General features: G+C 41.9%; 1 protein-coding gene and 1 pseudogene across 1 annotated transcript; one reads left to right on the top strand and one right to left on the bottom strand.

Moving 5' to 3' along the window:
• Positions 1-21,430: 21,430 nt before the first annotated feature.
• Positions 21,431-23,521, bottom strand: LOC107531363 (calpastatin pseudogene; annotated as a pseudogene).
• Positions 23,522-36,688: 13,167 nt separating this feature from the next.
• SIAH3 (siah E3 ubiquitin protein ligase family member 3) lies at positions 36,689-103,721 on the top strand. Its single transcript, XM_016205391.2, has 2 exons — positions 36,689-36,838; positions 102,830-103,721. Exons 1-2 carry the CDS (start codon positions 36,704-36,706, stop codon positions 103,496-103,498), a joined length of 804 nt encoding a protein of 267 aa, XP_016060877.1. The 5' UTR covers positions 36,689-36,703; the 3' UTR covers positions 103,499-103,721.
• Positions 103,722-144,179: the final 40,458 nt, after the last annotated feature.

Raw genomic sequence — 144,179 nt, 5'->3', positions numbered from 1 at the left:
TGCAGACAACATGATTCTGTATATAGAAAACCCTAAAGACTCCACCAAAAACTATTAGAAACAATAAATAAATATAGTAAAGTTGTAAGATACAAAATCAATGTACAAAAATCCACTGCATTCCCTTCTACTAACAATGAAATTTCAGAAAAAGAAATGAAAAAAAAAATTCCTTTTGCAATTGCAACCAAAAGAATAAAACACATAGGAATAAACTTAACAAAGAATGTGAAGGACCTATATACTGAAAACTACAAAGTATTATTAAAAGAGGTTGAAAAAGATACAATGAAATGGAAAGATATTTCATGTTCATGGACTGAAAAAGTCAACATAGTCAAAATGGCCATATTATCCAAAACAATACACAGATTTAATGCAATCCCCATCAAAATCTCAATGACATTTTAAAGAAACAGAACAAGAAATCATCAAATTTGTATGGAACCACTGAAGACCCCAAATAGCCAAAGCAATCCTGAGAGAAAAAATGAAGCCGGAGGTATCACACTACCTGACTTTATACTACAGAGCAACTATAATCAAAACAGCATGGTATTGGCTGAAAAATAGACACACAAACCAATGGAACAGAATTGAGAGCCCAGAAATAAAACTATATGTATATGGGAAAATAATTTTTTACAAAGGAGCCAAAAACATAAAATGAAGAAGAGAAAGCCTCTTCAATAAATGGTGCTGGGCAATTGGAAAGCCACATACAAAAGAATGAAACTAGACTACAGTTTGTCCTCATGTACAAAAATTAAATTCAAATTGTATCAAAGACCTAAATATAAGATCTTAAACAATAATTTACATAGAAGAAAACATAGGTACTAAACTTATGGACCTTGCTTTTAGAGAACATTTTATGAATTTGACCCCAAAGGCAAGGGAAGTAAAGATAAAAATAAATGAATGGGACTATATCAAACCAAAAAGCTTCTGCACAGCAAAAGAAACCGCCAACAAACAAAAGGAAACCAACTGAATGGGAGGACATATTTGCAAACAACAGCTCCAATAAGGAGTTAGTATCCTAAATGTGCAAAGAACTCATACAACTCAACACCAAACAAACAATCCAATTTAAAAATGAGCAGACATGGATATAGATAATAGTTTGGTAAAGGCCTGGGGTGGGGGGGAAGGGGAAGGGCTGAGCAGAGAGGGGAAAAGGGGAGGAAATGGGGGACATCGGTAATACTGTCAATAAAAAATATATGTATTTTTAAAAATTGGGCTGAGGACCTGAGCAGACACTTCTCCCAAGAAGACATACAAATGCCTAACAGATACATGAAAAGATGCTCACTAGCTATTAGGGAATTGTAAATCAAAACTACAATGAGGTACCACCTCACACCTGTTAGAATGGCTGTTATCAACAAGACAAGTAATAACAAGTGCTGGAGAGGTTGTGGAGAAAAGGGAACCCTCATTCACTGCTAGAGGGAATGTAAACTGGTACAGCCACTATGGAAAACAGTATGGAGGTTCCTCAAAAAATGAAGAATAGAATTACTATATGACCCAGCTCTTCTGGATACCTACCCCAAAAGTTTGAAAACATTTATTCAGGAAGATACATGCACCCCTGTGTTCATTCAGCATTATTCACAGTGGCCAAGACATGGAAACAACCCAAGTCCTTTAATAGAGGACTGGGTAAAGAAGATGTGGTACATCCACACAACGGAATACTACTCGGCCATAAGAAAGAATGAATTACTGCCAATTGTGACAACATGGATGAACCTTCAGAATATTATGCCAAGGGAAATAAGTCAGTCAGTGAGAACCATGTGCTTTCACTCATATGTGGGATGTAAAACTGAAACTCATAGACAGAGGGAAGAGGGTGGGGGGTAGTAAAGGGTAAAGGGGACAAAATATATGGTGACGGAAGATGATTTGACTTTGGGTGGGGAGCACACAATGCAACATACAGATCATGTAACATAGAGATGTACACCTGAAACCTATATAATCTTATTAACCAATGTCGCCAATAAATTTAATAAAAAATTAAAATTAAAAAATACAAAATAAAATAATACACATACAAAAAGTTGTTACCAGACCAATTCCTCACTGGGGGGCTGGCCTTGCCCTGGCAGGGTCCAGGACCTTTCATGTGTCAGGCTGCCTTCTGGTTCTTCATTCATGCAGGAAAAATTTCAAGACATGAGTCCAGGTGAAAGTGAGAGTAAGTTTATTAAAACTAAGGATAAATAAAGCAAAATCTGCTCATGAGAAAATAGTGGCAGGTGTGCTCAAAGGAGAGCACATGCTGGCTTTTTTGTCTTGAGAGTTTTATTTATTTTCTATAGGCCAGAATTTTAGGGGAAGTCCCAGGGGAGGATCTCAATAGAATATTCTTTAGATTTAGAGGTGTGTCATTTAGTATGCTGATGTATCAAAATGAGTATATAGTGGGGACAGAGTCAATCTCTGGTTAGTTTCACCTTTATCTTGGGTTAGTCTGGCTCTAATTGGTTTTTTGTTACCTTTCTCCTCGACTAAGGTGATTTAAACCATCTGCTCTTAGATATCTTTGGTTAGGGAGCGTGGGTCCTGTGATTTATCAGTTGGCTGTGATTTGCTGAGACTTTCAGAATGTTTGTTCAGTCCTGTGTCTCAGTTTTATCATTCCACTTGTCAGGGAATTTTTCCTACTAAATTACTAATGTGTATCAAAATTATACATTACAAATCTCACAGTTGTTTACATTTGTATTGTATTCCAAGAAAGAAAGAGAGAAAGGGGGGGGAGGGGAGGGGAGGGGAGGGGAGGGGAGGGGAGGGGAGGGGAGGGGAGGGGAGGGGAGGGGAGGGGAGGGGAGGAGAGGGGAGGAGAGGGGAGGAGAGGGGAGGGGAGGGGAGGAGAGGAGAGGAGAGGAGAGGAGAGGGGAGGGGAGGGGAGGGGAGGGGAGGGGAGGGGAGGGGAGGGGAGGGGAGGGGAGGGGAGGGGAGGGGAGGGGAGGGGAGGAGAGGAGAGGGGAGGGGAGGAGAGGAGAGGAGAGGGGAGGAGAGGAGAGGAGAGGAGAGGAGAGGAGAGGAGAGGAGAGGAGAGGAGAGGAGAGGAGAGGAGAGGAGAGGAGAGGAGAGGAGAGGATGGAGGAAAGGGGAAGAAAGGAAGAAAAACATATACATCCAATCATTGAGCTCTCTTGAAAATTATCTTAATCCTTTATCAAAACCCAATTCCAGTTTTCAAGCCTTGAAATGTTTTTATCTTCTTTTATTTACCTGTATTGAGCCAGTTACCTCGTCCCTAACTTGCATATCAGCACTTTTCTTTAAGAAATAAATCTGCTTTTAAGTGTTTGACCTTGAGCCCAGAAGATGGAGGAAGGATAGGGGAAAATAAGCACAGCCTGACTTTAAAAAACAAAAAACTAAAACGCAACCAAAAAACCCTACTGAAAACCTGTGCCTGAGGCTGGGGGAGAGGCCTCACACATCTTCGGTACCTTTTGAGTGTTCTTTCTGGACTCTCATCCTCTAGGCCAGAGTCATCAGATAGGTACACAAAGCAAAACCCAGTGTCAGCCTGTGGCTGAAAGTGGCCACACCAATTTGGAAGTCTCTTTTAAGGATTTTATCCTGACTATGACAAGGGTTGCCATGGTAACTTTCCGGGGGCATTTTCAACTAGGCAGAGACATTCCAACACTTGGAAACAGTTGGTTAAGAAAATCTATCTTGACAAATAGTTGGTATTTTAATTTGCCGCAGAGTCAGAAACTCTGCCAGCAGGTCTGAGTGACCCTTTGAGCTGGAGGATGCAAGTGATCAAAGTCATCTGTAATGTCTATAATCAGACTCCCCAAGGGGAGGGCAGGGTCTGGAAGCCCTTTTGGGAGGTCTCTCTAAAAAAGAGGCCTAGCCAGCTAAAGGCCCTGTAAGTGCTGTTAAGATCAAAAGTCAAAGGTATTGATTCGTCCTGAAAAGGAAGACCAGCATTCTCTCTCTCTCTTTTTTAATATGTCTTTATTGATTTCAGGGAGAGGGAGGAAGGGAGAGGAAGACAGAGAGATAGAAACACCAATGATGAGAGTAATTGATCAGCTGCCTCCTGCACACCACCCACTAGGGATCAAGCCTACAACCCAGGCATGTGCCCTGACCAGGAATAGAACCTTGATCTCCTGGATCCTAGGTTGATGCTCAACCACTGAGTCACGCTGGCTGGGAAGCATTCTCTTTTTTTACTCTCATATTCATTCACCCTCTCCATCTTCCTCCAAAAGTCTGCCTGCCTTACCAGGTTATTTTCCTCTTGGGCAATGCACCATATTGGATTTGGGATTCGTTTGAACATGGAGTTCAATCCCAGCTGTGTGACCTTTTACTTAACCTCTCTGGGCCACAATTTCCTGATCTGTTAAATAGAGAGAGTTTGGTGGGGGATACTTGTAAACAGTAAGTGGAATGACATTGTAAATGGCTTAGCACAAAAAGAACACAGAGCTATCCAATTAACGCTGGTTCCTTCCCCTCATAACTTTTCTTTTTCTTTGTAACCTTTGTGTAAAGAAAAGCAACCATAAATTAGAGAGAAATATGTCATCCCTCTACTTCTCTGGATGTTTGGCCTAAAGTAAAAAAGTTTGATGGTAGTCACTGTTCAAATGGAGGAGAGATTTTAACAGAATAAAGGCACAATATCCCAAGAGAGTTGGAACGAGACAAACAGAAATATCAATTAGTAAACAAAATCTTGCTATGACCACTTCTAGAGAGTCCAGACTGCTGAGGGTAGGGGTTCCTACCCTCAAGGAGCAAGTGTGAGAGCATCCCCAATAGCACTACAATATGAGTATACTTAATGCCACCGCACTGTATCCTTAAAAATGCTTAAGATGGTAAATTTCATGTTACATGTATTTTGCCACAACTTCTTTTTAAAAGTGTTACATGTGATTTCTTGATTTTATCCCAGTTTTTAAAAACACACACACAATTAGTGCATTAAACTAAGAAATAAATCCATTTAGGTTTTTTGTTACTCACAACAATTACATTCCTACCAGATAAACTCTGTAAAGTGAAAAGGTGCCATACATTTCAAAAAGCCAGTGAGAGAATGAGAAGCTATTAAATCCCAAAGATCACAAACCTTCTTTCGAATCCCCTGAACTAGGACCTTAGGCCCACACACAACACTGGTAAGTCTTCCAGCTGCCTTTGAAACAGCATTTGGGTTTCCATCTAAATGTCTCTATATTTTACCTCTGAATGTAAATTCATCTGCATGGAATTGCAAAGTGGTTAAACAACCGTGTCACTGATGTAGTTGGATTTTGTTGGGGCTGGAAAACATTCAAGGGCTTTTGGCTTCTCATGCTACCCGGGCACCCATTCCAGGGAACACAGGTCCCTCCAGAGAAGGTCAATTCTCATGCAGAAGATGGGCTCCAATGAGGTGCTAGGAAAAGCTCTGTGGTAAAGGTGGCTTGAAGGGTGGTTGTATTCAATTATCACTTAAAATGGCAAATGCAGTAAATTATTTAATGAATCTTCCACTGCAGGGTTTGGGCTCTTGTTTTCTTCAAATAAAAAAAGGGAAAAAAGAGAGAAGCACAATTTCAGTGAAACTCTGTTCTATGTTTTTTCATGCCTGTGGAGTTTCATTCCCAGCTCTACCCCAAGCAAAAAGCATGTCAATCATAGAACTTGGGAGCTGAAAGGAAGAGGAGCTTTCCAGGGAGCTCTGATCCAAAGCTGGCAGCCATAAAGCTGCTTCTGCTGCCCTGGGAATGAATGGGACCAGAGTGTGAGCCCTCACTCATGGGGCAGAAAGGCACAGTAAACACTGACCCTGAGGGGCCAAGGATGAGCTTGTTCCTGCCCACTGGCTCACAGACTTCTTGGAAGAAGGGGAGAAAATAGTATTTCTCAAAGCCCTTATACCTGACTTTTCCAAGAGCCTGGGGCTCTGTGGCCATGCACTTCTGAGTCCCTTACTGCAGGGTCCTCATTGTTCCCTCCCACCTTATCTTGTCCAAAGGCCTCATAAATGATCTCTATTGTGAACCTGAGCTATTCATTAAGTCTGTTAAACACTGTGAGTTTTCTACCTCCAGCAACACTATAGAAATCAAGGGACTTGCTGGTAAATGACCAATCTGTCTGAATATATTAATTATTGCATGAACTGTTAGAGCTTTGAGAACATTCTAAGATATCTTCATAACGAACCCCCTCCTCTCCCTGCCCACAATTGGCCTCGTCATGGTCAGGAGAATATCTCATACCAAAAGAAAGCCTCCATCTGTGTTAAGCACATCAAAACAAGCACTCAAAAACTGAGAGTGTATGAATGTGCTTGTATATTTGTATCTGTGGGGACTGGAAATTATACTGCGGTAACAAACAGCTCCCCAAACTCAGCCTCTTAAAACAACACAGGTTTCTTTCTTGTTCATGCTACTTGTCTCTAGGGACTCTGTTTTGGATCATCCTCATATTGGGATCCAGGCTGACAAAACAGCCTCTGTCTGTGCATTTTTTATTGCTGTGAAGAGGGAAAAGAACACTTGGAGTCACTCACCCAGCAGTGAAGTGCAGCCTTCCATTTGTGACTAATTGGCCAGAACAGATCACCAGGCCACAACCCAATCACAAGGGCCAGGAAACAGAATCTTCCCATGTGCCTGGAAAGTAGAGTGCTGGAAATATTCAGCATGTAGCATTAATAGCTACCACAATAATGTACTGTGGTTAGTACATTTTCATATCTGTCTCTCACACCAGATTGCAAACTCCTCAAGGCAATGGGCTGTATATTACTCCCTTTGTAACCCCAAGGCCTAGCAATCTTCCGCAGTTCATGAAGGTTCCCAGTAAATATTTGATGAATGAATAGATGAATGTCGTTTCTCACATCTCCCTCCAGGTTGAATTTTGTTTTGAATGAAGGGGAATAGTTTCTTGACTACAAGTAACCACCTCTGATCTTGTGAGAGAGTTCGGGAGCTATTTAAGAGAGAGTCCAAAAGAACTGCTGGGGTGGCCACTCAACACACTAATTTGCCATTTAACTGTTCCAGCCCTGCCCTATTCTAGCAATATGTGGCCAAGGTCAGGTCAGGGTTTCTTTTTTGCAAGTCTCTTTCTCTGGTCAGCCAGTTCAATTGTCTAAAATTTCATCATTAGAGGTAGTTATGGAGTGATCCCTTTTAATACTTACCTCCCTGTGTGTGAGCTGACACATTAAAACTTTCAGAGGGAAAAAGTTAATAAAGTCCTCTGCAGTGAGAGGGTACCCATCTAAAGAGTGGGAGACTATGAGAGACAGAAAGAAGTCAAGCATCTGGTGTCTGGGTGGGAGGCAAGAGTATGCCAAGAAGGAGGCAAAGGGCACTATCCAGAAGATGTGGTCCTGGAATGAATTGTGCCTCCCTCATAGTGATGTCAGTGCAGCTGTGGGCCAAGGTCATGTGCCAGAGGGGCAGAGGAGCACAGCCTGGAGATTCAGGGGCACGAGCAAGAACATCCGGAGCGGGAAAGAGTGGTCAGGCTCTGCGGACAGACAGGCCCGGTTCAAATGCCAACTTCAGAATATTCCTTGCTATGTGACTCTAGGTGTGTTCTTTATTTTCTCTGAACTTCAATTCATCTATTAAGTGGGAGTATTCACATCTCATAAGGCCAATGTAAAGATTCAGAGGCAATACGTGTACCTGTGCATGGTCGATAACAAGTGCTCAATAAACGCGAGCCTCCTTTTATCTTTTCTCCTGCTCCAGTTTTCCTGGAGCCCACCTCATCACACACACACACACACACACACACACACACACACACACACACACACACACACAATGAGAAAATTCTTAGTTTTACAAAAGTACCATTCTTATCTTAGGAGTCTTTACACTGGTATTTTTCAACTTTTTCGATCACAACCCGCAATCAAAAATATACTTGAAGAAAATCACATGTGGGCTGGTGGAGGAAATGGGTGCCAGCATTGGACTCCATCTCATCAGGCTGAACGTGAAGGAACCGCAAACCCCACATCCCTCTCGTGTCTGTCCTGAGAAACTCCTTCGCAGGCATGCCAAGGAAATGAGGGAGAAAGTTCGCAGCAGCGTGTTCATAAACACCCAACTGGAACCACTCCCCTGCCCACCAGCGCTGAGGCGGCTCATACCTTGTGGTGCGATCAGAGGAAGAAACTTAGGCAGCAGTGAAGATGAGTGAACCACAGCTGTACACCCGGTGGGGAACAAATCTCACAAACACAACACGGAGTGGAGGAAGCAAATCCTGGAAGAACTGTTATAAAGAGCTCAAAGACAGGCCAAAGTAAGCTCTACTTTCCTGATATATATGTGAGTGGTGGAATTAAAAAGAAAGCAAGGGAATGACTATCATAAAAATCAGGACAGTGGTTGCCTCTAAGGGGAGGAAGACAGTGAGGTGAGGCGGGTCTCACAGGTGGCTTCTAAGGTACTGGCTCTCTTGTCAACTATAGTGGTGGGAACTCAGGTTTTGGCTTTATTAGTCTTTAAAATATATAAATTGTAGCCCTAGCCAGTTTTGCTCAGTGGTTAGAGTGTTGACCTGCAGACTGAAGGGTCCCGGGTTCAATTCTGGCCAAGGGCATGTGACTGGGTTGCAGGCTTGATCTCTGCAGGGGGGGCAACCAATCAATGTGTCTCTCTCACATCAATGTTTCTCTCTCTCTTTCTCCTTTCCACTCTCTCTCAAAAGCAATGGAAAATATATCCTCGGGTGAGGATTAAAAAAAAAAAAAAGTATAAATTGTATATATGCTTCTGGGAGTTTAAATTATTTCACAATAAAAATAAAAGTTAAAAAATAAGCAAAATAACATTTTATGTCCCACCCCAGGACACACGCTTATATATCGTTTGTATGTGTGCATGTGTGTGTGTGTGTGTGTGTGTGTGAACACTAAACAAAAATTTCACCCACCTTTATTACATCAGGTACACTTTTATGTTTATTCTATTCTATTTGGTTCCAGTTTTGCTTTTGATGCTAGTGGTTAACTACTAAACTGGTTTCAGAACCCAGTAATGGATGGTAACCCATAGTTTAAGAACAGTGCTTTTGCCTAATGATAAATACCAACATTCCACCTTGCCTAGATCAGGAAGGCTATTTGAAATATTTGGCAAAGCCTGATAAGGCAAGAGATAGATAGCCCTTATTCTTGGAAGGGATTTACCACTTTTGATAAGCCATTTGCATTTCAACAGCAGAGCTTTTCCTCTAGGAAGCATGACCAATAAGTGATTGCTAGTTATTTTACTACAGAATCAGGCACCCAGAAAGAAGGCCAGATGTAACAGTTTGGGAACTGTGTTTCGGGGGTGGAACAAGTGTTTCCAAGAGACAAACCAAAGTGTGTCATCAATAAAGAAGCAATGGGAACTAGTCACAGGTGCAGCAAGGAGTGAGAATTGCAGGACGAGGAATGCTGAGATGAAAATGGAGCTGGAACAGAGTATCCCATGGAAAAGCAATTTGTTCAGATGCTGTCCTGTGTTAGCAAACTGTATGGAGAGAGCACCTTGTCAATGGCCAGCTTACAGAGAGGCAGCAGAAACAATCAATAGACAACCAGTGAACACTCCTTTGGTGTCTAAATTACTCAAACCATTCCTCTTCAGGGCCTCAGCATTAACACTGCTTTAAGTATATTTTTTAATATGTTTTTAATTGATTTCAGAGAGAGGGAGGAAGAGGGAGAGAGAGATAGAAATATCAATGATGAGAGAGTCATTGATTGGCTGCTTCTTGCATGCCTCCTGCTGGAAATTGAGCCCAAAACCTGGGCATGTGCCCTGACCAGGAATCGAACCATGATCTCCTGGATCATAGGTTGATGCTCAAACACTGAGCCATGCTGGCTAGGCATTAGCATGGCTTTTAAATTTGAGGGTGTAGGAAGAACAAGCCAACTCCCACCCATGTGAACCACACATTTGTTCTAGGGAGACCAGATCTCCTTGCTGCCCTCTGGCTTTCCTGTAGACACCCAGTTTAGCAAATGGTGACTCCAAGACAGGCCAGAGCAGGAGCTTATGGGACCCTGTCTCCAGGGGCCCCAGCCCATCTAACAAAACCCCACATGGGCTACTTCAGATGGCCTCTCCCTTGGGCTGGGCCAAGAGAGTGACCAGAGGAGGGCAGGCTCTGGCTGCCTCTGAGAACTTTGGGACACATTCCATTTAAGCCTTGAAAAGAAAAATAGAGAGAGCATCTAGGTATTACTGCCAAGAGAGGTCAGAGCTAACTGCTGCCCTGTTCCCACGCTGAACCACAAGAAGGTAGAGCAGAGCTTCTGATAAATACCTGGCTGGTAGACAGAACCTTTGGTGTGAACTCCCAGGAGGCTAAGAAATCATTTGGGTTCCAGATGGTCTCTGCAGTGATGCTGGGGCAACTGGAGTCCCACCTGATAATAGGGTTGGGTTGTTGTAGGACAAGGACAGGAACAAGAAAACATGAGGGAAAAAAATGACAGAACTTTTGTGTTCCTCTGTGTGTTCTTTTTATAATCATCAAAAACTTAAAGCCAGAATAATAAAACTTAAGTTCTTAGGTCCCTTTTCATTCCAGCACTCCTCTTCCAAGGTAGGGAAGAGTGTTGTTCTGCAACATTATGGGCACTCCGCAAACCCTTTATCACCTTATGTGCACAGGAGATCATCCCCAGGTGCAGTCAGTTTGTACACACTCAGGGCCCTCCTTTCCATCAGGGGATACACAGTGCAGGAAATGAGGAACCTTCTAGCCTCTGAAAGAGACCACAAAAAAGGATCTGCTGAGATGATATGAAATGTGTCCCCTTTGTCCCCAGTAAACTGTTAATGCTTCTTTATGTTATAGATAGGAGGCTACAATATTGCAGCTCTGTGTATCTGCCTATGTGTACCTGCTTGTGTGTACATGTGTTTGTCCACAAAGTGAAGAGAGCGAGCAAGCTTCTGAGAAAGACCAGAAAGGAATGAAAACAGTCTGTTAAGCAAATGTTGACATAATCAGGAGCCAAGTATCACCTTGAAGGGATCAGGTTTTTTCTTAGGGGGCCCTGTCCCCAAAAGCTGGGGCTCTTGGCTATTAGCCCAGTCTCCTGCTACTAACTTACTTTATATAAAGGACTTATATATACATTTTTAGGTAGCTTATAAAAAGAAAATCAGGGTTTGAGAAGATAAATATGCCATAAAAGCTTTATGAAACAAAGGCAATGTTTCACACTAAGTATGCTCTTCCTGATAATAACAGAAATTAAGCTGCCTTAGAGTTTTCCTATCCTATTTGTAAATGCACCCTGAGGGTAAGAAGGCATGAGCACAACCAATAACTCTAATAATTGAATAATAAATAAGCATTGAATCAGGACTGTGTGAGGGAGTAATGCCAACAGGCTGGAGCAGAGCCTCCCTGAGCCACACAAAGGCAGGTTGAGACGGATCCAAGAGGAATTATTAGGACAGTTCTTTATAGATTTCCTGACCTTGGCATTTGTCCAGAACATGCAGCCGCAAACAAATACACTTCTAAATGCATACCTCACACAACCACCGACCTACTTGCAGCTCTAAATGAGCCTGCTGAAAACGTGGTTGTTTTAGTGTGGGCTTAAGAGAGCCACTGGCAGCTGCAGGGCAATTGCCTGGAGTACTTAGACCATCACAAAATTGGATGGATCCTGATTTCAGCTTCTTTCCCAGGGGGTAAAAAAAATGTGTGTGGTGGGGGCAGGGAATTAGGTTATTGAGTTGGAAGAATTAACATAATGGAAGGAAATGAGGAGCTAGATAGAGTGTACTAATTCATTGCCGTATATAACTCACTCCTAGAAACATTTTTTTCCTTTATGATTCCTGGCACATTTGGCCCAATGATTTGGAGCATGTCTGAGACTCCATTTAAGTCTGAAGCAAGGGAAAGTAGAGTTTCTTCAGGGAAGAAAGACTTACGAGCATGAGCAGGTAAGAAATGGCTGGTGCAGGAGATGAAATGCGTAGTTCACACTTTTTGCCAGAGCTCAAGGAAGGAGTGCTACCTAATTAGAGGTAGCTCCCTCTCCCAGGAACTTCCATCAGGGACACTGTGGCCACCTTTAATAGAAACACCCAGAGCTTGCCTCTGGCCCTGGCCCTTTGGACCCTAGGAGAGGGCAAGGGGCATGGGGCCAGCAAATTGTTGTACATTCCATTAATATTGTTACCATGTCCTTCAAAGTAGTGACAAAATACTAGGGTAACATTAGAAATGGAAGGTACAATCTCTGTTTCAGTCTACAATGTAAAACTAAATCATGAAAAAACAGTTCTGCGGGTATGCATATATGTATCTACCAGTTCCCTGTGTTTATTTTACACACTTGGCATAGTGTCCCATATACAGGGTGGTTGGTAAAAGTCGTGGCTGATGATTGGAGTAGGAGGAGGAGAAGGCAGAAGATGATATGTTGCCTTGAAATGGTTTGGTTCCATCTTCTTTGTAAAAGGGATGGATTAAGTGATCTATACAATTCCTTGTAGTCTGTGAAAAACCACTTGACTTTCTCATTCAATCCAAAAAGTCTATAAATATGAGTATTGTACCTCTCAGTATTGTATACCTAATAGTTAAATAATAAATATCCATGGACTTATTTCACAAATCCATTTAATAGATTGTAAACGGAAAAACTAAGCCTGTTCCACAATTAGACAGCTTGTTAATGGTGGAGTGCAAAGAGAAATTGACTAGGCAGAGTCCCAGATGGAGAGAAGCAACTTGAATAATGAGCCCTTCGGGTTTCATGGCTAAATTCACCTTTTCTGCTGGCAAGAAAAGAGCAAGAAAGCATCAAAGTGGTGATGTCAGGGATATAAGAGCCAACTCCTTTCTTGAGAAGGGAAAATCACACACATCCATTGAACCATTAGGAGCTTGAAAAATTGGCTTTTGCTTTTCTCGAAGAGTTCTCTCTGTTAGTGGAAGAGAGTAAAATCTGAGTGCCTACTATTCATTCATTTAGTCATTCAATCATTTATTTTTTTACTGAACATCTGCTAGGTACCGAACATTGTCAATGCCAAGCCAATTGAGAAACTGTCAGTGCCTTCAGGGAGCTTGCAATCTAGTAAGAGTCTAAGAAGTATTTGTTCATCACTACAACACAAGGCAGGATAAGGTAAATGCCTTGAGAGAGGTGCAGGTAAAGGCCAGCAGGGCTCCAAGGTGGCAGAGCTGTGGGAAGAGAAGAACCTACCATCTCCATTGTTGCACGAGAATGGGGAAAGGGAAACAGCCAATCAGAACACCAACCACCCAGCCTCCTAAAGCCGATCTGACATTGCAAATATATGAGCAGTATGGTGGCCTTCCTACTCTCCACCCCTTCTACCCCTATTGTGACTCACTATTTGCTGGCTTTTTAAGAAACAGTAACCTTTAGCCTTCTTTTTGAGCGTCAGGATCAAGGAGCCTGAGACTACCTCATGTGGTCTTAACATTTGTGACACCAGGAGACTAAATCTTTGATTACAGGTCAACAGTCCAAGAGAAGAAGAGGGTACACGATTAGATGCTGACATTCCCGCAGTATCCAATCTGAACAGTGCTCGCTGTTATCTGCACTATGAGCACTCAGGGTGAAACATACCAGCATTATCAAGAAATGGCATCATTTCAAGCCCTGCCATTACGTTCACTAAAAATAACAGATGTCATGGTCTGCCAAGAGGAAGAAAAATATCAACCCTGCTCACGGAAACACACACACACACACACACACACACACACACATACACACACCACCACCACCACCACCACCACCACCACCACCACCACACACACTTGCCAGGTCTCTCAGTGCTACCTTTGTTTATATTGCTAACTTCTGGATTTCACCATTAACCCCAGAACCTTCTTGATGAATTTAGGTTGACAAACCTCAAAGAAATGCAGTCTTTATAATAATATGGGACCCAGGGCCTCTTCTGGAATTAAATGTCTGCTTTACCTTGCCCTGGCTCATGATCTAAACACTTCAGAAAGAGCTATCTGGTGTTGATGTCTGTTAGGATTTTCCTTTTTATAGGAGAGAAAAAATCAGTCCCAGAGGTTACTGTCAACACTGATGTTAAAATACCAGTGGAGAGAGAAAAGAACAGAGATAATACTGAGAACAATTTTTCTCACCAGATGTCCTGATGGGCCTCAAGAATATACAGCACCCACCCCTCTTATCAAAGTTGAGAAGATCATAAAATAACAAATAATAACTAAGAAAGGCATTTTTCTCCTTATTTTAAAAATTATACAAGTAATCTTATGCTCAATGTAGAAAAATATAAAACACAGATAAGTAACAAGATAAAGCAATCAACCAAAATTCTCCTACCCAGAGAAAATCACTGTAAATATATTGGTGTATATCCATTGCTATAGACTGAATATTTGTGTGTACCCACCCACCCAGATTCATATGTTGAAATCCTAACCTTTAATGTGATGGTATTTGGAGGTAAGGTCTTTAGGAGGTGATTGGGCCCTGCTCTCGTGAATGGGTTAGTGCCATAAAAGAGGCTCCAGGACACAGTGCAAAGACTGCCATCTCTGAATCAGGAAGTGGTTCCTCACCAGATACCAAATGTGCCCACACCTTGATATTGGACTTCCCAGCCTCTAGAACTGTGAGAAATAAATTTCTGTTGTTTATGAGCCACATTGTCTATAGTATTCTATTATAGAGGCCAAAACGGACTATGAAAATGTTTCATATATATGTGCTTTTTCTTTAATGGAATTAATGGTATACTTAATATTTTGTGATCTACTTTTCTCCTTAACATATAGTGAATATCTTTATATATTTTATTTATTTATACATACACACACTTTTTTTTTTTTTAATTTTTACCCAAGGATATTTTTTCCATTGTTTTTCAGAGAGAGTGGAAAGGAGAGAGGCAGAGAGAAACATTGATGTGAGAGAGACACACCGATTGGCTGCCTTCCACACGCTCCTCTACCGGGCCGGGGATCGAGCTTGCAACTGAGGTACATGCCCTTGGCTGGAATTAAACCCGGGCTGATGCTCTAACCACTGAACCAAAGAGGCTAGGGTATCATTACTTTTTTAATGGTTAAATAATATTTTAGTCTCAAGACAGGCTACAATTTATTCAATCTTGTGTATCTTTAGGATGTTTAGGTTGCTTGCAGCTTTTCATTATTTAAAGTAGACCATAATGAATATCTTTTACCTACATTTTGCATACCTTTCTGTTATTTTGTTAGGATAAACTTTTTATAGTGGAGTTGCTAGATACACATACATCTTTGTGGCACTTGTTATATATTTCCAAACTGCACTCTAGGATATCATACTGATTTACACTTTTAGCAACAGTGCCTAAGCCTCTTCCCCAAAACCCAGGAGAGGCACCTTTACAAATCCTGTGTATCATCTTTGCCCTTGGATTCCCATCCAGGACACGTACTTTCCCTGACAACCTCAAACAGAAAGAGCTCGGTACCACATGTGTGCACAAAACAAAGAAAGATGGGCAGGCAGCCATAAATGGGAGAAATCCCTGAGATGGGCTGTCAGGGCATAGTGAAATTTTGCTCAAGAGAAAGAAACAGAGAAAAGAGCAAGGTGTCAGCCTCAGAGATAGGCAGCCTGTTTTTCTCATGCCTTGCTTTCTGTTTAAAAAGCAGCGACACTTCTGTTTATACAGCATTGATCTTCCAAACAAGTTAGAGTACCCCAACAAGGTTTCAGCTCCCAACCCTTTTCCAGATTCAAGTATAATTGATACCTCTGCACTTTCGTGTAGATTGTCGTGGCACATCCTCTCCACTCCGTTGTTTGACACAGATATGATTATCTGTTTCTCTGCACTTGTCTAAATGGCCAGATAGCATGTTGAACCTCTGGTCCCCCTTCTAGTGTGCCCTTTAAATATTTTCCTCTTTCGCATAATATTGAAGAGATTGGAATAAAGGCATATTAGTCACAGGATCTGTGGTAGAAATTGCTTTTTTGATACAATTCCTGGTGTTAAATTAGGTTGTGCTTTGCTTTATTTTCTTCTAAAGAAGGGTGCAGCACAAATAAAACAAAACTGAAATATAATCCCAGCTACTCCACAGATGAGGTGCCAGTAACTGCTTTAGTGGAACATATTCGTTGTGTGAGAGACTTCTTGGGGTCATGGTGACTGACTTGTGAGGAAGGACCAATGTCCGGGCAGCACCCTAAGGGGCCCTGTAAAGGTTAATTGCACCTTTCAAGTAGGCTAAGCCACGGTACTCAGATATTTGGTCATACACTACTCCAGATAATTCTATGAAAGTATTTTTTCCGATGAGCTTAACATAGCAGACTTGAGTAATGCAAATTACCCTGCATAACCTAGACCTCATCCAATCAGTTGAAGGCCTTAATAGAAAAAGACTAATATCCCCCGAGGAAGAAGAAATTCTGCCTCCAGGCTGCCCACGGACTTGAACTGTAGCATAAACTCTCTCCAGAGGCCCCCCAGCCTGCTGGCCTGCCCTGCAGATTTTGAATTTGCCAGCTTCCATAATTATGTGCATCCATTGCTTAAAATAAATCCTCTCTCTCTCTCTGCTCCCTCTCCTTCTCTGTTTCCACCTCATCTAGTGTAATTTTCAAGTCCAAGAAGCAAGCACAGGTGAACTCCATTTCTTCCCATTTTTCAAAGATATATTCAAATAATAGCTATGTTCTAGGTGCTGGGCCAAATTCACAACCCAACATTAGGAGGTTGGCTTTAGCACCCCCTTTGACAGAGGAGGAAGCTCAGGCCTGGGACAGCTGGATACCTGCCTGTGGCTTTGTAAATTTGACTCCAGCTAAATAGTGTGAGAAGCTCTAAGCGGCAAGCCTGGGGTTCAGATACAGGTTCATCTGACTTGCCTGACTCCCAAGTTCAGGCCCTTGACCTCTACGCCATCCAGCCTTGCTGTAAAAGTGGTTTGGCATTTGAAAAAATATTCAGTCCCAATGAAGGACAAGCAGGGCTCTAAATTCTCTTTACTTCTCAACAGGTGAATACTACCCAGAGACTGTTTCAGCTTCTGAACACGTGAAAAGAGGCTCAGTGGGGAAAAGGAGTCTTTCCCTGAGCCAGCACATCAGAGCTCTCAGTTTCTCTGGATTAAGAATGATTTGAATGCTTAACATCTCCCAATGATTATTTCCATATCTCTGTCTTCATCTTCAGCTCCTATCCCTTTCCAGGACCTGTTACACACAGAGCTGGGCTCTGGCTCTGATTAAACAGCCCCTGACTTAGCTCTTCCCAGGCTCCCTGTGGTCCTACAGGGGCTGTCTTTGGGGCAGGTAGCCTATTGGCTCTGCCCCTTAGGTGAAAACATCTCTATCACACTCCTCTGCTCTTCTCTTTCCCTCCTCACTGCCACATTCCCTTCCCTTTATCATCTTCCTCTGCAGATAAAAAGATCTGGAGGCAGGAGCCATGGGGAGGAAAGGAAGAGGAAGACCAATCCTGTTCCTTTCCTCTCATCTTTCCTCTCGAGTCCAGACACAGTAAAAGCATAAGCATCTTTCAGCCATGTGAATAGATGCTGCAGTAGCTGTCACAAGAAAGTATCAATGTGTTTTAACACTCAAGGGATTGAGGCTGTGAGAAAGCCCTACCCACTGTTGTTTGGAGTCATGGAAGGGAAAATGACAATGTGACAAGCGGCACTGAGCTCCTATTTGGCTCTAGGTAGATTACAATATGAAAAATACCATTTGCCTTTCATTGATTACACTTCAAGTGTTGTGGAAGTATGTACACCCAGAAAATATCTGATATTTTAGTATTCTTTCCTATTTTCCTAGGAAATATTTATGGAATCATTCTGCCTCTTTATTTCTACTGCTTCCCCCTCCCCCCACCCTCTGTGATGCCAGAGCAGCTGCTGTTGCCTTGGCAACATTACAGAATAAACTTGTTGCTCTTGGACCATCTGTACCCAACCTGGGCTATGTTGAGGCTGTTTGCTTCCTTTTCCTGTTTTTATCTACCAAAAGTCAGACTTCATTATTCAGATACATGAGGTTTACATTGTTACAGGGTTAACAGAACTTCTCTACCCATCACAGAGTTAGAAGGGCTGGGTCATTCCTTTGGATTCTGGTTTTTCTCATAGAACCCTTAGTAAAATATATGCCTGCTACTAGAGAGACAGGACCCACCAACACATTACAATCCAATGAGATCATTCGGTGTTCTTGTAGAAAACAGAATCTCACTGCACCGAAGCTCAGGGCTACCATGTGAAAAAAACAAGTTTTAAAATAATCTGCTATTTTTCATGACTATAAACATTTTTTCACTATTTACTCTTTAATTTTATCTATTTACTCTTATTCCAAAAGGGATATAATGCAGTGATTATAAAAATAATATTTGCATCTTAAAACAGATTTGGAAAATATAAAATATTTTAAAATTACCAACAATCCTGCTACCCATAGACATTGTTACTATTTTTGTCTGGGTTGTTTTTGTATGTTTCTTTAAAAAATAAAATGTATTTGTTTTATAAATACAATTTTTAAAATATGTTTTTTATTGATTTTAGAGAGAGAGCAAGGGAGAGGGAGAGAGAGAGAAACATTGATGTGAAAGAGAAACTTCAATCGGTTGCCTCTCTCATGCTTCCCAACTGGGTACCAAGCTGGAGACCTTTGGTGTATGGTTCGATGCTCAACCAACTGAGCCACAATGGCCAGGGCTATAAATATATCCTGATATCTTATATCCTGATTTTCCTAATTTAATATACACTGGGCATTTTTGCATGTTATAAAAATTATTTGAAACATTTTTTTTAGTGTAAAATATTTTCTTTAATTGTATCTTACATCTTGATTAATGACACATGGAAACAGTGATCTTCGGTTTGGTCACCTGAGGAACCTACTTCCATTTGCTTTGGGGGAAGTCCATTTCCTAAATAGACACAAGATTGCCACAACAATGTGCAAAACCTATTTGGTAATAAAATGTTGTCTATTATTTACTTCTAAGCAGATATTTGCAATTATTTTCTCCTAATTAGATGGGTGAAAAAAGATTGCTTTAGCCTGGCCGGGCATGGCTCAGCAGTTGAGCATCAACCTAGGATCCAGGCGACCAGAGTACGATTCCCGGTCAGGGCACATGCCTGGGTTGCGGGCTCGATCAATGACTCTCTCATCATTGATGTTTCTATCTCTCTCTCTTCCTCTCTTTTCCTCTCTCTGAAATCAATAAAGAGATATTTTTTTAAAAAAAGACTGCTTTAGATCCTGAAGCTTACTCAAGTCATCATTACTTACTAGAAAACACCCAAGTCTTGAAGACATTTCTAAGAAACAAAAGGCATATTCAGAGTACCTTAAATGTTTACTTTTATAGACATTTCTTAAATCTTTGGAATTTGGTTGTTTAAAAATACTATATATGAATCAAGTTAGTAATACTGTAGCCATATCCTTGCAAACATCTGTCAATGTCCAACGTTTTACCTTTTTTAACAAACAAAACCCCCCACTTTACATACCCAAATGAAAGAATTAGATATAGTTAAAAATCCCTCAGGAAACATGTATTTTATTTTCTTGTCAGTGCCTTGAAAAGGTCTGTTTGTTTAGTCACCGTAACACTGGCTTACATTTCCCAGACTTAGAATAATAAAAAAATGCCTGCATCTCTGATGGGATAGACACAGCATTTAAAGTGGGTTAAGTTTGAGAACAGAATAGGTTCAATGACATGGAAGCATAGATGAGACTGACGAATGTCAGAGGGATGGAGGAGGGCGGGTGGGTGGAGGGGGAGAGAGTAACCAAAGAATTTATATGCATATATACACAACCCAAGGGCATGGACAATGGTGGGGAGAGGGACTGGGGAGGGGGAAGGGACGGGGTGGAATGGGGCATTGGGGAGAAAAAGGGACATCTGTAATATTTTAAACAAAAATAAAATTTAAAAATAAATAAATAAAGTGGGTTAAGTTTGAAAGCCCATAGGTATATGCTTGCTTTTTAAAGAGAATTTGTAGAGTATTAACAAAATTTGATGCTCATTATAAGCAATGCTGTTATTTTTGTGTCTCTCACCCCACATTAGATAGTATTGGTGATATTATATTTAGTGAAGTCAGCTAAGTCCTTATAAATAAAACCTTCAAACAGATGCTAAGAAGGGCTGTGCACTCTGAAACAAATTCCAAATCAGTGTATGATATGTACCTGATATCTTTTCCTGCATTCACTACCAGGAAGTAAAGATGAAATCAAATATTTATCAAAATCTCATCCACATCAGTGCTACGTTCATAAACAATTCATCCAGAAAGATCTGAGAAACCATATAAAGTTGTAGGACAGCAGAGGCTAGTTCTTAAGTTGCTGTGAGGGGAAGGAGAGCAAATTTTCAAATTCTAGATATTTTTTTTAAAGCAGAAGTTCAATTTTGTATTTGGTAAACCTAACTTCCGTAATGCTAGGTGCTATACAGTGCAAAGACTAATGTTGCGATGGTTCTAAGCAAACAGTTGCTCCTCAGGTTTTATATGGAGTGAATGGAAGGCACAGCTTAACACAGTAAACCAACAGCAGTCAAGCCATATGAAAGTTCTAAGAAGTAGATTTTATTCTTGGAACTTGCTATGCAGTGACATATATATAGCCTGTATCTTGCTCTTTTGACTGGATTCAAGTCTCAGTATGTTTTGCACCGGCTATAAGGTGCAGAAGTCCTAAACTTTGGCAAAGAAGAGTTTAATCTGAAAAGGGGGTGTGTTGCATCCCGGTCTGTCCAGGTTATCTATTATTAGCAGCCCAAGAGGAGATATGTGCCCAATGTACAATATTTTATGTTGGACTTATAAACATTAACCTAAAGAGACATCAAATACAGTTCAAAAGCCCAAGAGGAAGGGGGTAATGAGAAATTGGAACACTGAAGAATGTTTAAAGCATTGTTTTCCAAATGATAAAAACAAAAAATTAAGTGCAAACTGAAAATTATGAGATTACAGGCACTGTGTGTAGAATGTGCAAAAGTTTGCAAAGGTTTTTCCTTTGTGTGTGTGTGTGTGTTGCTTTAGAAAACTATCAAATAATATGTCTTAGAAATATAAAGTTCCTTTCTCTCCCAACTGAAGGCAATTTTTAAAAATTCAAAGTTTAGCAATACTCAGTACAATAGCACAGGTGAGCCAGACAAATTCAATTTCTTTCTGGGGAAAAAATAACAAACTGATGTTCAGGATGTCAAAAAAGTTAACAAATATCACCATCCAGAAGCCACCCAGAAAAACGTGTTATCAAAGCCTTTTGTTCTTCAGAAGTCACCAACCACCAGCTGAAGGTTTTGTATGTAGATACCGAATAATGTGAACTTTAACTTGTATTTTTTTCATCAGCTTTTGGCTGGGCAGTTTCCTCCTTTGCCTTTGCAGAATCCTTTGCTTCCCCCCATTCTTGGGTGCCTTAGAAGCAGTCTTCTCGTCTTTGTCCTTTGCTGTGTTCTCTGAGGTCTCTGTACTTGAAGGACAGCTGTTGAAATCCTCCGAGAGGGAATCAGGGGGGTCTTGACCATCTGCAGGTTTCTTTGGTTCCTTTGTGGGTGGCTCCTCTGCTTTGTCCTTGTCATCGTTATCCAAGAGATGTCTGTATTCGGGTGGGACAGTGTCACCTCTTTCTCCCAGCTTGTCTCTATGTTCAGCTTTAGTTCTTCCCTTGACTTTGTCCGTTAATGGTTTGCCCTCATCTGGATCAGGCTCCCTTAGGCCTAGGCTGTCTGAAAGTTCATCCAGGGCATCGTCGAGCTCTTTGCTGTGCCTCAGAGCGGCAGGGGAGGACCTGCAGAGCGGGTGGTCGCGGCTGGGGTTTGGGAAACCAGTTCAGAGACAGTGGCTGAGGGTTTAGCATCGCCAGATGGAAGCGGTGAAGTGTCCGGGAGTCCAACAAGTCCTTAGACAAGGCATCAGGAAGTAAGCCTTCACTCAAGGCAGAAGCGGTCCCTTCTTGGACTCTTTAGGCAGGAGCTGTTTTCCACCTTTGCCCTTGACCTCTTCTAATCTACAGTCAGGAGGAATTGTTCCTTCTTCGCCAAGCTTTTCGCCATCCTCCTTTGGCTTTCTCCTTGGCTTTCTCCTCCACAGGCTTTCCATCCTCTGGACCTGCTTCCCGTTTCCCCAGGCTACCGGCCAAGGCTTCCACAGCGACACCTGGCACCACGCCCTTCAAGGTGGCGGGCTTTGGGGTGCAGGCTGCACACCACAAGCGGAGGCCCAAGGCACGTCCTCTCCCACAGGAGCCAGGGTGGCCGCCTGGGATTCTTCTGTTTTTTTCAGTTGGCTTAGATTGTTTTTCTTTCCATTTAGCCTGGTCAAAATCTTCTGAAAGCTCACCAGTGAGTTCTGATTCACTCGGGGGCTTGGATTTTTCTTCAGGCTCTGGCAATAGTGGTTTCCCATCCATACCTGTGGCTGGTTTTAGCCTGTACACCGAGGGGACTGTTCCGTCATCTTCACCACACTTCTCTCGTTTCTCTTCTTTAGCTTTTGCCTCCTCTGCTTCCTTAATGGAGCTGAGGTCGAGCTCAGGTTCTGACTTCCGGTGGCCCAACGAAGCTGAAAGAGCCTCCAGTGCCTGGTGGCTCATTGTGTCTTTCTCCGCCTTTCCCTTTTTCTCATGGGGTGGAACAGCACTTTTGACTATCCCAGCTGATTTAAGATTTCTCCCTTAGATTTCTCTTTCTCAGTTTTCTTTCCACCAGTGGTAGGAGAACTGCAGGTGAAGTCAGGTAACAAGGCATCGATGGCGTCATCAGGCCCCATGGGTTTCGGAGAGTCTGGAGGAGGCCCTGTGACCCCTTCTTTTTCAGCCAAAAGTTCCCTATATTTGGGAGGAACTGTGGCTTCTCTTTCACCCAATTCCTCTATGTACATAGAACTCATGGGATCTGAAACGTCAGGTCCAGCGTGTGTTGCGTTATCTTGCTCAGTTTCTTCAGGTAGTCCTAAAGTGTCTGCTAAGTCATCCAAAGCAGCATCCATGCCTGACTTCCCAGGTGCTTTACCTGGTTTGGACTCAACTGGTACAGCCGACGGCAATGATTTATTTTCTTTTTTCTTGTGTTCTGACTTGTCAGATGCCACAGCTACACAGACAGCAACACTCTCTCCACCAGCAGAAACTGTATCCTGAGATTTAGTCTTTGGTTTTCCTGGCTTCTCCGATGTTGGCTGTTCACTTGATCTGGAAACTGCCTTTTTTTCATGAGCATGCTTGCTTCCTGTATCTGATGCATGTTTGGGTGGGCTTTTTGGCTCTCTGTGTTCCTTTGGCTTTACTTCTTTTTTTTTTTTCCTCATGAACCACAGATGGTTTAGTTGACTGTGACTTCTTTTCAGGTTCTGTTTTTACAGACTTGGTCCCTGTGGGATTCATGCTGGAAGACTTTCTGGTTGACGCAGAGGAAGTAGACACCCTTTCTGGTCAGATTAATCTTCCCACATGTCGTTCTCAGGCACTTCTCCTTCTCAAGTAGAATCAGCAAAGACTCTTGTTGTCCACTGTGCCACTTTATTTTTCTCTCTCTCGCTTGCTCCTCTCCCCCACCCTTCTCTTTTCAATGTATTTATTTGTTAAAGAACCTGGTCGTTTTTCCTGTAGAATTTCTTATAACCTGGATTTTGCTAATTAGATCTCCATGTTGTCACTTATCATGTTCCTCTGTCTCCTATATTTCCTAAAATTTAGTAGCTAAATCTAGGAGTTGATCTGATTTCATGTTTGTTACTTTGGCAAGTATGCTTTGTAAGCACTGTTGTAGATATCCCAGAAGGTACATAACACCAATTATACTGGGGTACAGTTCATGAATAATGGCAGGATAAATGCCCAATTTATTTCCTTTATTTGCCAATTATCAATGTAATGAATTAAGTGCCAAGCATGATCCAAAGGGGACTAATTCATTTTTCTAGTACCATTATGAACGCATGGATTTAAACATATTTGATGTTTTTTAATCCATTGTAGTTGTTACTCTTAATCATGCTCCAATTGCCCAGTTGAGAGTGTCTTCACATAGCTCTCAATTCCTTTCTAGTATTTTTTTTTTAATTGCATCTTACACTCTGGTGTGATAAGATGTTCCAGACTCATCTTAAAAATCTTCTGCTTCAGATCTAGGACTAGCCGTTTCTTCAAGGAGATCTAGTTTGTTTATATAGAAATCACAATCTGTGTTTTAAGGTACTTATGTTTCAAGGTCTTTTCTGTGAACAGAAGTAAGAAACTTTGCTTTTGCTCTCCTCCTCTTCATCATCATCATCTTCCTCTTCCTCCTGTGCCTGCTCCTTAACATAAAATACACCATTGCAATTATTGCCATTTGCATTCATCAATCTTACACTTGTGGTTCCTTTCTCTTACATCAATGACACCAACATAATTACTCATTTGCTTCATCAACAATACACACATATCAAATTCCCCCAAAAATTAATGGTTCAAAGAAACGATAAACACTAATTACATTACAGTGTCTCAGGATCAGCAAATCAGAAGCAACTTAGCTGCACAGTTCTGGGTCAGAGTCTCTCATAAGATTTCAGAGAATATGTTAGCTAGGGCTGCAGTCATCCGAAGGTATGACTGGGGCTGGAGACCTGCTTCTAAGGGGGCCTACTTTCCTGGCTACCAAGTCAATGCTGGATGTTGACAGAAGACTTCAGTTGCTCTTTGAGGGCTGCTAGAGGGTTCTTGCAGTGAGGTTTCTGATTTTCCCCAAAGTGAGTAATTCAAGAGAGCAAGGTATAAACGGCAATATTTTTATCTAGCCTCAAAAATCACACATTGTCATGTCTATCAGATTCTGTTGTCATAACTAATTCATTCTGTCTGACTCATATTTAAAGGGAGGAGAATTAGTCTCCACCCACTAAAAGAGGAATGTCAAAGAATATGAGGGCTTGCTTACTTTTTGCCACTCTCTGGTTGCAAATGTGAAATAAACTCATCCCTTCCAAAGACTCTCCAAAAGTATTATTTCATGGCATCAGCTTGAAGTCCAGGATCATGTTACCTACATCAGTTTCAGGTGTAGAGGAGACTCCTCAGGTGACCTAGAGTACAGCTCCTTGAGTACAGTTCCTCACAATCTGAACACCTATAATCTAAAGAGAGAAGTTATGTGCCTCCCCCCACACACACACTTTAACATATGATGGTGGGACAAGCAGAGCACAATACTATGGACTACCCTCCACACCATTCAAAATAGAGGAAAACTGGAGACACAAAAGAGCCTCAGACCCATAGTAAAATCCATCAGGGCAAATGTTGAAAGTTCTTTGACTAAAATGCAAGGCTTAAAAATGAGTCTTCATAGCTCTCAGCTTCAGCCCCTGAGCTCTTGGTTCCACCCTCTAGGTCATTCTTTCTTTTTCATGAAAGGTAACCTTTGTTTTCTGCTGAATAGTTTTCTCAGCTTGCTTCCCACCTATAGAAGCTTCAGGATCCAAAGGCCTCTTGTTATTTTATATTGACTGTGCCCCTTCCAATTCAAACTTGTGGTATTTCTGCCAATTTAATTCTTTTAAAAACTTCATGGATGTTCTGTGATTCTTGTTGTAACCCACTGAGACAAAGACATATTCACAAACTCTTTCAAAATAAGTCTTTCTTCACCTTGGGCTTCTACTAGCAGTCTTTTCAAGGCCCTCTGGGCTTTCGTTAATACTCTCAGCTTCCATCCACTGCCCAATTCGAAAGCCACTCTAAAGTTTAGGGTTTTATTATGGCAGCACCCTACTCCTTGTAAAAATTCTGTATTAGTTATTTATTGCTGCATGACACACCATCCTAAAACTGTGACTTAAGTCAACAGAAGCATTTATTATGTCACGATTTCTGTAGCTTAGGAATTTGAGAGCAGCTCGGCTAGATAGTTCTGGTGGAAGTTTCTCATACAGTTACAGTAAAGAATTTAGCCAGGGCAGCAGTTATCTGAAGGCTTGACTGAGGCTGAGTGGTCTGCTTCCAAGGTGTTTCATTTATATGGCAAGTTAGAAGAAGACATTAGTTCCTTTCCATATGGGTCTTTCAGAGAACTAATGGAATGTTCTCATGGCATGAAGGCGGCCCCAGAGCAAGAGATCCAAGAGAACAATGGGAAAAACTGTAATTCCCTTTATGATGTAGCTTCAGAAGTCATCATCATTTCCACTCTTTTCATTAGACATAAATCAATAAATCTGGCTCATATTCAAGGACGAGGGAGTAGGATCTACTTTTTGAAGGTGGTGATATATTTTTAAAACACTACTACCAACAATATAACTACTAAAATTAGTTAAATTTTTTTAAACTTCTTTTTGTCCTTAGAGTGTCCTTAGTGTATAATTTACTGAGAATTTATACTCATATTTCTGTGTTCAAAGTCCCTTAAAATTGTCCTTTCTTTGTGTATATGCCACCAACTGGACAAACAGTTGACTTGTTTTATTTTGCTTTTTACTTTGGGGATTTCAATCTTATTCCATAATTTTATAAAATAGTTTCAAGGTTTCGAAGTCAAACTATAAATAAGATATAATTCAGAAAAATTTAGCTTCAGTTCTGCCCCCCCCCATGTTCTCCCTTCTCTCCCTTCCAAGTAACTTTGTTTTTAGTTTTTTATTTATTCTCCCATTTTAAAAACATAAATAACAAATAAATATATATCCCCTTTCTAAGATAAATAAGTGCATGTTAAGTGCAAGATTCTTCACATTTTTTAAATCTACCAATATAACTTGAATTCATTCCATAGTAGTATTTGGAAATAATTATGATTTTTTAAAATGGCTAGCAGTCACCATTATATAGATGTATATAGTTTATTCAACTAGTCCCCTACAGAGGGATAATGTGAAGGTTTCTAGTCTTTTACTATTATAAATCATGCTACAATGAACATCTTTATGTGTATGTCTTTTTAATTTTTTCCAGAAATATATATTTATAACCATAATTTATTCCATGCTGTGAATAGATGTACCTTAAATTATTTAAGTCTACTTCTATTGTGGACATGTAGGCTATTTCTATTTAAGCAATATAACAGTGAACATCCTTGTACTTATACCTGTGTTGACATTTCTGGTTGTATCATAAGAACAGATTCCTAAAAATTTAGTTATTAGGTCAAAGTTGCTAAACCTTTTTAGGTAGTTGATGCATATTGTCAAATTGTTTTCAAGAAAAAAGTACACGTTACACTTTCAGAGGCAATAAATCTCAATATCTGGCACTAGAGAAATTTGGGTTCAAATCTTTCCTCTACCATTTACTAGTTGAGTGACCTTGGACAAGTTAGTTTTCCTGAGCCACAGTCTCCTTATATGGAAATGAACAAAATAATATTTATGTCATGGGGTTGTTGTGGAGAGGAAAAAAAGGGTATTTGACTACGGATATACGTGAGTACACAAGGCAAGTATTTAACATAGTGTCTTATATACAATACACCAAGCATTTAAATGTTTGTTATTATTCTTATCACCAGCAAATGAGAAGTCAGTCTCATAGAAGATTCATCAGCACTGGATTTTATTGTTTAAAAATAAAAAGTGCCAATTTGACAAGTAAAAGGTGATATCTTGTTTTAATTAGAATTTCTTTGGTTTCTGATTCTATTGAACATTTTTCATTTATTCATTAAGCTTTTAATTTTTTCTTCTGTGTATTCTGTTTAGATGCTTTGTCTATTTCTTCTATATAACTTTAGTTCTTTAAAATGCATATACAACAGTTCTTTAGTAGGAATACAATTTTTTTGTTGTCATAATTGCTGCAAATATATCCCCCAATATTTTGGATTTTTTCAATTTCAGTGGTTAGACATTATTTTGACATACAGAGAGTAACATTTTATATAATCAAGTATTTCCCTTTGTGATTACTTTAATAAACTTTTAAAACCTTTATGAGGTACCTCACTATTTTCAAATTCAATTATGTGCTCACCCACATTTTTTAGTATTATTTGATGCATATATCTTACATACAGAAAACTACACTAATCTTAAGTTCACAGCCTGAAGAATTACCACAAAATGGACATATTCATTGTATTAGTTTTCTAGGACTGCCATAACAACGTACCACAAGATGAGTGGCTTAAACAATAGAAATCTACTGTCTCTCAGTTCTGAAGACTAGAAGTCTGAGATCAGTGTCGGCAGGGTTGGTTCCTTTTGTAGGCTGGGAGAGAGAATCTGTTCCATGCTTTTCCCCTGGCTTCTGGTGGTTTGCTGGCCTTCATGTTCAAATGATATTCTCCCTGTGTGTATGTTTCTATACTCAAATTCCCCTTTTTAATAGGACCACTAGTCATGTTGGATTAGAGCTCACACTAATTACCTCATTTTAACTTGATTACCTCTGTACTATATTTCCAAATAAGGTCACATTCTGAGGTACTGGGGATTTGGGCTTCAACATACCTGTTTTTAGGGAAACAATTCAACCCACAACAGTTATGAAACTAGAACACAGATAAAAACAAACAGAATATATCTAGCTTTCTTAAACTTACCTCGTGTCTCCTTCAACCATAACCCTTGCCAAGGTTACTACTCTCTTGATCTCTCATACCATGAATTTACTGTTTCTGTTCTTGGACTTCATATAAATGAAATTACACAACATGTACTCTTTTTCTGTCTGGTTTCTTTACCCCCCAAATCCACCCATGTTATTGCATTGTTGCATGTAGCAATAGTTCATTCTTTTTCATTTTTATGTAGTATTTAAGAAAAGGAGGAAAAAGTAATGTAATTTATCTACTTTATTGTTGACAGATGCTTAGATTGTTTCCAGTTTTTAATAGTTGTGAATATAGTTGCTATGAAACTATATTAGGAATATGTTAGGATGAAAATCCTAGGACAAGTCTCTTGGTGACCACGTGCTCACATCGATGTTGGGTATTTGGAGTAAACTTTCTGGCTTATAGGGCATGCACATGTTTAGCTTTAATAGTTGCACCCAAATAGTTTTCCAAAGTGGATTCCAGCAGTGTATGAGAATTTTGGTGTTCAGCACTCTCACCAGTACTTTGGGTTGACTTGGACAAAGTTATTTTTGATGCAAAGATGATAATAGTGATGATAGTAACTTCTCATTCAAGTTATTATGAAAGCAAGGCATTGGGCTGGTCATTTTACCTATATTATCTCATTTAATTTTTTTTAAAAAAATATATCTTTATTGATTTCAGAGAGAAGAAAGGAGAGGGAGAGAGAGATAGAAACATCAATGATGAGAGAGTCACTGATCGGCTGCAGCCCGCAACCCGGGCATGTGCCCTGACTGGGAATTGAACCCTGATCACCTGGATCTTAGGTCGATGCTCAACTGCTGAGCCATGCCTGGCCGGGCGTCCTTTAATCTTTAAATTACTTTTCAAGGGAGTTATTAGCTTTATTTTATAGGCAACAAAACTAAGCATCAGTGAGATACATTTGCTCAAAGTAATAGTAAGTAGCAATGTAGGGTTTGAATCCAAATTTGTCTCATTACCAATCCCAGAGACTTTCTAGTCCAGATAAAATGTAAACCTGGTTATCATGGAGGTAAAGGGGGAGCCCTAGGCAACATGGGGTAGCATGAGGGGCTTGATATGGCTATTGTGGAGGGGTCAGCTTAGTGGTAAGAGGTGGATGCAACTCTAAATCTCTACCTGAGAGCTAGTTTGTGTTTCCTATCTTGGGGACATTAAGCATGCACATCTGTTATTAAGGTGAGCTCCAGACATTTCTCAATGAATGATTATTTTGAGGACTGATTCTGAGAACAGATGGATGTGCTTAATATTTTTAAAGAGGTAGATTCCAATATGGTTGCAGAGTAGGTGGAAGTTACAATCACCTGCTCCCGGCTCCAAACTGGATTTACAGCTAAATTATAGAGCAATCAGCTGGAATAACCAACTGAAGCCTAGCTGAACTGAAATGTTATAACCAAGGATTTATAGAAGAAGCCACATAGAAACTGCTAAGAAGGGCAGAGCCCTGCACCCAGGTGCGGCAGCTGAGAAGCTGGAGGGATATCCTGACTGCAAAACTCCTTCCTCACAGGAACATGGGATCTCAGCCCCACACAGGCATCCCCAACTCAGAGCAACAGAGATGGGAAGAGGTGATCACATAGCACGTGGTGGTGAAAATCAGTAGGAATTCAATGCACCTGGGAGACCCAGATACCACTTTCCCAGGGACAAGCACTCCTATTTGTTACAGCACCAGCCTGGGGAGTGCACTGCCCAATCCCCCTCTGCTGGTGAGGCCACTCTAATGTGCTCAGTCCTGCAGAAAGATGTCTGCTGACTGCACCCAGCAGTGACTTTTGGACCCCTCTTTTTCTGGGGAGGCTCTTAGCAGATACTTAGACAGTGACTAAGCTATGTGGCTTTGGAAAGAGGGCTGATCTCCCCCACCTCACATGCACAGACAGTGACCCCACCACCAACTGTTGAATCACTTGGCCAGCCCCATCCTGCTGAATTCAGCCTCACAGGGGGACCAGAGTGCCGGGCAGAGCTGGGACTTTCAGGGCATGTCTCCTGGGGAAGCTTTTGTCCAGGAATCCGACAAATGAGTGCTGTGGCTACACCACGGGGGGGGGGGGGGGGGGCAACTGCTATCTCCTCTTCGAACTCATCCCATGCTACCCTGGGAAGGGGAAGAACTGTCCTCCCCCACCCCCGCAGATTTGCAGGCACCACCTCCAATAGGAGACTGGATCTGCTCTGCCAAGTCTTGGATACCTCACCCCACTGGGCTCAGCTCCACAGATAGAAGAGAGAGCAGCTCAGAACTGGGATATTCAAAGTGTGAGTCCCTCGAAAGCTATTGCCTGGGACCAGGACAAAGTGCTTAGCCTCCTCCTGCTGGATGGGCCAGCATTACCACCAATGGGAGACTCTTTTGACCTGTCCCCCGAGCCTGGTGACTCTCCTTCAGAGGGGATGGCTGGCTTCACTCAACCTGAACCTGTGGCATGCCTTTCCTGAAGGAACTAGAGTTGAAGACTTTGGCAGAGACTGAGTGGTTTGGCTCTGGAGAAGGGGTCACTTCCCCTCATTGAGTTCCTGACTGCATGACCCCCAAGTAGGCGACCTACTAGCCTTGTCCCTCTGGCCCTGGTTGCCCCACCCTACCGAGCTTACAACCTGTAGAAGGGTCTGTGGGATGCTGCCAGTCTGGGCTCGCTCTACAGTCTTTCTTCAGAAGGTTCTGGAAGAAGACCAGACAACCTCAGGGGGAAGCAGAGTAGCTGACAAGTGGATGTTTACCTCAGGGAGCCTTAGTCCTTTTAAAGATTTGCCCCCAGCTCTAAGCTGGAGGAAGCTGACCCTTATACACAGATTGACCCCTCTCATGAACACTCAGGCCCAGTAGATACAGCCACAAACAATGAACAGTGTGGTAGGTCCAGACAGGTAACCCAAGGCTGGTTACACACAATGCCTGACATTGACCTGAACCTGGACCCCACCCGCATGAACACGGAACCAACACAACTAGTGGTGAGCTTCAGACCACACCTGTGCTCGACCCAACTAGCCACACAAGGAGTACACCCAAAAGGGGCTACATCGCATAAACAAAATGAAGGATAAAAATTACATGATGCAAGATAAAAATATCACTCTCAGCAAAGTGGGAATACAGGGACATACCTCAACAAAATAAAAGCCATATATGAAAGATCTACAGCCAGCGTCATACTCAATGGGCAAAAGCTAAAAGCATTTGCCTTAAGATGAGGAACAATACAAGGGTGTCGGTTTTCACCACTTTCATTCAATGTAGTGTTGGAAGTCCTGCCACAGCCACCAACCAGGAAGAAGAAACAAAGGCATCCGAACTGGAAAGGAGGAAGTAAAATTGTCATTATTCGCAGATGACATGATATTGTACATAGAAAACCCTAAAGACTCCACCAAAAAAACTAGTAGATCTAATTGATAAATTCAGCAAAGTAGCAGGATACAAAATTTATATTCAGAAATCAGTGGTATATTTATACACCAATAATGAACTACCAGAAAGAGAAACTAAGAAAACAATCCCATTTACTATTGTAACAAAAAGAGGTAAGGTACCTAGGAATTAATTTAACCAAAGATGTAAAAGACCTGTACTCGGAAAATTATAGGACATTGAAGAAAGAAATTAAGGAGGATACAAATAAGTGGGAGCATATACTGTGTTCATGGATAGGAATAATTAACATCATTAAAATGACTGTACTACCCAAAGCAATCTGTAGATTCAGTGCAATTCCTATTAAAATACCAATGGCATATTTCACAGATCTAGAACAAGTATTCCAAAAATTTATATGGAACCAAGAAAAGGCCCTGAATAGCCACAGCAGTCTTGAGAAAGAAGAACAAAGTTGGAGGGATCACAACGCCAGATATCAAACTATAGTACAAGGCCATAGTAATAGAAACAGCCTGGTCCTGGCATAAGAACAGGGGTATAGATTAATGGAACAGAACAGAAAGCCCAGAGATAAACCCATTTCTTTCTTTTTTTTTAAAAAAAAAAAAACATATCTTTATTGATTTCAGAGAGAGGAAAGGAGGGGGAAAGAGAGATAGAAACATCAATGACGAGAGAGTCTTTGATCGGCTGCAGCCCGCAACCCAGGCATGTGCCCTGACCAGGAATCGAACCCCGATCTACTGGATCCTAGGTAGGTGCTCAACCGCTGAGCCAGGCCCGGCCGGGCTAAACCCATTTCTTTATGATCAATTAATATTTGACAAAGGAGGCAAGAGCATGCAATGGAGTAAAGACAGTCTCATCAGCAAACGGTGTTGGGAAAACTGGACAGGTACATGCCAAAAAATGAAACTAGGCCACCAACTTACACTTTATATAAGAATAAACTCAAAATGGATAAAAGAACTAAATGTAAGTTACAAAACCATAAGAATCCTAGAAGAAAACATAGGCAGTAAAATCTCAGACATCTATTGTAGCAATATTTTTGCTGGTATCTCCTCAGGCAAGGGAAACAAAAGAAAAAATAAACAAATGGGACTACATCAAAGTAAAAAGCTTTTGCACAACAAATGAAATATCAACAAAGTGAAAAGGTGAACCACCACTGAATGGGAGAACATATTTGCCAGTGATACATCTGATAAGGAATTTATCTCCAAAATAGATTAAGAACTTGTACAACTCAACACCAGGAAGACAATCCAATTAAAAAATGGGCAAAGGACCTGAATAGACACTTCTCCAAAGAGGACACACAGATGGCCAATAGACATATGAAAAAATGCTCAACATCACTAATCATCAGAGAGATGCAGATTAAAACCACGATAAGATACCTCCTCACACCTGCCAGTATGGCTATCATCTATAAATCAACAAACAAGTACCGAGGATGTGGAGAAAAGGGAACCCTCATGCACTGCTGGTGGGAACGCAGACTTAAATTAAAAACGGACCTGTCATTTGACCCAGTGACCCCACTTCTAGGAATATATCGTAAGAATCTTAAAACACCAATCAGAAAGAATACATGCACCCCGATGTTCATAGCAGTGTTATTTACAATAGCTAAGATCTGGAAACAGCCCAAGTGCCCATCAGTAGATGAGTGGATGAAAAAGCTGTGGGACACTTATATATTGGAATACTATGTGGCTGTAAAAACGAAGGATCCCTTACCCTTTGCGACAGCAGGGATGGACCTGGAGATTATTATACCAAGTGAAATAAGCCAGTCAGAGAAAGACAAATACCATATGGTCTCACTTGTATATGGAATCTAATGAACAAAACAAACTGATAAATGAAATAGAAACAGAGGCATGGCTACAGGGAACAGGCTGACTGCTGTCAGAGGGCAGGAGGGTGAGAAGACTGGATGAAAGAAGGTGAAGGGAGTAGCCAAAAAACACATGCATAACATATAGACACAGACAACAGTGTGCTGATAGCCAAAGGGAAAGGGGGTGGGAGCTATGTGGAGGTAGGCAAAGGGTGGGGAAATGGGGACAGAAAGAGACTTTGCTCGGCACAAGATGCAGGGTGCAGTTGATGTTTTATTCAGTTGTACGCTTGAAATATGCATGGTTTTGCAAACCAGTGTCATCCCAATAAATTCAATTAATTAAAAAGAAAACTATTTTAAAAGAGAGTGACATAGACCAGTTTTGAATACAGAATTAGAGCAAGGGGTCAAGTCTGAGACCAAGGAAACAAAACCATAATAGCAGCTCGGTGGCACTCTTCTCACCACTGATGTCAATATGCACTCCTTCGCCCTTCAGCCCTCACTCCCAGGCCAGGTCTCTAGGTAATATCAGGAACACTAACCCTTAAGAACAAAGCAGGAGCCAAGTTCACACTTATCATGCCCTCTGTTTCCATGGCCCTGGATGATAGCATGAATATCAGTGGGGGAAAATATTCCATGGAGCAGAAAGTAAAAACATACTGCCAAATAATCACCCTTCCACCAAGATGCTCATTAGACTCTATTGAAAGGCTGCTTTGGATCAGGCACTGTGCTGGGTACTTCTAGATGCTTTGTCTTAGTCTTCACAATGACCTTGAGAGAAATAAATTTCTATTATTCCTTTGTGACAGGTGTGGAAACCGAGCTTCAGCAAGGTTAAGAAACCTGTCTGAGGTTGCATAAAGGGAAAAACAAAAACACAATAGTTCCATCCTAACAAAGGATGAAGGAGAGGGAGGTTTGGACTTTTAGGAATTATGAGATGTGTTTTTAAGAAATCTATGGAATTGCAATCTTACTTTTCTCTTTTAAAAAAAGTAAGGTAATAAAAAAAACTTTGAATGCTTTTCAGCTGAATACTAAAATGCTGACTGTTCTGGAAAATAAAAACTTTAGAGAGCAAATGCTGGTATTGTGGGTCAGCAACCTTGTTTACAAACTATTTAATGATTGGGTGTGGGGAATCATGTCCTATAAATGTATCATATTGATGAGGTCCTAATCAGTTCAGATGTTGTCACCTTCTAGGTTTGTGCCAGTGCATTTTAGAAAGTACAAACTTTCTGTTTTAATTGGTGCTTGGCTTACTTGTTTCTTAAAACATTTGGTTTGATTTAAAATTCAAGTTAAAACTAACACTGGGGCTTTGTCCTGGTTTCAGTAAACTTGTTCATTTTTTTCCTGTATTTTAATCTGTTGTTGATTTAATTGCCTGACCAAGTCACAGAATAGGTGTTCCAGATATATGTACACTTTCATACATTACAACCCTAGCACTGTAGCCGGTAAAGAGTGAGAGCCCTTTGGGAAGGAGCAATGGGCTCACAGCTCTGAGTGCAATTCATGCGCAAGGCCCATTCTCACCCAGGCGCACTGGATCTGGGCTGACTTCTCAATACAGAAACAACCAAAGAAGAGGGGAGACAAAACACCCAACTCTCCTGCTTTAGTCAGGAAGGCTGACTGTCCCCAAGAACTGTGACTCCTCAAGTGCTGCTCAGGAGCCTTTCTTCCAGAACCTGTGGGTGGGCTTACCTCCCTCCCCAGGGAGGTAAAAGAGAAGGAGCAGTCTGAGGACTGGAATGCCCTCTGCTGCTCCAGCACAGAAACCTGCTGCTGGCATTTGCAGATAAACTCAGATAATGTGGTATGTGTGTTCTTAATCTCTGTTCTAACGTATCCACCAATTTAGTTATTTGCTGCCCACCAATATGCAAATGAATGACAAGCAAAGACCCTCTGCATCTGTAATTATTTTGCTGATTTACAAGCCACTTTCCTCTGTGTAGGTTTTCCTGTGTATATGCATTCACGCATGAGGGATTTCGTTATTTTTAGAAGCATACTCGGTGCATTTTTATGCTTTAATATTTTCAGGCTTCAGTAATTACAGTATTATGGATATATATACATATGTGTATGTGCAGGATTCTTTTTTCTTTCTTTCTTTTTAAACAGAGTGGAGAGTAAGATTTTTTTCAAGGGGGCTGAAACCCAAATTGCAGAGAGAGCGCAAGATTAAAAGATGCTCATTCCTTCCCCTGCCAAATCCTTATCTGGAATCAGAGGAGTCTTGTAATATTTGATTTTCTCCCAAGCAGCTCTGTTGAGTCGAGCCACGGTCTACGTTATCCATCTGCCTACTTTGGAACAGGCTGTTTTACTATTTGGAGGTTTAAACGTTTTACGTTTTTGCCAGCGCGTTAAGAAAGGCTCTTATGTTAAATTAAGTCAATTAATAAATGGAGACACATTAAGCAATCAATTTTGTCAGCCTATCTCCCCAGCATTATGTATGGTTGGCTGTAATCACAAGATAAATGCAATGTGCTGATCTATGGTAATGTTCAATAATACATTCTGCGCCAGGCTCGATTCATCGGGGAGTTTCAGCAGGGGAGGCATTTGTTATTGGCTGTCTCTGCACCTCCAGGATAACACTTCTGTCCTTTTGATTGGCCGCCTCGCTGCTGCAAGATTCTAAGCGTCTTATTTTGATGATGAATCCGAGGGCGCTAAGCCGGTCCGGAGCCCGGCGTCTCAGAGGCTGCGCGCCTTCCAGAGCCCGAGGACCCACAGCTGCCTCCGCTGCCTTCCTGTGCCAACGACCCCCCAAAAGTTGTGATGCTTTTCTTCACCCAGTGCTTTGGAGCTGTGTTAGATCTCATTCACCTCCGCTTTCAGCACTACAAGGCTAAACGGGTTTTCTCCGCCGCCGGCCAACTTGTCTGCGTCGTAAACCCCACGCACAACCTGAAGGTGAGCTGCTCGCTAGGCTGGTACGCGCGCTGCGCGGGTTCGAGTCCTCCGTCCGGGGGCGTCAGTGACCCTCGGGTGCGCGCTCGGGGCTCCCGGCCGAGGCTGGCTCGCTGGCGCTGGCGCCGCGTCTGGGACTCGGTTGCCTCGCTGGCTCGTGCTGGCTCCCCAGGGGGCTCGGTGCTTCTCTCTGGCAGAGTGTGTGTGTGTGTGTGTGTGTGTGTGTGTGTGTGTGTGTGTGTCCCCACCCGAGTGGCCAGAACAACTGGAGTGACTGTTTCATTTCTTTCCCCCAAGCAGTCAGCCCGAGAGCATGGTGGGGGTCAGAAGTGGAGGTGGAGGGATGAGGGGGCGTCCCCCCCTCAAATATTTGTGGGCAAGTGTTCAGTCGACGGGATTTGAAAAGTTACCCAAATTGCAGTCTGCTCCATGTGTTTGCAAAAGCTGGTAGGCACATGGATTTGGGGAGCCCCCTCTGGCTGCTGCTGAAGTAACGGGGGCAGAAACACCCAGACAGGGACCTGGGAGTCGGCGAGGGGGCTCAGTCTGCAAAGTGTTTTCCCTTGAGCGAGTGAGCGTGTGTGTGTGTGAAAGAGAGAGTCAGAGAGACGGGAATTTGCCGTCTTTGCTGCCTGCGAGCTAGATACGCCCCCCCCCCCCCCCCCGCTCCCCGCCCCTTGCCCCGAGGGCCGAGGCGGCGCGTTGGCCTCGGAGGGGCAGTGACGCCCCGAGTCGCCGCCGGACTCGCCCCCGCTGCTGCGGCTGCTGCGCCGCCTGTGGCCGCCCCGCTGCGCGCCTGGCGCCGATGCCTCTGCATTTGTGCCTTCGGGTCAATGCTCTTTAAAAGAACAGCCAAAATAGGGGACCCTGGAGGACCGCACCACATCCCGGCCAAGACTGATGGGGAAATGAATCAGGAGCCACTAGCGAGCGGGGGGGAGTCGGGGAAAGCAGAGCAGTAGTGGGGGGGGGGGGGCAGGGCTGAACTCCCCAAATGTGAAACAGCCATCAGGACTGACGGCTAAAATAAATGGTGGACTCATTGGGAGTTGCTTTCCCATCCTCACCGTACCCAGGGCTGAGTGACAAGGGGAAGGTCTGCAGGAAGAGTGCTGGAATAATCTCTGTGAGCGTATGCCTGTCATTCTGACCACTGATCTTGGGCAGGAAAGGTGCTGTTTGTTGCTCATCACTTTATAAACTCCTGTAAAGAGTTAGACTCTTCTCAGTCGGATCACTGCAGGTCAATGCTGGTGGGTGCCTCCAACACCCACCACTCAATTTCTGCAAGTCCCTAGAAGGGGCAGCTGCCTGGGGCCCCTGGGGCCATTGTCAGGCCAGTCCTGGGTAGAGGGGTGATGGGTTGCTCTGGACCCGCTGTGATGAACTGGCTTGCTGTGGCACCCAAGCTGTGACTAACAGCATCTCAGGCAATCTCTCCCTCTCTCGTCCCTGTGCTTGCTCCTGATGTCTCTCTCTTTCCCCTCATTTCACTATTTCTTTTTTCCTTTATGGCTGAGTTTTATAAATGAGAATTCACCGCCGTCATCCTTGGCAAAGCAAGTGTATGGTGTACATATTAAAATATGAATCTGAATTCCATTTCATGGCCACTTTTCAGAACTCATTCAAACTCCCATTATTTTGTCACTTTACATTAGTTCCCTGTGGCAAGAAATTTTGTTTACTCCTGTTTTGCATTTTAATACATTTAACAATTGTTTATGAGATTTAGCATTTCCAAAGTTTGAATTTATATGGCTCATTGACTACTGCTGCTGATGGAGGAACAGAGGGGTGCTCAGATCTCTGTGTGGGGTGGGGTGGGCTGAAATGCATTTGTGTGTATTTTTCAGTGATGTATGCCTGGATACTGACAAGTAGTCCTGCAGCTGAAACCCAGGAGTCCAGAGTCAGGTTGCTGGCTGTGGGTCTGCTCTGATTAGCTGAGTGACATCAAGACTCAACCTCTCTGAACCTTCCCTAACTTTCAAAATGAACATACAGATACCTATCCTGCTTCCTCCATAGCTCTGTGAGGCTGAAAAGAGATACTAGATGTGGATGTAGATACTAGATTTTTTTCCTTCAAAAAAAATTATGTTATTGAACATAATATGTAGGGATTAATTAGGAACTTCAGAAGTTGTCACTTAAAGACTTTAGCCAACTTAGAAACCATATAAGCAGTAACATAAATATAGGTGACATATGCTTTGAGAGGCTATTTTCCATGCCTCACTTTTTCAAATACATTCTCATTTGGCTTTTCACTTTCCATAAAAAACCACTTAAGAGATTTTGCTCAGATGAGCTTCACTGCAGGTAAGCAAAGCCAGTTGAGTGCTGCTAATGCAACCAGGGAGTGCAGCAGAACAAACAGGATTCACAGAGGCTGTGCCAGGCAGAGAGACCTCTTTAGCCCAGGTTACCTCCTTGGAGGCTTAGATAACATCTTGTGCTCTTCCATGATCCAGGTGGCAAATTGGGTCAATTTTACCTGCTTTTCAAACCTGAGGGCTAACAGTAATTTGCAGAGCTTTTTTTTAAATATATCTTTATTGATTTCAGAAAGAGAAAAGGAGAAGGGGAGAGAGAGAGAGAAACATCAGTGAAGAGAGTCATTGATCGGCTGCCTCCGGCATGCCCCCGACTGGGAACTGAGCCCGCAATCCGGGCATGTGCCCCGATCGGGAATCAAACCTCGATCTCTTGGGTCATAGTTCGATGCTCAACCACTGAGCCATGCCTGGCCGGGCTGCAGAGCTTTTAAAGGACCAGTTCCATAGGAGCATTGCTGCTATCATCATTTATATTAAAAAGTGCATAAAACCTCAAAAGAAAAGTGCTCCTCCTAAGCATTAATTTCCATAAACAGACCTTTCCATAAACAGAAATATGGCTGGGATATAATAAGCTGTGATCCACATGGGAAAAATTCTTTTAAAGAAAAAAAAAAGCTGTGGCAATGTTAACCCAGAATAGCTATTGATCTGTGGTGCTTCCCCACACTTTGTATGACACGCTGGTACACAGAATGGTGACTAAGGACAGAGACTACAACCTTGTTTTCAATTTTCTAGGTGGCATGTAGCTACATAAGAGGGCTAGGAAGCTTGTGTTTTTTGTTTTGTTTTGTTCTGTGGAAGCATTTTTGCACTTTGTCCTTTCCTGAGCTTTCCTGCGAATGCTGACTGTATTTTAGGACCTGAGGCAAGTGCTGAATTATAATCAAAATTCACTTATTGAGCAGAGAAAATTGTGTATTTATCATGCTTGTATAGGTCACCTTCATTCTCAATCTTATTATGGCGATTACTCAGTAACCTGGAATTCCTTCAAAGCTGATGCCTTTCCTTCTAAATGGAAGGCAGAAGACTTCCCAGGAATGTAGACACCCTGGCTAAAGTCATTACGCCCCTTAATTCCTACCTTAATTAAAAGGGATGTTTGGTGTAGCTGGCCTGGAATATGAGGAGCCTCTGCTTTAAGCAAGTCCCAGGCAGGGCAAGGAACTATAGCAGAGCAGTCTCTGTGGAGTGCAAATGACACTCTGTGTTTCCCTTTGTCTGTTTGTTTGTCTGTCTCTGCCTGTAGGGAGGGCTCCTTGCACAGAGGATGCCCCCTACCTCTCCTTCCTACACCATGACAGTGACCACTGCCAAGGAGCCAGTGTTCTTGGCTGGCTGCCTTCTGCTTCTTCATTCACAGAGGTCACTGAAATGCAGCCAGCGGGCTCCAGGCTGGCGCCAGTGAGGGCTCTGGCTCCTGGTCTGGATTTGGCACTTCTTTCTTCCTCGTGCCTTTTGCTTGTTTCCAAATCCAAAATGCCTTTCTCTCCTATCTCCTCTCCTATCCACTCTAGCTGCTTCTATAATGCCCTGTGCTGGGCAGTCCTCCCTCTTCTTCCCCAGCTCCAGAGGTGCCCTCTGAGGTATGGACTGGCCAGTCCCTGCACTCAGGCGTTTCCAGGGAAGGATCTGTAGTGACAGCCAGAGTCCCTCTGGGGTCAGTCCTCAGCCCTTCCTAAGCAGATAGTAGCTGAGCTGAGGCCAGCAGGGTAACTTCCTCCTCCTACCACAGCCCTTGATAAACCAGTTTCTGAAAGTAGACTAGTAAGATGCTTTCTGACAAACTTCCAAAAGGCCCTTACTGGGGTCAGCATCATTGCTGAGACTATAGTGCCCTCCCAGCATCCAAGTGTGAGAGCATAGCCTCTCCATCTCTACCGGGAAGTTATTCATGCCTCTATCCAGCCTTCCCAGAGCTCATCTTTATTGTAACCTGTTAACCTTGGATTTACACACACACAATGGGGGGGGGGGGCGGGGGGGGGGGGATGTGGGACAATAATGACTTTAAGTGCCTGACAGATACTAAATAGAAAATTAGGGCATTTTAATACCATTACTTGAAGCGTCCACATGCTTTTCATCCACAGACCAACCTATGTGGATGAAGTGTGTTGAGTGACTGAAAGTGGGGATGGGGGTGCATGGAGGAGGGGGATCATCAAAGGAGGGAGCCAAGGAGGAAAGTGTGGCAAAGCCAAACATTGCCCCTACTGTTTATGGAATAATCTTTGGAAGTCCCATGGGCCCTGGGGCTTTCACTAACTCTGCCTGACACAGTGCAGTAAGCAGCTGAATGAGAGCTAAAGACCTAAGCATTGTTTTTAGAAATTCAGAGGTGAGCTTTGGAGTGTTCAGCCTGAATACCTTGTCAAAGCAGTTAAAGGCTCCAACAAGATTGTTTAATTGTGTAGGTTACTCAGTTCTTACTGACACAGCCACCTCAGGGGGTCTCATTCTGAGTCCTCTAGAAATAACACCGTCTTCCTCCTGCTGTCCAGGCTGGAGCCTCCTCATAGCTCATTAGCACCTTCGAGGGCAGAAAGGATACGGGAAAAGCCAGAGCCAGTGGTGCTCACTCTAGGAGCTTAATTCTAAAGGCTTTCTCTGCAGCCTCTTCCAGCCCTTTGGTTTCTGTGAATATTGTATGCTACTCTACTCTGCGGGCACAGAGCAGTCATGGGGCTTTTCTGGTTAATGGTAATTGCAAATGAGACTCTTGAGTCACATAACTGGATGCCCTTAGTCCCACGCAGTCATTTGGTGAACTTTCAGTGATGGAGTTGCAGAGAAGGCTGAAACTGAGAAGGTGAGTCGATTATCTCTGTACCACATTTACCAAGCAGCCCCAAAGCAAATTTTATGGAACTTCTTTAACCATGGTCTCTCAAGCTGCAGGGGCTGTTTGGAAGAAATTAGAAAGCAGGTACTGAGAACTTTCTTTGAAATGCACAAAGAGGTCAGAGTTATTTGGATGGCTTCCTTGGGGTAAGGCTGATTATTTTTCAAGCAATTAACAGTAAGAAAAAATTTAATTGTCTGTGAAGGTATTTTACCCTTAACAAAGTCATTTTGATTTGACCAGCTCTGTTCCCCTAGAGGAAAATTTGACCTGTTTAGACATTAATGTCACATGGAAGGGGTAAATCTAGAGAATGGAGGCCTGTCCTCCCAGGGGGTATGCAGCTTAGGGAATGACCAGGAGAATGTCAGAACTGGGGGGGTTAACTCTTACTTTACAGTCAAGGGAACTGAGTCCAGAGAGGGGAAGTGACTTGTGTTAGTTTCCTATGGCTGCTATAACAAATTACCACAAGCTGAGTGGCTTTAAACCAGAGAAATATATTCTCCCACAGTTCAGGAGGCAAGAAATCCAAAATCAAGGTGACAACAAGGCCATGCTCCCTCCAAGGCTCCAGGGAAGAATCTGTTCCTTGCCTCATCCAGCTTCTGGTGGCTCCATGTGTTCTTTAGCTTGTGGCCACATCACACCAGTCTCTGCCTCTGTGGTCACATTGCCTTCTCTTCTCTGTGTGTCTATCTCATAAGAATGCATGTGATTGCATTTAAGGTCTACCTGGATAATCCAAGATAAACTTCTCTCAACAGCTTTAATGTAATCACACCTTTAGTCATATAAAATAATATTCATTCTTGCCATACGAGGTAATACTCACATGTTCCAGGAATTAAGATGTGATCATGTTTTGGAGGGCCACCATTCAACCCACTACAGGACTTTTGCAAAGTTAACTTATTTCCTGATGGAATTGGAACCAAAATGTAGGTCTCTTAGTGACAGACCTATATTCCCTGCACTGTCCTGGGATGCCTTCAGATCAGCCCTAGCTAGATGGCCCTTGCCTGGATACATTCTCTAGAAGCAGAAAACCAGAGGGACTCTCTTCAGGTGCCACATCAGTCTGCCCTGGACAGCAGCAGTATGACCCCATGGGATGTACCCCACACTCAATTATTTCACCTTCACCAGACCCACATTTTCTTAGCAAATTGGAACCTCTACAGTATCACCCCTTTACTCCCCACCTCCTCCACAAATCTTCTTTCCTTTTTTTTCAAATTCTTTTAAAAATAATACAATTTAGATGAATGCATGCACATCATATATTGAAAATGAAATAATAACAAGATACATAGTCAAAAGCATAGTGCTTTATATTTGCCCTTGGTGCCTATTTTATTTTATTTATTTTAATTTTATTTTTCAAGTACAGTTGATATCCAATATTATTTTGTATTAGTTTCAGCTGTCTTGGTGCATATTTTATAAATCCACCAGACCAACATGGAGGGAAGCAGTGGGTGTGGGGGAAAATCTGGGCTCTGGGAGAGACTGTCCTGAATTCAAACCCAGATTATGCCACTTGCTGATTTGTGACTTTGAACAAACAACTTGGCTTCTCAGAGGCTCCATTTCCTCATCTATAAAAAGGAGAAAATAATGCTCGCATTTTATGGTGGCTGTGCTGTTAGGATTAATCGAGCTCACGTAAGGAAAATGTCTGCCATAGAGGAGAGTCAGTAAAGAGCAGTTATTGTCAACAAGGTCATTACAATGAATGTGACTGCTCAGAAGCTAGTGTCCACTCCCCACAATCCCACCTGGGAGAGGCTGGCTTTCTCTGCCTCTCCACCTCCCTCTCTACAAGCCTCAGTATTTGCTGTTCCTTGAAATGTAAATTGCCCTTGGCCTTGAAGAGAATTTTGAATAGAACAATTTCTTACCTTACATAAAAGTCAGATTTGTCCTTAATGCTAAATCTCAAAGAAAACTTTAAACCCTGCATGGGTTATGAGCCCAGCAGCCCAATGGGAGAAGGGCTGGACCTCAGGAGAATAGGGTATCCATGTTGGGACAAAGGCTAAAGAGTGGGGTCCCCTATCATTCACAGAGGCAGGAACCAGCTGTTCAGATCAGTCCCCTTATCCACCCAGCCTGAAACTTGCCCCTCATGACTTATGCATGACTTCTTTTCATTAGCAGCAGATGAGTGAGCACGTGGGTAAGCGGCTCTGTGAGGGGGCTCTGATCCCGAGGCTGTGGATCTGAGTCTGAGTGACACCACTGAGAGATTCAGCAGGGTAAGTGGAGGTCGGTGGGCAAAAACTACACACTCCTGGGAGACTAGATATTTCTCTCTGCCCTTCAGTTCATTCTACCTTGAGAAGTAGCTTCAATCTGAGGGGGGTGGAGATGAAGAGGGGGTCGATGCTCAGTGGAGGCTGTAGTCCCTGGAATCAAGGAAGGGTGAGAGAGATGCTCTGACCTTGCTGAGGCAAGAAAGAATTCCTGGATCCCACTGCACTGTCATCAGAGAATTTTAAAAAAGCACCAGGCTAGGCCATGGGCCTGAGTCCCCTGCACTCCAATCTGAGTTGTCTCTCTTTCTCTCTCTCTCTCTCTCTCTCTCTCTCTCTCTCTCTCTCTCTCTCTCTCTCTTTCTCTCTCTCTCTCTCTCTCTCTCTCTCTCTCTCTCTCTCTCACACACACACACACACACACACACACACACACACACCATGGTAATTCTGAGATGCCAACTTCTTTGGACCCTGAGAGATCTCCGAATAGCAGTGCAGGATCACAGGATGCAAAGCCCAGTGGATGGAGGATCCTGATCCCCAGCACTGAGGAAGAAAGACTGGAAATGAACAAGATCCTTCTCCCCCAACCAGTCTGTGCCTGACCACTGGTCTCAGGACAGAGGTAAGGGAGAAAGTAGGCCTAGGAAAGAATAGTAACATTTTAGTTGAGGCTCCAGGGTATGGGTTTTGGAGTCAGACAGATCTGGGTTTGAATCCAATGCTGTCATGTTCCTTGAGTAATGTCTTTGGCCTCCTTGAGCCTGCATTTTTTCACCTATGAAATGATTATTGTGAAGATGAAATAATGTGTGCATAAAGTGTTTAGCATAGCACTTAGCACATAATAAAACTCCATAAATGGTAGCCATGTTACTATTAAGTGGAGTCCCTTAGAGATATTATCTGATGCACAGGACGTGACCAAGGGTTTTTAGCCCAGCTCGCATGGGTGACCAAACTTTTCCTATTCCAATTGGATGTTGGGGACAAGAGAGGGAACGGCCCTGTCATTGAGTGACCATGATTTTGAAGTGTAATAGGTTCAAGCTAAGATAACCAGAGTGATTCTTTAGTTCTAGGTTGTGGTCTAGCAGATGAGGCCCAAAGGGATGAATTGACTTGCCCAAGGTCACAGCTGATGAGGGGCAGAATCCATTGCTCCATCTGTGTCACACTGCTGGGGGGTGGGGACACTGCCTTTATAACATGACCCATGGCGGTACTGGACATCTTCACAAGGGATCTTTGTGCTCAGGAATTTGCCAGGATGTAAGCCAGTGGGGCAACAGTGAGCATTGAAAAGGCAAATATTGCTTATGTGTCTAGTGCTGGCAAAGACAGGGATGAGGCTCCAAGTGAAGTCACCAAAGCCACAAAGCCATAACCCCAGACTTTTAAATAACAGGAAGGGTCAAGTTCTGCTTCAAAATGCTACATTTTTATCTTGACCATTGGCCCAGGATGAAAGAGCCATCAGAAAATGGATTTGAAACCAGCCTAATGTTTTCAGCCGAAGAACATGGTCCTTGCGGATAACTTAGAATTGTGGTCTAACTGGAAATGCCGGTTTTCCTCACAAGATGCTGTATCTCAATCATTTCTTGGTCCTGTAATGTATTTTTAATCACACATCCATGATTAGTAAGGAGATGTGTGCTGCAGGGCTGTTTCTAGCTGCAGCACGAGGAACTCCAGCCAGGAGAGAGCAGCCTGCAGATGGGATAGGGCAGGGCCTTGCAGACAAAACCAGAGAATGTCCTCTATGGAGGAGAAAGGCCACTGCAGATGGTGTTTGGAGAAAGAAGACGGGGTTAGCTTGGCATTAGCAAGGTCCCACAGAGATGGAACCAAATGCAGATCAATAACAGATTTTACAAAAGGTTGGCCAGCAAGTCTAGCCAGCTGCCCAGCTTTGTAACCAGACACTACGGCCGGCCCTTTAGCTCTAGCTCCTACAACCCCGCCAAAGATGTGCTGGGAAGTCTGAGGCAAGCAGCCACTCAGAACCTCAGGTTCCCTTTCTATAAATAGGAGTATATTGTGACTTATACTAAGGTAAGCCAACTACACATCCTGAAACCCTACGACAATAGTTTTTTATTGTCTCAGTTATGCACTCAATAATAATGATGATGATAAGAAAAATGACTACCCTTTATTGAAGGCATGCTATGTGCAGGAACTGTGTTAAATGCTATGTATTTGACTCCCACTAGGAAGTGGTATATTACTATCATTCTCCATTTTACAGATACTAAAGCAGAAAAAGGTGAAAGAGCTTGCTCAATGTCACACAGCTCTCTGTGGCAGAATCTTTTTAAGTTAAAATCCTGTGCTTGTAAGCACTTATTGGTACCCCATGCTTTAGTGTTCCCTTTTCACAACAAATAAGTGAGCCAACTTGCTCAGCCATAGGTCTAATATTGAGTATATTATATTTCATTTAAAAGCATTGATCTGGCCTTCTGTCTTACTCACCCTTGTGTGTGTATACATCAAACACGCACTAGATGCTCCAGCTGCTGGTGGACAACCCTGGGAGGCATGTTCTAGGTTTCTCCGAGCTGTCCATGGAATCAAGCCCTGTGGCCTACAGCAGTGACTTATTCCCTCCTCCTGCTTCCTGGAATCACCTCCCAAATAAACTCCTGCATCCAGGGCCTTATCTCAGGCTCTACTTTGGGGGAACCCAAATGAAGACTACGTATGTGTATTTTTTTTATTAGCTAATGTTTATTGAGCCCTTACTAAGTGCCAAGTGCTATGCTAAGTAATTTACCTGAATTAATTGCCTTTTTAAAAAATCCTCAGAATAAAGCCATCAGTCTATTCCCATATTACCCATGAGGAAGCTGAGGCATAGATTAAGAAACTCATGCAAGGATGTGTCCATTGACTGGTGGACTTAAGCTGGTGCGTTTAATCTCTAGGTTATGCTGTCTCTCCCTCTTCACCACAGGATTGGTTGTCTGGAAGCTTCTATGAAGAGCCCAACTATCCAAATTCAGGCTCAGTCAAAACTGTGATTTTCATGAAATACTTAAGGAAAATCTTTGCAACAATTTTACCTAAAAGCTCAACTCAAATTACCCTGCAGAAAAGGAAATTTGTGCCCTATGACTTTTTTAAAAATGGGTTACATGGTTTGACAGGTGGACAAACCGTCTGAAACTAGTGACCCCCAAATCTGGGACATGTGATTGACTCGCTTCTCAATGACAATGGGAGCTGGTTGAGGACATCAGAAATGCAAGTGCTCTCTAAGCATTGGGATAGCATTAAATGGGTCACTTTTCCTTTGAGAAAAGAAAAAAATGAAAGAAATCTTTTTATACTAAAACAAAATTGTCCTTTAAGAGAACATGGCTCTTACCATGTCGTACCTGTTCTCTGAGAGATCCATAGGCCTTTGAAATTTCCTTTCTCATTAGCAGTCATACTTTATTAGTAAATTGGGTTTCTTAAAGCAAAGAGGAAAAAATTTTAATGACTATTTTCTACCTAATTTAACTCAGCCTCTACCTTGATTTCTGGTAAACCTTTCTCCTAATGCCCTTCAAACATTTTCTCTTTCCAAAACTGCTGTGGGAAGAACTGAGAGAGGGAGGTGTCAAGGTGAGAGGGGAGCTTGCTGAAGGAAAGTGCAATGATGTTTGTGAGGTTTGTTTCCGGTGTGCAAGCTGAAGAAATTCAGGTCAGGGTTTATATTGACATCAGAGAACGTCTAAACACTCAGCCAGGAGCTGTGGAGGGAAGTCACCAAAGTAAAGCCTGGAGTTAAGGCTCATCCAGCAGTCCTGACACCTGGAAAAAGTCACACAGTGCAGTAGAGGGCTCACAGAGGACACGAAAGTGGAAGGAATGAAAGGAATTCTGTGAGGAAAGTGCCTCAGACATCCAAGTCCCCCATGACACCTGCTCATCACAGTGCCCCTGGGCTTTGGCATGAGAGCAACAGGGCAGGCGCTGGCACCACAGGCACCTCTGCTGTGTCCATGCTCTGCCTGGCATTCCCACAAGCAGGAGAGCTGATGAGCACATTAAGAAGCTGCCTCATTGAAGCCAAAGTGATACATCTGTTTATAGTAATTAAATAAAAGCCAATTGGACCCTTCTCAGTATGCTTACTGAAGCAAGCGCCAGATACACAAGGCTCTCTAAGAATCCGAGAGAAATTAGAGACAGAAAGGAGAGCTGCCAGGCACATACTAACCACACCTTGAAAATACTTGGCAGAGGAAGCTTTCTCAGAACCAAGAGGCTAAGCTTTTATTTGCAGTCTGGCTCCGTTCCGTGGGGTCTGAAACAGTCATTTAATCTTGGCTTCTCTGTCTGTCAGGTGAGAAGGTGACACTGCTCTCTGCCTCTCTCTGAGGTGACCTTGGTGTGCAGCGATGGGTCGTTACCACTGGCTTTATCCACATGCTGCCTCTTTTCAAAAGGGGCTTGGGGCAGTTTACACCAAATGATGGAGTGACAAGGTAAACAGAATGGAAGTAAAATGGAGAATGCAAGTAGATTAATTGTATGGACATAATTTATTAATCATAGGTGACAGAAATTTAGCAAAAAAGTGAAATTCCACCTATGTGCTCTAAACAACTCTCAATGTTACTGGGACAATCATGACTTTTGGACTAAAATGTGGCTTCAAATTTAGTTCCAATATTTATAACTCTGTGACCCTTGACAAGTTACTTAACCACTCTGAGCTTCGTTTTCCTTGTCTATAATAAGACATACATGTGAAGTTAAGGAGGAGCAAATGTGACAACTATATGCAAAAGCACCTAGACCAGTGCCAGGCACGTAGTAGGGCCCTTGTAAATAAACACTGATTTCTTTTTTCCCTCCCGCCTTCCCTTCTTCTCTCTTCCTGCCTTCCTTTTTCTTTTCATTTGTTTTCCATGCTAAGTAAGGAAGTCTCCAGGGAACACCTCTGACATTATTTGATTAGTGGGTTAGAGGGAAATCTCTGGGGATGAGAGTTTGAAATTATGAAAGGAAGAGCACCCTGCCATGCAGAGAAGAGACACACTTTCCAGATGCTGAATGACTCAATTACCTTATCCAAAGCCACCAGATGAGTCTTCAAAATTGGCTGCATCTTATTTTTGTTATCTGAGTGTAGAGTTAATACGGTGGATTCCTTCCTATACCTCAGATCTCCCAAAGGGATCTGGGAGGAGAAAGGAGAATATTGGGAGGGCAGGGCTGCTGTTATGGTGGCTCAGGGCACAGCGCTAGACAGGCGTGATGCTTCACAGCAGCGGATGGCTGGGTGATCCAGGGGGCGCTGGAACCCGCCGCTCTCTAACCATTAGAAAATAAACATGATGGGGAACGAAATGGTGGCTGGGTAGGTGGAAGGTACACTCCCCTCCTCCCAGGACCAAACTGGAAATACAACTAAAATATAGAATAATCAACCCGAATAACCAGCCAAAAACTAGCTTAACAGAAGTCATAACCAAGCATTTACAGAAGACGGAACTTCGACTGTAGTTGGAAGGACCAAGATGCACAAAGGGCTGGTCCCACTCCCACCGACAGCGGCTGAGGTTCTGGAGGGATATCTCAGCTGCAAAGGTTCCCTCTCAGGAGCATGGTATCCCAATCCCACCATAGGCTTCCCAGCCCAGAGCACCAGAGCTGGGAAGAGGCACCCACATAACATCTGGCTGGGAAAATCAGCTGGGATTCTGTCCACCAGGGATAGACAGGAGGCTGCTAGAGACACAGGCATCCTCTGAAAGGGCCAGCACAAAAAATCTCATTTGCTGCCACTCACCCTGGGCTCTGGGGGAAGGAGAGTGGAGGGGACTAGAATAGTGTGAGGAGACACTAGGGTTTGTGGCTCTGGGGAGAGAGTTGAAGGGACAGCCGTCCGGATCCCTGTGCTGAATCCCTCTACACACCGCAGATATCATCTTTCTTGGATGGAGCATTTCCCGCCTTATGGCATCAGCCTGGGGAAAGCAATGAGCCCTGGCTGGTGTGGCTCACTTGGTGTGAGCATTGTCCCAAGCCCTGAAAGGCCATGGGTTTGATTCCTGGTCAGGGCACATACCTAGGTTGTGGGTTCAGTCCCCTATTGGGGTGCATACAGGAGGCAACCAATCGATGTTTCTCACATTGAAGTTTCTCTCTCTTTCCCCTCCTCTCTCCAAAATCAGTAAGCATATCTTCAGATGAGGATTAAAAAAAGAAAACCACAATGAGATATCACCTCACACCTGTCAGAATGACTATCATCAATAAATCAATGAACAAGTTTTGGCAAGGATGTGGGGGAAAGGGAGCCCTCATACACTGTTGGTGGGAATGCAGATTGGTGCAGCCACTGTGGAAAACAGTATGGTGTTTTCTCAAAAAATTAAAAATGAAGCTGCCTTATGACCCAGCAATTCTACTTCTGGGAATATATCCAAAGGAACCTGAAACACTGAGTTGAAAGAACATATGTGCCCCTATGTTCATTGCAGTGTTATTTACAATAGCCAAGATTTGGAAGCAGTCCAAGTGCCCATCAGTAGATGAATGGATAAAAAAGCTGTGGGACATTTACAAAATGGAATACTACACTGCAATAAAAATTAAAAAAAAAAAAGGAAATCTTACCTTTTGCAACAGCATGGATGGACCCAGAGAGCATGCTAAGTGAAATAAGCCAGTCAGAGAAAGACAAGTATCACATGATATCACTTATACGTAGAATCTAATGAACAAAGTAAACTAACAAACAGAATAGAAACAGACTCATAGATACAAAAAAACAGACTGACAGAGGGAGGAGGGTTAAGGGTTGGGTGGAAAAGGGGTTAGGTGAAGGGATTAAGAAAAAAAAAAAGATACCTCATGGACATAGATAACAATATAGTGATTACAAGAGGGAAATGGGTTGGGGGAGGTAGAAGAGGGTAAACAGGGAATAAATGGTGATGGAAGGAGGCTTGACTTGGGGTAGTTAACATAAAATACACAGATGATGTATTATAGAAATGTACACTTGAAATCTACATAATTTTATTAACAAATGTCATCCCAATAAATTTAATAAAAATTTTTTGAAAAGAAAATAAATATGACAAATGCAATTCCCTCTTACTCTCTGAGGTCGTATGGGTATGTATGTTCAAGCAGGCAGGATGTGGTGACTGCAGAGCGACCATCAGCAAAAATTCCAGGCAACTGGCTGGCATCAGGGAAAGGCAAGTAGCAGGAAGCAGCCGCGCTGGTCTCTGCTGTGAATCCTGCAGAGGCTTCTTGGGTGAGACTCAGGCCCTGCTCATTCTGTCTCACTAACCCCTTTATAGATATAATCACGGCCCTCAGACTCTTTCCCTCTATGCAGTTATTTGTACATCTGTGTCTCCGTCAGACGGTGAGTCCCCCAAGGCCTCTGTGTCCCCAGGCCTAGTGTACATGACCGGCACATAGTGCACACTTAGTAAATGTGGGTCTAGTTAATAACTGGAAGGCTCTGGTCCATGAGAACAAGGAAAGGAAGTGGGAGAACTGAGCATGCTGTCAAAACAGAGGCTCAAGAACGCGGAAAGAGACGGAGCCTGTCTTGGGAAGCCTGCTCTTATCTAGAAACTCTCTATGAGGAAGACAGTCAGGTTACAAAGCCAGAGCTGGACAAGCAGTGAGACTTATCCCAGACCCCCCAGACCCCTCCTGTCTAAAGACAGTGTTGGGTTTCTGAGCCTAGACTGGGCCTGGGCTCACAGTTGGGGTCAATGATACAAGAAAGTGTAACGTGATACCAAGGGTTGGACTCGGGAGCCACACTATCTGTGTTCAACTACTGCCATTATCAGTCTTGTGACTTTAGATTTGTAACTTAGCTTTTTTATGTCTCAGTTTTCCTATCTGTAAAAAGAGTATAATAATATTATCCACCTCCTAGGGTTGTTGTAAAGACTAAATGAGTTAATATAGTAGATTGCTTGGAACAGTGGTTGGCACAGGTAAATGCTACATGGATGACAGATATTATTATTGCTGCTGCTGTTATCATCATTACCAGATGTGAGGCACACTTAGTCCATAGGTCCTGACAGTGATGCAGTGAAAAGTGAAAGAAGAATCTAGTGATTTTGGCTTCTATCTACCTAGTATATAGCTGCTCCAACTTTAACTGGTTAGGAATTGATCATCTGAAGATTAGTTCTCTACATGTTGTTGAAAAATATTTTAAGGTCCATGTTTTGAGAGCCCGGGAAACAGTCACTCCCACAGTAGTGCCACAGGTTGACTTTTTAAGAAACATGGGTTTGGAGTTGGTTTGCTGGTGCATTCAAATGAATCAGGGCTTTATAGCTTAGGGGATGGGAATCAGTCTTCCTCTTTCTGTCTTTATAGTCTGTTTTGTGGGCTAAAGGGGATAAAAGAACATTAAAAAGCCCCTTTAGTTGTTAAAGGAAAGTTCCTGCTTATTTTCTGTTTTTTATAGTATTTTGAGTTTTATTATAAGAATACACACATAACAAAGATTGTATGAGTCATTTCTTGGCTCTACTTGCATTTAGTACTTACTCTTGAGCAGCTTTCTTTGCTTTTACTATCTTGACAAGTTCCTTATATCGTTTCAGGCAGTCCTTCTTTGCCTTGCCAGGCACTGGGTCTGCTACTTTTTTCCCCATCTTTCAGGTGTATTTACTGGGTATATTTTCAAATCTTGTTCCAAAAGCTTCTGTTCTTCTGTTGTCCAAGGAGTGAACATGGACCTTCCTGAAGGGGTTGCAGTGTCTGCTTGAGGCACCACTCCATGTTCTTTTTAAATTTATCAACACACTTACTGTGTGCCAGATACACTGTTCTAATTACAAATATTAATCTACTTAGTTGTCAAAATAATCCCAGTGAAATATAGCAGTTATTGCCACTGCTTTACAGATGAGGAATGAAGATAAGCCGTGTGATCACAGCCAACAGCAGTGAGTGATGAGCCAGGATCATGAGTGGACTCAGGAGCTGGCCAGAGTTCCTCCTATGTCTTCTCTTGTGCCACCTGTCCAGAACCCTAAGTTTGGGTAAATGCACAAGAAGGTAAGCAGGCCTCTCCAGCCCAGGGTGGGTGGAGCTGCCTGCCTGTCCCAGAGTCTCCCACCCAGAGCAGCCCTGCCTTCCCTGCTGGAAGGAAAGGGGAATCCCACAGACCCTACCAGATTCCTACGGCTGATTCTGGGTAGCCCAGCTTCGGAAGGAAGGCTTTGCTCCACACAGACACTGAGCTGAGAGCCCTAGGGGACAGACCCCTCTAGGACAAAGACAAGGACAGGGTCTCAGTCCTGGGCCTGAGCTCCCAGGTAGCCCTGTAACTTGAGAACCCTCTACCTCCTCTTGCCCTTGGTTTTCCATTACTTCTGATAATCCCGAGTCTCAGAACACAGGGGGTTTGGGGCCCAGGGTTTTCTTCCTTTTCTCCAAGCAAAAAGAAGGAGCCCCAGGGAGCCTGTTGATGTCAGTAAACAGGTCTATGTGATTGCTGAGCCTTCACAATTGGACAGAGTTTTCTTTCCCCTGATAGAGATAAATGTTGATAACTCAATGATAATGAAAACATTGTAAAGTGCCAAGCACAGCATGTTTAGTTACAAAAGCCAGGAATAATTGCTTCAGCCTTGCTGCTAAGAAAACCAGTTGTTGATTCCAGGATAATTCTAGTAAGAAATTGGCATTCAGGGATTAATTGTTTAGAATATAATGACTGCTACAACCCAAACTAATGAGAACAGAAGGCAGTTTCCAATTTGAATTTCAGGAGTGAAATAGGCTTCACCAGGCTGGCTGGCATAGAAAAAAAGAGAATGAAAGGCCTTTATTTTTATTTATTTTTTTTTACCTTAGTACTGATTGGGCAAGAAAATAAGAAAGCATTTTGCAAGAACAGCTTTTGAGAAGACTAGCCAAAAGTCCGTGCAGACGCCTCAAGAAAACTTTTGATTGACTATTAAAAGCCTGGCTGAGTACTGCCCCAAGGCCCTGAGCAGGTTTGGGGGCAGCAAGGCAAGGGTGGATCATCACACACTGGGGAAGAGAGAGCCGTAGCTGGGCAGACTACTCCCTGACACTTCAGCTTTGACCTTCAGCAAGTTACCTCTCCTTTCTGAATCTGTCCCCTCCTGCAAAACCTGGGTGGAGCGAGACACTAACCCTGCCAATCTCAATGGCTTATTGTGAGTATCAAATGAGAAAATATCTGGCAGTGTTCTGTGGCCTTAAATCAAAATGTGGGTGGAGAGTAGTATTTGGATAAATTATCCTTTGTCTCATCCTTATATTTGTTTGCTTAGCCCTGCCTTGTTCTAAAAAGGACTCAAGGCAACAAGCCTCCCCTTTTTTTATAATTTGTTGCAGAGCTATGAACACCCTTTAGAATAACTGTCATGGCAGGCAGTGGTTCAGTACCATAAGAGACCCAGGATGGTTTGCTGGCTCTACTGGACAGGAGCCTGAGGGCCTCAGAGGGAGTAGAACCCTTGCCAGGTCTTCAGAGCACTGAAAGTGCTATGGATAATGGGTGAGGGGGAAAGAAGATGCAGTAACCTGCTCATTCATGTATCTACTTATTGAGTTTCTGCTTTGAGTGTATATTTATTTATTGAAGGCCTGCTACGGAGAGTGGCACTTAACGGAGAGATTTTTAAAACCCTCAAAAGCCACCTATTTAACAAGTACCTCATGGGAGAGGTCCCAAATTCTCTCATTTTTATCCAGTTTCCTCCCACTTCCATCCCTTCTTTCTAGCTGGCATTGGTGATATAGATGCTGAACAGGATTCCTCTGAATTCTTTCAACTAACTGGAAGGCACACCCCTGAAAGTCCACCCCACAAATGAGGACTCCCCAGATTGCTTGTCAGACTTGAGTGGTCAGAGTAGGTTCTGAGGATGGATTTAGATCTGATGCTCTTAGTATAAAAGCAGAGTCCATGGAAAATCACGAGCATTGGTTGAGGATGTGGAAAAATTGGAAAACTTGTGCACTACTGGTGAGAATATGAAATGGTTTAGCTGATGTAAAAAAAAAGTGCGGAGTTTCCTTAAAAAAATTTAACACAGAATTACCATATGACCCAGCAATTCCACTTCTTCTGAGTATGTGTCATTGAAAATGGGCTCAAACAGGTATTTGTATACCAATGTTTGCTGCAGCATTATTTATAATAGTCAAAAGGTGGAAACAACCCAAGTGTCAATCAACAGATGAATGGGCAAGCAAAATGTGGTCTGTACATACAATGGAATATTATCCAGTCATAAAAAGGAATGAAAATCTGATATATGCTACAACATGGATGAACCTTGAAATATGATGCTAAATGAAATAAGCCAGACACTTACATAAAATATCTCAAATAGGCAAGTTTATAGAGATGAAACATAGATTAGAGGCTACCAAGGGCTAAGAGGAAGGAAAAATGGCAAGTTATTGCTTAATGGCAATTTCTTTTTGGGGTGATATGATAAAAACAGTTTGGGAAATAGTGGTGGTGGTTGCACAACATTGTGAATGTAATTAATGCCAATGGCTTGTACATTTAAAAATACTAAAAATAACCCTGGCCAGTGTGGTTCAGTTGGTTGAGTGTCTTCCCATGTACCAAGAGGTTGCCTGTTCAAGTCCCAGTCAGGCCACATGCCTTGGTTGTGGGTTCAATCCCCAGTAGGGAGTGTGCAGGAGGTAGCCAATCAATGTTTCTCATCCATGTTTCTCTCTCTTTCTCCCTTCCTCTCTCTCTAAAATCAATAAAAACATATCTTTTAAAAAATACTAAAAATAGCAATTTTTCTGAGACATATATAAAATTATATATATTTAAAAACAACAACACTTCATGTAAAAAAAAAAAAAAGGCAAAGTCTCTGAACAAAGCTGGGGATAGAAGGACACTGCTCAGGTGGCTTCAGCTCACACCTCTCTCTCTCTCTCACCCTCAACCACTTGAGGCTGGTTCAACCTTACTGCTCACCTTGCTCTCTTCCACCACTGGGCCTTTGGAATACTCCTCTGCCTACCCAAAGTAATCCTTTTCAGGCCATCCAGGCTAGGCCTGGTTCCTTGGCTATATGCACTCAAAAACCCATGCTCTTACTCTTCAAAATACAACCTCCAGTGATGGGATAGTTGAACGACATCTGACTCCCCTACGAGACATAACTACTGTGAAAACAGGAACAGTGTCTGTTCAATCTCTCCATTTTTGTCCCATTGCCAGTAATAGCCTCAGTAAATACATATATGCTGGATGAAGTGACTTTAAGGATGAAGAGAATTGTCTCTTGATTGAGACAGGTGATCTCAGTTCTGTGGAGCCACCCTTAGGCCAGACAAGGGGACATCCTAAGCCCAAGCTCTGCAGGTCTCACCTGGTCCTCCTCAGGTGTGTCCCACCCCGTGGAGTGAAGAACCTGTAGCCCCAAGTGAATGTCCCTACCTTGAGCTCGCACTTCCCTTTCCAAGCCTCTCTCTTGGCATGCAGAGCTTGTCTTCTGCAGATCTGTCCTCCCAAGGGTTCACTATGTCACCAGTATGCATGCCCCTAGGCCTAGCAGGTAGTCAAGGCTTTATTTTTGTGGAGACTGTGGACAGAACTTAGATGTACAGGCTGGGGTGGCCACAGACATATATCAGGTATGAGATGGAGCCAGAAATGGGAAGAAAAGTGGGGTAGGTTGTCCAGCCTGGAGCCATGAATGACTGTCTCCACTACCATTTTCCGGAACTCTGAGCTCTAAACTCAAGACTGGCCTTCTAACATGTTATGAAGATGTTTATTTATCACAATAGGAAGGAAAAAAAAGTATTTTATTTAACAGTCTGTTGGCTTAGGTTGTAACTCTGAAACATCTAGACAAATGGTCTGTGGGCCTCTATTTGGTCTTTGCCCTGGGTTTCCCTAATGTTAGAGGCTGGCCTGCACCTCAGCCAGAGAGGAAGGATGTCCTTGCCAAAAGGGGAATCATTAGAAATGGTTTTGTGTTCTGAACATAGAAGGAAATTGCTACTCTAAATAGAGAATATACATATATATTATTTATTAGCAGACCTCAGAGAGGGAAGCATCCTTTGGTCTTCTCTGAGGAAAAAATAAAATACAGAAAGAGAAACAAGCAAGATGATTTTGCCTCAGACTAATTGATGGAGATAGATGTCAGAAGAGGAGTTACCTGGAGAGGGGCATGAGGGGGAATGCTTGAGAGGGGCATGCAGAAGCACCCAGGGTCCTGGAAGTATTCTATATCTTGATCTGAGTGGTGGTTACTGGGTCACATGCATGTTAAAATCCACCAAGCCGCACACTTGAGATTAATGCACTTTATACACAAGCAGTTTTTGGAGGCAGTCAGCTTGGACTCACCAGCTCTATGTCTTTGAGCAAGTTACTTATCCTTCTAAACCTCGTTTTGCTCAACATATAGAGGGTGAGATCAACACTTCTACCTTCCAGGGCTGTGGGAAAGGTGAGAGGAGTCAGTGTTCAATCGGTGGTTTGTTATCAGATTAGCTGCATTAACTACTATTAAATTAGCTATGTAAGTTATTGCTTATTACAATACTTGAAACTTCAAACCTAAAAATAAAAAGGTCTTTCAAGGTGAGAGGCAAATAAGCATTTATTTAAGATCAATAAGAATAGGCATTTGGGAATCATTAATTCAGACAGGAGCCCAAATAATGTTCCAGTTAAGAGACAAAGGCAAAGGGTATTTATAAGAAAGGGAAGAAGAACAATTACATCAATAGAAAGAAGGCATTTCTATTGGTGCAGATAACATAGTGATGTTAATTCTAAACAATGTTTTAATTTTTAGCCCAGTAGTCACCAGTCCAGTAATCATAGTATCTGCTTTCTGCTATCTTTGCAAACAGTTCTTTGGGAAACAAGGTTGTTTAGGCCCAGTCCAAAGGTTATTTTTGCCGTTTTTAACATTCCAAAGATTTGAGGCATAAGACATGCAAGGCAGTTCCTTTGCATGGCATGGCAGCTCCTGCTCCATTTTAAAGTGGCTCCATTTATATTATTGTTTACTTAATAAAACTTCTAAATGTATGGACTTTTTTAAAGTACAATTTTTCTAAATGCAACAAAATGAGTTAGCTCTGTCCAAAACTCTCTCCTCCCTTCTAATTGTTTGTCAATACCGTTTGTGTTCACCGACTGATTTCTTTTAAGCCACACTTGGTCTAGGTGTTGACTCTTCTGCATGGTAAGCAGGTTTCCCCTTCATGGTCAGGCATTACAATGGACTGGATTCAGTCTTTCGGGAATTAGAACACACCGTTGAAATTGGCTTATTGAAAAACACCTTTATTGCTCTCACTGTGGACTTCACCTTGGCCTCCAAAGAGGCCTGGTCCTGGCTGCATTTGATTCCTTATGATAAAGTCCTGGCTCTAATCTCATTCCACATGGAAGCTCAGCAGGGATGGAGAAGAGATTTTGACTGTTCTTATATTAGGTGAGCTGAGATAGCAGTTTTTGAGCCTCACAAAAATATTAAATGTGCCTTCCTTACTATACTTCTGTTAAATTAATGCTGTTCTCTTAATTCAACTTCAAAATAAGAAATAAGCTTGGACACAGAGTCCTAGAAGCTTTCAGGGGAGCATTTGTACATCCAAACCTTTATCTAGTGCCTGCCAAGAACAAGTGAATATCCCAGGCCTTGTGAGAGAAATAAAGAGCATCTCTGCTCTCAAAGAGCTCAACTTTCAGACAAAGCCATCCCTCCATCCATCCATCCATTCAAATACTCACTGAGCACCTACTATATGCCAAGTACTGTCCTAGACTCTGGGGATATACTAATGAATGGGATAAGTCAGTCCCTGATCCCAAGGGGTTTATAATCTATAAGGAGGAAGAAAAACAATACATAAGTATATCAGGTAATGGTAGATGCTTTACAGAGAATTCAAACAAGCTTCTGTGGACTAGGTCATCCAGGAAAGCCTTCTCTAAATAAGCTCAAATGTGAATGAAAAGAATGGTTCTGGAGCCAGCCCTGCAGAGCTCAGGGGAAAATGCCTTCCAGGCAGAGGCTGAGGAGAAACCTAGAAGCAAAGCCACAGGTCTAGGATGTTGAGGCCCAGAGGGAAGAAGGCGAGGACTTTTGAGTGCTTGAGAGCTCTGGGCTTTGCCTACATGTGTGGGAGCCTCTGGAGGAAACCTGGGTCTTAGAGGATGAGTCCAAGTAGCAAGAAGGGAGCAGAAGGAAGGGCCATCTATGGACACAGCAGAATGACAAAGGCCTAGGGCTTGAGTGTGTGTGGCTGGAGCAGGTGTGATATGGGGAAAAGGGAGGGTCTGTGCAGACACAAAGAGACTTTGAAAAGGGTCCCTGCCCTAGGCACTTGGGAACTCCTTGGTGAGGCAGTGAATGGGGAGAGGTGAGGACTACTGAGGTGAGACTGTAGTATCACATTAGAGGCATTGTGATATCCAGAAGAGAAATGACACCCACAGTGAAGAGGGGGCTGAGTGGTAGGAAACAGAGTTGACCTGGGAGATAAGTAGGAAGTAGAAGAAAGATTTCATCTTTGGATGCTCCACAGGGCCTACCTGGTGCCTTACTTATGACAGGTGTGCACTAATGTTTGTGGAATGAATGAACAGCTGATGAGTAAGCTCAGAAGCTCGGGAAAGCAGCAAGAAGGAAATTAGTTCAGCAGCAGAAAATGCTGCCTCCAAAGTCACTTCTTGCTCACCAAGATGTTTCATAAAGACACCGACTTTTTAAATTCTCCCTACCTTTACCTTTGGCAGGAAGGTGAGCTGGGAGAAGTGGGTAACCTGGAGCAATAATTTTCAAAGGTGAAAGGATCAATTCAGATATAACGCCCTCCACTTTGAGGTGATGCTAAGCACATCCTCCTACTTGGCCGGGAGCTGGGCTTCAGGCTTTGCTGAAACCAATTTTCCTTCCCGTGTGTTATGGTGAGGCGTGTGGGGGAAATTCAAGCATAGAGGCCACACTCCCTTCCCTATCTTTTCTTCCTCTTCATTCCTATTCATTAATGCGATGCTCCCAGAGTTGAGATAATGATTTAAAAGCTCCAATTTTGTTACATTCTAAAATGTGTCTGCCATCAGGCTGATTGTAATGAGATTTGGGGAGGAGCCGGGCTCTTAGCTGGGGTCAATTCATCTCTGGGAGAAAGTGCTACCATCAAAACGCCCAGGAATTATTAGCACTTAGAGGACAGCTGAAGAGACCTATTAATGTGAGATGCCTGGGGAGTCCTGAACTGTGAGGTGCAATTATATTTCTTATTTATTTCCCCCAGCTTTATATTTAAGGGTGAATAAAAGATGGGTCAGTAAGGTCTCATGAAAGTCGATAAACATATTAGGCACCTCTAAAACTGTTATACCACATTACCTTTGCGTAGCGTTCGGAACTCAGTAATGTGAACACATCAGGGCAAGTTAGGCTTCTCATTTGCTTCTCAGCCCAGCCATGGAGACAGTAGAAGATGACCTGTCGCTCTGTTTTTGTTTTTAATAAATGAGGAATCCAAGGCACAGGAAGAATAAGTCCCTTTCTCTAGTAAGTGGTAGAGCTGATTTAAAGCTGGGTTTTCTGACTCCAGTGCACCTTTATAAGTAGGTGCACCTTTTCAATCACATCACACCACTTTCCTTATGTGCTGGCTTTAAGATGCAGTCTGGCAGTCCAGAGAAATTTAGCACTAGATGTTTTCTACCAATGCCTCCCAAGTCTGACTGCATCCTAGGTTTATTGAGAAGCTTTAAAAAATTAAAAAATGCTGAAACCTGAGCCCCAGCCCCAAAGATTTGCTTTAATTAGATCAGGTCAGGCCCAAACGTGTCAGCTTATAGAGATGGGAGAGAGAAGGAAGAAAATGGTAAGAAAATTATGGTTCCTCTGCTAATACTTGTTGTAATAGCAACACTTTATTGACAGATGCCCAGCCTGCTGCTGGGACTGATCACATTCAATCCTACTAATAACCCTTTGAGGCGAGGAACATATTGACACTTTTATGGAACTTAATATGGAAAAGTAAAAAAAAAATAAAGGGGTGGGAACTAATAGGAATCGACTTCACAACCAAGCTCTGCCAGTTTCTACTTGTGCAGTTTTGAACAAGCCACTTAAAACCCTTTAAGTCAAATTTGCCTAGTTTGTAAAATGGGATGTTAAAATTTGCCCTAAGTTAGTGTGAAGATCAAATGAAAGAAAGTGTATCTCTGAACTTTGTAGGGTTTACTAGGTAAACCATAAACACATCATCCCAGTGATACTACAGAGGAGAAAACTGAGGCTCAGTTCTGTTTAAGCAATTTGCCTAAGGTCATGGGTCAAAGCCCTGGCCTTTACGGGACAGACACCCTTCTTTTTATACCAGTCAGCACCACCGCCTAAAAGACAAAACCACCAGAGATAAACTTTCCTGGTACCTGCGTGCCCTGTGGGCATTTGCCTCTGTCAGCCTCTGCCTTAAAGGGGAGGGGAGGATAATGTTTGGTGGAGAGAAGATAGCGAAAGTTTGACACCCAAATGTTTTCAGTGCTTGGGGAATCATGGAATAGACCAAGCTCTCTAGGGCCCAGAGTATACATTCAGATAATTGGAGAATTTTAAAGCTTGAAGGCATATCAGTTGTAGGTTTCACAGAAGAAAAGGAAATTGGAAAAACTTCAGGGATAGAATAAGACTTAAGGTTTCTGAAGTAGTGGCTATCAAAAGGCTTGCCTGGGAAACTGGGGCAGACTCACCTTGCCTATAGCAGTTCTGAGGATCAGCTGAAATAGTGGACAAGTGCTTTAAACACTCCTGGGGAAGGAGAGGTTTTCAGTGCTGGCTGCATGTTAGACTCGCCTGGGGGAGGTTTCACAGGGCTCCAGAAGTGGGGGCCAGGGAGTGAGGCACCATACACAGATTAGGTCAGCATTTTTGGTGTGGGGCTGAGTAGGAAAAGCTCCTCAGGCAATTTCAATTACACAGTTAAAGCTGAGAGACTGCCATTCTTAAGCATCATGCAAGTATGAGTTGTAATGTTACTATGCAAGTAGACCCAGGACTATTATGGAACAAAGCACCCACCTTCTACTGAGATTCAAATAAGAACTAACAGCTTTAATATATAGCAGAACGGACCAGTTTCACCTAAGGAGGAGCTGTCTGTCCAGAGGGGCATTAAAAGAGGCCCCAGTGTTTGCTTCTCTCCAGGGTGACCCAAACATAGACTTCCAGGGAAGACCATTCGACCTCTGGTCTTTGTTTGTTCTTTAATAAAAACAATAAATAGATCCACCTTAGATGATATTTAAGGCTGGGGCTGGAGGCCATGGAGGCAGCTTTAAAAGCACTTCTTCCTGTTTCAGAACAGGAATGAGTTTTTATCTTCCACACTTGCTGCACACCCAGCGTATACACAACAAATGTTTGTCATCTATTACTGAGGATATGGAGGCTTTGTATGATTGTATAAAAAAATACACATTCATTTGCATTAAGAGGGCCACAAAGCCATTGAAATAACACTTGCTGGTAATTTGGAAATCAACAATATTAAAAATTTAAATCACCCATAATCTCATGGCCCAGAGGCAATCATTAGTCCTTTAGCCCAGTGTGTTTTCACATGAAGCAGTATGTTGCCTACTATATGGGAGAAAATAATGAATGATTACTGGGGAAATAAGAAATCTATGTTGGAGTTGAAGAACAGGTTCCCAAATCACATTTCAGAAAAATTTCAAATTTCCTGCTCATTGTTCCCAAATTATGAGAGCAGGATATTATACAGGTCTGAGTTGAGACCCCAATGCTTTCAGAAAGTGCCCTGTCACAGCAGCTGGGCTGGTCTCAGAGTTAACTCTGGGGAGCTTGGACCCATAGCTCCAGATGCCAGACTTCTCTGGGGTGCCCTGAGTCCCTTGCAGCCAGGAGCACATGCCCCAAGAGCAGAGGCAAGTAGTCCAAGGTAGGAACACACGGGCATGATGCATTCCCTGTAGTGGCTGCTGGTAGCCCTCATATATCACTGCCAGCTCTTCCCCAGGCCCTCAGCCCTGCTTCATGGAGGGTGGTGCTGAAAAATAAGAACCAGGAATCAATTTGGTCCAGGAAAAAGAACCTCCATATATTTCATAGTGAGCATTTGTTCCTGTTCTCTCTCCCTACCCAGTTTGCTGAGCAGCGAATCCCCCTTCACTGCCTTTCTACCCTACTTCATTGATTGTCAACCCAATAATGCACAGGTATTTCCTGAGGCCATAGCTAGGTGATGGTGTAATTAAGAGGGCCACAAAACCACTGAAATAACACTTGCTGGTAATTTGCATCTTTGTTATAGTTAATTAGAACAACAGTTAAAATTCAACCCAGTGATTTTCTACTTTAAAGTCTAATTATTCTAATGGAACCAACATTTTTTGACTGCTTACTACATGTCAGGCACTGTACTAGGTCCTGGGGCAATATGGTCCATGGAGCTGATGGTTTAGTTGAGGAGACAAGAAACCAAATAAATCTAATACATTATGATTGGGATATTAGTACCTGTATTCATTTCCTAAGGCTGTAGTAACAAAGTAACACAAACTAGGGGGCTAGGCAACAGAAATTATCATCTCAAAGTTCTGGAGGCTAGAAGTCCCAAATCAAGGTGTAGACGCTGTTGGTTCCTTCTGTGAGCTGTGAGGGAGGATCTCTGTCCTCTCTAACAGCTTCTTGGTGGCCTCAGGAGTTCCTTGGTGGCGTTCTCCCTGTGTCTTCACATCCTCTTTCCTCTGTTTATGTTTGTTTCCATGTTCAAATTTCCTTCTTTGGTAAGAACACTGGTGATATTGGATTATGGCTGATCCTAATGATCTCTTTTTCACTTGATCAGTTGCAAAGACCCAATTTCCAAATTAGGTCACATTTCCAAGCACTGGGGTTTAGGACTTCAACATCTTTTGAGGGACCATAATTCAAGTCATATGGTACCCATATATATGTACAAAGAACAGGGCAAGGAACAGCAGGTCTCCTGGTGGGAGAGTCTGGGTTGACCTGGGGCAGAGGAAGAGGGAAAATCATGTGCAAAGGTCCAGGGGGCCAGGATCAGCCTCCTAGGAAATTGTTGTTTAAGCCCCCCAGACTATGGTATTCTGTTTTAGCAGCTTGAACTGAATAAGACAGATGAGTGAATGAAAGAATGAATGAATGATTCTGTAAGGCTAGACAGAAAGGCTTGTGGTCACAAAGCTGGCCAAAGAGGCCTCAGATGCAAGACCCCAGGGACAATGTTCTCTAGTGTCCTAGTCTGTTCTGCTGCTAATGCAAAGTACCACAGACTGCTCATCTTATAAAGAGTAGTTTATTGCTCATTTCTGGAAGCTGGAAGCCCAGAATCAGGGTGCCAGCATGATTGGGTGAGGACCCTTTGCAGAGGAGCTCTCTGGAGCCTCCATAAGGCACTAATCCCATACATGACAGTTCTAACCTAATGATTTAAGCACCTCCCAAAAGCCCCACCTACTAATACCATCACTTGGGCATTAAGACTTTAACATATGAATTCGGGGGAGGGGGGACACAAACATTCAGAGCATGGCATCCAGATTCCCCAACTCCAAATCCAGGGTTTTTCCTCTCACTCACTAGGAAGTCAAACAGCCTCCTTTCCACCCTCACTTCTCTCCTTCTCAGCTGCATGAGAGCATCACAGAGTAAAGAGCTGAGGCCAGTCGTGTGCCAGGACCTGATCCTGGGCAGGCTCACCACGCTCCCATTGGATCTGGCCAGTTTGCTTCTGAGTGTGGACAGTGCCAATAGCAAGGACCGGGTGCCCTCCACTTCCAGCAGCCCCCATAGGAGCCCAGGAGGCCTGGGTGGGCCTCAGTTCTCCTGCTTCCTTCTGCTCCTTAGAACTGACTGCGGCCTCACATTTCCAGCATTTGAGCCTGTGAAATCAAAGCTTTCTCTAATTGTGTTAACTCCCTGTGAGTGTGAGCTGCAAAGGCTTTTGTGCCATTAGAGCATCAGAAAATCCTAGGAAAGTCCTGCTTACTAGTGCTGGGACCTCACCTTTTCTTAGCACTCAGTGAAAGTTGCCTCACCTGGTTGCTCTTTGATGGATGTAGGTGTGTGTGTGTGTATGTATATATATATATGTATATCTACATATGTCACAAAAAGCATGGCATTGAGGAAGCTGTTCCCCAGGCTCCTAGTGATTGTATGTCATGATAAATGATCAGTATAATCATTACAATATCAGCCACCTGCTGCTCCAGGCTGACTGAGGATTAATGGAACTCACTGTTCACAAAGTGCCATGAGTCCTCAGGAGAACTCTTCAAGAGGCAGTTTTTAACTTCTTTCAGATGATAAAAAAAAGCATAAACTAGGAATGGGACTACATCCTGGCTTCCACCTTGCCATGCCCTAGCTGTGAGGCCTTAGGCCAGTCGTGCAACCTCTCTGACTGTATTTCCTTGTCTATAAAATGGGCACCCAGGGCTTGTCTGTGCTCTCTCTTGGGGTTTGGGTGGCGACAAAAAGAATTCATGGAAGTGAATATCCAATGAAAACCAGCAAGCTTGGGATATATTCCCAAGTGTGGCCCTGCATTATCAACCCTAAGGCCAAATTTCGGCATCAAACAGCTTGAGGTTCCACTGGCAGCACTTCCTGAGAAGTCCCCACATCTGCTCCAACACGATTTACCTGTTTCTCCTCCTTCCCCACTGGTGCTGACAGGTGTTCTTTGGATGAGCGGCTCTGGGCTAAAAGGAGTGCATGGGGAGAGTCTGGTTCCCATTCTCTAAATGTGTCCTTAGCACCCAGGCCCAGGTGATATATCCCTCCCCATCAGCAGCTGAGGCATCTCAGAAAGTTCAGGTGGAGCCTTCCCATAGGAGTCCCGCTCAGGCCTGAACCCTTCTCACAGCACAACAGGTTAACAGTTCTCTGGCTCCCCAGAGACCAAATCACCGTCCCTTTAGAAAACTCTCTCTCCAAAATGACCTCTGAGCCCTACATTGGTAGAGGTTGATATATATGCAGAGCAGAAGTTAAACTCAAGAGCAGCAAACTCCAGGAGAGGGCAGCCCTGGGACCCTTGGAAAGAGAAATTGGAGCAGGAGACCAGTTATCTCCTGTCCCACACCACAACTTCATAGCCTAAGATCCTGGTTTCCTGAGATGCAAAGAAAATGTCAGCCATAAGGTTTCATTTAGAAGGCATTAAAAGTGCTTTTCCAGGTAGTATATTTGCCCTATCAACAAAGCCTAATTACAGAGTTTTCAAAATCTAGTTAGGCTGAAAAACGTTGATTTTTCTCAGGAAATGTTTATTGCCTCCATCATGGCCAAAGTACCAACTCCTACTACCCCTCATCTCCTCCAAATAGTCCTGCTTCACTAAGTTCAGATCATCATCATCATCATCATCATCAACCTCCACCAACACTGATTAGCATCTACTTTGTCCCGGGCAATGTGCTAAAGTACACGAATCTCTCTTAATTCTTGAAATCACCCTAGGACAGAAGTTCTGTTATTGTCCTAATTTCATAGATGAGCCTCAAAGAGGTTAAGTAACTTTTCCCAGGTTTCACAGCAAATGAGCAGCTGAACCAGAACTCAACCCCAAATCTCCAAAAGTCATGCTCTTAACTTCTTCCCTATTTTACCTCTCTTGGGTATAACACACTAATTCCTCAACCATATTTCCACTGAAGCCAAGCAGAAGGATGTGGGCATGCAAACTGCATGCTCTTTCTCTCTGACTCTGTGCCTGATTTCTGGAAATTCTGTCCCAGGCCCTTCCAGGCACTGTACATGCAGGCCCATGCTCTAACTAAGGGTCCATGGAGATGACAAACCAGAGTTCCCAGGGAAAATTGGTTGCTTCATATCTCCAGAGCTGCTTGGAATTGATTTGCTAGTGACAAAGCACAGCCAAATCTTAGGAGTAGATTTTGTTCAAAGTAATCATTCTTGTAGAGTTGATAATCAATTCTAGACTCCCATTAGTCACCTGAGTATAGCAGCATACTGTTTCTCAAAGAGTTTGCCTAGAGTAGAGAAATCAATGAACTCCAGGCAAATTCTGGGCTAAAATTTCAGTGGTATCTTGGCTCCCTGTCATAGCATTTTTCTATTTCCAGAGAGCAATTTGCTCCGATTCCAGGACACGTCAATGCCCCACGTCTAAGCCACAAAACACCAACTGCTGGTAGCAGGGTTTGAAAGATGCCCCCTGGATTTTAAATATCCAGAGTGGTTTGCAGCAGCAGTATATCAGCCAGACACCATACACTAGAGTCAAGATATATGTGAGCTCCTGGTGCAAACCATTCCTCACCTGGGGACTGTGTGAAAGCTGACTCCCATGAGAAGCGGAAGTTCATCCATCCATTCTAGCCGTTATGGAGCATCCTGATGCATGTGGAACAGAGCTTGGCCTGCTTTTCTCACCTCCATGGAAGATGGAGGAAAGGTTGAGCAGCCTGAGGACCCAAGTGTCTCCTGGGGGAGGACACAGACCTTAGTTTCCTGGGAGGATCTAGAACGTTGGCTGCGGGCCATTGTGATCTAAGCTGAAGTCTTCCCAGCTACCCTTGCCGAATTGTGCCTTTAGGGTGTTGCCCCAGGACTCTGCACTGGTTTAGGAACTTCCAGTGCTGTGGGTCTGGACTGGCACAAATAGGGAGCCCATGGCCCTGTGACAGCCCTGGGCTTGGGCTGCTGGTAGGAGAAATTTTAAATGGAAGTGATTTTTGTTCTCTTTTTGCTTTGCTTTCTCCCCCTGCCCCAACATGTGTGCACAAGCGCACATGCTATTTTTAAAATAACATTTATTTTTTGCCTGAGTAGCGTGGCTCAGTGATTGAGCATTGACCTATGATCCAGGAGACTGCTGTTCAATTCCCGGTCGGGGCACATGCCTGGGTTGTGGGCTCCATCCCCAGTGGGGAGTGTGCAGGAGGCAGCCGATCAACGACTCTGTCTCATCATTGATGTTTCTGTCTCTCACTCTTTCCCTTCCTCTCTCTGAAATGAATTTTAAAAAAAAATAGCATTTATTTTTTAATTATAAAACTAGTATGTGTTCTATAAGTATGCGTATAAAATATAGAAAATCACTAAGAAAACATTGCCTATAATCCCACCCAAAGATAACCATGAATAATATCTGGTGTTTGTGCTTCTAACAAATTTTTAATGCAATACATTTGATTGTATATTTTTGTAAGAAGAACACTAAATAGCATTATGTATATATAGTTTTGGCTTGATTTTTTAAAATTACTATATTGTAAACATTTTTACTAGGTCAGTATGAAGATAGGGCCTTCTTGGATAAGTACTTCGGGCACTTTTCATTTCAGCCCATTATTCCCTGACCTGAGTCTTGGCCAGGCTAGAGAAAAATGGTCCCAATTACTGATACTCTTGTCTGAAACTTCCTTGCAGTCATGAAGCAGCTGATTCTGCCCATGAGTGGAAGCCATGCCTGGCAAGTTCTCCATGAGGCATAGCTCTCAATCTTTAATGGGCATATACAATTTTTCTGGGGCATTTGTCACAACATCCAGAGATTCTCATTCTGCAGATCTGCAGGCACACATACAAAAAAGTGTCTAGTACTTGTAATGATTTTCAAACCACAGTCTATAAATTTCCAGTGTAGCCTTAAGTGTGGAACGGAAATTATGGAGTCCATTTAAAGGTCTCAGTTCTATGGAGCCTGCAACATCCCCACTCCCCCCACCCTAATTCCCAGCAGCTCAGCCAATTGCCTTAAGGCAGCAGCCGCTGAAAGGTCAAAGGTTATGCAGGACAGTCTTAGGATTTATGTCCCCTTCAAGACTCATGATCCTCACTGACTTCTTTTATGAGTCAGAATCAAAAAGGGACCATTAATATTGTTACAGTGGGGTTGGAAGCCCATTCATTCACCATGTGAGATGCCACTGAAGACATAAGCAGAGGGTACTGTGGTTTCAGAGGCTCCTTGCTCAACTAAGCTCTTTCAGATGAAAAATGGGTACAAATCTTAAACATATTCATAATTTGAGGTGTGTAATAAATGCAACATTTTTTTCTCCATGACTGAATTAATATATATTTAGGGTTTCCATTCCATCAAGAGTAGAAACTTAATCTTAGCCAAGTTGAAGATTTCCCACTTTTGCCCAGAGCTGTGTCCAAGTTCTGAGGGGCCTATGAAATGATATTTAATAATAAACTCTCTGGGGAAAAAAGTATGCATATACATATGTACATAACCTTATTGTAAATTTTACTAATATAAAGGATGTGTGACACAATTTTAAAAGAATAATAGAATATACAATATTCTTAATTTTAAATCCCATATAACCACACAGAATGCCTTCATTGGTTCTGCTTGTACCCATAACCAACCTATGGTTGCAATTCAGCTATCATTTGACAAAATCAGATTACAATGAGATGTCACCACATCATTGATGAATGTGTATGATTTCCATATGAATGTTGGTTGATATTTCCTTTTATGTTAACAAAATAAAAGTGAAACAGTAGAGGTAAATGTCAGAATATCACTCATTAATGACATGAATGACTTTTGGCTGAATCAGATCATTTTAGAATACTAAAATAATATTTTCTCAATTGTTAGTGCTATTTAACACAAAGTAACAGCTACATATATGGTACACTTTTAAATTTAATTTGCTTTTTTAACATTTCCCCATCACTTTCTTTAGTCTATTCTATATAATAAAAAAAAATTAAAACTAGGAAATCTAGCCCTAATTTTCAGCATTTGCCAATTTCCATGATGTAAATACTTCCACCATGGTTAATTTCAAGCTACTAATATGACATTGTACAAGAAGTTGAGAAAGAGATGCTTACCATTATTTAGTATTATTCCATACATAAAAATACAAATACAGATTTATACATATGTAAATAACCTCAAGAACACATATGATAGTAAAATAATTAATAAGTAATTAGTTTATTTACCTTTGTTTTAAATATAATTTATCAATTGTCAGTTTACGTAATTTAATTTTAATAGTGGTTGTGTTTAACCGTCAGCTCACAAAATTTCTGAAATGTTAACAAGTAGATATTGTGTGCTGATGCACACTGTGCCCATGTACTGTCAGTGCTTGCATTTGGTGGGCATTCTTTGTAGCTGTTGTCATTGATCCATACTGATTACCCACGAAAGAGTTCTTGCTGACATCTGGTCTCTGGTCATTAGTCCAAGCAGGTCGCTACTGTGTTGTGACTTCACACAACACTGTCTCTCAGCTTACATCTATGCCTCTCTGGATGAATATGGGTGCAGATTTTAAAACTCATTAGGAAGGCTGGGAGATTCTTTTCTTTAATGATATGCAATGCCTACTTTCTGCTCTACTAAATGTATTAAATAGACTCATAGACTGTATTTGGACTCTGCTGTTCCATTGATCTGCTTGTTTTTTCACGCACCAGAATCACACTGTTTTAAATACTGTAACTTTATTCTGTGTTTTAAAATGTGGCCAGCCAGTCTGTTTCACTACTATTCATTTTTCAGTAACATCCTGACTATACTTGTATTTTTATTTTTTTATATAAATGAGTTAAATCAACTTGTTTAATTGTGCTTATTTTTTACCTATTGGCATATTTATTATGATCTTGTTAAATTTATGGAATGTCAACATATTTATAATATTGAACCATCCTATTCATGAATAGATTGTAATTTTTATTTATTCAATTCTTTGTGTTCTTCAGTAGCATTATATACTTTTTTTTCACATAGCATGTGAATGTTTTTTATAAAATTTATTCTTTTTTTAAAAAAAATATATCTTTATTGATTTCAGAGAGAGGAAAGGAGAAGGAGAGGGAGAGACAGAAACATCAATGATGAGAGAGTCATTGATCGGCTGCCTCCTACAGGCCCCCAAATGGGGATGGAGCCCGCAACCTGGGCATGTGCCCTGACTGGGAATCGAACCCTGATCGCCTGGATCCTAGGCCTATGCTCAACCACTGAGCCAGGCCCAGCCGGGCATAAAATTTATTCTTAGGCGTTGTTTTTAATGTTTATAATTTGCTGTGTGTGAATATATAAAAATTATTCATTTATATTTGTGAAATTTGTGCTTTACTGAGTTCTTTAATTTTTATAATGATTTCTGAGTAGATCTTTCCCTTTCCAAATTTTTATACCTGTATTTCTTTCTCCTATCAAATTCAGTTGGCTAATTTCTGTGAAATATTAAGCAATAATAGTACAGTGAACATTCTTGACTTCTTCCAGACATCATTTACCCATTATAAACGATGTCAACTTACTTGTTAAGAAAGTTTCTATTTGGTTTTCTTTTTTATAACAGTTTTATTGAGGTATAATTCACAAGCCTTTTAAAATATATAATTCAGTTGGTTTTCATATCTTCACAGTTGTGAAACCATCACCACTATCTATTTTTAAAACATTTTGTTCATCCCCCAACAGAAACCCTGTATCCAATAGCAAGCACTCCCATTATCTTCTCCCCTTGCCCCTGGCAACCATGGAGCTACTTTCTGTTCCTATGGATTTGCCTTTTCTGGATATTTCATATAAGTGGAATCATACAATTTATGTCTTTTGTTACTGAATTTTTCACTAAGCATAGTGCTTTCAGGTGTTATCTATGTTGTAATACCTATTAATACTTCATTCTTCCTTGTTGCCAAATAATATTCCATTGAATGGATATACTACATTTTGTTTATACATTTATCAGTTCAAGGACATTTCTTTTTTCCCTCCAGTCTTTGGCTATTATGAATAATACTCCTAGGAATATAAAACTAAAACTTTTGGTGAGAACATAAGTTTTTATTTCTCTTGAGTATGTACCTAGGAGTGGGTCGTATGGTAACTTTATGTTTAATCTTCTGAGAAACTGCCAGAATGTCTTCCAAAGCAGCTGCACATTTTACATTTCCACTAGTAGTGTATTAGCGTTCCAATTTCCCCATCTCCTCACCAACATTTGATACCTATCTTTTTTATTTTAGCCATACTAGTGGGTGTGAAGTGGTATATCATCATGATTTTGAATTGCATTTCCCTAAGAGCAAACGACATTGAGCATCTTTTCATATGCTTACTGGACATTTATTTTTAAAATATTAAAAAAATTTTTAATTTCATTTGACATACAATATTACATTAGTTTCAGTGTACAATATAGTGACCAGACATTTACATAACTTGCGAAGTGATCATCCTGATAAATTTAGTACCCATCTGACACCATACATAGTTATTACAATATTATTGACTATATCCCCTATGCTATAATTTAAATTCCCATGACTATTTTTAAAATTGGCATTTTGTATATTTTAATCCCTTTCTCTTTTATAATCATCCCCCCAACTCCCTCCCTTCTGGCAAACATCAAAATGTTCTGTGTTTCTATGAGGTTTTTCCTATGTTTGTTCATTTATTCTGTTCTTTAGATTCCACATGTAAGTGAAATAATATGGTATTTATCTTCTCTGTCTGACTTATTTCACTTAACATAATGCCCTCTAGCCTCATCTATGTTGTCACAAGTGGAAAGAATTCATTCTTTTTTATGGTTGAGTAATATTCCATTGCACATATGTACCAAATGTTCTTTATTATTATTATTATTATTATTATTATTATTTTTTTAAATATATCTTTATTGATTTCAGAGAGAGGAATGGAGAGGGAGAGAGAGAGATAGAAACATCAATGATGAGTCATTGATCGAGCCCACAACCCGGGCATGTACCCTGACCGGGAATCGAACCCCGATTGCCTGGGTCCTAGGTCGACGCTCAACCACTGAGCCACTCCCAGCGGGGCTGTACCATATGTTCTTTATCCATTCATCTATCAATGGACAGTTAGGTCACTTTCATATCTTGGCTATTTAATATAAAACTGCAATGAACATAGTGGTGCATATATCTGTTGGAATTCATGTTTGTATTTTCTTTGGATAAATACCCAGAAGTGGAATTGCTATGTCATATGGTAGTCCTATTTTTAATTTTTGAGGAATCTTCCTACTGTTTCCATAGTGGTTGCACCAATTTACAATCACACCAATAGTGCACAATCACACAAGTTTTCCACATCCTCGCCAACACTTGTTTATTTATTGATTATAGCAATTTTGATAGATGTGAGATGATATCTCATTACGGTTTCAAGTTGCATCTCCCTGAAGATTAGGGATATTGAGCATATCTTCATATGTCCATTGGCCATCTGAATGTCTTCTTTGGAGAAATGTCTATGCAGGTGCTCTCTGCCCAGTTTTTAATCAGATTATTGGTTTTGGGGGGCGGGGGTTGGTGTTAAGTTTTATGAGCTCCTTATGTATTTTATATATAAATCCCTTAATGGATATATCATTGGCAAATATCTTCTCCCATTCAGTAGGTTGTCTTTCCATTTTGTTGATGGTTACCTTTGCTGTGCAAAAAATCTTTAGTTTGATGCAGTCCCATTTGTTTATGTTTTCTTTTGTTTCTCTTGCCTGAGGAGATATCAAAAAATATATTACTAAGAGCAAGGTCAGAGAGTTTACTGCCTATGTTTTCTTCTAGGAGTTTTTTTTTATTTTTGGGTCTTGCATTTAAGTCTTTAATTCATTTTGAGTTTACTCTTGTATATGATGTAAGAAAATGATCCAATTTTTTTCTTTTGCATGTGTCTGTTTAGTTTTCCCAGCACTGTTTATCGGAAAGACTATATTTACCCCATTGTGTATTCTTGCCTCCTTTGTCATAGGTTGATTGATTGATCATATAAGTGAGAATTTATTTCTGGGTTTTCTATTCTGTTCCATTGATCTATGTATCTGTTTTTATGCCAGTACCATGCTGTTTTGACTACCAGAGCCTTTAATATAGTTTGATATATGGTACCGTGATATCTCCTACTCTGTTCTTTCTCAAGATTGCTTTGGTTCTTCAGACTCTTTTGTAGTTTCATATAAATTTTAGAATTATTTTCTCTAGTTATGTGAGAAATGCCATTGGTATTTTGATATGGATCAGATTGTATTGGTAGCCTGCTTTGGGTAATACGGATATTTTAATGATGTTAATTCTTCCTAACTATGAGCATGGTATATCCTTCCGTTTATTTGCATCTTCTCCAATTTCTTTATTTAATGTCTTATAGTTTTACAAGTATAGGTCTTTTACTTTCTTGGTTGAATTTATCCCTAGGGTTTTTTATGTAATTGTAAATAAAATTGCTTTCTTAATTTCTTTTTCTGACAGTTCGTTATTGTGTATAAAATGCAGCCACTTTTGAATAGTAATTTTGTATCCTGCTACTCTACTGAATTAATTTATCATTTTTAATAGATTTTTGGTAGAGTCTTTATATATATGGTATCAGCAGACCTGCAAATAATGACAGTTTTACTTCTTTCTTTCTGATTTGGATGCCTTTTATTTCTTTTTCTTGTCTGATTGCTGTGGCTAGACCTTCTAATACTATACTGAACAGAAATGAAAGTGGGCATCCTTGTCTTTTTTCTGATCTTAAGGAAAATGTTATTAGCTTTCCCCCAATGAGTATGATGTTAACTGTGGGTTTGCCATATATGACCTTTATTATGTTGAGAAGTATAATATTTTCTTATAATCCTTTGTTTTTCTGTGATGTAGTCACTCTTCTCTTTCATTTCTGCTTTTATTTATCTATCTGTCTGTCGGTCTGTCTCAATCTCTCCCTCATGTGTCTGCTTAAAGGTTTATTAATTTTCTTTATTCTGCCTGGCCGGGAGTGGCTCAGCAGTTGAGCGTAGACCTAGGATCCAGGCGATCGGGGTTCGATTCCCAGTCAGGGCACATGCCCGGGTTGCAGGCTCGATCAATGACTCTCTCATCATTGATGTTTCTATCTCTCTCTCTCCCTCTCTTTTCCTCTCTCTGAAATCAATAAAGATATATTTTTTAAAAAATTTCTTTATCCTTTCAAAGTACCAGCTCTTAGTTTCATTGATTTTTTGTATGTTTTTAGAGTATTTCATTTATTTCCACTCTGATCTTTAATTCCTTCCTTCTACTCACTTTGGGCTTTGTTTGTTGTTGTTTTTCTGGTTTCTTTAAGTGTGAGGAAAGATTGTTTATTTGAGATTTTTCTTGTTTCTTGAAGCAGGCTTGAATTGCTATGAATTTCCTTCTTAGAACTGTTTGACTGTGTTCTGTAGATATTTTGGTCATTGTGTTTTTATTTTCATTTGTCTCAAGGTAACTTTTGATTTCTTCCTTGATGTTGTTAACACATTCATTCTTCAGTAGCATGTGGTTGTATTTATTTCAGTTTTCTTTTTGTAATTGATTTGTAGTTTCATACCATTGTGATCAGACAAAATTCTTTATGTGGTTTTAATTTTCTTAAGTTTGTTGAGACTTATTTGTGACCTAACATGTGGTCTATCCTGGAAAATATTCCATGTGTGCTTGAAAAATATATTTGGGTGTAAAATGTTCTAAAGATATCAAATTCTTCTGGTCTAATATGTCATTTAAGGACACTGTTTCTTTGTTGATTTTCTGCTTGAATGTTCTATCCATTGATGTCAATAGAGTGTTAGAGTTCCCTATTATGACTGTATTATTGTCCATATCTCCCCTTATGTCTGTCAATATTTGCTTTATATATTTAGGTTCTCTTATTTTGAGTCCATATGTTTATAAGGGCTATATCTTCTTGTTAGATTGATCCCTTTATCATTATGAAATGTCCTTTTTTGTGTTTTATTACAGCCTTTGTTTTAAAGTCTATTTTGTCTGATATAAGTATTGTTACACTAGCTTTTTTTTTTTTTATTCCACTTGCATGAAACATATTTTCTATCCTTTTACTTTCAGTCTGTATGTGACTTTCATTCTGAAGTGGGTTTCTTGTACACAGTGTGTGCATCGGTCTTGTTTTCCTATCCAATCAGCTACCCTATATCTTTTGATTGGAGCATTTAATCTAGTTATATTTAATTATTGATAGGTATGTAGTTATTACAAGTTTACTATTTATATGTTTGAATTTTTTTCTGCTTCTTAAAGAAGACCCTTTAACCTTTCTTATAATACTGGTTTGGTTGTAATAAACTTCTTTAGTTTTTTCTTGTCTGGGAAGCTCTTTATATTTCCTTTGATTCTAAATGATAGCCTTGCTGGGTAGAGTAGTTTTGGTTGTAGGTCTTTGCTGTTCATCACTTTAAATATTTTGTGCCAATCCCTCTGGCCTACAAAGTTTCTGTTGAGGAATCAGCTGATAGTATTGTCGGAGTTCCTTTGTACATAAACAATTTCTTTTCTCTTGCTTCTTTTAAGATTCTTTCTTTGTCTTTAATCTTTGCCATTTTAATTATGATGTGTCTTGGTGTGGGCCTCTTTGGGTTTATTTTGTTTGTTACTCTCTGTGCCTCCTGTACTTGTATTTCTGTCTTTCACCAGGTAAGGGAAGTTTTATGTCATTATTTCTTCATATAAGTTTCCAATCCCTTGCTCTCTTTTTCTTCTGGTTTCCCTATGATATGAATTTTGATCCACCTGATGTTGTCCCAGAGCTCTCTTAAACTGTGCTCATTTTTTAAAATTCTTTTTCCTTTTTGCTGTTCTGATTGGGTGTTTTCCACTACCTTGTTATCCAAATCACTGATTTTATCCTCTGCTCCATCTAATCTACAGTTGATTCCCGTTAATGTAGTCTTATTTCAGTTATTGTATTTCTCTTTTATGACTGGTTCATTTTTATGTTTCCTATCTTTTTGTTAAAGGTATTACTGCGTTCATCTACTCTTCCCCTAAGTTCATTAAGCAGTCTTAAACCACTGTTTTGAGCACTTCATGGTAGATTTCTTGTCTCCATTTTGTTTCATTCTTTTTCTGAAATTTTGTCCTGTTTTTTCATTTGGGATATGTTTCTTTGTCTTATCCTTTTTGGCTGACTTCCTGTGTTTGTTTCTATACATTAGGTAAATCTGTTATGTCTCCTGGTATTAGCAGGGTCGCCTTATGTAATAGGTGTCCTGTGGGGCCCAGAGGCACAGTCTCTAAGCCAGGCGTTTCAAGAGTGTCCCTTGTGTGAATTGTGTATATCCTCCTATTGTAGATGAGCCTTGATTTCTGTTGAAATGCCAGGGTGGATTGACCCTCAGGATGGCTGGTTGTGAGGAATGCTTATGACTGCAGTGGATAAACTGTTGTGCAAGGCCTGACCCCAAAGAATAGGATTTGCTTTAGCAGCCTCTAGTACCTGCCGAGCCTGCCTTTTGTGTGTGTCATTTGTGGAGGTGGTTGGGTGGTGCTCTTTTGTGGTCTGAAACTGGCTACTAAGTATGCTGGTCCTGAGGCTCTTGGGAGTGTCCTGGTGCAGGTCAAGGTCAGCTGCTGCTCGTGCTCAGCCTGGATCTGCCTGGTAGGAGCTTCAAAGTTATCTGCAGATGATTGCCACTTGTACTGGGCTTGAAGGTGCCTGGGAGAGACTCAGTTGTGAATTGAGATCAGCTGCCACTAGTGCCAGCTTGTGCATCCCCACCCCCCCTGCCCACTGGGGATCGAGCCCACAACCTGAGCATGTGGCCTGGGGATTGAACCATCCCTTCGGTGCATGGGATAATGCCCCACCAACTGAGCCACACTGGCTGGGGCATCATTTTTTAATTGTGTTATTTGTCTTTTTGTTGTTGAGTTGTAAGAGCCCTTTATATGTTCTGGATATAGGTACTTACCAAAAGGTACGGAGCCCACTGACACCAGACACTGCTTATTGGGGTTTGTGAAACTTTGAGAAATTTTAAGCAAGCCCCTAGCACAATCTGAGACAGGCTGTTTGTGTGGAAAAGCCTCTGGAAGTGGGTTTCATACTTTTTGGAAAGTGGCCCAAAGCTGGCAATAGTGGCAACTGATCTCAATTTACAGCTTAGTCTCTCTCAGGCACCTCCAAACCCAGCCCAGGTGGCAATCACCTACAGATCACTTTGCAGCTCCTTTGCATTTACTATCTGCCAGACAGTGGGTGTGGCACCTGCCCATTCCACATCTCCACCCCTCCTACCAATCTCAACATGGCTTCTTCTGTATATCCTTAGTTATAGGATTTCTGTTCAGCCAGTCTTTAGGCAGTTCTCAATGATCATGGTTCTGTAATTTATTTGTAATATTGATGTGGTCATGGGAAGAAGCAAGCTCATTTATCTACTCATTTAAGTATATTCTTTAAAGAAATGCCTGTTCAAATATTTTACCTTTATTTGAAGATTTTTTTATTGACTTTTAGAGAGGGAGACAGGAAAGAGGAGGGAGAGGAAGAGAAACATCAAGATCAGCTGCCTCCTGCATCCCCACCCCCCTGCCCACTGGGGATCGAGCCCACAACCTGAGCATGTGGCCTGGGGATTGAACCATCCCTTCGGTGCATGGGATAATGCCCCACCAACTGAGCCACACTGGCCGGGGCACCATTTTTTAATTGTGTTATTTGTCTTTTTGTTGTTGAGTTGTAAGAGTCCTTTATATGTTCTGGATATAGGTCACTTACTAGACATACAATCTGCAGAAATTTTCTCTCATTTTTCACTTTATCAAATGTCTTTTCAAGATCAAGGAAAATAATTATGTAATTCTTATCCTCACCTGTGTATATACTTATTGGTTTTTAGAGAGAAAGGAAGGCAGAGAAAGAAAAAAACACAGATGTGAGAAACATAGACCTGTTGCCTCCTATACACACCCTGACCAGGGATTAAACCCACAACCTAGGTATATGCCCTGACTGGGAATCAAACCCACAACCTTTTGATGTAGGGAACAATGCTCCAACCAATTGAACCACCTGGCCAGGGGCTATTTTATCTGTTTATATGGTGAATCATATTAATAGCTTTCTAAATATTAAATCAGCCTTGCATTCCCGATATGATCACTTCCTAGCCAAAGATATCATTCTATCAATATGCTGCTGCTGTATTTTATTTGCTACTATTTTATTTAGAATTTTACATTGGTATTCATAAGTGATATTAGCCTATAGTTTTCTTTTTGTGTTATCTTTATGAAATTTTATTATTAGTATTAAAATAGTTTTCTAAAAATAAGACCTCCTTTTGGTCTGCTTAACAATTTAAGTAGGATATGGATCATCTATTTGTAAAGATCTGGTAACAGTTGTGGTAAAGAATTTCTTTGTGAAACCATCTGGGCTTGGTGGTTGCATCTTGGGAGGGCTGTGGGAGAAGAGTAATGGTTTTCTCTATTACTTCCTAGCAATTGATATGTTTAAATTTTCTATCTCTTCTGAGATTACATTTGTTAATTCATCTCCTCTAGAGAAAGTAGACATATATTTGCATAGGCTGAAGCAAAACAGTGTTTTATAATATCTATAACTTTCCTCTCTCTGAGCTGATTCTCATTTCATATTTCTACACTGTCCTTTAATAATGACTCAAATTGTTCATTCAGGGTAAAGGAGACCTCTTTGTATGTCTCACTTTTGCACATTAGCCCCAACAGAAGGATTTAAATGTGTGACGAGAAGTTAGATCCTGCACACTAAACCCAGATTCCCCATTAAGGATGTTTGGCAGAGGTTCCACCTACTTACTAGCCCATTTCTTCTACTTTTTGTCATTCACTTAGAGTAATTTCCTGGACAAACATGGGTAAGTAGCTTAGTCTTAAATTTGAGTAAGGTCCATAGTCAGCTAAGAGCATTGTACCAATTTTGTTTTCCTGATTTTGATAATTGCATGATGTTTATACAGGATATTAGCATTAAGTGAAGCTGTATTAATAGTACATGGGAAATCTCTGTATTGTTTTTGCAACTTTTCTCTAAGTCTAAAATAAGTTCAAAATAAAAATATAATTAAAAAAATACCTAATATATTACACAAAACTTGAACATACAACTTTATAGCTAACGATAGAGTATTTGCAATGTAAAAGGAGTCTTTGCTTTTAAGAAATAGATTGTTTTAATATGTACTTATAGCAATATTAATAGTAATAATGAACTCACCTAAATAAAATATAGTGATTCTTTTTTTAAATGTAATATATAAACCACTCTGTAAAAGTTCTAACCATAATTTACTTTTTAACCGTCAATCTATTTTCAGTGTACAACTATATGTGTCTCTACAAAGGAGTTGTATGTGATTAGATTTAAATATGCATTTTGAAACTGCTACTAATTTTATATCCCTCATCACATCCCACTCCATCTACCTGACAAATTTTGCTAAGAAATTTGTTTATGTCAACCTCCTCCCCATTCCCCTTAAATTTTTTTGATGGCCCACCAAAGCCTTCATGATAAGACCCAAACTTCTTTGCAGGACATCCATAGCTGAGTGGCCTCTTCTGTGTCATTTTTCATCATTCCCACCTACCTTGACCACCTTGACCTCCCAGGATTGCTGAACTATTTGTATGTAGCCTTAAACTCTGTTGCACAGGTTCTTGCTTTTTGTCTACCTGAATCTCCTTTTCCTCTCTCCTACTCTTTGACAAGATAATCCCCACTTGTCTCTCAAGGCTTAGCTCAGCTATCATCTCCTCCATAAGACTTTCCTTGGCCACATTGCTCTCCTTGTCTCTCCTCTGCTCCCACAGCACCCTAAATTATTTCTTCCACAGCACTGACCACACATGTAGTTCTCTGTTTTCCAGCCTATCCCTCCATCAGACTGTTCTCTCTTTAGGGGGTAAACACTAAGTCTTATTTATTATTTTATGATCAAGTTCTGTCACAGTTTCTGGCACATGGAAGATGGTTGATAAAGTTTGATGAATGAATGAAAGAATAAAACTAAATCCATACACTCCAGCTTCAGGCATACCAACAGATACTACCTGACCACCTGCTGCATACCCACCAGTGACCCGAATAAGGCAGAGTGTATAAAGTGCAGCCCTCACTTTCAAACTGCTTAGAAGATTAAGTCACTCCTGCTCACATGCTACTGAGCAAGCATTATGGTCTATGACTGTTTCACTCCAGAACTCTTGTTCCACCATCTTTAGCTTACTTAATGCATATGAATTTGGCAGGCAACATACTGAATGCAGATCTGGCTCACCAAGGAAGGCCTCATGTTTCAAAATATTGCATTATCCTAGAGCATTTCCACTGCCTGCCACACAACATAAACTGTGGTTTCTGGTGACAGCAAATGTGTCTCCCCCATAATCTAGTGTTTGAATACCTTTGCTGAGAATTAGCTTAATAATTTAGAAGCATTTCTCACTCTCCTTTCTGCCCAAAAGATCCAAACAAAGCATTCACTCAGTAGTTCCTTCCCCACTTCACCCCACCTCACTCTATAACGTCACCACCCCACCATTAGGTCAGGGCTCACTGGCTGGGGGAAAAAACACACAAAAAACTGGACTCCCATTACCCTGCCACTTTATTGAATTTTCCTACTCTTTGTACTAATTTTCTAGTTGATTCTCTTAGATAATGTCTCAGTCTCTTCAAAAAGCATTTTCCCCTTCTGCTACTTGCCTCTCCCAGAGTCAGCATGGACAGGCAGAATCTGCACGAAAACTCAGCCTTGCTGCCCCTCTAGTGTCTTCACCCACTGGCCTAGACCAAGGCCTAGAATATGGAAAATATGAATCAGCGCATGCTGTCAATTGGGCGACAAATGTATCTGACCTTACCTAGGTCAAAATTACATGAGACACTAGGGATGAAAATTACATGAGACACTAGGGCCCTTGCCAGTGCCTTTAATTTAAATGCTATGATGGTTCAGGGTAATAGTTCTTGACTGGAGAGAGAGCATCACAGTGAATAGTATAATGTGTTATTAAATATCTGTTTAAAAGGCTCTATACACACATATTTCCATTGTAGTTTTCAGTCACTCCTACTAGAAGGCATATCATATTCAGTGGAGCTTATGTATCATAGTCATATATCCAGGATACCAAACCAATCAAAAGTGTTGTGAAATCTCTTCCCCCGCCCCACCCCCCATCTTGCTTTTAAAGCACTCTGTAATCTGGTCACACTGTTCCTACCCAGCCTGATTTCTCATTATTCTGTCGAGGCCTTACCAGTCCATGAAAAGAGTAGTTCCTTGCTCTGCTCAAGCTGGTCCCCATCCTCCAGGAGTGCTCTCCTCTCATCCCTCCACTACCCTGCTCTCATCCATTATTTCTGACCCATTTCAAGGGTCACCCCCTGCACAGCTTTTCCTACAACTCAAGCCATTTGACACTGAAAGGAAGGCAGCCTGCTTCACTCCATGCACTCTTATTTCAGAAACATACGGCTTTATGACAGGTGCTGGTGAGCTTCCTGGTGGACAAAACAGCAATGTGGATGGACAGTAGTTCACACAGTGTCCAGCATATTCTAGTTGCCCTACAGGCATATGCTGATTGACAAAAACCCTTGGGGGATGGGAGGGGTAGTGAATGGCCCTGAGCCTACAATCAAAAGTGAATGCAGGCAGGATCTGCCCTTCTTATGGGATAGTTATGGAAGTGAGGTCCCATCCCCCTCCCAGCCTTGGACAGAACCCCAGGAGAGGTCACCCACAAAGGTGATGTCCTATCTCATTACTGATTCAGTCCTCGTGGAAACCCTTGCCAGAGCCCTTAATTTCTTGTGTTAAAACAACACTCGAGATGACCCCAGCACAATCTCTAATAGGTAGCACGGGTCAACAATTACTCATTTGTGCTAGTGCTTTTTGCATGACGAGCTGAGATGAAAATTTTTCCTCTTCCTGGCAAGAGCTATAAATTAGTTTTATGCTACTGTTAAACCCAGAGGCAAAAAAAAAAAAAAAAAGGGAAAGGGATTAGAAGTGGGGGAGGGTCGGTAAATAAGGCCTGACTGCTTCCAGCCACAAAGCTGCTTCTTGGACCACATGCACACGGAGGAGGGAGAAACAGAGGACAATGAGATGGGGCCACAAAAGAAATTGATGAAGAGATTCTGAGATAAGACAGTGAACTCTGAGGATCTGAACTGAATCTTATTTTTCTTTTTATCCCCACTATCTGGCAAGTTTGCCAAATAAATTTACTAATAAATTATTGGATGCATACAGCAACTGTGCCTCTCTTAGCCAGATCTGAATGAAACAAATTATGCTACATCCATATTAGCTCTCCTTGAGTTCTCTAAGGCTAAAAGAGCCAATAAAAATGATAACGTTAACCTACACTTTTTTCATGTGTATTGTTCCGTAAGTTATTAAGTGGAAAAAACAGCTTACAAAACTATACATATAATACTTAGGTATTTATGGTCAAAAGGCACCGAACAAAGTACTCACCAAAATGTTAATACTGGTACTGTCAGAATAGTGGCATTCTTAGTTTTCTTTATACTACTCAGAATTTTCTTAAAATTTTGTGATGAGAATTCATTTCCTCCTAATCAGAAAAAAACATATTTTTAAAATTTTTACATCATCAGCTCACAGTTATCTGTGCTAGAAAAAGAGAACGGTGGTGTAGATCATCTAGAAGATGGGGAAAACCACCCATGCTTGACTTTGGAATATGCTACATACATTTTTCCCCCAGAAGATTTATCTTCCTAATTATGCTTTGCTCCATACTTAATATTAGGATTAGTTCTAAGTCCCTGAGCTCCCTTGCCAGCTAATGAGCTGAACTGGATGGCAGGGGAAAGTCGGCTTGGAATGAAATGAAATATGAGCTGCAGATAATCCACAGGCAGATCATTGAGCTCCGGCTGCACACACAGAGAGGAGGCAGGAAGCTCTGGGGGGCTCAGTTTCTGTGTTCTAACGCCAGACTCCTAAGGATAAATGTAGCTCCACCACTGCTAACCCTGAGGTCTTAGAAAAGACCCTCATTCTTTCTGCACCCTAGTTTCCCCGTATGCAAACTGCTGGTGATAATAGTCTCCACCTCCTGGCGCCCAGAGGAGGATTACATGAGCTGAGGGGTGTAATGTACTTGGCACAGGCCCTCAGCAGGTGTCAGCCAGGACAACTGTGTTTATGCCCTTCCGTGGTTTGTATTCATATAATACTTTCTTCCAAACTATTTGAAACACAGTTTTTTTAATATATCTTTATTGATTTCAGAGAGAGGAAAGGAGAGGGAGAGAGAAAGATAGAAACATCAATGATGAGAGAGTCATTGATCGAGCCCACAACCTGGGCATGTGCCCTGACCGGGAATCGAACCCCGATGGCTTGGATCCTAGGTCGATGCTCAACCGCTGAGCCACGCCTGCCGGGCTGAAACACATTTTAATCTCTTTCTCCTATCCCCTAGGAGTGGAGAGGGACCATCATTCTCATTTTACAGTCATGGAAACTAAGGCCTAGAAAAGTAAAAAGGGTTGCTCTTGGTTTTGCAAGGCGTGGAAGAACTGTTACCACATCTCAGTTCTTCATGAGTCTTCATTGCCATGGGCCCACCCCTTCCCCATCACACACAGTGGGGTTAGAATACCTATGCCTCACTTGCCTTTCTTAGCACAGGAAATGTATCCTATCCTTAATGGCTAGGCTAAGGTCTGTCGATCAAGACTTGTGAAGATGAACTGGGGGTTACTGTTAAGTGCTTGGCCAGGATCAAATGCAATGGGAATTCCAAGTTCTAGTCATGGGGAGAAATTGCAGAGACTCCATCCCTTCTGAGTCCTTGTCATGAGGCCGGTGCATTAGCAGGGCTGGACTTGAGGACCTGTCGTTTCTGTGTTTTTATGGAAAAAGGCTTCCTTCCAGAATATTCTGATATTAGATTCACGGAAGAATTTTTGGCAGCTGTGGAATGGAGGGAGATATGAAGACAAGAACAAAGCCCTTCCAAATTCCCCTCCCTTTACAGGCGTTTTATACAGAAACCAGCCCCTGAAGGTGGATTCTAGCTCCTTCTTCACCTCCCATCCAAGGCACCTTCCTTCTCCTCCCTCCCCTCCTATGGGTTTGACATTAAGAGAAGGAAAACGGAGAGGACAGGGCAGTTTGTGCTCAGGCCTCTGCAAAACACTGGACAGTATACCACCTTGATATTTCTCCTACAGCTCCCTTCCTGACCCCTGAAAACATCTTCTCCCCCTACTAGAAAAGTCAGGTCTAGTAGGACCCACGTTTGCCTTGTTCACCATTTAATCCCCAGCACCTCACATGGAAACTGCTCAATGTATATTTGTTGAATTAATGAGTGAGTGAATCAGTGAACAAACTCACTGCACAACAGCAGAATGGTACAGAAATCAATAGATGCTCCCGAAGATGGTGGTATTTGTTTATTTATGTATTATTACTACTTAAAACTAAGAGGAGGAAGCTACTTCTAAATTCTGAACATGAAAACCCAATTAAACTAAGTAGTAAGAGATTACAGGCAGCCATTAAAAATGGAGAATTTATTAATTAAAGCTAAGCTCTCTCCTAAAAATGAATTTAAATATTGTGAAAAAAAGAAAATAAACCAACTTCCCATTCTGTACTTAAAAATTCCCTCAGAGCTATGTTTCCCCCAACCCCTCCCGTGAGGTTGGTCTGTGTTCAAAGCTCTGCCTGGGCATGAGGACTCCGTGTGACTGACAAGTCAGGTTGATGTCTTGCAGATGGGGCAGCCCTCTGTTATGAAAGTACTTTGAAACCCGCAAGGGTAGGAGGTTGTAAAAGAATCAGAGAGGTAAGAGGGATGTCTGTCATTCAGAACTGCAAGTCTGATTCCAAAAGTGATACCTAGGAGGATGGAAGTGGTCGGGGAATATCTGGTCGAGCCCCTCAATCCTCAAAATGTGGTCTGTGACCCAGCAGCTTGGGCATTCTGGGAGCTGGTTGGGGACACAGGATCTCAGCCCCAGCCCAGCCCTGCTGAATCCGTCTGCCTTTACACAAGACATCTGGGTAATTCGTGCACACGCTGCCATGTCTGAGGCTTGCAGGCCCAGCCCTCTCTCAGTGAGGAGCAAAAAGAGTTCTGCTGCTTGTAAAATTCCAAGGGCCGCAATGGGGGATTTATGGAGGTACAGGGCATAAAACCCAGTGCTTTAGGTCAGTCGGTTTGTTTGCACGTGCTTTCTCTTCCACAACACTCCTTAGACTGTGGGAGCAGCAGAGAGAGGAATCAAGGCCAGCCCCTGCTGCAGTCCCAGAAGTGACCCAAGCTATGTGCGTTGTGTGGGCTGCAACCTTCCCGGCCTGCAGACGGCTGAGCCTGGGAAATTAATCTCCTTCCCCTTGGGCCAGTTTGAGATCTTGTAGAAAGTGAGCATCCTCCAATGGGGGAAATGTGAGCAAAACAGGACCAATGTGGAAACGTAGCCATGGTGAATTCTGGAAAGAGATACACTTATTGACACAATTTCAATTGCCTTGAAGTACATTTGGGCTAATTATCTTAGCAGACACTAATAAATGTGTTCCTTAGAGACACACAGTGACTGTAATAACTTAAAGATGAATATTGGATGAATGAGTTATTAGGGACTGGCCAGACTGATAACCTCCCAAGCCCAAGGGGTAGCAATTCTCTTTCTGCCTTTCCACATCTCCCCCCAAGCCTAAGGTTTTTATTAAATATGTACCCAGCGACTGGGAAAGCTTTAGAGTCAATAAAACACCTGACCCCACCTCACTTATGGGGATTTACTCAGAGCTGTCAGCAGCTTTTCAAGGCTGTGATGTAGAGAAAGAAGGAGCCATCTATTCACCCAGACATGCACCAAAGTCAGGGGTTAGCCTCCCCTAAGCCCTTGGCATGCTGTGGTACTAGTTTCAATCCTTAGCTCCCACTCTAGTCTCAGAGAAGAGCCTTCTGCCCCTAGAATCAGAGGGCTAGGCCTGCACCACTCCAGGCATGGCTGTGAATATCTTCACTGCCTCTCCTCTGGCTTTGAGGCCCTGTATCTCCCTGGGAGTGTCAGCCACAGCTACCTTCTAAGCCCAGGTGACTCTTACTCTCCCTGGATACCCAGGACCTATCGTTGTTGTGATTCTCATTCCCAACCTCCAGTGCCCCTAGTTATTGGCATCATGGGCAACCAGATCAATAGATGGTCAAATGAGCACATGTGAAAGTGAAGGAAAAGACTTTCTAGGGTTCTTAAGGCTCGTACAATATGACCATTTAATAGTGATCTGGAGACAATGGTCACATACACCATCCTCTCTCTTTTTTCTCCTTTTATGTATAGCATGCAGTGAAAGGCACAAATCTTTAGGGTATTGTTCCATGGATATACATATGTATGTATATACATATCTCTATTTATATATGTAGATATATCCATGTAACTATCACCTAAATCAAGAGTTAAAATATTTCTGGCCCTCCAGAGGCTCCCTCCTGTCTCTTCCCAGTCAATATGCCCCTACAGAGATGACCACTGTGTGAACCTCTGTCACCATTGCATGTTTTGAACTTCATAAAAATAGAATTATTAAGCATGTACTCTTCTGTGTTTAGCTTTTATTTTTTCAACATGTTTTTGAAATGTATCCATGTTGCTGTGTTTAGTAGTAGTTCAAGTTCATTATCTTGTTATACTGTGTAGCATTTCATTGTGTGACTATACCACAAAGTATCCATCCAAAGGACATTTAGGTGGTTTTTAGACTTTTGGCTATAATGAGTTAATCCTTCTATAAATATTCATGTGTATGTGTTTTTTTAATTTCATAATGTCCATTCTGATGGGTGTTGAATGTAACTATAAAGAGTATGAGATTTTGCTCTATTTGCAGGCTCACCCCAGTTTCATGGATGCTGGTGGAGGACATGAGACTCCTGGGTCAGAGATGAGGGGCAGTTTGTTACTCAGCAATAGCAGCAGCCAGAGTATTTGCATATTTGCACTTGTTCCTTGGGACCCAATTCACACTGGGTAATACAGAGAGGGCTAGATGATGCCTGCACACACAGTAGGTTGCATTATAAAAGTTTAGGGAGTCCAAATCTTTTATAGTGGACAGTAAGATGTCTGCCCTTAGCTCTGAAGAGAAATAAGATCTCTGTGTCCCAAGGCTGTAAGAAAATCTACCTTTTGCTCCAGAGGGAGACATTGTCTCTTTATTTCAAGGCTGTTCTCTATACAAACATCCTGGAAAAGATAGTATGGAACAAAGACATTCAATGCCTTGCTTGCAAGATGGACAGAAATACAAAAGCCCAATGGAGACTTGTTTCCCAACAGGTGTATGCGCAGAAGTGGAACTGCTGAACCAAGGAGGCTGGCATATATTTAGTTTTAGTCAATACTGCCAGAAAAGTGTCACAAAATGGTTGTACCAATTTATATTCCCATTAGCAATGTATGAGGTGTCAATTGCTTCACATCCTTGCCAATACTTGGTATTGTTGATCTGTTTCATTTTTGCCATTCTGGTATGGCCATGCCTTTGTTATTTCAGGGACTCCTCCACATACAGGACTGCTTAGATGTTATTTATAATGATGGTTCAGATCAACATGAATATTACTACCATTACCAAATTTTCATTGGCCAACTACATATTAATAGCCATATACCAACGGAGCAATGAGCAGTGTGTGAGGCTCTGAGGAAGTAGAAAGACGCACAGGACAAACTTCTCTCAGGAAACACATTTTAAAGATACAGGAAGTATGAAGTGGCTTCTAAACAAGGAAAGTTGGCCTTAAGGGAAAGTGCTGCGAAGCCCTGCCACCATGGGTGAGAGACCTGAAGGACAGATGCTCACTGGAGGAGAAAGGAGTGCACTAGTGGGGGTGCTGGGAGGGCAGTGGCCAGACCTGCTCATAGGATTGCCTAAACTTTCTAGCAGCACAGCACTGGCCAAAATGCTAATAAATGACAATGATGATAATGATGTTAGTGATAGCAATCACTTCTTGAGTACCACCTATGTTCCAAGCACTAAGCTACACTCTTTACATATATTAAATTACACTGTACATTGCAGTCAGCATCTATTAGCTGGTGATAAAATGGAAATACTCAGTAAAAAGCTTTTTACTAGTGAAACATTGGTCTTGAGTGAGAGTTGTCAGGGAGCTTTAAAGGAGACTTGAAAGGGCTTTGGTATTTCTGTGATTTTGTCCAATTCCTATATGAGCCTAGAAATTATGTAGTGTGAATTTCCTTAGCTGACATCTTGATCAGCTAGCTATTAAATAACAAAATAATATAATAGTGATGATGATATCATACTATGGGCTAGGTATTATTACACAATGCACTTTGTATCTCATTCAATCCTCTCTTCAACCCTATGAGACAATTCCCATTTTATTTTTCTATTTCTTAATTTATCTTTATTGTTGAAAATATTAGACATCCCCTTTTTTCCCCATTGACCCCTTCTACCCTGCTCCCATCCCCCACCCCAGGCTTTCACCACACTATTGTCTGTGTCCATGGGTTATGCATATATGCATATAAAGTCTTTGGTTAATCTCTTCCCACCACCCCCCCTTCCCTCTGAGATTCATCAGATTGTTCCATGCTTCTATGTCTCTGGATCAATTCCCATTTTCTAGATGAAAAAACTGAAGCATAGAGAGGTTATTAGTCCATAGTCTCACAGCTTTTAGTAGCAAAACCAGGATTTATATCCTAGTTTGTCTGACTTAAAAATATGTTTTCTTCCTACTTTGCTGGACTGTTTTTCCATCTCCTCTTGGTCAAAGGGCACATTTCCTATTTTTAAGGACAGGGTTATAGGAAGGTCTAATTTGCTAAAGAAAATCACTGGGAATTAAGCCTGCTGTTGGATGATGGTCTTTTGTGTGAAATGATCTGGTCTTCTGCTCTTGACTTGGGCATGGGGGTCACATGGGTCCTTGGAAGGACTCTAGGCCACAACCATATCTCTGTGTAGACAGTGTTTCCTGACAGTGAGGCCATTCCCAGCTTCACTCATCTAGGTCAGAGGCAAGTCCTCAGGTAGGAAACCAGACACACCCTGGATCAAGGACACACATGAATAAATATTGTTCTCCATTGCTTACCTAGTTCCCTACTAACACCAGCATTTCCATGGTATCAGCAATTAGAGGCTGTGAGAAATCCACCAGGTCAGAGTTGCCCAAAACTCTAATGGGGAAGTGTGGGGAGGAGGAATGGGAATAGTCAAACCAGCATTCTGGTGGCATGTATATTTCACTCAGGTCCTCTAAGCCGAAAAAGTTTAAGACCCAGAGGAATTTATCCGTTCATTCCATATTAAAAATTTTTTATTTTTTTTTTGGCACTAGATACTGTTCTAGAGATAGCAGTGAACATAACCAAGTTCCTATTCCCAAGAAACTTATATTGTAATAAGGAAGATAGTACATAGAATAATAGATGACCTAATACATATATACACAAACACATACACACACACATATATGATTATATTCAGTAGCCTCCCCCCTTATCCCTGATTTCACTTTCTGTGGTTTTAGTTACCCATTGTCAACCATAGTCTGGAAATATTAAATGGGAAATTCCAGATATTTTGAGAGAGATAGAAAAATACCACATTCACATAACTTTTACTACAAGATATTGTTATAATTGTTCTATTTTATTATAGTTGTTAATCTCTTACTATGACTAATTTTTAAATTAAACTTTATCATAGGTATGTATGTATAGTCAAAACTTGGTTCTTGATCTTCTCTCTTCTCTAACAGTTCAGTTCTCGACCAAGTTGTTGATGGAAAAAATGTCTCAGTTTTCAAACAAAACTTCTGTTCTTGACCAGACAACTCTTTCATGCTGATACTTGTATGATCAGTCACATGTCTCTCAGGTGACAAAGGAGAGAATGTGCAAGTGTGAGTCAGTTTACTGCTAAACCTCACATTGTTAACATCTCAGGAAATTGTGCTGTGAATATTTTCATGTTTTTTTGCTTTTGTTGTTGCTTATCATTATTAAATAATAATTATAATTATTATTGTACAGTAAGTCACCATGGGTCCTAAGAAAGTTAGTGATAGCAGCAAAGTGAAAAGGAGAGCTGTGAGAACAACAATAAAGCTTAAAAATGAGATAATTGCAAACTATGATAGAGGTGTTCACATGTTTGATGTGGCCACAGAGTATGGCATTGCGAAACTGACAATTAGCACAATTTTAAAACATAAAGAGGTCATCAAGAGTGTTGATGCTGCTAAGGGTGTGAAAGTGCTCATGAAACAGTGATCTCAGGCAATTGATAAAAGTTAAAACAGGGAATCATTTGGGGTTATGGAATAGATTAATTCAATTTACATTCTTTCTAATGGGGGAAAAATGACAAATCACTTCTCAAACAGGCTTCTGGAAGGAATTAAATTCAAGAACTGAGGTTCCACTGGTATAGGAAAAGCATAGTATATATAGGGCTCATTACTATTGGAGGTTTCAGGTATCCAGTGGGGGTCTTGGAACATATCCCTGGTAGATAAAGAGAGACTACTTTAGTACTGATAGATGCTATGAAGTGAAATAAAGCAGGGTATGGGGAGAGGCTTTTTTTTTTTTTTAATAAGTAAGTGAAGGACAGTCTCAGACTGAAGGTAATTACAGAACAGAGATGGGAATAAAGTGTGAGAATGAGTCATGTGGGCACCTGGTAGTGTTCTAAGCAGAGGAAACTGACAGTGCAAAGGCCTTATGGCAGGTGTAGACAGCATGCTCAAAGAATAGCAAGTGGTCAGTGTGCTTAGAACAGAGTGAGTGAGGGAGTGAGGGAGTGTGGGTAAAAAAACAAAACAAAACAAGGTCAGAGAATTAGCTGGGGGGCCAGAGTATGTTGGTTCTTAATGGTCATCATAGGGCATTTGGGTTTCATTCTGAATGTGTGGAAAACCATTAAAATATTTAGTGAGAAAAGGCAAGACTGGACAGAGGAAGACTCATGTACTGTATTGGTTTCTTAAGGCTGCCATACAAATTACCACAAACTTGGTGCCTCAAAATAACAGAAATTTATTTTCACATAGTTCTAGAGGCCAAAGTTCCAAAACCAAGGTGTTGGTATGTGCATATCCCCTTTGAAGGTTGTAGGGGAAGATTCTTCCTTGTTGCTTCTTGTTCTGGTGGCTCCCGGCATTCCTTGGCTTATGGGCACATCACTCCATTGTCTACCACTGTCTTCGCATGGCCTTTTCCTCAGTGTCTGTGTCTCCTCCTCTTCTGTCTCTTTTAGAACACTTGTCATTGAGTTTAGGGCCTATCTGGATAATCCAGGAGGCTAATCATAGTAGTCAAGAAAAGTGATGAGAATGACTTGCTCTTGGTGGTCACAGTCAGATGCTGAGACGTGGTTAGATTGTGTTGGGGTGACAAGTCAATAAGAAAGTCATTTATTCAGCCCATCCATAATATTTCTTGGGTACCTACCATGTTCCAAACACTGCTGATACTGATGATACAGTGGGGAAGAAACAGATGTAATGCTCATCCACTTGGAGCTCACATCATGGTCCAGCAGGAAAAATGGACATTGAATTAGTGTGTTTGCATATTATAAAGGAAATATATAACAGACATACCTGACCTAGTCAGAGTAAGAAACACCCCAGGACTTAGCCAGGCCACAGTGTGCTCTTGGGGTAGGGAATAGAAAGGGTAGAGAGTTCTGATAGAGAGAGCAGAATTTGTGGAGTTCCTGGTGATGATGTCCTTAAAGAACCAGACAAACAAAGATGGCCTGAGGCCTTGGGTAACCTGGCCATCAGAATGTCTCAGACTATCTAGGACACACCTCTGCCTGTGCATAGCTTGCTAACACATCTGCTTCTGAAATTTGTATTTGCATATGTAACTATTTTTAGCAAACCACTGCCTCTCTAAGGTTACAGCACTGACTCCTACCATAGTGATCCTTGTTATTGAGCAATACTGTTAACCACAACCTGAGGTTGTCCAGATTGGCTGATGTTGTGCTCCCAGCACTCTAGGAACACCTCCTTCAAGTACTGCCCCCCCCCCCCCCACCTGCAGTCTTGAAGTCATCCTGCAAAGATGATCATAGTTAATGCATCTTCAGTTAATTAAATTTTAAGCTTCAAACTGCTCACATAGTCACTTGGTTTCACTAAACAATTGCAGATATAAAAATTTGACTACACAGAAAGTTGCTTTTAAGAAAAAAATCTTTCATCTACAAGATTCATAAAACTTATTAGCATGCTCAAAACCTTGTGGATGAAATGAAAGGCAGAGCCAAAGAGTAAATGAAAATGGTGCAACATCCCTCTGACTGTGTGGTTCCACTGCAGACCTGCCCCTCATATTTGCAGGGCTCAAGGCAAAAGTGCAAGTGGAAGTCCATATACTGTATGTCTAAATACTTACAAGTAAAAATCAAGGTAAGAGACTCTTAAAATATGTTCTACCTTCTTACCTTAAAAATGATCCCTTCATAATGATCTGGATGGTGACAGCCCCCATCCAATGACATGTTTCACTTTCTTCCAAATGAGGCAAAATCCTACACTATGATGAACCTCATGCAAAGGCAACTGGACATTGTAGGCCACACATCCAAGCTCTGCTCACAGCCCCTCAAAATAGTCACCCTTTGACCGTACCTCATGTCTAATGGTTCACCTTCTGGATATTGGATCCCAGGAACAGCATGGGCTATGGGAAACTGACTCAGAGACACTGTGTAGGAAATTCCAAGACCTGGGATATCTGGAATATGGTGTCTAGAAGGGCCAGTTCAGGGGCCCTATCTGGGTGGGCACAACCCATTAGCACCTCATCTCATGGGAAGGGGTATAGCTGGAGGAAGGCTGGTTGATGTTACTTCCTGGTGATTGTTAACAGGAAATGAATAAAGAAGTATGGGTGCATCAAGCCTTTTGTTGGGTCAATGGTCCTGCTACATGTGGGAAGAGAAAGTGAGTCTAGATCAATCTAGGAGGTAGACAAATTTTCTGGGCTGATCCAACAGATTGAGCATCCCAAACAACTTGTAAGAGGCCATCTGCTATTGATAAAGGGAATACCTGAGGCTTAGCGTAATCTCTGTAACAAGTAAAAGCAAAGAAAGTACCTCTCTGACATGAAAAGTTTCTTCTTCAAACCTTTTACTTGACTTCCTATGATGGCAACTGAGCACACATCTGCAACTTCTCTTAGTCAAAGCCCAATGAATATTCTATGTTTTATCACTGTTGGGCTCTGGGTAAGGAGCTGCCAGGAAATCTTCCTGATGAGCCCACAGCCTTGGACTGACATGGGCACGTACACAAACACACACACACACTCCTATAGAAGCCAAGAAAGAGCCTCCAACTAAACACAGCCTTTCCATGGATATGGTCCAGAACAAGGTTCCATCTATAAATCATTCATTCATTCAGGCAACAAATATTTAGCAAGAGTCTACTAGACCTCAGAGACTGCAAAGTGCTGAATTTGCCCATCACTAAACTAGGCACTAGGAAAACTAAATACAGCCCCTGCCCTCCATGATTTTCATCCTAGTTGAAAAGAGAAAGCCATGAATTCATGTTTACTAGTCATTTTCAGTATGAGTTGAAATAAGTAGTGAATTGTATGGACAGATCTTCACTGCTGCTTGACTCATAGGGCAGGGAGGGAGGCAGGCAGCATCCCTGTCTTATAGGGGCTGATGGTCTCAAACAGACAACACCAGTTAGGACTATGGTTGACCCACCTGAAATGAACTAGCATGATCCTCAAAGATGAAGCTGTCACTAGTGTGTCGATGAGTGTTGCAAATATGTGTCGTGCATTGGTTGTATGTTGAGCACTGTACTAGCAGTGGGAATATGTGAACAATGAGTCCCTATCCTGAAGGTGCTCAACAGGCAGGAAACTATTCATGTGTAAGTCAGCCAACATTGGGCAGCCAAGGACCAGGATCCAGGAACTAAAGAAGGACCTTGGGAGCTCAAGGACTGAGTCATAGTTTTTGTTTTCACAATGTCACCCACATATTCCTTCCCAGCCCCTCACATAGCCAGGGACTATATTTATAAGGTGACCAGCTTGATCAGGAGGGCTGGTGTCTGTGTAGACATCTGTATGGACCCCTTTTTACAGTTTTTTACCCATGGACCTTGTTTTTAAAAAAGTTTTGTCCCCCCAAATTTTTATTTTTCTCTTTTACCACTAATACTCATTTCCCTCTTTTCTAATTAGTCAATACATATTTGGCCCAAAACTCAAGGCTCCTGTGTATTTGCCAACCAATATCTCCTTGTTCAGTTCACATAATTTTGATCAGCAGTAAAGAACTGTGTATGCAGTGATGTATCAGAGGCAAGATTTTGATACCCTTAGAGATGACATGAGACCAACATAAGTCCTTGACTTAATGGACAGATACATCAATACTTAGGGAATAAGCTTCTGGGCCCATCCCTAGAGGAAAGAATCTCTCTGAAATAGCTTAAGCAATCTTCATAGCTTGGAAAACTATGAATTTCATCACAGAGAAATTTCTAGCACCTATTATGCTGATTAACAAACTACTAACTACACTCTAGGCAAAAAAAAAAAAGTCTACTGGATGTGAGGGCAATCTAGCTGCTATATCTGTCACCTACTGATTGTCAGGGTTGATTCCACTGATCTGGCTGATGAAGTGGGTGTCCATTTCCTTCCCTAACTGCCCCATGTGTGTCCCTCACCAAGCTGTGTGCTTAGTGGAAGAAGATGACCTTCCCACGAGAAGAGAGGACCGTTCTTCTTCAGTCAAGGGTATCAGTAGCTGCACTCCCCTACTAGAACCTCCAAACAAGCTCTAAAGGTCCATTTGTAGAAGGTAGGACAGTGAAGCTTCCAAGATTCCAGACATATCCAAAAGAGGCATTGCATGTGGCAGTCTGCCTTTCTTTAAAAAATAAAAAAAATAAACTTACACCAATGAAACCCTCAGTGGAAATGTTAATTAGCAGCATCTGGTGTGGATCAGAAATATGGATGCTAATTGAGGCAATTGTCGTTGTTATCTCTGGAGTGTGGCCTTTTCAATAAAATGTTAGGTGATCACCTCAAAGTGTAAATTCCTGATTAGGGAATTGACAGCCCCTAGAGTGTAGGTTAAAAGTGTACACATTTCTGTCACATTCTCTCCACTAAAGCAGTTTAAAGAAAATTATAGACATCATCACACTGTCTACATGAAGACCTCATCCATCTGTGAACCAAGTATAACTAAGTCTGGGGGAAACGAGCATAATATACACTTTCTAAGGAGGATGTCCTATCCCAGGTGATAAAAACACCATTGTTGTTTCCCATCTCAATGTAACTTATTTCTTAACTGTTTGGAAGCTTTTCAGAGTCCTCCTGGGTTTTGTGGGCACATGTACAGTCATGTTACATTTTGAGAAAGAGAGGTGGGGAGCTTCTCCACTGTTGCCCACTCCAGGAAAGTGGAGTGGGCAACACTCAGCCTTCAGCCTTAACTGTCCTTCCCAGAAACATTGAGGATTTTTCTAACATTGCTGAGTGGGACCTGGGAGCTGTTACAATTATTCTCTCTTCTTAGTCAACCTGATTCCCAACTTGGTTCAGGCCTTGACTTTATCCCACTTACTCTGCCCTGAAATATCACTGCACACATCTGCTCTGTCTCTCTGTGTGTAAATGTATCCATAGCATCACTGCCTTTCACCCAGCACTGGAAACCCCAGTTAATTAACTCTCACAAATAAGGGCCCAAGCAAACTCAGAGCAAATACCTTTCCTTTGAAACTGGGCACAAAGTCCTCCTTCAGCTGAAATGTATTAGCATGGCCATGTTCCCAGAAACAAGTTGAAGGGCAAAGTCTTCCTCTAAGTACAGGGAACAGACGCTGGAGAAAAGGTCACATGATTTTCCAGGGCAGGTTTCTCCTTTGGACGCCAGGATTTGGAGGGATAGCCATTACCAACCACGGGAGTGTGGCTGATCAAATTAAGAAAGTGTTTTTAAATTCAATTACAGCCTCAGTGGAAATGGTCTCACTAATGCTTGGGAAAAGAATTATATGCAGTCCATAAAGCCCAACATTTTTAAACCCAATTTTGCACAATATTCTAAAGGTTAATTCAAGACCTTTCTTCCAAGTAGGAAGTTAAATACAGCCAATGGAAGGAAAGCATCTGTGGACTGACTGGGGTTTATCAGTCTGTAAGAGTTCATTAGTTTTAATTAGCATAATCACTAATGTTGCACTAACAGTTTAGTGAAGGAAAGTAATTACTCACACATCCACTGTATTAGATGGAAAGATTAGAATTCATTTTCCAAAACGATTAGCATTTTGCCAATTAAAAGAACTCCTTCTCCCTGCCAGCAGCCCTGTGACCTCTCTCATCCAAAGATCATTTAAATGAAACATTTAGCATCAGAAAATGGAGCAGGAAGAAATGAAGAATAATGCTGTTTTTATTCTTCATGCCTTCCTGGGGCACCACAAGCACATGGTCCTCCATGCGTTCGTAATGTCTCATTCTATTTGCAGTCATTCATTTCTGTCACTTTAGATTACAACCCCGGCTGCTTTGTTAAACCCTGCAGCAATTAACAAAGGAAAAGGCTAGTGGAAGTTGAGGCCACAAGGAAGCAATAGGAGAGTCTAGGCGCAATGACTATTGCTAGGATCCAATAGCTGGGCTAGTGTGGGGACTTGGCGACTGGCCCCTTCCTGAGCGCCAGCTTAGAACAGTTTCTGCTGGTACTGCCTGCAGGAGCTCCCTAAAGCATGAAGTTGTATCTCTTGGGCCCCTCTATTGACTTCTACTGGGCCTGGATGCCACCTTGGTGCCTCACCTCAGCTTACAAGTCTTGGGCAATACAGTCTGACTGTTCTCCAGCACCATGGCCTCCATCTACTAGCCACTTGCAACTTGTCGTTTCTTAACTATCCCTTATTCTTTTATACCTGGCTCCTTCTAACCTGCTATTCACCTTGTCAGCAAACCTTTTGCCTATTCTGTTAGAGCATCCATCCTGCACACTTTGCCCAGTGTAAATGTCACTTTGTACTAACTAGAACAGCTACCTCCCCCATTTGTAGTGTCAGATCCCCCACTGCATCCTGCATTTTTGCATTTTATTATATTATACATAATTATAGTGAACTACTGAAGCAGGAACAAGAATCTTTCGGCATTCTCAGCCTGTTGCATATTGTTGGTAGTGTATATTCCTTTGTTGAATGGCTTAGTGAATTGTAAGTGGGAATTTTACCCTTCCCACCCCCTCCATCAGCCTCATCAAATCTTAGCCTAGGAGGGCTAGCCCGGTCAGATAACATCACAGAGGAAAGGATGGAGACATTTGCATACAGGTGGGCATTCCCTCTCCACCCGTGCACCTCACCCAGCACCACTTCCAAAGGGAGCCTACCCTTGCTGAGTGCATCTCTGGGCTCTGATTGGGTTCGGTTAATGGGAAACCCTGGCAAGAGTTTGGGGGCAGAGAAGAGAGATCAAGGCATTTCTTTCCCACCTTTTTGATTTCACATCTCTGGTGTTAGCTACACAGAATAGGATGGAAAAGATGGAAAAGTATCTGGAAAAGGACATGTTGACAATAACTTGCCCAGAGATCGTTTCTGAGATGGGAATTTCAGAATGTTTGTTGTCATGGGTCAGCTTTGGGACAGGAGGCCCCAGGTCAAGTTCACTGTTGAGGTCTCCAGACCCTCATGTGGCCTGTTCTCAGCCCAGAGTACCCCCCAGGTACAAAACTCAGTAGACCAAGAGAGACACAAGCAGGCATGGACTGAGGCAGAAGGCTGCCAAGTCTTTACCCAAAAGCACATCTGAATGCAAATGCCATCTTTTTTTTTATTCTTTTTTTTTTTTTTAAATATATCTTTATTGATTTCAGAGAGAGGAAAGGAGAGGGAGAGAGAGAGATAGAAACATCAATGATGAGAGAGTCATTGATCGAGCCCACAACCCGGGCATGTTCCCTGACTGGGAATCAAACCCCAATAGCCTGGATCCTAGGTCGACGCTCAACTGTTGAGCCAGGCCCGACCGGGCACAAATGCCATCTTGATGTGATACTTGATGTGGTTTTAAAGCTGTTTGACAGGCATTATTTCATTTGATTCCCTAATAACCCTCTGAGATAAATGTTTTGCTGATGGCTGAAACTGACTTAATCAACACTGCTGGACAAGTAAACTGAAACAAACCAGAGTCTGCTGACATCCAGACTGTGATCTTCCTAGTCTATGATTTATACCACCTTTAATTGATCTGGGCTCCATTCCCAGCTGCACCACTTGTAAACTGTGTGACTTTGGTCATGTGACTCAGCCTCTCTGTATATCAGTTTCTTCATCAATAAGACAAACACAATATGTTTCTTTCATGATTGTTATAAAGACTGAGAGAGAGGGACTTCTCAGAGGCTGGGAGAGGAGACTATGTTTGGGGCTTTCCGTGAGAAGCCAAGATGAGATCTGGCTGAGCTCAGCAGAAGAGGCTGACCTTCTGCAAGACCTGAGACTGGAGGAAGGACCTGGGATGGTCCTTCATACCTGGCCAATGGAGTGTGTGAGCCCTGGACTTGTACAATCCCAACGAATAGGAAGAACTCCCTCACCCCAACCCTCACTCATTGACTAAATGATACATGCCACCAGCAGGTAGGTAGGAACTAAGCCAGATTTTTATTTATTTTTATTATTATTATTTTTTTATAGTAGGAAATGACCACAGCCAACACAACAATAGTCGTCCAGTGCGAATGAATCAAAATTATACCTATTTTTTTGTCAGATTGGCAAAAAATATATGTTTTGGTGTGCTGCAGAATATTAGTAATTAGTTAATGTGTGCCATGAGATGAAAAAGGTTGCAAATCACTAATATAAGTTACAAAGTGTTCCCTCCGATAATTCGAATGTCCACTTGGCTCCATAAATAATTCAACAATATTGTTAACTATATTCCCTATTCTTTATTTTTTGTAGGGTTTTTTAGTTGATGTTAGATGGAGAGGAAAGGAGAGGGAGTAAGAGAGAGAAACATTGATTGGTTGCCTCCTGTACACACCCTGACCGGGTATCAAACCCACAACCTGGGCATGTGCCCTGACTGGGAATTGAACCAGCAACCTTTCAGTGCATGCAACAATGCTCAACCAAGCCACATCGGCCAGGGCTATATTCCCTATTCTTTACCTTACACCCCCCTGCCTGTTTTGTAACCATTTAGGCCTTCTTAATTCCACCACCTATTTTACCCCACCCCCCAACACTTCTCTCTGGCATCCATAAGTTTGTTCTCTGTATCTATAAATCTGTTTCAATTTTGTGTGCTCATTTATTTTGTTCTTTAGATTCCACATATAAGTGATATCATATGGTATTTGTCTTTCTCTGTCTGGCAGAACTAAGCCAGATTTAATTTTATTTTTTCTAAAAAAGGAAATTGATCTTTTCTATGAAAAATTAAATGTAGTAATTATGCAAATAATACCTACTTTCCACAGGACCTAATATTTAGTAAATGCTATATACTGGTTTCCTTCCCTATATTTAACACTAATGGGTAAGTGTTAGCAGGATTCTGGGACACAGCCTGTTCCTTCATGGGCTGGTGGGTGTTCAGGTTGGGCAACAGCAGAATGCTCAGTAGCTGCCATCCAGAGACAGGCAGGAGCTACTGTAGCTCACTCTCTGGGTCTGTGGCATTCGCAGAGGGAGACGCAGAAACTGGCAGCTGGGCCAACAACTTGAGAACAGAGCCAGTCTGGCCCCCACTTGCCTGCAGGTCACCTCCACCACCAGGGTGACATCCCATCCACCGTGTGTGTGTGTGTGTGTGTGTGTGTGTGTGTGTGTGTGTGTGTGTGTGTGTGTGTCCACTGCATGCCCTAATGAAAGGGAAGTTAGCCAGACCTCAGCTATTAGCCACACTCTGAGCCCAGGGAGATAGAAACTCTGGCAGCAGTGGTGGTGAGTGTGAAAGAGACCTTTGCCCTCTCCTCTATACAGCAAAGTCAGGTTAGGAGGCAAGTGCCCAAAAGCACCTGAAGTCTAGCAAGGACTTGGGGAGGTAGGGTGGAAGGGACACTCTCTCCCTGAGGGCAGCCCAGAGCAAGGCTGCCATGTGATAGCCTCCTTCCTGGAGCACTGCAGAGCTGCTGCCTCCTCTGAACAGCCTAGATCCTGCAGGCTAATTAATTAAAAAAAAATTGAAAAAAGAACTCAAGGTATGGAGGAGGGAGCTGGAGGAGGGAATAATAACTGGGAAGGGGGTGGATGCTGCTGTGCTCAGAGTTAGGAGGTGTGAAAATGAGTCCCAGTCTTTCAATTATCAGCTTTGTAACCTCAGGCATTACTACAGGAAGCCTGTTTCTTCATCTGAAAAATATGAATCACAGTCCTTGTGTCATAAGGAGGACCCTTGTGAAAACCACAGTTATTATACACATACTCATGTCTGTACTACCCACGCCAAGAAACATGGTATTTATTTTGCTCGTGGCTGTACTCCTAGCACCCTCAGGGTCTGGCCATAGCAGGTGCTCAATAAATGTTTACTGATACCTGATCAGAAGGTACCATCACAGCTCCTGGTGTTTTTAAGGGCATTTGTGGGGACACTGCTATGAGGAACAAAACCTTAGGAGAGTCTCAGGGTGGAGACTGCCTGGTGATGAGGCCCTGGGAAGCTGCTCCAGAGCAGTGAGCCTGGCTCAGAGCAGAAATGTGCCTGGTGGGACAAAGTCCCAGGAGTCCCAGGTGAAGTTTCCTCTCTGGGAACCTTGGCTCTATTGCATATAACCAGCTCTGTGTCCCACCAGTTGCCTTAGAATCCATGAAAAGGTCACTCAAAACAGCACAAGCCCTGACAGCACTGAAAAGACAAATGGGCACTTACTAAAATTGTGTTTTAAAAATAACAGCAATGATAAAATAGGGAGGAATAATCCATTGACCTCCAGTGCCTGCATTTAAATATGGACAGTATCAAAAAAGAAAAAAAATTTTTTTTTTAGTTCTGTACAACTAATGGCCATCATACTGTGTGTTCAGGGAGAAATTTCCTATTTGGTTGAGTATCTTATTAAAGAATCAGAAAGGCATAAATATTGCATTTTCTTGGACTGAGTTTGCACAATCTGAACCACCCAAAGCATTCACTGTGTCTCTCATTTTTCTTTTTAGACTTCAAAAAAATGTTCCATTAGATTTGGAAAATCTCTTCTTATAGAATTTTTTGAAAGACCTTCTAATTTTTAATTGGGTAAATTTAGGTTCTGAAATGAAATGACAGAAAGGATTTACAATGTTTCAGCATCTAAATTTGGCAAAACATTCAAAACAATTTTGTCTCAAAAATATTTGTCAAAACAGATAATAACAAGTGTTGGCAAGAATTCAGAGAAATTGGAACCTTCATACATGCTGATGGGAGTGTAAAATGGTGCTGCCACTTTGGAAACAGTCCAGCAATTCTCATTTTTTAAGAAATAAAGTTTTCTCTACCTTCACTGAAGACACTGCTTTTAACACTTTAAACACCAAGGGAGTCTCAGCCAGGCTGGGAGATTGACCTCACCCCCACTAACATTCTTCTCTTTGTCCTACAGTATGTGTCCAACTGTCGCACCGTCACTCAGAGTGCGCCAGAGCAAAGCAGCTGTCCCCATCATCACCTCAGCCACCACCACCGCCACCACCGTTCCCACCACCACCTCCGCCACCATGCCCACCCTCACCACCTTCACCACCAAGAGGCAGAGCTGCATGCCACTCAGGTGACACCCTGCATGTGCCCCTTGTTCTCCTGCCAGTGGGAAGGCCACCTGGAGGTGGTGGTGCCCCACCTGCGGCAGATGCACAGGGTGGATATCCTTCAGGGAGCTGAGATAGTCTTCCTGGCCACGGACATGCACCTGCCTGCCCCTGCTGACTGGATCATCATGCACTCTTGCCTCGGCCACCACTTTCTGCTGGTGCTTAGGAAACAGGAGAGACATGAAGGGCATCCCCAGTTCTTTGCCACTATGATGTTGATTGGGACCCCCACCCAGGCCGACTGCTTCACCTACCGCCTGGAGCTCAACAGAAACCATCGGCGTCTCAAATGGGAGGCCACCCCCAGGTCTGTCCTTGAGTGTGTGGACTCGGTGATCACTGACGGAGACTGTCTTATCCTCAACACCTCGCTGGCCCAGCTCTTCTCTGACAACGGCAGCCTTGCCATTGGAATTGCTATCACTGCAACGGAGGTCTGCTCCTCAGAAGCCCAGATGTGAAGCAAGAGGCCACCAGAGGCTCACACACAGCAACCCCTCCACCAAGAAACTGCCTGTGCCCTTTGGATCTCCAAATTCCAGGACTCCGCACTCCTTTTTGTTCTTCTCCTTCCCTCCCTCCTTTTCTTTCTTCTTCCCTTCTTTCTTTTCTTTTTGTCTCAGGTACTCAGTGGTATCTAGTATTTGTCTGCCTTGGACATTATATTATGTAAACATCCTGTGATTCAAGATCTTTGTGTGATGTTTGTCCTGATTAGTTGGAATAGTTTTATAGAACATTTTAAATTAGACTCAATCAGAATGGTTATTAGCCACAACCCTCAATTCCCTTCTCCCTGGCTTTCAAAATGAGCAAAAGCCACCGCGACCACAAAGCAGACTATTGGGGTTGAAAATAGACTTGGTATCCAAACTGTTTCTTCCTTCTCTTTTCAGTCTATTTCAGGGCAAGCTAACTCTGAAGTGTGTGAGAGCAGCATGTTGGGAAGGGGACCTGGCCAGCTCAGAGATACGTTTCAGACCAAGAACCAACTCTGGCACCTTCCCAGGAACCTTAGGGTCAGAGCTCTGCTGCTGGATGTAAGGAGATGGTGTCTCCTTGGAAGGCCAGGGCACCAGGCTGAAGGCGCCACCACACAATGAGCCTCTGGTTGATCCCAGGGTTCAGGGAAGGGGGCAGACATTGAACCCTCTTTGGGCAGGTTGCCGTGGGCTTGCTCGCAGCCTGTGCCATCTTTTCCTGCTCTGGAATCAAAGTCCTCACATTTTTGGTGCTTTCTTGAGAATCTCTTTTGCCTTCCTTTGAGCAAGTAATACAAAATGATGGGAAAGATGTGGGGAAAGAGAAGCAGCTGAAAAAACAAAGGATAAAATTAATCTCCCACCTCTGGGAGGGTGTTTTCTCCTCAGAGAGTTTTATTATCAAATTATAAATCCATCAATCTAGTATGGAGCACTTTTGTATCATGCAAAGAACCCACTGTGCTCTTGGTACCTTATAAACCAGAACCAGGACTCACCATCAAACATAAGGAACTTGGAGCCTGTGCCCAGATCCTCTGACCTGGAGGACTGAAGCAGTGCCTCATCCACCGGGGAGGGTCCTCTGTCCTTTCTTTACTTTCTAAAGTGCTCCAAGGGCCCCATTCAGTACACATATGTTATTGCTGGTCAAGTATGCACTTGGCACCCTGTTGCAGTGTGAATGAAAATCATGTTGCCTCTACATACATGGCTTTCTCTTATTTAGTTGTCAGAACAATTTGTCAACATCTGTGGAAATCTCTCATATATTTGAAGAAAATAGCATGTTTAGTCAACGTTGTCTCTTCTGTTCAAGGTTGAATATCTGTAAGCTTCCTCATAGGCCCTCTTCTCCCTCCTCTTTGTCATTTTTGTTCTCCCCTTGGCCACTCTTCAGTTGCTGAAGAAGCATGGCACCCAGGCCCCACACAGTGCTCATTAGAACTGAGTGGGCTTTTCGCCAACCAAATATTTATCTCTGCTCCAATCCCTCAACCCAGCCACCTTGGCTGGATCCTGGCAGGCCTCCAACTGAGTACTTAGTTTCAGGCAGTTTGCCCTGGCTGGCCATTAGCAGTCTTTAACCCACCAAAAATAATCAACCCTGAAACACAACACCCTTCCCTTAGTGACCAGGTAATCCTCTAGCCACCTGTGCCACCAACCCACACCCTAAGCACCAAAGGGTGGTGCCAATCAATAGAAGATTTAATAACTAAGCCTCCTCTAGTCACATAGTGATTACTGGGACCCTGGGGCTGAGGTTTTCTTCTGTTACAGCCTTAAGGGGGCCAATAAGTATTGTGTCACTGACAGAGGCAAATGTCAGGTTGCAACCTCCTTTCTCTTAACACAGTCAGAACATCCTACCAGGGCAGCAGCTTTACCCCTCAGGCCACATGAATGGTCAGGAACAAGCTGGGGCCAGTTAACTCATCATTGGGAGAGACTGGCTCACCTGGCCCCTTGCTTTATCTCTAGGCTCTCACCTGGAAACTAAGGCCTCCTTGGCTGCAAGTCTGTTCCCTCTGGAAGCCACAGTTCCTCCCCTGGTTTCTGGTACTCAACCACTTTAATAGCATTTGTGTAGTATCAGGTGCCCAGATAAATAAACAAAAACCTCAATAAGAACATAATTAGTGTCCACAGAGCTTTGGGACTCCCTCAAACATCGCCTCTGCCTTCTTGTGCCAAGTTACCTGAGCCAAACCGGGAGTAACTTCACACTATTGTTATTGCTCACAAGACTATTATGAATAAGTGATCCTAGAAAGGAACTGATAGTTTTAGTACCTGGAAAACTTTAGAATAAAGAGTAAAAATGTGTTATTTTTGTCCATCTATGGTACTGCCAAGAAGGCCTTCTCTCCATATTCACATGTTAAGAATGGAAGCAAAAGGAGCCAACTGAAAGCAATGAAGAAGGACAGAGATTGTACCAACAAAGCACATTGCATTGAGCTCTACATTGCAAAGCGTTCCCTCATTTGAGTCTCAGGTTAATCTTCATCAGCATCCTCAATATACTAAAAATTAAAAGTTCAAAGACATGAAATGACCTTTCCAAAGTCACACATCAAGTGTTTGGGACCATGACTAGAACCTGGTAAAGGAACCTCAAACTTGGCTTTCCTTTAATAGGAAGACTGACCCAAAATATTCAGCAATGTTCCCCACCTCATCGGTGGACTGTGGGCCTGAGGGTCAGCTGGGTCTTGGTCCTGGGGTACTTGGGGAAGCAGGGAAAGAGGTTTGCCTTTAGAGACATCTCAGCTTGAAGAACTGGTGAACCTGGAAGAGGGAGCAGGGAGCATGTGGGAACCCTCATGTATCCCATCACTTACTCCAGGCTCCTCATTCTTAGATTTCCCAGAGTCTGTCCTGTGCAGAGCCCTGGGACCTGGTTGCCTCATTTCCATCCAGGTGCTGATTTAATGACTCACCCTCTAAGGAGCATTTGAATTTTAAAAGTAGGCCTAGGGAGACAGCAGCACTTAACAGCAAGAAGTAAGTTACCAGTAATTGAACTTTAGGCATCTGTGAGGACAATTTTTTCAAAAGGTGTGGGGAGAAGGACATTTCTGCCCCTGCTGCTGACCCTACATAAATGGTTGTTGCAGAAATGAAGATCAGACCACACAAAGAAGATTGTCTTCTGCATGATCTTGCATCTGAGATAGATCCCATCACTACAGCTACTGTGGACATTTTAGAAATAGATCAGGTTAATAATGATAATACTTATGGCTACCATTTATTGAGGGTTTACTATGTGACCCAGTGGGCCAACTGCTTAGAGTATATTATTATCTCATTTAATTCCCATAACAACCTTATGAAGCAAGTACATTATTGTACTCACAAGAAACCTAAGCTAAGAGAGGTTAAACACTTGTTTAAGGTCGCACAGCTGGCAAATGGTAGAGCTGGGCCTGAAACCAAGCATGTCTAGCTCCAATGTCCAGTCTTCTGACCAATATCAACTATGTCATTTCAATAAATTCATGAACCCAAAGCTCAAAAGGATCAATCTTAAGTCTGAATGGCATAGACGCCTTTTAGTACTTTAGTACTAAATATGTCCTTTTATTTCTCCCTTTCTCTTTTCCCAGACCAAGACAGAATGATGTGCTAAAGGTGGCTTGTATACCAGTTGTTAAATTTTTAAATTTGAGAAACAAATGTTAAACACAGCCATTATTAAAAAGTAAATTACATAAATTTAGAATTAAATAAGTTATAAAACAAAGATAATACTCAAATCTCATCACTTCCTATTTCACTACTTTTTTATTTTCTGTGCTCTAGAGGTTATTTTCATCTATCATATCTGTATGGTGAGCATACTATATAATGACGCCCTACAGCACATCTCCCAACTCTATGTTTAGTGACATAGCTTGAAATTGACCATGATTTCAAGGAAATTGGCAAGTGCTATAGACTAGACTTCTTCCTCTCAGAGAGCCAGTCATTAAACAGTAGCCAGCACACTACTACCTAGAAGTCTCTAATTCACACAGTGGGGTGGGGACTTTAAATGAAGACTTTAGGAAGATCATAGTGGCCACACTGACAGGGACACAGTTCATAACCAAGCCAGTGAAACAGCAAATTGTTGATAAAATAAAAACTGTTCTAGAGAAGATACTCTGAGGCTTCTAAGCTGTTTCAAGAGCATTCCCTGCCCTACTCCAGACCCTTCTCTATTGCTGTTAGTGTGGGAAATTTTATCTGATGACTTTCATAGAAAAATCATGGCTCCACAAACCAGCCTATTGGCCATCCCAATCCAAAAAGTAAAACCAAGCTCTACAACACTGGCATCCCCTGTTACTTGTTCTTATAGGTCATCTTTCTTATCTTTACATGTAGACCAAAACTTAATCTGAAGAAATATTTTACTTTGAAATGAAAGATTGAAAATATCCAACACATGAGAAGGGCACAGAGAGCAGTGGTTTCAAACTCCATATAAAATGGGTGACCACAAAAGTAGGACCCTTACATAGCACAAAGTTGAGGGGGCAGAATGGGAGTGAGTCAAGAGAAGAGTCACATGAAGAACAGAGCCCAGCACTTACCTTGCTACTCTGGCTACTTCACTTCATTGCAATCAGACAAGGACCCTGTTCACAGTTCATAGCCTACTGAGAGCAATACTTTTTCTAAATTAAGAGCATGGTTCCACTAGGATAAAAGTCACAGGAAACTGTAGGCTGAGTTCCTTGAAGCAGGTGAAATCTCCAAGCTCAAAAGTGAATCAGTTATTCTGATGCCAGTGGTTTCAATGTAAGACATAAAAGAGGTGAAGCTTGTTGAAGTTTCCACTTGGATCCAATTTCAGCTATAAATATATTAAAGTTCAGCTATAAATAACATCAAGAATAAGAGCAGAGTCTCCTAGTAGATTGTTAAACCATCAGGTTATTTGTTCAAAATTTTCCTTTGAAAATTGGTTGAGTTCTCTGTTGTGTTAAACTGGAGAATGGCCAGTCAAGAAAAATAATGAAAAGAGGTCCAAGAGATGAGTTGTAGATAAACATTGATTTCTCCCCCCTCTCCCACCCCACCCTAAATCAGGCTGTCACATGGGTTACCTACATGGGTTAGAGTTTGCCTTTTCCTATATTGTATGAAAATATTTTACCTTGAATGCTGTACTATAAATACTCCCCTCCCCTTTCTATCCTTTCTTTTTAAGGTATTGAAATAAAGAGAAAGGTAATCGAGAATCATTTTATCAGCCTAAATTGATGTATATACAATTTCTAGGCTTTCTTATGCTGTTAAAGACAAGAAGCAAACTGAGAATGGTACTTTCTCTCTACCCTGTCTCCCATGTAAAACATCATTAAATTGCATTTGATATCGTTTCCTTGAACCCTTTGGAGTTGTTCTATGTTATTGTTGGGGGTTTGTTCTCCCCACAGGCTACTGTGCAACATGAGGGAATAGAAATGAAACGCTACGAGGGAAAGTACAATTATCAGAAATTTGCCGGCTGCCACATTTGACTGATGTTTCATTATCTTCCTCCCCTTTTCATTTTTGCCTCCACTTTAAAGTTATAATTGAATGTAGGAAAGAAAGTGCTACTGGAGGTGAATAAAAGCCTGAGCAACTAATTTGCTCCCAATACTATTTCAGCATGTGGTGCTGCCCTGAGAAGTACCAAGCCTCTCTCACTGGATTGCAAAGAAAGAAACGGGCTATTGCTCCAGCCCCCCTTCCTCCCTGTGCCCCTTATCTCAGCTGTCCCCTGCCTCTGCCAGAAGACGGTGTCCCTGAAATTTACTTCTGGGCCTATCAGATCAGTTGTCAAGGGAGCCTTCATGGTTTAATTCTTTAATTTCAGGCTACTGTTACTTACTGGAAAGATAGGGATTGAGCAAGAGTTCTAATCCTATTGCCTGTCAATTCATTCTAACCTCCATCTTCTTCCCAACCTTTTATTCCCAGAGCCTGTCTCCTGCTCTCACGAAGGCTTATAGAGAATGCCTTGAATTGATCTGAGTGATCAATGCTGACAAATGACCAGCATGAATATTCATGAGCCAGGTTAGTTTTCTGGCCATACCCTCTCTTGGGACAATCCTGCACCCAACAGTGCCCCAGATATTTGCTCTTCCCTTCAAAATACCCTCAAAGATGTGCAGTGGAGGTCGCCAGTGCTCCAGAGAGACTCCACTGAAGGAAGGGAGAAACTGACCTCCTGAAGTTTGGTAGGGAGGGTGGCCCAGTCCAGGCTCCACTCTGAAATCTAGAGTTTTAGTTCCCAAATTTTAGTGTACTTAAGAATTATCCAGAGTATTTGATTTCTGGTCCCCAGAACCCAAAATTCTGATTCAGGAGGTCCAGAGAGGTATTGGGATTCTGATTTTTAACACTCTCCCCACGGGATTGTGCTGCGGGTGTGTTAGGCTGACCATTAGATTCTCAAATCCAGAGCTGAGCATGCTGGTGAGAAAAGGGGCGACAGAAAACAAAGGAATAGATGAAGTCAAATGAAAAAGAGAGCTGGTCCTTCTGCAAGAGGGAGGAAGGCGGGAAAGGAGGTGATGGAAGTGGCCACAGTTACAGTCCGATGAAGACGCAGGAAATAGAGTCCAAAACGAATAGCAGAAAGGAGCTGAGCAGGGGTTCCCTACAACCAAGCAGCAGAGAGAACTCTCTTCCTCCGACATTTGGGGCTGGAGGTGGAGGGCAGCGGCAGGCAGGATGCTGGAGCTCTTCAGACACAACCCGTTACCAGGGCTGGCTGACAGAGGCCAGTGTGGAATGTCCTCAGTGCTGAGTGTCACATAGTGACAAACCCGCAGCCCAGTGCCACTGAAGGGACTGAATAAATCTTTCCTGTGAGCACAGCAGGGGCTCATCCCGCAAATCCCAGCCAGGTAGGGATGATAATTTATATTTCAATCTCTGCCCCTGGCCCTGACAGGGACTTATCTACCAACTCCCCAGGGAGGCATTTGTTCCCCTGCAAATCACCCTAGAATGCCTGAGCAGGGGTCATGTTTCAGCTCTCTCCGTGGGGATTGTGAATTATCAGGCCACTTTCCCCAGCAGCTCAGAGCTAAGCCCCACGTAAGCCTTGCCTATGGGGTAAGAGAGGAGGAAATCACCAACCTAGTTTCTTATCAGCCTAGAAGTAGACAAGATATACTCTGCACACCCTCTGCAAGGGGGCCGGTGGGAAAAGCAGTTGTTAAGGATCAAAGTTGGGGCATGGATTACCACCTAGCTAGGAGATAATTGAATTTTTTATTCTTTCTGCCTCTTCCTGGGTTCCAATTCAAATTTCATTAACACACAAGAGATAGACGTTTCTTGATTTTCAGATCTGACTTGACAGACAATTCTGAGAATTACAGATTTGAAAATAAAACACAATTAAACAGGACATTCGGCACCTCAATACATCAAAGTACTTCCAGATCATTCAAAGGTGAGCTCACCACCTACCTCATGGCCCTGCTTCCCGCAAACCATGACATAAGGTCTAGGCCCATCAGTGAAACTCAAGGAAGTTCTCCTGAAAGTCTGTGTCCATTTCCTAAACATCCAGCTCTGCCCCGACCACCCCAGGAAGGGTGCTCTGTAGAAAAGAAGAATCAGAAAAGCCAGTACTGCTGGGACTGGATTAAAGAAGAGGCCATGCCCTGTGGGTGAGACTCAACTGGGAAATGGGCTCTGGAGGGGAGAAAGCAGAGAACAGTCCTGTTTAACACAATACTGGGCACCCAGTTCAATTTGAATTTCAGATAAACAAGAACAACAAAAAATGTTAGTATATCTTGTGAAAATTTTGGGATATAGTTATACTACAAAAGGGTTTCTTGTTTACCTGAAATTCAAATTAAATTGGGTGTCCTGTGTATTTATTTGCTGAATCTGGCAAACCTAGGAGGAAAGAGTCCATAAAGTATATTCGTTTTATTGTGGATGCAAGTTGATTCTTTGAGCAGTCACTCAGGAGGGAGGGTTCCCCCTTGCTAACTCTGTCCCCAATCTGGGGAACCAAGAGTATGTTCAATTACCTCTGGCTTCGGGGCTGGTAGGACCATTTTCCTTAGGCCCCACAGCCACATTCATGCTGGGCTTGTTTTCTGGGTGGATAATGGTGAACCGGAACTTGCCTCTGCTTTAAAACAAGACCAGAATTGCTTTAGATCCCCAAGTCTCAAGGGCACTTGGGCAGAAGGAAGTCATGGCAATTTAGAAATAGTCCCAAGTCTCTGTGTGCCACTACGAAGAATGCTTCAGGAAAGGGTATTTTGAGTGACAAAATTTTATTGAATGCCTACTGTATGTTGGGGTTGCTGAGGAATACAAAGGGCAGAGGAGTTCTGGTCCCCTCCCCTAAAGAACTTCTCAGTGTACTTGGGGAGACAAAGCAAATGTGCTTACACAGGCATCAAGCAACTGTCAAGCACCCAGCAGTTCCTAAGCAGCAGCCCAGTAGCTGAGGTTGGACTTGGCCAGTAAGAAGACAATAAGGTCAAATGTACTTAGCTTATTATTTACAGCAATAGGAACATTATTAAATCCTCACACAAGGATTTTTTATTATTATCATTAATTTTTAGAAAGAGAGGAAAAGAGAGAGAAAGAAACATCTATGTGAAAGAGAAACATTGATCTGTTGCATCCCTCATGTGCCCCATCCAGGAATCTAACCAACAACCTAGGAATCTGCCCTGACTGGGAATCAAAGCCACAATGTTTTGGTGTACAGGAGGGTGCTCCAACCATCTAAGCCACCTGGCCAGGGTACAATAAGACCATTTGGTGCAAGTTCCCTGAGTCCCAATTCCAATAGGATGAGGTAGTGAGAGCCAGGCTTTACCTGTGCACAGTGTTGGGGGGCTGCATTGCAGGAGAGAAACCCTGAGATTAGGAGACTCTAATCTTATATGGGGTTGCTAGCAAACCTACTTACCCTCTCCTCTAGGGAGAGAAATTTTTTTTGTTTTTACCTTGGAATGTAAGCCAATCTTTCTGGGAAGGGAATACCTCATCTTCACTATACAGAAATGTAAATAAATTTGCTCTAAAAAGAGTCCCCGTCTCCATGCTTATAGTAACAATTACTGAAAAGATAGTTCTGAAGCAAATTAGTTGTTCATGCTTATGTGTGTAGACACATGAGAGAGTCATGGACAATTGTCTATCAACAGCAATCTTGATGTCCATGACATCAGGATTAAGGCTTATGTAATACAGCCTTACATAATACAGAGTTAATGAAATGATTAACTGACATGGTTTGATGAGGAGCTTGTTGGCAATTGATATAAAGAATACTTCATAGAAGAACTTTAGATTGTCCCTGAGGAAATTGTAATAATGCCCAAGACTACCAGCCCATTTTATTTGCTAGAACAAGGGTTGCCAAACACTTTCTATAGTAGTGTGAAAACAGTCAGAGACGATATCTAAATGAATGAGTGTGACTGTGTTTCAATAAAACTTTATTTACTAAAGTAGGCAGCAGACTGGATTTGCCAACTCCAGCACTGGAACACAAAACAATTAACATTCACACAGATTCAATGGGATGATCAAATGTTGGAAATGATAGAAGGGATTCATTCAAGGGGAAGAAGGTTAAGTGAAGAAGGAATGAGTAATGAAAAGAATAATCCCAGGGTCCTTTGTCACTCTAAAATTCTGTAATTGTTTAGGGACTTGTTAGAGCAACAATAAACTACACAGGTATTCTGAGCTTTCTACCAAATAGGAGAATGAAGTTAGAGTCCTGTTAGAATCTCAATCTATGTGTTCACCTCCAAGATTCTAGAGGAGCTAGAGATTCTAGAAGGCCACAGAGAGCCTTTCTCTTTGTGATAGCCCCTATGTTCTCTGACCTAAATAATGAAGGGGACTTTGAGTCCAAGAGTCAGTGACCTCCCATAACTTCATCATTAAGGCTTAATTATAACAATGAGGGGGAGTGCACCAATGGAGAATTCTGTGAATAACTTCCCTGAAGCAGAAGACAGTGAAAACAAGGCAAGTGAAGACAAGGGCTCTGTCTTGGGAAATCCAGTTCATCCTAAGAGAAAAAAGACTGTAATATGACACTCTGTGGCGCTGCTCAAATATCTTCTTTCCCAGTGTTTTAAGATGTACCCAGGATTTGATTTAATCAAGTGTGGTAAGAAGAGGCACAAAGACAACTGCCTTTGAAAGAAAAGTTTATTACAATTCCCAAGAGGAAGGAGGATAAGCCATGCCACAGGGTCACACAGGAAGCAGGGTTGGTCAGGAGGTGGGGGCAGTGAGGGGAAAGAGTCAATGGCAAAAGCTTCTATTGTGGGGGTTTTCATGTGTATTTGAATCATTTCAGTGGGCTCTAGGCCACAAAGATGGTCTCTAATTTGTCCCACACTCAACTCTGAGGTGATTTAGGGCAGGAATGGTGTTCTGGACCTCAGAAGCCTGATAAAAGGAGGAGGGTTGGGGTATGAATTCGGGATTGGTTGGTTTGCATATGAAAGGCATGCTCGAAGCAAGCTGTTTGCCATCTCTAGGAATTAGCTAGCTAACTTTGGAAGGGGCAGTCCCTTCCCAGTTAGTTCCTCAGGACCCCAAGATGTGAAAGCATTATCATAGAATATAGAAAATAAAACGCATGATTAAAACACCTAGCCCTGGAAATTTTATTCTAAGTGTCTAGACAGAAGAAAGTATAGCTTAAACGTGGTTTAATCTCTTGCAGAAGGTCGTGTGGGCTGAAAGAGTTGTGATCTTTGTGGAAAATTCTCTCTTCGTACTTGGGTGGCTACTAATAAGCTGTGAAGTGAGGCCCAAACCAAGGCAGTGGAAGAAGCAAAGCTCAGGGACAGAAAACAGCCTTTCAAGAGGACAGCAATTGGGAAAGAGTTGTTCAGCCCACGTAAAAGGTGCCCTATGAGGCTGTGCAGCACAATCTGCACAGCTATACACAGCAGCCCTGAATGTGAACCATTCAGGACACACGGGGAAGGGAGTATGTCAGTCAAGATTTTTAGTTGTGGACAATAAAATCTACTTCAGTTAGTTAAGCAAAAAATAAATTAGGAAGTTCACAGGAGGGCCAGAGAGTCACACAGCCAGGGACAGCAGCGAGGGACAACACCCAGCTACAGCACAGAACTCTTCTAGCAGAAATGGCACTGCTGCGGCCTGGTGCTGCTCAATACCTAGGGACCAGGCTCTAGGGTCAGAAACTCTGCCCCAGCTGCCTCAGGACAGGGAAGGGTAGCAGGGCATGCCACCCCAAAATATGACTGTTGAAGTTCAGGACATGCCACCCCAAAATGTGATTGTTGAAATTCAGGACATGTCACCCCAAAATATGTCACTTTGGTATATTGATTATGTTGAGTTGTAGGCACTTAAAAATCAGCAAATGCAGAGAGAGGTTTTCTTGAACTTCCCTTATCTGCCTAAAGACAGACCCTCCAGAAGGAACACAACTATCATAGATCCCTCCCTGGTGATTTCATCAACCAGGGAAGATTGACGTCACGGGAGAGGAGACTACAAGTCGACGCCACACTCAGACAAATTTTGTCACAAACTGTCCTACCTCCCATCTATTCTTCTAAGGACCCATTCGCTTTTCCTTAAAATCATTTACTCTTTCTTAGGAGGCCTGTGTCCCCTTCCTCTTTTATTTAATCCTAAATTCTAAGCCACCTTGGAAAGTTACTTATTTTTTCTGGGCATCTCCATGTATGCATAAGGTATGCATGTTAATAAACTTCTGTTTATTTTTCTCTTATTAATCTACTATTACAGGGTTCTTAGCTAAGAACTCAGTAGGGTAGAAGGCACAGTATTTTTCCTCCCTGTCACTGTGCTTGCCAGAAGATCAAACCTCTAAATTATACCAAGAGTCCTAAATGCCAGGGAAAATAGAAATATACGTCTTAGCTTTCTAGCTCTTTGCTCAGAAAGGCAACCTGAAAGGGAATTGGAGCCAGAGCTAGCAAGCTAAGCTATGCTGTCATAGTAAAGAATGAGAGGCTTGGAGTACCAGGGACAAAACTAGGGAGTAGACACAGGCACCACTGAGATTATCCTCTGAGTTCTGGATTGTACCCGTGCTGGTGTGGGCTTGGGAACAAGCTGCGTATATTCCGAAGAAGCACTGAAACCCTTTAAGTAGACTGCATTCTGCCAATAGATTCATTCTGAAAAATGAGCTAAATCACACACTAAGTGCCACATATACTATTTATTACTTTAGGAATCCTATTGTGAATCCTTTTGCAAAGTGAATAATTGTTCTTCTATATTTCTTTCACCAGAAGCTGGATTTAAGAGATTGAGCTTTCTTAAATCAAGGTATACCCTCCCCTTGGAGCCTTTAAAAGAACAGAACATCACAAGTCTCATGAAAGGAGGCCATAAAAAGTCACAGTTTTGACATAACAGGCATGACATAACTGCATATGCAAACTGGCAACTGTCAGTGCCATGGCTAAGCTCCCTGCCTTCCAAATTAAGAGCTGGAACTCATCGGTTTGGACATGGAGGGAAGATCAGGGTGATCCTAATACCGAGATGTGTCCACTTAGTAGCTGAAGTCCTCAGAGCATGAATTCGAAAGTAGATCACGGGCCCCACATCCAAATGCATGCTATAAATATCCATCAAGGTGCTGGATGGGAGGCATAGGTACTTAAAGCTCCCATAAAAAGCAGCAAGCAGATGGTAATTAACACCTCGCACTGTCCCCAATGTACAAAACAGACTTGCTTTGGTGGCAGCAACTTTGATTTCTAATTTCTTTTATAAAATTTTTGCCCAGAGAACTAAAGGCCAAACCCTGCATATTATGAAAGATTTCTCTGCCAACTCACTCAAATCTCAGTTTATAATGGAGATTCGTTCTCGTTAATGGATTCATGCACTCCTTCCCCAGTGCCTTGGCAAATAATAGCACAGTCAAAGCAGTAAGAAAGGAGTCCACACTCACACACACCTCACAAGTCCAACTGGGGGAAGGGGGCTTGTTTATTGCCCTGTCTGGAGCAGAATCAAATTATTTATGGACCATTTAGATGCAAATGTTTCATTCATTTCGCGTATATGCTGCATATGCAGACAATTTAGCCAAACAATGGACCTATAAGGACATCTCCACTAATCTTCCCATATCAACTGTGCTTTTTCAAAGGGGATTTGGATTTTCTCTGAATTGATCAAACTTGACAAGTAATTTCTACCTAATGTTCAGGCTAGCTTCTTCTCTCTTCACCATCTGTATGTGAGAAATCCTATTTTCTGCTAGTGATGAGGTAATGCGAAAAGCTACAGACTCAGGTTAAGGAAGAGGAGATTGTGTGCCCACGACCATGTCATCCCAGAAAATAAAACCATTCTGAAGGATCTATTTTGTTTGGTTGCTTTGAAATTACAAAACATTTCCATTGGACACACGCCCCATCCCCCAACCCATTTATGCTTCCTGAGCTGTCACAGGAGAGGAAGCTGTGGAGAAATCTAAGTCATCTCTGTACAAAGAGAGTGTTTTTAGTCCCTGCCTGGGAATTGCAAAAGAGCCACTGCTGTTCCAACAACTCTCGGAATCAATGGAAACCAGATTAGGGAAAAAGATACCAAATTTGAAAGCCTGCCCCATCCTAGAGTTTATTATCAAAATGTCAGCTTGATTCAGCTGTACTAAACAATTGCATGAATAGTAGAAAATCAAAGTAATAAGCCCAGCAGGTGGGAGATGTAAAATAGAATTAGATAAATTTTTCTACAGCAGGCACAGAGGGAGGGGCTCAGGTCTGTGGTGCCTTTGAGTGAGCTCTGAAGATCAGCCTCTAAGTATTTTAATCTCACAACTCAACCCTATAAAGGTTTCCATCCTGGTGCCGCACCGATGACCTTTTTTTAAAAATCACATTTTTTTGTCCATGTCCAAATGAAGGAGTGATGTCTGCAATCTGCCCACTGGCTTCTCAAAGTAACTTAGCCCAACAGAAGCCTCCTCTGACTCTGATCCTTTGGCCTCATCATTGGAAAACAATAATTAAATTGCCAATGTATCCTTTAACTAGGTTATCTTTGTTTTACTGGAAGGCCAACCAATGCCTAGATTCAACTCATAATAATAAAGTGGCAATGATGTGTACCAGGAACACTGGACTAGATGCCTTTTAAAATCCTTGAGGGGGAAAAAAATCTTGATATTGTTTTTATTAATTCAACAAATTTTGTAATATTTGGCTAGGGTATAATTCTCTAAGTTCTAAAATAGAACACACACCAAATGAGTTGTAATTCACAATCCTTACCTTTATTTCCCCGTCTACCTCTACACACACACACACACACACACACACACACACACACACACTATATTATGTTGTATTTTCAGTTGTAGAATTCACAATGAACTTAGTACAGGCAAAAATATTTGACTACTTCATAGTGAAGTGCATGTGACTTTCTTGATGTTTCCCCTTTATATTACACTTAGTGTATCATAATCTCTGAAATTATGAGAGTAAGTTGGTTACATTATTCATGAACTTCATTTCAGATGGGGTTGACAAATATTGCTCTCTCTTAAAGGTTGTATTTAACTTTCCTTTCCAGACCTACCGCTTCTTTTCAAATTCTCATCTAGACACTAAAATTATCACCCATCCCCTACCCCATTCCCTGCATCTCCAGCTTCTTGCTCCTCCAATCCTCTTGCTGTTGGGAAATTTTGTAGTCTGCCCTTCTCCATTGCTAGTGGGAATGGGGTTCTTGTGGAGCCACTGGAATAAGAATTTCCAGAGGCCCCCACGGAAGGATGAGATGTGGTAGAAAGCTTTATTTGCATGGGATTATATCCCTTGGTTTCCAAAGTCCTAGTTCCCTTAAACCAGTCCTGGAAAATGTGCAGCTGAGGATCCAGCAGAGCCAAAAGCAAAGCTACTGTTCAGAGTTTCTGATCCATGGTGGAGCTGCATCCAACGTAGCATCAAACTAATTGTAGTCCATTAGTCCATTGTGTGTGGTCCACATGGCTGTGAGCCATGTAGGCAAATCAGGGCATGAGAGCCCCGAAAGCCATGAGTCAGGTGTGAGCAACAAGAGAGAAGAGGGCAGGAGAGAACAGCAAGAGCTCACTTTTTTCAGGAGCTTATGTATCTCAGATTTTGTACCCCTGCAGCGGCCATGCCTATTATGTCCAATGACCTGCTTCAGGTGTGACTGACATGTAACCACCTTTCCTACATCATTCAGACCTTACTGGACATGTGTCTATTCTTTCTTTGCCCAGTCCCATCCCCCAGGATCCGTGGGGAACAAACCTAGAGAGTGTTAAACTGCAGCTTTCTAGCAAATGGCATGCTTATATTATCTGGCCTTCCCTTTGCTCCTTTCCTGTTAATTAATTAATAACTGGGTTAATTACAATGGTATCATTCTCTTTGCACCACAAGAAAGATGATCAGTCTACAGCACACATCAGACCATACCATGTTACTCTCCTCCTTCCAAATTTTCAATGGCACCCACTGACTTGAAAGGCAATTTTAACTCTTGAGTGTGGCATGTAAAGCCATCACAATGAAGTTCCTCCTGCTGCTTTTCTTTCCTTTGTTGTTGTTTTTTTGGTAATCCTCACCCAAGGATATTTTTTCCATTGATTCTTAGAATGGACAGGAGGGAGGGTGGAGCAGAGAGAGAAACATCGATGTGAGAGAGACACATCAACTGGTTGCCTCCTGCATGTGCCCTGACCGGGGCCAGGAATAGAACCTGCAACCAGGTACATGCCCAGGTTGCTGGCTCAGTCCCCATTAGGAGGCCTGCAGGAGGCAGCTGATCAATGTTTCTATCTTTCTTTCCCTTCCCCTCTCTCTAAAAAAAATCAATAAAAACATATATTTTTTTAAAAGATGAAAAAGGAATATGATTACTTCCAATAGTGATGTTTATGAAAAAGTGAAAATCCTTTTTCTTCATTATCCTGTTTAGGCAGTCAAAGCTACACAAAATCCAATTCCCTTGAATCCCATGATCTCCCAATACTTGAACAAAATTAGGCTGATTTTAGCCAGGAAGAAGCAAGACCTATGCCTTTGGATGGACAGCCAAGGTGTCTGCCACTTTCCCAGGTGATGGACTTGTCTCCCCGGTCATTTCTGGGTCTATACCAACTCCTTCTCGGGTCCCCTTTCATTCCAGATATTCACAAATGTCTGTCTCTATTTGTGAACAGAAAGACCAGAACCATCACTTCTTCAACCTTGCACACCGCCCAGCATATAGCAGGCACTTAATTAACATTTGCTACTTTCAATCAAGCTGAATTTGAAGACTAGGGTGCAAAAGGTTAAGTACAAAGAAATAAAGCAGAGAACAGCTTGACTTCTGCAAACCCTGGAAAGGTAACTCCACATGATTCACCTCTTGGCCTTTCTGGTAGTATCCTGGGTCCCTGTTGGTAGATTTGAACATTGGCTGGTGTGACATTGGCCCAATTCTGTTGTCACTCAACTATCCTAGCTCTTTGGTTCACCTGAGCTCCCTCTCCATGCCTAACGGAAGACCCACCTATCTTGATAGTAATCTCCTCTAGGGCCCACCAGGGACATGTTTCCTCTCTTGTGGGTTTGGAAACACTGTAGTCACTGAAGAGATTGGTAACCATGGTTCCACACAAGCTGTAACCACTCTTATATAAGTCAAAGCCCAGCCTGGCAAACTGGAGACATCTAGAATGTGAGGCAAGGCAGGAGCGTCTTGAGAACCTAGATTAGAGGAAAAGCAACTTTTTAAGAATATGGCATCAATCTATCCTATTCCTCTGCCCTATGGGAGATGTGGACATCAAAGAGATAAGAGAGCGGAAAGAGTGCCAGGTGTGAACACTCAAAGAAGACAGTGTGCAATAGAAGAGGTAGGAGAGGAGGTAAACTGGGGAGGGAGAGAGAGTTGAGCATTGGATTAGATAACTGCTTCTCAAACTTTAGGCTATTCAAGAATCATCTGAGGATCTCGTAAAAATGCAAGTTCTTATTCCACAGGCTGGGTAGAGTCTCAGATTCTGCATTTCTGAATAGTCTCCGGTGATGGCTGTCTCCTGGGCCTCAAAACACACATCATATAATAAAGAGAGATGATTCCTAAGGCCCCTTCCACACTGTAATTAAGCCTATGATTCTTTAAAGGGTTGGAATTAGGATGACCACACTAGCTTGTAGGTGCTGGGAAGAGGAGTCACTATTCAGCATAGCCATAAGCCCAGAAAAAAAAAAAGGAAGATTCCAGTACTCTATAAGAAGGAGAGAACCAATTTGGGGGTATCACTACTGCCTCTGACAAACTGATGTTGAATTATCACCTGTTGTGTGCAAACACTGGGCTTGGTACTTTATTTGCAAAGCACTACCTATAAAATGGGCTCTCATGTTATTCCCATTTTATAGCTGAGGAGACTGGGACTCTCTCAGGGAGGCTTAAGTCATTTGCTCAAACTCACCCATTTTGAAAATAGCCAAATTAGAACACAGTAGGGCTAAAAACCCAGAGCCATGGCGCATAAACACTTCGCCATGGCCAGGTGATTTGAGTTTAAATAAGGACTCCTTCTTCTCCTGGCTGTGCTCTCTTGAGCATACAGAAAGTGCTTGATAAATGTCTATTGTTTCATCATAATTATTATCAATTTATTATGGAGACCATGAGGCAGGATACCCTTGGGATTTAGAAAGCAGGAGGATTAAGGCAGGATCACTGGGGCGCTACTAAACCTCCTGGCCAAAATTAAACTTCTGGTCATGGAAAGCCCTGAACCCAGAAGCATGGCCCCCATTCTGTTGTCTTAGATCAATCATTCTCTCTTCTGGAGCATCAGACACCCTGTAGAAAAGCAACACATGGGGCCAAAGCTGACTCCAACCTCAGAACTGTCATTTTCATCAAGTGCATTTATCTACAAGGGATGAGACACATTCACTACTGCAAAAAGAGCACCAGATAAACACAGACTGCTCTGCAGCTGGTCAGCTCATTCAGGGCAATAGGGCAAGGCCTTGCCTTGCAAGTGGCAGTGGATTAGAGAAGACCTTGTAAGCTTGCACAGGACCAGGAAGCGAGTAAGGAGAGTAAGACATTCACTTCAGGTGCAAAATTTAAGGGGATGCCAAAAAATCAGTAATCAAGATAAACTATATTTTGTCCTGGCTGGCTGGCTCAGTTGGTTGGTGCATTCTACCTAGTACATAAAAATGTTGTAGGTTCTATCCCCTGTCAGGGCGAGTAAGGGAGGCAACTGATCGATGTCTTTCTCTCTCACATCCCTGTTTCTCTCTCTCTCTCTCTCTCTCTTCCCCCCCCCTTTTCCTCTCTTTCTTAAATTGATAAAAAACATATCCTCGGGTGAGGATTGAGAAAAAGATAAAGAATATTTTAATGCAATATTTTTATAAAACATCAAAACAGATGCAAAAAAAAAAAAAAAATCCATGAAGGAAAATATTAGAATTATAAATAAAGACCAGATCTGACCCTGCACTTTGCACACCCTTAAGAGTGAGTTCCTAACCTGGTCCAGACTTTACTGGCTGGGTATGGACAAGAGACCTAGTCCCCAGTATTTGATGTAGGGACACGAAGAGAAGGTACGGTTTCCACGCTTCAGGAACCTGCAGGTTTACTTCATGAAACTAGAAAACAGTCATAACAATTCAATTGCTTGTTGGGCCCAAGGCAGTTGGAACAATAATTACAGAGGATACAATGTCAGCGTTGGTGAAAGCCCTTTAAAATAGGCATGCAACTCAGCAATTCCACTTTTAGGAACTTACCTTCGGGCAATAATAATAGATATGTACAAACATATTCATCACTGGGGAGTTTACATGAGAGAAATTCTAAAAAAACATTGAATGGCCAAAAATAAGGAATGGGTTTGAAAACTATAGCAAGATACCCACATAATAAAACACTACTCTGCCATTTAAAATGATGCTGTAGAAAAATTAATGATGTGAGAAAAAGCTCACAGCACTGTCAAGTGACAGAAGTAACTGAATATGCATGTATGAAAACCATTGCTAAAGAGCTGAAAATGAATACCTTTGGGGGTAGCAAAATTATATGGTAGTTTGTATTATATTCTGTATTACTAACATTTTCTAAAATAAATTGCTCTTATAATCACATCTTAGCACACTTTTTTATTTTAAAGAAGAAAGGGCATATTTACAGACTACTAGAGCCTTGAGAGGAAGGAGACGCATGTAGAAGGTTTCCTCAGAGGTAGAAGAGACAGCCAAGTGTTATGGCCTAAGAGGGGGGTAAGGAGAACATTCCAGGGAAGACAGTGGGCACAGTTGGGGGGAGGGGGAGCAGCCAGACTGGCTGGAGCACAGGAGGTGTCCAGCCAAGTATGGTGTACTCAATCACACTCTTGGCCGAGGTACAGGGTGTCACAGAGCCAGGAATGGAGGAAAGGTTCATTGGACTCAGAGTGGGAAACAGCTGACCTCTCGGCTGCCAGTTCCAGAAAGCCCTGGTAATCCCAAATCCTGTGCACAAAGGATCCAGTGACCTGCTCCATCAGAAAGAGAAGGAGCACGGGCATTATTCAGAGGCTGTGATAAAAGTTCCAGCAGCTCCTCTGATTAAAACTGCAAATCCTCAACTCTCCACCTAATCCCTTGGTGAAAAGGGGAAGATTAGCACACATCACAGCTTTGATAACTCCTTCTATCCCTTTAAGCTGCATGTAGAATTTCAGACATCTCCTTAGAGACCCCAAGCTGGGCTATTGCCATTGCCCTCCCACTAATTGGAAAGCTATAATATGAAAGTCAACATTGCCCATTCTGATTCCCTAATAACCTGAATAATGGAGCAGCCTGTCCCGGGCTCTCTGATTATTCTATTTGTTCACTAAATATACTTGCATGGCTTGAAAGGATGAATGATGGAGCTTCTGTAAGCCCTTTATGTCACTGCATTTTTTCATTATATTAAAATAATAATATCTGTACTAAGGGAGATAATTTGGCCCAGAAAAACCTTCATATTTCTGTGGGCTGGGGTGGGGGTTTTGCAGATTTGAATGACTTCCTTTAGGGACATTAAGACATGCAGCTTTCTTTGCCACAACTGAATCATTAAACCACAACAGGAGAAGCAGGCAGCGTGAATACAGGTGCCTTGGTGAGGTGGTCACTCCTTCCTCCCTTTTTGTTTCAAATCATTTCATATCTGGCATCTGCAGTGTCTTAGGAACCTATGGCTATGTGAGGCAGAGGAGGCGTCGCAGGGCCCATGGTGCAGGGGGGCGTTAGAGTGCCTCCACGCAGGAGTGGACGATGCCTCTCTGGCTTTCACAAGGTCCAAAGAGCTGCACCGTGGCCATAGCCTGCCTGCTTGCTCCTGGGGAAGACCCAGCCACCACCACCATGCCATGGGAGAAACTGCATTCCCAGCCTTGGAGGGCCCTTCTCCGTCACATGACAACACAGGGTCACAGGGCCCCTGATGCAGAACCTGCTGATTTCCCAGATGACATTTTCTCCAAATCTTTTCTAAGGCTCTTCTGCTTTTATTGCCATGTTAGTTTTAGAGTTAGTGAGCTGTGGGAATGGGACAGGTGTGCAGAACACCCGTCAGGATGTTTACTCTATTTCAGTCCCTCTGTACTGCTTTTTCTTGCACAAAGGTATTAAAAACACAAAATGCAAAAGTATTAAATGCAGACAGGACTATTAAAATATTGGACTATATTAATGGAAATGTATTAGAGTAATATGCTTTTTAAAGTATTAATAAAAATTTTAATGGGAAGTCATCTTGTAGTAATTTTACAAGGATTACCTTCACTCCAAAAACCATTTGCATAACTGTCCCCAGTGATAGGTATGTAGTTAGAGAGGTGTATATTACTGAAGGAACCAATTCACAAATAAGCCACGATGGTTATTTTTGCATGACAGTGGCAGAGGTATTAACTGTGAGGCTGTCTGAAGCTTTACACTAGGAATACATTTTTTTAATGGATTCATAGTTTGAGATAAAATTATAGGTGCACTGACAAGTGTAACAAAGAGGATGTCTCCGACGAATGTAAAGCAAATATCCATGGATGGGATCCTACAGATGATACTATTCTCCTTTACCTGGAATGAGCACTGGTCAATAAACCACACTTGAACTATAGGCCCAAGAATAAACCAGGAGCCACCTGGCAAGGTGTGCATTAGAGTGCAAGCGAGTAGAGGAGAAATACTGAAGGGTGGGGTACAGCGGGAAGGGAAGAAGAGGGTGCTACTGAACATGTGTATGGCGGCTCTTGGCATTGTTCATTTGACCTAATCCCCAAGGCCACCTCACTTTGTAAAACCCTGAAGGTTGGAGCTGCAGAAAATTTTTAGGAAGATGTTTTTCCAAATGTATGCCAATTCCACACCATAATAGGAGCTAAGGTTTATTAGAGCAGTATTTCTCAAGTTTTAATAAGCAAATGAATCACCTGTGGATCTTGTTAAAATGCAAATTCTGATTTGATCAGTCTGGGTTCAGGCCTGAAACTCCTGCATTTCTAATAAGCTCATAGGTGATGAATGTTCCTGGTCCCAAGGACTATAATTTGAGGAGCAATAACATAGGGTTACCATGAGCCAGGAACTGCTATAGGTGCTTTATGCATAGTGTTTACTCATCACAACAAACATCATTCTTTTCCCCTTTGACAGATGGAGAAATGTAGGCACAGAGAGGTTATGTAACTTGCCCAAGGTTACACAGCCAATAAAGAATAGAGCCAGGATTTGACCTCTGGCAGATGAGTGTCAAAGTTTGGGTCTTGTTAATAGCTGTCATTTAAAAGTCAAGCTTAATTCTTAGAGACACAATTTCAGTACACCCCCTAACTCACTATGAAGCCATACAGACAGGTTCAGGTTTCTGCTTGTAGACATTTCTCCAACATTTATTGACTAATGACTTTGAACCAGGGCCTGGGCTAGTTTAAATTTGTAGAGAGTAGGCCCTGTCTAAAGGAGTTAAAGGAGGCAGGCAGGTCACTGGGACAAGACTTGTCAGCCCTGATGTAGAGTGACCCACTTTGGGATCACAATGTGTAATTCTCACATTTCCAACACAGACAGAACCAGTTACTGTTTTCTTCTTCCCAAGGCAGAGGGAAGAAAAGAAAAGGAAAATGAAGAATTTTGCTAATGCCTAATACATGATAGGCCTTGTTTATAAATGATGTAATACATGCTATTACCTCATTTAACTCTCACATCAACCTGAAATACAGGTGATTTCCCTCACTTTAAAGCTGTATCAGACCCTATCTATGGTCACAGAGTTAGCCAAGTGGGCGTTGACATTTGGAGTCACCTATAACTGACTCCAAAGCTGATATATTTCCCATATGCTACTGTTCTGGTTATGTGTTGCTGCCAATCTACCCCAAAACCTATTGGCACAAAACAACAGTCATTTGATTATGTTCAAGGATTCTATATGTCAGGAACCTGGAAAGGGCACAGCTGCTGTCCATTGCCTGAGGACCCACTCTCAGCTCTGGTTGCCTGGGTTAGAAAGGCTGAAGGATGGGGTTGTTCAGCTGCGACTGTCATTTGAAATGCCTCCATGTGGCCTCTCCAGCATGGTGACTTGGGGCTCCAAGAATAAGTGTTTCCACAAACAAGGTGGAAGCTGCATGACATTTAATGACCTAACATTAGAAGTCACATAGCATCACTTCATCTTTCACTATCGGTACACCATGGTCACAGAACTTGCTCAGATATAAGAGAGGGGACATAGACCCCATCTCTCAACAGGAGATGAGTCCAACAACTAGTGGCCATGTTTTAAAACCACCACAATCACTTTCACTGAGAGAAACCACCTCCATATGTAGTCCTTGCTTTTTGGAACCACATAGAAGACTCTCAATAACTCAACCCATAAGGATCTCATCCAGTGCAGCATGAGTCTACTTGGACTCCACTCAAAGAAGTGATATACTGAGTGGCTAGAAGGTGTCAGTAGCGTGAGACCACCTCCAACCCACCCTTCATAAGGAGTCATGGGACTGGAAGTGACCCCAGATTTTCCCCCTTTGGCACCCAGAGCTGCCATGAGTGCTAATGCAGAGGATATTGCTGTTGAGCAGAAATAGCTTTCAACTGATCCACATCTTTCCTGGATCTGCCTCCTCACCACAGGCAACAGCTGCTCCTACATCAGGTGTGATGGGATGAAAGCTTTCACATCAGGTTCACATAAGCCAGTATCCCAAAAAAGAGTGTGATTTCCAGGGGACATTTATAATGGGGACACTTGGCCACCAATAAGGAGATTTTCTCAACCTCTGTAAAGGTTGGGGTCTTCTTCCACCACCCTCAGAACTTTATGTCAGCTGTGAAGGCCTGAGGAGGAGCCAGAGAATGCCATTTCACTATTCACTGTGGCTGACAGGTGAGAGCATAGATAATAACTGATGGAGAGTTGATTAAGCAGAAAGCCATTTAATCAATATGAGCAGGGACTGCTGACCACTCATATAGAGTTCAATCAGAAACAATTGGCATGTGAGAAATGCCTCCTTTACTTGTTCTCAAAAATTTGGTGTTCTTCCCACCACTCAACATGCATTTACTTTGATTTTTGGCTTACCAATTTCTGTTTTAATATTTAGGGCTTCTAATAAAATGGAAGAATCTTTCTTTCTTGGTGATTCTTGGTGATTTACTGACTTACTTAGAACTCACGAGTCTCTGTTTTGACCACATACCATTGTCATACTTTTTACTCTAATGAAACAGAAAACAATAAATATGGCTTAATTTTATTTAAATAAAATTTGATTTTTAAAAAAATGCAGTGGAGCCCTGCCGGGCGTGGCTCAGCGGTTGAGCGTTGACCTAGAATCCAGGCGATCGGGATTTGATTGCCAGTCAGGGCACATGCCCGGGTTGCGGGCTTGATCTCCAGTTGGGGGAGTGCAGGAGGCAACCGATCAATGACTCTCTCATCATTGATGTTTCTATCTCTCTCTCTCCCTCTCTTTTCCTCTCTCTAAATCAATAAAGAGATATTAAAAAAAAAAAAAATGCAGTGGAGTGTAATCACCCAGCACTGTTGTGTGTTTCTCTTTAATAATGAAGGAATAAAAGTAATCGCTTTAATTGAACTTTCTTCCCTTCTTGCTTTTGATGCATTTAGGTGTCTTAATTTTTAAAATCAGGTTTTTTACACTCAATAACATGACAATATCAGCCCCCACCCCACCTCAGTCTACTTTGAAAGGTCTTTTTACTACTTTGAAAGGTGATCTCTATTTATTTATTGACCCCCTAAATATGAACCACAGGTCAAAATACTTTAACCATGGCTCTTTGAAGGGGAGAGGGTGACAAGTTCATGCCCACATGGTGTCTCCTGGGCTCTGTATATTGAACCTAAGCAGAGCTCTTATGGGTTCATTGCCATAATAATCCTACTACAGTTCCTAACAGTTCAGAATCAAAGACAAGGTCATGGCAGTCTAGTATTTTTCTTATGTCTGCTTAAAGAGACAAACTTTTTGAGCCATTGCTGACACTGAATTTTTTATTTTACAAAGGATGAAGAAAGAGATCTGCTTAAGACATGGGCCAATAAGTGGTGTCACTAAAACTTTAACCCAAATCTCCAAAATTAATTCCCTTTCCTCTTTTTTCTTGTGGAGAACACACCAAGATCAATCACGTTTGCAGTTCAGCCTTTTCCCCACAATCAGTCAAACTGAGAAGCAGTGACAGGTCTCTTACCTCCTCTGCTCTAGGTTAATGTGTTGCTGAAGAGTGGCATCTCATACACACCAAAAATAGTACAGGCAAAATTAAATGATTCTACTGAGTGAGGGGTAAGGAAGGAGTTCCATGGAGCACCCTCTTGTGAACACAAAATCAGTGGATGGCACATAAAATGTTTACAAATATATTCTTATTCTTCACCCTTTGTAATCATGGTTTCATTCAACCCTTTAAACCACTATGAATAAAAGCTGCCCTGAGGCCTTGCTTTGTGCCAACTTAACTGCATCACTATTACAATCTTGGGACTGGCAGGTGAATGGAGGATGAGGGAAGGAGGGAAGCAGAGAAAAATGGACGGTGCAGTCACTGAAATCAGGAAAACAACCAGCTAAATTGAATGATTTCTAATCTAACGTATTTAAGTCAGACTCAGTTAAAGCTTGGCACTGATCCCTGTTCTGTGCTACCAAGATCTCAGCAGATCCTGATTAGTATATTGAGCACTTTCTGAAATCCTCTTTCTCATAGATTTTCACACTGAGCCCCATGGAGGGCATTAACACTGTTTGCCAATTATTGTTTGTTCTCCCTCACTTTGGGCACATGGGATTGCACTTCCTGGTCTCTGGTGGCTGGGGGGCCCATGGGCCAGTTTTGACCTATGTATAATGTGTTAGTTCTAGGGGGAATCTTTAATTATAGGTGCAAGAACTTCCAGGACATTCTTTTTCTCTGGATGGCAACTGTCGACTTCAAGATGGTGACTGTTCTTTCTCCTGGGTCTTTGAATGATTGCTATGAACAGAGACCCTTGACAACCTGGGATAGGCATATAACATGCAAGTATCTGTCTACACGCCCATGACCTATGGGCATGTATCATGCATGAAAAATAAAACTTTATTGTTTTAAGCCACTGGGATTTGGAAGTTTTGGTTACTGCAGCATATTCTAGCTTATTTGATTGATTCAGCAACCAAGATTTTGAACCAGGAACAAGTGAAAAAATGGGAGCTTTGAGATAACAGGAAGCTTTTGCCAGAAATATGAGGAATTATGGATCGCTAAGATTTTTGGTGTTCTAACAGGACTTCTGTTTCTGGAGATTTGCAATATGAAGATCCCAAAGCACTGTTGAAGCCTATTTGAATTTATGGACACTCTTACGATTCTAGAGGAACGACTTTCTGTACTTGATATATGCCGTGACTCCTTATAGGATAGGATACTCAGTAGATAGCAATACAGACTGAAAAGAAAGTAACTAGCTGGAGCAAAGAAGTACTGCCTTTCCACCAGTCCTCCCATTTAACATCATGTCAGGATTACAAGCATGCACTCGGGCTATAACGCTTGGGTTCAAATCCCAACTCCATCATTTACTAGCTGTGTGACTAGTGGGCAAATTGCCTAATCTCAGTTGTTTCCATCTGTGAAGAGAAAATAATGCTATCTACCTCATAGGGTTGTTGTAAGAAATTAACAAATCAGTACAAGTAAAGGGCTTAGAACAATGCCTGGCACATCGTAAGCACTATAGAAGTACCAGTTCCTAATATTGTCAATGAATTGTTAACATTATCATTAGTTCACTTTTTCAAGCCATCAGTGAATATCTTTTTTTAATTAGACAGGTAAATCTGAATAAACATCTCAAGGATCTTTTCAAGCTATAAAAAGTATTTTAAGAGGAAATACAGATTTTTAATATATATTTTTTAGTTAGTCTCAAAGAATTTGCTAGCCATTCTGCTGCAATCATTCAGATGGCAACGCCTTGGCAGACTTCACTGTAAAGCACCACGCTGGCACCAACGGCACGCATGCATCAGCCCAGGTGCTGTATGATTCACAAAGCCAGTGTTCACTATTGGCTATTGGTGATAAGTGTCCATTACCCTTGGCTCTAGATACCATCATTTTTAAAGTTCTCTCTGCAGCATAATATTCACAGATCGCCCATTCTGTAGGACAAATTGAAACGTTGAGACCTTTCGAGATGGAGACTAATTTTTTTTAAACATTTAAATTCTTTAATTAAACTCCAGTGCCATTTGAGATGGGTGGCTCAATGGATGAGATAGATGAGACTTCAGAATCGTTTCATTACAGACATCTCCAGTTTTCAGAAAAAACAAACTTTCCCCCCAACACAGTACTTTTACAAGGTAAGCAAGTGAGAGGATAATTATTTTATTTTCAAAAATTATTCTTCACTTTATAAAATAATCCAGTAAAGGATTCCATTACATATCGAACATCCTAATGTAATATGACTTCTGCGTGCAAGCAGTTTCTATTGACATGCCATCTTTTGAGAACACCCATATATTGTTTTCAGTATAAGATTATAATATCTCTAGACACATTTTTAACTTCTGATTGTACTTATTGTCCCATTTTGTAAAATGACCATGAGTTTGAGTTGTAGTGAAGCTCAAGGAATAACCAAATGGTGCATTGATGTTTTTCAGGTAACATTCAGGCCCACTTGACTTTCTGAGTATCTGTCACCAAAACATCCTACACTTTGGAAGAACTCCAAGAGCTCATTGTGCTCACAAACACCACCACGTGCTTCCCTTCAACACCCTTCAGCTGCTCTCCAAGGTGCTAGGGGCCCATCACATGGCACTCAGGATGGGAAGCACTGGCAGCCTGATCCATGCCAGGAAGTTTTGGCAGATAGTGATCCCTGCATCCTCAGTCCCACTCACCTCCTCCAGTTTTGTCTCTCGCCCAAGTGGAAATGGAAGAAAATTAAGTAACCCTTATTTCATCCCTGGAAAGTTTAGGATAGCTCTGTTTATTCATTTATGTTTTTCTGTCAGATTGATTAAGGTAAAATTTATATTCAGTAACATTTACCCTTTTTAGGGTACAAAGCTCTGTTGCTTTTCATCCAAAGATTCAGGAGCTTCTTCTTCAGGGTTCCTCCTGGGGATGGCACTTCAATAGCTCAGATACAGCTCAGGTCTCTGACTTCTGGACTTGCATTTTTGCCTTCAATACCCCAGACAAGAGATAAAAAACACTTTTTAACACTTACAAGTAAAGGGCATCTAAGTCCCGGTTTTCTATTAGGCCCTGAGAGACTGAAATGGCACCTTTCAACTCAGCGGGGTCTTTTATATATGTATTAATAATGCCTTTTTATTTCCTGTATTTCAGATACTTTGATATCTGGGGCTTGGCTGACTCTGGAGGGACAGCCCCTAGAACAGCTAGATAGTTCCTAGAGATAGTAAATGCCTTTTACTATTTCTTTTATATACAAACTGTCCACAGCAAAATGGTTTTATTCAGGAACAACACAGAATTGCAATTTGGGACATGCTAACGGTGAACCACTCCCAAGTCTGAAAACAAAGGCGAGAAACACCCTTTCATGGACTTGGAAAAGGCTGTTGTAAAGGAAGAGTCCACTGGAGGAAACTGAAAGTTCCAAGTATAGTGACTTTTCATTGGCTGCGTTAGGGCAATCTCCCGTTGGCTGTGTTACTGCAGTCTCCCGTTGGCTGAGCTGTTCCTGGGCAAGGAGGAATCTTTTCTTCCTCCTGAGGTGGTAATGTAGTATCACTTCCTGGCTAAGATCCAAGGTATGTTTATTCCTGTTAGGGTCAGTAGTGTGCATTGAGTGACATGTGTATAAGAGAATTCTCTCTTTTAGCCTTTCAGCTCCATTTTAAATGAGGTCTCTGTTTATTAACTTTTATAAAACTAAGCCATCCAAAGACCACACCCCATCATTTCCCAATTGAGCTTTCACACACTGAGTCTAATCCTTCAATGTCAGTTATCAAACAACTGGGGACAGTACCTGTACACCAGAACCCTCGGAAATTATTCAAATTAGCCAATCCTAAACCTGTTTAACCTGCCATGTTTTGCATTTCCTGCAGATGCCACAATAAAGGATCTTGCTCACATTGTCCCCTCAGTCCTTATGCTCCTGACCCACCCTGTGCTTTCCTGCGTGGCCCTTCATGGTATGGCATGCCCCCCTTCTTTTGGGAACTATTAGTAACAAGCTGTCTTTTCAGTAGTAGTCATCTCCTAATCTATTGACTTCACCATACCTGAATAATAATAAAATCTACATTTTTAAATGATATACATACACATGTATCACAAAGTACATGTCCAACTGATTTCTTGAAGATCTCTCACCAAGAAGCATGTCAGTGACTGCCTCGATGCTCTTCAATAGCAGCACAAAGGCTGACACATAGGCTACTTCTGACTCTTAGTCACAGTGCTATTAAAAATATAAACAGTTTAGGAAATTGTTTTGTGAAAGTTAACATAAAATTCATTCATTCAGATACTTATTGAACATCCTTATGTATCAAGAAGTACCAAAGATTCAAGAAAGAATAAGTTGCCCGGCTGGTGTTGCTCAGTAGTTGAGTGTGGATCCATGTACCAAGAGGTCAAGAATTCAATTCCTGGCACATGCCCAGGTTGCTGTCTCTTTCCTCAGTGGGGGCCATGCAGGAGGCAACCGATTGATGTTGCTCTCTCACCAATGTTTCTTTCTCTCTCCCTCTCCCTTCTCTCTCTCTGAAAATCAATAAAAACATATTTTTTAAAAAGACAGGAAGAACAAAAGGGGAAGAAGTAGCTTCAGTCCCAACCCTTTGGTACAAAAGGTGGGGCAGATGACCAGGCCTCTGAAGGGGTATAATTTAGGGAGAGGGGTGTGGAGGAGATGTACCAGTTGCTTCTAAATCCATGGCCTTGACTCAAGGTTTAATCAACTGGCAAGAGGAGGCACCTTTTAAATCTTTTCTGTTCAGAGGTGTTTTCTTTTTGCAATATGCACGAAAGCACTATTTATATTAGTGGCCTTGGGCATAGTAGTCTCAGTTGAAGGTCTGCTTCATACCCTCCAGGGTTGCCCCTAGCCAGCTTTAATAGTCAGTTACACAGAAAAAGTGACCAACAGTTTGGAAAACAGTGCCTTGGAGGTTTAGAGTATGTAGCCCACCATGGGTCTTACCAGGACTCTCCCCAGCCCTGTGCTAATCCCAATCCTCACCTTTTCCCCACACCATCACCACCACCAGCAGCACCATCCAGAAACACAGCAGGTTCATACCTATCCTTTGGCAGCAGATTGGCAATTCATTTCCACCAAAATATTAGCCAATAGTGACCAAGTATTATGCCTTTGGGAGTACCTGATATTAATAGGCTACCATGGAAGTATCAAAAGGCTTACCTAGAGCTGGAGGGCTATGAGTAGTTATGGTAGAAGAAACTGAGAGAAGAGGGCAGCTCCCTGCAATCCTGCTGCCGGTTCTGGTTGTTTCTAGAGGCAGGGAGGGATTTTCCACCACTGCAGACTTGGAGGGAAGCTGCGCCCGTGTGGCACAGGCAACTCTCACAAGTGGCATTTCTGACTGGGTAAATTGCCCTGAAGCAAAAAGAGCTGGTGCTAATTTAGTGTTCACTTCTCATCAGCTGAAATGTTTTTATTTTTGGAGGGAACTGGCAAGCCATAATCATTATTGATCTCTGCAACAGCAATCAGAGAAAGCTTTCATGTGCCTTCAAAAGAGCAGGACCAGAAATAGATGCAGTATCTTTCTTGGCCAATCAGAGCTCCTTCTTGCTCTAAATTGATTTTATAGCTGACTTGCCATTTAAAGAAGAAATAAAGTTCTACATAGTGAGTTTGGATGTCCTAATCCCTCCCCTGTCAGCATTTATGGAGTATTCACTGGGGCCCTAACCATATAGTCTTGGAGAATGCCTTACCTGACTTTCAACAGATGGGTGTTAATGGGATATTTATTTACAGAGTAAAATTAAATTGGAGCTGCATCTTAATGCACAATTTACATAATCAGCTTTGTTCTGAACTGATGAGCTGTTTTCAATAGCACTTGGGACCTTTCAGTCACAGCTGCCTCAAAGCTGCAGCCACTGAGAATGGAGATTAAACAATTTCCTAAAGCTAGAAGTCTTGATGAGTCTCTATTATCCCATCCTGGAGACATCACAATCTCTCTAGACACTTACAAAGGATCAAAGATCCTTGTTAGCTTGTTGCCATAGTTCAGGATCAAAAGAAAACTGTTCAATTTGCATTTGGAAATTATTACCATCATGAATAATTTCCATACTCATCCTCACTTTTATAAAGTTTATGGCATTTTTATTTGTATAATGCCTCACACTCCACACAACACACATAATTACCAAGGTGCCACACCATGTGGTTGGAGAGCCTGGAGGGAATCTTTCTACTGATAGATTTCATTGTAATACTTTTGCACATAAAGCTGGCCTCCAGGGAGAGCAGGCCATAGACAGGTTCAGAGCCTGGAGGAATACAGGGAGGAAATGCTCAAGAGGAGAGCCAGGTTGGCAAAACTGGATCCTTAAAGAATTGTTACCTCTTTATCCCAACCCCAGTGCAGAGAGCCCTGTATTGACCAAATACTTCCTGTCCTTCAAACCCATCTAATCTTGACCAACTCCCTGGTGAATAGCATTGCTCCTGAGAGAAGTCATAACAATGAACACTTCCTGAAAACTCAAGCCCATTAAGTTTGCTATGTTTAATCCTACCGAAAGCCTTAAGAGATAGCAACTATTATTGCCCCCTACCACCTTTTACAGATGAGAAAACTGAGTCCTAGAGTAGTTAAGTAATTAGGCCCAAAACCCTCAGCAAATTAAATGGAATAACCAGAATATGAACTTATTCTCTCTGGCTCCAGAACACAAATGATTACCCAATGCTCTATGCAGCCTCATAGAACAAACCGCAAGGACAGTTCTATTAGTAGATCTGAGGTTCCTATTTATCAACAGAAATAAAAAGTGGCTTGAAATGAGACTTCCATTCCTCTGAGCTATATTTGCTACCCTGGGTTCTTACATTAAGGAAAAGGTTATTTAAATTATTTATTCATACATTCACTTATTTATTCATTACAATATTGCTTATAAACTATAGGTAAGAAACAATAGGGAGTTCAAAAGCATAATCCCTGGGGAGCAAGCAATATACACCATTGGGATTGCTACAAATTTGAGATTTTATGATGTCATTTGGTTGTCTGAATAAATTCCAATTCTAACAGAAAGATTTGTATACATGAAACATGTTCTTAAAATCCACTGAAATCATTAGAGATAACCAAATGTAGTAGGGGAAACATTCACCTGGGGGCTAGGGACCTATAGACTTTTCCACTCATTAGGTATGTGACCTTCAGCTCATAGATTGTTTTATGATGGGTTAAATGGCTACTGACATCCTGTTCATGCTTAAGAGTCCAACTCAGTTCTGCTGCAGACTCTACACTTGCTATGGGGTGATCCAGGAATAAATATATGAGAGCAAGAAGGTGGTCAATTTCCCTATGGAGCCCAGGAAGGTGAGCCCAGCATAAATATGATGCAATAATAAGAATGTTAAGCCCTATATTTGATTCCCTAACTTCTCAAAGTGTCCTTTCATAGGTTGGTCTGCTGGTAGTCAAGTTCCTCAATTAAACATATTCCAGTCCTAAACCTCACAGTGCCCCCATGTACCAGGCCATTCCTGTTTCTTACTGCTTTACTAAAATTGGCCTCATCTGTCCTCTTCACCCAGGACCCTGCTCTACCCTGTACTAATGGGCACTATATATTCAGGTGACCATTCTCAGGAATATTTTACTTTTTAATAGGAGCCATCTAGAGGTATAGTGCTTAAATTTCAATTGTGTTTCTAAATAGTGGCAATTTCAAGCCAAGACAGCAAGTTGAGAGAGAAAGAGGGAGATGACCACTGTAGTGGGGTGCATGGTGGCCCCCCAAAATATATGTCCATGTTCTAACCCCCAGAATCTGTAAATGTGACTATATTTGGAAAAAGGATCTTTATAAATATAATTAAGGTAGAATCTCAGGATGAGATCATCCTGGATTCCCCAGATGGGCCCTAATTCCAATGACAAGTCTTCATAAGACACAGAAGAGAAGACTCAGGCACAGAGAACATCAGTTTCCTTCTCCTCCTCTAGATGGAGGTGGAGAATGGAGTGATGTGGCCAAAAACCAAGAAATGCCTGGAGCCACCAGAAGCTGGAAAAGGCAAGGAAGAAGTCTACCCTTGAGCTATCAGACTTTAGTTGTGTTCTTGGAGAGCTGACTGTCTTGCAGGTTGCAGCTGCACATTTCCCCACCAGCCCCGCATTCCTACATTGGGAAGAAGGTGGAAAGCTAATGCGAACATTCTTGAGGTCCCAGATTGGGAGGGTGGATCATGAGGAAAATTCAAAGGAATAAAATCTATAGTGCAAGGACATACTTAAGAGAGAATGTCAGAATTTCTAAATATTGAAGAAAAGTTTAACATAACAAAGGGGAGTGATGGAATATAGAAATAATAGAATTAAAATGGAAAAATAAATACTTAAATATGCAACTGCAAGAACTAAAATTGGTCTGCAAAATGATTGTTATAGATAGAATATTTGCCACTCAGAACACTTAAAACAGTGTTCAGTGATATGCAGTCTGCAGGATACAAATAGAAGAGAGCCAAAACACCTCCCACACCACCCCTGCCCTGGGCCATTACTCAAATAATTCAGAAAGAAAACAAAAACTACTCTTCTGGAGTAAAATATTTTTCTCATCTGAAAATCTGCATCTAGTCTTTGTGTACATCAAATTTACCTGGCAATTGCTTGTGTGCTGCTTTGTATAAACCCAGGTTGTTAAACGCATTCAGCTTTTTAAGGAGTGCCTAGTCAAGGTTAGGACATCCTCTGCCAGCAGGACAACCAAATTACCATAAAGATGATTTCAGCAGACTGCAAGGTCTGACTTGTGGAGACCAAAGCTCTCTCTAGGCGCTCCAATAGATTGAGCAGGTGGAGTCTGTGGGCACTCCCCAAGGCTCCTATGCTTCCTTGTTTGGAGCCAGAAGCTTCAAACACACAACAGGACAGACAACAGGACACACAACACAACAGGACAGGCTAATCTGAGGGCCATGATGTTGTTACCTGAATGAGCCTGTTCCTGTGCAGCCACCTAACCAACTTCCTGAGGCCACAGCATACTCATCTGTAGAAGTAGGGGGCAGGAAGAGGCGCTCTCCACCATCCCAACACTCAGTTCTAGTCACCCTCAAAGATAAGGCCTAGCCAAGGAACTCTCTTTGCCTTCCTTGCAAACCATACTGTACCCAGATTTTGCACATGCTCCTTTACTGGAATGAGGGATCCTCATTAGCAAATAAGTGTCCTGTTCCATTCTGCTTGTTTGGGTCACAAGTTAGTGTGCTAGGGGACAAATACAAAAGCGAAGTGACGTGGGGAATATCCACTGTAAATTTTCTATCTCCATAGTATGGGCAGAAGTAATCAGGAGCATGCTATTTAATCTTTTTTATTTATATCTCAGAGACAAATATTTCCATTTAAAATGTAAGACCTTCCAGTCTTCCATGTTCTAGTCTGTGCCTCCACCTTGAGCCCATCTCCTCTCACCTTCTGTCTCACCACTCAGCTCAGCCGCACTGGTCTCCATGCCGTGTTGGTCCTGCTTCAAGGCCTTGGAATGTGCCATTCTGATGCCTGGAAAAGTTCCCTTGATTCCTCACATGGCAGATCCTTCTCTTTATTTAGGTCTCAGCTCAAATATCTCAGAGGCTTTCTGACCCCTGGTTTTCAGTCCAGGATGTAAGGACCTTGGAAGTTGCATTCCCACCTATTCTCACAGAAAAAATATTTGCAAGTGGAAAATTAACAACTTTTCTTAGATTCATCAGAGAACTGCAGGCAAAACCACTGCCCCCTAAATTGGTAAAACAGAAAAGAGGCTACAGAGAATAACTACTTACTAGAGCTGAAATTTCCATGAGAACTGGTTCTGGGACAGTAAAATTGGAAGTGGGGTTGATGCATTGCTGGAGGCCCAGTGTGGACATTTCTCAGGGGGACCCAGTCATGAGGACCCTCACACTTTTGTGAGTTTTCCCTCTAGGGGCTCCACCATATTTTCACAATGGAGATCAGAGAAAAATCCCCTCATGCTTCCAGCAGGGGGAGAGGAAAGTAGCCAATTTGAAAGACACCAGAACATTTGTTCTCCTTAACAAAGGAGAAATTGTTTTATCAGAGCTTAACCTACCTTGGAGAAGGGACATATCCAATTCCAGTCCCCTCTAGTCATCCTATCCCACCTAAAGAGAGGAAAACTAAGAAGCACTAGTGAAGATCACAGCCCAGGATCATCAGAAGGCTGACACTATATGACTACAGAACCCCCCGACCCCACACCTTCCCATCACATGAATAGGGATTCTGTATAACAACAGAGGAATACAACTAAAGAACTGCACATCTCAGACCTTGTTTATGAAGTCTCCAAGAAGCCCTTCCTGACGATCCTTTCTAAAACCACCAGCCACTCCTTCCAGTCTAGCGGCTCAGTTCCTATTTCTTTCTTCACTGCATTTAGCACTAGCTAAAATCACCTTGCTTATGTGATTACTTGTTTATTGTTTGTCTCCCCTACTAGAATGTAAACTCCATGTCTGTCCTCCTCTTCAGTGAATGCCCAGTACTTATAACAAAGCCTGGAACATAGTTAGGTGTTTAGAAAATACTTGATAAATTATTTAATAACTGAATAAATGCAAGCCCATTGGTATATGCCTCATTAGAATGCTTTTTTAACTCACAACATATATTTTGGTCAGTTCCTCTCTTTGTTTTGGAACTTAAGATAATGCTTTTCATTTTTCTTGAAAAAAATATACACACATACACATATATAAAATGTGTGCATATATATGCTATATATTTTTATATATACACTGTGCTCTAGCTTGCTGCACTGTAGCTCTTTATGATGAATGATAACTCAATTCAGCTATGCATACACATATCATCAAAACTATTTACATATTGAAAGATGTCAGTCATGGTGTTTGGGCAGTCTCTATCAGGTATACAAGCACAGAGAAAGCAGAATTTTGGTAGCTTGTGGTAAAGTTTAGGGTTAGAATAAGATTGCAGGTCATTTCTCCCCTCACAACCATAGTAACATTTTTTGTCATAGTGCCACATTCCATTTTCTCTATTTAAGACAGATTTTTTCATTACATTGTAGTATATCAGTTCTTGGATACCAAAATTAGTTAATGTTGGAAAATGGGTAGCTAGTTGAATGTGAATATTGGCAAGCCCCTGGAGCTCCCCCAAATGAGACAAATGAGTGAGGCTGTGATGATCACATCTTCCCTTGCTAACACTGCAAGGATCTGTTGTCCCTAACAGATGATGTACAGACATGCTCTCTGATTATATCTTCCAGTAGTATATAATAATATAGATACAATTCCTCCCTAACAAAAAGGCCTCATTTTGAAAATTACTGCTGTAACTTCTCTGTCCTTCTTCTTTCTCAAATATCCAGAAGCATCATGGCCTCCCTCCCTGACCATTGTTCCACCAACATGGTCAGTGAAGCAAAGTGACCATTGTGACACCTAACCATTGTGTCTACTAATGATGCCTGTAGAGCATATCTCCATCTTGAAGACCTCTAAACCTACAGCCCTGGGTGAACATTTCTACAGTGATTGGGCTCCAACAAATCAGATTTCTAAAGGGAGATTGTTCTCCAAACTCATGTGATGTATGCGTGTGTGTGTGTGTGTGTGTGTGTGTGTGTGTGTGTGCTTTCAAGATCAAGATGTGAGATTTTTACAATCTTTTGGTCTTTACAACTGACAGTGTCACTCTCTAATTTTTACTCTATACCTATCTCTTTACACATGTATAATCTTGGAAATGGTTCTTTACTCGCAATAATAGTCTACAAACCCTAACAACTAAAACAACACTAAACCTTCAGGGCTTCAGAGGTGGTAGTATAAACCACAGTGCATCTCTGTGTCTGGCAATTTTCTTTCTAATGCAGCAGTTCTCACTTCTCCATCTCTGTGCTTGGGGTGACATGTTTCTTATCTGCTGTTGTCAAAAGCAATGAAGACCACTGAGAGTTAGAGAAGCATGTTCAACTATATCTGTTTTTTATAATACTGACTTTAGCATTCTGATATTTGGGGCTGAATGCCTCAAAATCTAGTGCTGGTGGACAATTTAAATCAGACCCCATTAGCAAAGGACGTGAAAGCATTGTATTTTTGGCTAAGATGCCAGCAGATAAGTGAGCCTCATAGCTGTCCTCCATGTTTCCCCTTGGGATTCTTATTTACCGAGTGCCTACTGTGTGCCAGGCATTGTGCCAGCTGGTAGGAATTCATAGATGATTAACTTTGTCTACAAGGACCTCCCAGACTGGAAGGAGGGACAGACACAAAAACAAACTACTGCTTGGTAATATGGGAGTGATCTGGTAAAAGAATGCTAAGATCAGGGATAGGGAGACACAAAAGAGGGCCCCTCAGCCTAACTTTGAAGGTTAGGAAGGCTTCCTGAAGCAGATCATTCTTGAATGGAGTCTTCCTGAAGCAGATCATTCTTGAATGGAGTCTTGAAGGATGAATAAGAATTGCAAAAGAGGTGAGAGAATGTTCTAGACATGGAGAACTGCATGGGAAAAGATTTAACACCCAGAGGGCTGAAGACAGTTCCATATTGCTACTGCACAAGGCAGGGAGTAGCAGGAGGTAGAGCTGGTGAGAGGACAGTGGTCTGAGAACCATGGATTTTATTCCATAAGACTTTTCACATCATGGAACAGTAGTAAGTGATATCTACATGGATTATGGGAGTAAATAAATGGGACTGCTCACAACTGGGCTATTCTTTGAGCTAAAAGGATTAATATTTCTGCATACCTGTAACCTAACCCAGCATACTAGTCAGGAAGGTCCACAAAAAGGAATAGAGAACCATTAAAAGCTTTGGAAGAGGGTTATGATATAGTCAGAGTTGTATTTTATTTTATTTTTATTTTTTTATTATTCCAAATATTACAGATGTCCCTTTTTCTCCCCATTGACCCCTTCCACCGGTCCCCACCCTCCTCCCCAGTCCCTCTCCCCACCATTGTTTGTGTCCTTGGGTTATGCATATATGCATAAAAATTCTTTGGTAAATCTCTCCCCCGCACCCCCCTCCTTCCCTCTGACATTCGTCAGCCTGATCTATGCTTCCATGTCATTGAATCTATTCTGTTCATCAGTTTATTAAGTGTTTTAGATTCCACATATAAGTGAGATCATGTGATGTTTGTTGTTCTCTGCCTAGCTTATTTCGCTTAGCATAATATTCTCCAGTTCCATCCATACTGCCCCAAAGGGTATGAGATCCTTCTTCTTTACAGCTGCATAGTATTCCGTGGTGTAAATGTTGACTGCAGTGTGAAAAATGGATTTATTTAGGATTTGACCACAATAGATTAGGCAGGAGATGATGAGGGCCCACACTGGTAGTGAGTTGCCTTACAAATAAAGAGAAAGGGACAAGTTCAAGAAACACTGAGGAGGAAAAACTGGCAAAATTCGATGATTTATCACATGAAGGAGAAAAGGAAAAAAACATTCTTGTGCAGGTCTCTGGTTTCTAACCTGGGTATTGAATAGATATGTAAGTACATAAATCTATTGTGTCTAAAAAATTAAGATATTTTCTACTAATCATAACACACATATAGAGCTATAGGGTTGGTTTGTTATTTTATATTATTTTTTAAGATATATCTTTATTGTTGAAAGTATTATAGATGTCCCCTTTTCCCCCCATTGTACCCCTCCACCCAACATCCTCCTTTGAGGCCTTCTCCACACTATTGTCTGTGTCCATGGGTTATGTATATATGCATATAAGTTCTTTCATTAATCTCTCCCCACCTACTCTCCCACCCCCACCTTCTCTCTGAGATTTGTCTGTTCGATGCTTCTATGTCTCTAGATCTATTTTGTTCATCAGTTTCTTTTGTTCATTAGATTTCACATATGAGTGAGATCATGTGATCTGCATGTGTTTGAAAGTTTTGAGTGTCTTTACTGTAGTTGATTTCTAATTTCATGTCATTGTGATCCGAGAAGATGCTTGATACGATTTCAATCTGCTTGAACATTAGAGACTTGTTTTGTGTCCTAACATGTGGTCTATCTTTGAGAATGACCCATGTGCACTTGAGAAGAATGTATATTCTGTAGCTTTGGGGTGAAATGTTCTGTATATGTCAATTAAATTCACCTGATCTAGTGTGTCATTTAGAGTCACTCTTTCCTTGTTGATTTTTTGTCTGGAAGATCTATCCAGTAAAGTCAGTGAGGTGTTAAAATCCCCTACTATGACTGTATTGCTGTTGATCTGTCTCTTACAGTCCTCCAGAAGATTTTTTTATGTTTAAGTGCTCTTATATTGGATGCATATATGTTCACCAAGGTTATATCCTCTTGTTGGATATATCCCTTTAGTATTATGTAGTGACTTTCTTATCTCTTGTTATGACTTCATTTTGAAGTCTATTTTTGTCAGATATGAGTATTGCTACCCCAGCTTTTTTTCATTTATCTTTATCTTTGAAAGTATTACAGAGGTCCCCCTTTTTCCGCATTAACTCCTTCCATTCCACCTACTCTGACCCCAGGCCTTCCCCACACAATTGTCTGTGTCCATGGGTAATGTATATATGCATATAAATTCTATAGTTAATCTCTCCCCACCCACCCGCCCCCACCTTCCATCTAAGATTTGTCAGTCTGTTTCATGCTTCTATGTCACTGAATCTATTTTGTTCATCAGTTTATTATGGTCTTTAGGTTCCACATATAAGTGAGATCATGTGATATTTGTCTTTCTCTGCCTGGCTTATTTCACTTAACATAATATTCTCCAGGTCCATCTATACTGTCCCAAGGGTACAAAATCCTTCTTTTTATAGCTGCATAGTATTCCATGGTGTAAATGTCCCACAGCTTTTTTATCCACTCATCTACTGATGGGCACTTGGGCTGTTTCCAGAACTTAGTTATTGTAAATTGTGCTGCTCTGAACATAGGAGTGTATATATTCTTTCTGATTAGTGTTTCAGGATTCTTAGGATATATTCCTAGAAGTGGGGTCACTGGGTCAAATGGCAGCTCCATTTTTAATTTTTTGAGGAACCTCCATACTGTTTTCCACAGTGGCTGTACCAGTCTGTATTCCCACTAGCAGGGTACCAGGGTTCCCCTTTCTCCACATCCTCGCCAGTATGTGTCATTTGTTGATCTGTTGGTGGTAGCCATTATGACAGATGTGAAGTGATACCTCATTGTGGCTTTAATTTATATCTCTCTGATGATTAGCAATGTTGAACATTTTTTCATATGCCTCTTGGCTATCCGTATGTACTCTTTGGAGAAGTGTCTATTCAGGTCCTTTGTTCATTTTTTAATTGGATTCTTTGCCTTCCTCTTGTTGAGTTGTATGAGTTCTTTGTACATTTTGGAAATTAGCCCCTTATCAGATGTATCCTTGGCAAATATGTTCTCCCATACCATGGGGTTCCTTTGTATTTTGAGGATGTTTTCTTTTGCTGTGCAACCATGTTTTAGTTTGATGTAGCCCCTTTTTAAAATTTTTTGTTTCTCCTGCCCTAAGAGATGTATCAGTGAAAATTCCACTATGTGAGATGTCTGTGACTTCACTGCTTATGTTTTCTTCTAGGATTTTTATAGTTTCACCACTTGTACTTAAGTCTTTCATCCATTTCTAATTAATTCTTGTGTATGGAGTAAGTTGGTGGTATAGCTTCATTTTTTTGCATGTACCAGTCCAATTTTCCCAGTACCATTTATTGAAGAGACTGTCTTTACTCCATTGTATGCTCTTGTATCCTTTGTCAAATATTAACTGACCATAATTGCGTGGGTCTATTTCTGGGGTCTCCGTTCT

Source organism: Miniopterus natalensis, chromosome 2 (genome assembly GCF_054644295.1).
Source record: "Miniopterus natalensis isolate mMinNat1 chromosome 2, mMinNat1.hap1, whole genome shotgun sequence".
In the NCBI taxonomy this organism is placed as follows: Eukaryota; Metazoa; Chordata; class Mammalia; order Chiroptera; family Miniopteridae; genus Miniopterus; species Miniopterus natalensis.
This window is presented reverse-complemented; position numbering and strand designations above follow the sequence as displayed.

Coding starts and splice junctions, on each gene's coding strand:
- SIAH3 (XM_016205391.2), top strand. CDS start 36,704: ATGCTTTTCTTCACCCAGTGCTTTGGAGCTGTGTTAGATCTCATTCAC. Junction 36,839..102,829: donor ACCCCACGCACAACCTGAAG/GTGAGCTGCTCG, acceptor TTTGTCCTACAG/TATGTGTCCAACTGTCGCAC.